Genomic DNA, 125,076 nt, shown 5'->3' on the forward strand with positions numbered 1-125,076 from the left:
CAAAATAAGAAATGCTGGCACTTAGCCAAAACCGAAAATATAAAAGATCACGATCTGAAATTTGGCAGTTATTTAGGCTTTAATTTGTGCGTTAATAATTTCCAAACCGGATATCGATATCCTAACCGCAACCGAGTTATGACCTGTTTTTAAAGCGTGAAGTTGTAGGAATTTTTTTTAAAAGTGAGGATCAATTACCAAAAACTATACCAAATTGTGGTGCGTTAATTGATCCTCCAGAATCTTTAAACCGCATATCAACGGAATAAACCGTTCGTGAGTTATAAGCAAAACAAAAAAAGTATTGGCACTTTGCTAAAACCGAAAATAAAAAAGATCATGTTTTGAAACTTGGCAATTATGTAGTATTCAATACGTACATTAACAATCACCAAACCGGATATCGATACCACTAACCAATACCGAGTTATAACCGTTTTAAAAACGTTAAGTTAGAAGAATTAATTTAGAAAGTAAGGATCAATTACCGATAATTGTGCCAAAGTGTAGTACGTTAATTGATCCTCTAGAATCTATAAACCCCATACCAGCGGAATGAACCGTTGGTGAGTTATATGCAAAATAGAAAAGTTTTGGCATTTTACCAAAATCTAAAATTCGAATTTTATTTAGAGCCGATATTTAGTGCCTCAATTGATCCTCCGCATTTAAAAGGAATGTCAAAAAAATTAAAGGAAAGTAAGTTATCAACAATAAATATTTCAAGGTCAAATTTCGACCCGACAAATTATGGATATTATTAAATTTTATCGATTTAAAAGGCCAATGATAAAGCTCGAAAGGCTATTATATTTATAAAAGTATATTCCTTTTTTATTGATAGATCTTAACTATTTTAAAAAATATTAGAAGAATGTAAGTAAACTTGAATTACAAGTAACTATCTAGAAAAATTATGTATTATTTAATTTAGCCAAGTATATCGGCCTTTATGGCTTTTGTACTTGTCGTTAAATTTTAATCTGTCGAAGATTTTTTATGTAATATAATAGTGAAGGAATGGTGAATAATATTATGTACGAATAGTAATATATAAATCAGATAAAGCAACAACAGTATAATTTGTCTTAATCTCGATATATATATTTATATTACAGTGAAGAGGGGGATATTTTTCACCAGATGTTAAAACAAAATAAAAGGATACTATTATATTTTTATTTTAATCATACTTAAACATTAATCTATGTTAAAAAAATTTTAAACAACTTTTTTTAAAAAAAAAACTTTTTAAAAAAAACATATTTTTTCACATATCATTTACGTAATTTAATATTTTTGTATATTTAATTTAATATTAATTAATTTTTCAATCTTATAATGTTTAATATAGACCACATTCTTTATAATACATCTCCTTTACTCTCAAGTACTTCTGTAAATTATTCTTTGCCAATCTCAGATGGGAATGATATGGAAAATTATCAATCACATTCTAATATTTCTGCAAATAATAATTCTTTAGCAACTATTAATGAAAATATAAATCATTCTCAAATATCATCCATTCCTAAACCCAAAAGAACATACAATTGTTGGAACAAAGATAAAATTGAAATGGTAATGAAAATATTAGCAATGCCAGAGGAAGAACAGATGAAGGTTAAGGACATTGCTAAATTTGTTAATATGTCGAAGGCATCAATACATAAAATAAAACGGGATACATTCCCAGAAATTATTGGTGCCCCTAAAGGAATTCTCGCTTAAACAAAGGGGGAGAAAAATTAAAGACACAGCTAATATTGAAAGGCAAATTATGGATTTGCTAATCGACAATAATACCTTCACGGTGAAGGATATAATTGAGAATTTTCCCTCTGGTTCTCCAAAAAATATAGGAACTATAAGGAAATATATTAAAAACATCCGATGGTCCAAAAAAAGAGCTGGGAAAGAACCAGATCGCAGGAATACACCAGGAGCTATCAATATTCGACAGGTGTATTGCCGCAAATTGCTAAACATCTCCAGAGAAAGACTCTATTTTCTCGACGAAACAGGCATCAATTTTCATGTTGTACCTGTCTATGCTTGGGCACCACTCAACGTTAGACCATCAATAAAGGTGCCACCCTCAAAAGGGAAAAATGTAAGTGTACTTTGCACTATAGGAATTTGTGGAGTTATACATTATAAAATCATCGAAGGATCATATAATGGTATGTTATTCCGAAATTCATAAATGGATATTATTAGTATATTACCACCAGATGCCATATTAGTTATGGACAATGCGTCAATACATAAAAGTCATCTAATTGATGACTATAAAGAGAGAATTGAATATCTTCCCCCATACTCACCACAATTAAACCCAATTGAAAATTTTTTCGGGGTTTTCAAAAACAAGTACAGGTCATTAATTCCCAGACCAAGTACAAGGGAACATATAATAAATAATATTAATCAAATAATGAATCAATTTATTCCATATGATTTTACAAATTTCTATAATCATATGCAACATTATTTGGAGCTGGGCTATCGTGGACTACCTCTTGACTAAAGTAATCTAATTATATTTTTTTAATATTTATAGGTACTACTTAAGCAAGCAATTTATGACTATGAACTATCATTAAATATTTCATATTTTATTAATTAATATTCATGTATTAGTGTAATTACGAATATATTTCTTATTATATATAATTATATGTATTACATATACGAATTGAATAAAATATTAAATTAAAGTTATGTCTCAAATATGATAAAATAAATGAGAGAAAAAAACTATTTTCAGAAATAAAAGATTCTGACTAAGATCTTACAACTTAAATGAATAATTTATCATTATATTTAAAATTATTCTACATAAAATATCGTTAACTAAGTAAAAGAAAATATGTGATGACAAAACTTTTTATATTTTTTTATAAAATTTTTTTTTATGTAAGTGTGACATTTAAAAAAGTTGTTTAATATTTTTTTAACATAGATTAATGTTTAAGTATGATTAAAATAAAAATATAATGGTATCATTTTATTTTGTTTTAACATCTGGTAAAAAATATCCCCCCTTATAAGCGTGGGGGCGTTGTGTTCTAATTAATTAATGTTGTTGTGATTAATATCATTTTTTTATAATATTAATAAATATGCTAGAAATTATTTTTTTATTAATTATAATGTTTAATTAATTTTAAATATTAACCAGATGTGTTAATAAATCAATCTTTTTCATTAACTAAAATTCTTTTAAAAATCATAAATAAATATTCCATCGTAATTAAATTTGGTAAGATTTTTAAATTTTATTTTTTAAATTATATAGGTACATTTAGTACAGGGGAACGTTAGGACACTCTGATTATAATTTGAGCTATTATTTATAAGACTGGAAATTTGAGCTTAACATAGATAATTACGTCATACATGATTAGCTAAAAAAAATTTGAAAAATATTTAGTATTTTAATTTTTACAGAAGAAGTTTTGGCATACCAAAATTAATATAAAATATTTTCCTTTATCGTTTCAAAAATCATAATTAATAGATTTTAAGAAAGTTTAAACCTATTTCCCAATCTGGCAAACTTTTGGAATCAATAAACATGAATTAATATGATTTTGGTTGATATTTATAAAGTTAGTGGGCTCGGTCATAGTTGGTCATAGTATAGTTGGGATACGCCATTTTAGCATTTTATAATTTTATTATTAATTTAGTATTTTGAATAATGAATAATTTAATACTTATCTTTCACTATGTTTATGATTAAATGAAATTTTTTTTTACAATTTTTTTTTTCTCAAAATAAATTTGCTAAATTTTGCTAAAATTTTTTTTATATAGTTATTGATTATGAATTACACTATCAATAAAATCATATGTGTCATATCTAGTCTTACTGGATTATTGATTTTAAATTTTTAAATTTATTTAGACCTCTATTTCACGAGTGTCCCAACTATCACATATGTGTGTCCCAACGTACACAGAGACTGTCATGGTTGGGACAAAAAAAAATTTTTTTTTAAATTAAATTTTCTAAAAAAATATAATCTTTATAAAATATATATTAATTATTTCAAATAGCCAATACTTCTGGGATTCAGAAGATGTTTTAATTATTCCGATTAGTCTATTAATATTAAAATTATTAAGGTTTGAACGAAAAGTGTCCCAACCATCCCCGCTCTATTATCATTCAATAAGCAGGCATATTAGCTAATCTTGTTAAACGGCTCGTTTTGAGAACATTATATTTATAATAACTATATATAATCATTATAACCATATCTATTGACGAATATAATAATTCATTTTAGGCCTGACTTGTTTTTTAAAAAATATTTATCAGGCCCGGCACGGGTATTTTAGAAAAAAATTTCAGGCCCGGCCCGGGTATACTTTAAATATTTAAAATACAGCCCGGCCCTAGCTTAGGGCCGGGCCTGCAGTCTCTGATTGATATATATTTCTAAATTAAATTATTTTTGTATAAGAATAGAAATATATATCCAATTATTTAAGATAAGTAATGATATTGGTAAGTCTAGAATTACTTTATTTTGTTCCGGATTCATAAATTCATACCATTTTGCACTAATTTAGTTATATCAAATATTAATTATGTTATGTCATTTTAGCGCGGAAAATTTGATGCTGCGTCAATTCGGCGCAGCGACTATTCACAGTTGCAATTTATTATAAATTTATTAGTATAAAAAAGTATGAATAAATAAAAGTCATTATGAATGTTATTTTTAATAATATCTTTTGGGAGTCCTAGGCCCAATTTTCGATACAAAGTGCCGTCATAATAACAATATATTCTATATATTTAACAATATATCATAAAGGTTATGGGAACGCCAGGGAGACAGCCATCGGTGCCCCTTCCAATTTAAAATCTCTTTTTTCTAAGAATAAATTAGAAATAGAAAAAAATATTAATAGATCATCCGCCCAAATATGGAAAGATTTAAGTAAAGAATTATCAGCTATGATGAGCCCAAAACTACTCTACAATTATGCGTCTCAAAACAGAAATAATTGTTTGGATATTTTGGAAATACATAAAGAAGTAAATATATCATTATTTATATTTAATATAATTTCTGGTGAAAGTTAAATAAAGTGAATTTTGTGTCACTTATTTTAAAATAAAGGTAATTATTTTAACTGCTCACACTGTATTTAATGAATACGCCCTAATTTTAAACATTAAATTAATGAAACCTTTCATTTTGGCTTATAAATCAAAATATATTAAATAATTTATTGTCTTATGTAAATTTAAAAAAATAGAGTAATTTCTTGTTACGTAAAGAATAACACCCCCTCCCCCCCCCCCCCACACAGATAATGTAAATCTTAGTAACAAATAGTAAATAAATAATTGCTAAAGTAGACCGGGTAACTAGCAAGAACCAAGGGCGGGCTCATTTTTTAAAAATAAATATTGTCGGGACTAATAAATTTTTGCCGCAACGATATTTTGACATAAAAGTAAGGGATATAGAGCGCAATTTTTTCAAAATCATCATTAATGTAATTCTATTGCATTATTATATAGAATTGATATACATATATGGTAATAAATACTTTTTTATTTAATAAATAGAATAAAATAAATCATGTTTGTAAGGTTAATCTAATTGATCCGACTATCCCTAATTCTACTAATCCCTAGTTATTAATATAATTAATACCTTTTAAAAATATAGTAAAATAGTCTTCACTAACAAAAAATATATTTATATTATATTTCGACAATAAGAGGTACGACGTTTCTTGCTTTTGTAACTGCAGAAATATTTGTATTTGGACCCAAGTCTGGTGCTTAAAAAATTTAAGGCTGGGGCTCGGCCCGTTATAAAGTGTAGTTACCATACATATTTTACAATATTTATTTTTTATGTAATATACTACGACTTTATTTTAATATAGGAAGTTATGATTGGTGCCCTTCAGCATCCCATCAAGCTAAAATCGCACTACGTAAACCCTGTCTACGTTGACGCTTCCAATGACTTCATCGTACTACTGGGGTTATGATAATATATCGTTACAGATGCAGCGCTGCACTTAATAATCCCTATGTACTCTATTGCGCATATAAATTAGTGATCAAGCCAACTAAGAGATATCCCTCTTCGGATTCAAAGCCAGTCGAAATAATAACAACCTGACGATTGGATGAAATCTCAATCAATTCAACATATCTCCTATGGCCAAAAAATTTTAACAACATTAATTAATTAGAACACAACGCCCGCACGCTTATAATAAATATATATCGTGATTAAAACAAATTATACTGTTGTTGCTTTTTCTGATTTATATATTACTATTCGTACATAATATTATTCACCATTCCTTCACTATTATATTACATAAAAAATCTTCGACAGATTAAAATATAACGACAAGTACAAAAGCCATAAAGGCCGATATATTTGGCTAAATTAAATAATACATAATTTTTCTAGATAGCTACTTGTAATTCAAGTTTACTTACATTCTTCTAATATCTTTTAAAATAGTTAAGACTATCAATAAAAAAGGAATATACTTTTATAAATATAATAGCCTTTCGAGCTTTATCATTGGCCTTTTAAATCGATAAAATTTAATAATATCCATAATTTGTCGGGTCGAAATTTGACCTTGAAATATTTATTGTTGATAACTTACTTTCCTTTAATTTTTTTGACATTCCTTTAAAATGCGGAGGATCAATTGAGGCACTAAATATTGGCTCTAAATAAAATTCGAATTTTAGATTTTGGTAAAATGCCAAAACTTTTCTATTTTGCATATAACTCACCAACGGTTCATTCCGCTGGTATGGGGTTTATAGATTCTGGAGGATCAATTAACGTACTACACTTTGGCACAATTATCGGTAATTGATCCTCACTTTCTAAATTAATTCTTCCAACTTAACGTTTTTAAAACGGTTATAACTCGGTATTGGTTAGTGGTATCGATATCCGGTTTGGTGATTGTTAATGTACGTATTGAATACTACATAATTGCCAATTCAAAACATGATCTTTTTTATTTTCGGTTTTGACAAAGTGAATACTTTTTTGTTTTGCTTATAACTCACGAACGGTTTCCGTTGATATGCGGTTTAAAGATTCTGGAGGATCAATTAACGCACCACAATTTGGTATAGTTTTTGGTAATTGATCCTCACTTTTAAAAAAATTCCTACAACTTCACGCTTTAAAAACAGGTCATAACTCGGTTGCGGTTAGTGATATCGATATCCGGTTTGGAAATTATTAACGCACAAATTAAAGCCTAAATAACTGCCAAATTTCAGATCGTGATATTTTATATTTTCGGTTTGGGCTAAGTGCCAGCATTTCTTATTTTGCTCATAACTCAGTAACGGTTCATTCCGCTGCTTTCCGGATAGAAGATCAATTAACGGGCTATACAATAATATAAATTTCGGTAATTGATCCTCAAATCATTCCTACAGCTACAAATCTTCGCACTTTCATTATTTTGCTTATAACTCAATAGCCTTTAATTTTTTTGACATTCCGTTTGAAGAATACGGAGGATCAATTAAGGTACTAAATATTGGTTATAACTAAAAAAATGATTGCTCTAATTTTTAATTTTGGCAAGATGCCAAAACCTTTCTATTTTGCTTATAACTCACGAACGGTTTATTCCGTTGATATGCGGTTTAAAGATTCTGGAGGATCAATTAACGCACCACAATTTGGTATAGTTTTTGGTAATTGATCCTCACTTTTTAAAAAAATTCCTACAACTTCACGCTTTAAAAACAGGTCATAACTCGGTTGCGGTTAGTGATATCGTTATCCGGTTTGGAAATTATTAACGCACAAATTAAAGCCTAAATAATTGCCAAGTTTCAGATCGTGATTTTTTATATTTTCGGTTTTGGCAAAATGCCAACACTTTCTTATTTTGCTCATAACTCAGTAACGGTTCATCCCGCTGCTTTTCGGATAGAAGATCAATTAGGATCAATTAACGGGCTATACAATGGTAAAAATTTCGGTAATTGATCCTCAAATCATTCCTATAGCTACAAATCTTCGCACTTTCATTATTTTGCTTATAACTCAATAACCTTTGATTCCGCTGATGTCTGGTTTGAAGATCAATTAGGATCAATTAAGACTCTAAATAATGGCATAGGTTTTGGTAATTGATCCTTACATCGTTCCTACAACTTCACGGACCTCTAAAAATTCTAAGGAAAAAATGCATATATTGTTCGACCATGTATAGTTAAAACACGTCTCAAAGTATATTACTCAATATTAATTTTTGGAGTAACTTTATTTTTTCATAAAACATTTTGTTAAATTTTCTTATTAAAAAATATTTTTTGTACTATTTTCGACATATATTTTTGTATTATCGTTAACATATATAGTTGTAATTTAGCCAGAAATTAAACTTTTTATTGTATTTTATCATAAAATCTTGTATGCAAATTCACAAAATAATGCCAAAATAATAAAAGAAACATTTTACAGAAATTAATAAATAAACAATTTTATACATAACAATATTTATATTTTTAAGTTAATTTGAAGAAACAGCTCAAGCCCATGCACTCGATAGTTACCAAGTTTTCACAAATAACAACCCAAAAAAGTTTTGAAGAGGGTTAACTATATATAAACTATAATTATATGTGAATTTAAGAGTTTGGAAGAGAAAAAATGGCTAGGTCAAACAGGCTGTGATTAAAGACACTTTTAAACCAATATTTATGGGATTAATATAAAATAAAATAATGAACAAAGCTTTAATTTATTAGTGTATAGTAAGATTTAAGATTAGCAGATGATTTATTTTTTCTTAGTTTTCGTTTAGTGGAGTTTCACAACACATTATTAATTTAATATTATTTTTTTTTTGAATCCTGGTAATAATTATAAAAATTTCTTTCATTTTTGTATACTTGGCGGCTTTTGCACTAACTGTGAATGGGGTCATAAAAAAATCACTCTACCCGACCTAGAGCTCGAAATAAATTTTTTGGCCTGACCCCATTTTAATTTATTTAAAACCCTATCTCAGTCATACTCATACCTATTGATTTTTAGGCACTAATACCTTCCTGTTAGCCTTGAGTCCGAAAATATTTAAATTTAAAAATATAAATAAAAAGCAATTTAGTATAAATTTAAAACTAATTGTCCTTATCCTAATCCCAGAAAAATTTTAATTTATTCTTTATTTAGAAAAAGTGATTTTTAGAAATCGTTGCAAAAGTCGTATGGCTGGAAATAATAGCTCAGAAAACCAACATAATAATTCATTTAATCCTAATTTTTTTGGTATTTTTTTAGCCCTAGCTAGACCCGGTTAAAATTTTTATAACCCTAAGCTGAGTTGCTTGCAGGGCGTTACTATCTCTAGAAAACACCATTGCATTTTGCTGCTTCTTTATTTTTGGTAAATAATTTGGAATAACAATTCATCTGAGGCCTGAGCACCAAATTGGGGGATAAATTTTATAACCAAGCAAATTAACAAGGTGCTAAACAGGTTAGGTTCTGAAAATATTATTAATTGAACTGGGTAAATTTCACTAACAAAAAAATGTCGTATGAGATATTCAACAGTGTACTAAAAGCGTTGTTTTAAAATTATTTCCTTATCTCAATCTTTTCCGTGTTCAGGTTGCGATAATATTTTTGACATTTGTTCATGCTCAGTGTAGTTTATTTTGAAAAATTTTAATGAAAACTTATTATTTTTTATATCAAGCTCATTGGTGTCAAAAGGAAGAACTCATTTTTAGATTCTTTATTTTAAATTTGACTATCGAAATCAATAGGAGAAATTTATAAAATTCCTATAGAATTCAACTGACTTTGCCAAGATTTATTTTATTTTGTGATTTTGAAAAATATTTTAGAGAATACAACAATAATCTCTTAAAAAATCTTGGAAAATCTGTAGTTAATTACTATTAAAAACCATAAAGGAGAGAAATCACAAGATGTACTACAAGCCAGATTAAATAATAACGGGCCATGCAAAATTTTATATGCCGGTTTCTGGTATCCAGTAAGAAAATGGCGCCACGGCTCTACTGGAATATTCTTAAAGGGTTGTGAAAAACTTTCTTAGTGGGACTTGCCCTATTTTTCCATCCTAGCACGTATCCAAAACTGTGTTTAAATATTGTTTTGCAATTTTTTGATTTGATTGTTAAAAATTTTATCAATTTTTTAAATATGACGCTTTTATTTTATGTATTTAATAAAAATTGATTAAACTTAGATTACAAATAATTAATTAACCTAATTTTAGAGTAAGATAAAAATTGGTATGTACATTTATAATAAAAATAATTAATTAGTAGTCAAATCATATCATTTTCATCGTATCTGAATGATGCCCACTTCTAGAAGCTTTTGAATTTTTTCTGCTATATTTGGATTTTTCAGATGCCTATAAAATAATTTTGAATATATTATAAAAATTTAACTTTGCTTTCATAAGTTATAATCCTTTAGTCTCATATAAATATTACGAACAGAACAAAGCCTCTCATAGCATATTTTAAGAATAAAATTTAATAATAAACTCTTTAAGAGCGCTAGGATCGTTCTGCATCTGTTCTAAAATCATTCTCATAGCAGGGTCGGTGAGAATGGATTGAACCTCTGGATCTTGCATTGCCTTTTGCTTTATATCTTCTACAGATTGACTTTGATTTTGACCAAGAGCACTGTAGCATTTCCTGGTTCCTTCTAGGGCTTCCTTTATAAATGAGAAAATGTATAGTTTCAAAATCATATATCAGTAATATTGCAGATTTAAAGCCATAATTGAGCGAAGAAATATTATAAAATTTAAAAAAATAAATTAATGGTTAATAAAATCTTAAACCTGTGAGGAGGGATCTAATTCAAGGGCCTTTTGAAAGGCAATCATTCCCTTGGTCGATTCTTTTAATGCCAACAAAATATGTCCTCTTCGTATATATCCTTTAACTGTAACAAAATAGGAGTTAATAATTTTAAAAAAGAGAATAAATTAAATTAGAGTATGCAAAAATGAAAACAGCAGAATTAAAAATCATGTATAGGACGTTACATACCAAAGTTAGGATCAAGTTGTAGGCATTTGTCACAATCTTGAAGGCCTAACCTAAATTCAGCTAATTTTGTATAACATGCAGCTCGGTTGCTGTAAACAATGGCGTTTTCTGGACTTCTTTTAATAGCCTCGGTGTAGTATTTAAGGGCAGCTGGATAATCGCCTTCATAAAAGAAATGGTGAAATTCATTTTAATGAAAAAAAAACAATATTAATTCTTAAAATACAAGGTCATGCTCAGAAGTGGTTACTTTATTTTAATAGAGCCCTGCATGGACCTGTCCGACCGAAGTTTCACCATTAGGATTTTGGTGGATCAAACCTTAATGTTTGATATATAGAAAAAGTGGAAAGCAAAGTATCTTTTTGTCGGGTCAGACCGAATGAAAAATATAATCTCATTAAAATTATCTTTGTAAAATAAACCTTTGTTTTTTTAAAAATCTTAATATAAAAAATTTTAAACCTTGTAAAAAAGCACTAGTATTAGGGTATTTCTATTTTTAAAATCTTGAAACATACGATTAGCTAATAAAATATTTTAATATTCCTTCATTAAATTCGGCGTAGATTATATTTTTCGACTAGGTCATATGAGACAAGGCCAGATCTGACAGTTAAAAGTCAAAATATTGTAGTTTCTTTTTTTGTTACTGTTTTTAATGGGGGTAATTAAAAACCGGGTTCTCATTTTATTTCCCTAATGCTTTTATATATTTTTAAATTTCCTTGAAAAAGTATAAGTGAAGTTAAAAAATATTTAACAAATATCATATATAATTTACATAATGATAAGGTAATATATACTGGGTATTCAAACTAAAATAACTTGTAGAAAAAATTTTTCAAATTTCACATTTTTTAAAAATATTTGAGTTTTTATTGGCTAGGATTCAGTATTTTTATTACCCAAAAATAAATACTCTGGCAATAAATAAATCAAAATGCGTAGAAAGATTTTTATTATCAAGAAATAAATGTTTTGGACAGTATTTATTAATTAAAAATTGCCCAGCCAATTTTTTTTTTAAATTAAAAATGCTCGTTTGCATTTTTCTTTCAGTCATATTCTTAAATATAACTACTCTTGAACCATTTTAAATATTAATTACACTTCTAATCCGGTAAAGCAATATTTGAAAAATTTCTAAATCTATTGTTCAACATTATCTAAAAGGAATATCATGGAATAAAAAATTTTAAACCTTGCTCAACTTATTTTGACACAATCAACTATGCTAAAATTTACAGTTAGTTGAGGGAGGGGATTACGGCCATTAAAATAACAGACACCCTCAGTCATTGTCTTCTAAGAACTAAATTTCCCGATAATATGATATTGTTTCGTTGTATAAGGGGGAAAAATTATACTTTAATGCAACTTAAATGGCATGAAATTTCAATCTATATTAGGTCAAGCCATATTGGTTCAAGTGATAATCAATCACTTTACAACCCGACCATCTCAGATTTTGTTAAAATTTGGTATTTAAGTTAATAAAGTATTGTAATTGACGAATCCAAAATATTAGACTCTTACTCTATTAGAACCGGAGATAGGGCTTCAAAGTGGCTCAGTTGGTCATTTTTCGAAAAAAATGATTTTTTAAAATTGGGATAACTTTTATATTAGATGTACTATGTATATCTATTATGGCTCATTTTATAGCCCTAAGTAAACTCTTTAACGTATGTTAAATAAAAATAATTTTTAGTTTATACATTTTTTTTAAATTGCGGTTAAAAATTTGTAATTAATTTTTTAAAATGTTAGACTAAATTTTTTTTACAAATTTCAGATATTTTGTAGAGTACCAAGAACTGTTCATATAAAAAATTTCAGAGTGGGGCCAAAATTATTAATTAGGAAAAATCTCATTTTTGAAAAATCCGCTAGATGGTGTAAGTATTATAAAATATCAATTTTATTAATAAAAGTCAATCTAATAATTTTTTTTTATTCCATAATAAAATATTTATCGAATAATTAATTGTAAGCATAATATTTAAAATAATTTTAATTTAATTTCCTTGAATTTAATTTATAGGTAATAAAATTTATTAAAGTAAGCATTAATAAATTATCGATTTTTCGAATAATTTTTTCCCAATAATTTATCAATTTTTTTTACCTGTTACTTTTTCCTAAAATTTTAATTTTTAAAATTAATTTATTAATATGTTTTTCTCTTCTCTTCTCATACCCATTGAATCTGTCAAATCACTATTCTATAAAAGGTTTAAGAAAAGTGATGCTCTGGATGACAATGTATCATAAAATTAACAAAGGAGATTATATTTGTCCATGTCGCAAATTTTTATATAAAAAGAAGAATAGTATTCCAATTTTAGAGGATAGCAACATTCCTACAACTTCAAATAATTTCTTAAACCTCCACCGATATAGAAAATGATTATCCAATTAACAACGACAATACGCAACTCCCCACTTTTTTCAGAATCCTTAAATTCTACTTTAATTAAATGGGGAATTCTCCAATAAAAAAAGAGACTAAGAGAAAAAGGATATCTCAAGAAAAAGCTCAGCAGACTAGGTACCGATTTTTTGGTACTACAGCCACACAGTTTATTAAGTGTCGATTTGAATACTTTCATGGGCCAAGGTACAAAAGCTTTTGGCAAAATTCTTCAACCAAAGGTGAATACAAATGGTAGCTAGATTTGATAATTTATATGAAAAATAATTATCCATTATTGTCTAAAACACAAAAATATCAATTATTAACGACATTACCTCCAATTTGAAACACTCACTAAATTAAAAAACAATTTCGTTTTATATGATCCGTAATTCAAAATTGGTCAAAAGGGGATTCTTTCAGTTTCTAATCCCAAGGCAGGTAAAACCATAGATCAGAGCACAGTTAGCATTGTAAAAAGTTTCTATTTAAACAATGAAAATAGTAGATTACTGCCCGGAAAAAAGATTGCCTTTCTATAATTGAAAATTATAAAAGGATTAATGTTCAAAAACGGTTAATTCTAAATAATTTAAAAGAAATCTATATAAATTTTAAAGCTATCTACTCTTCTCTTAAAATCGGATTTTTAAAATTCGCCTCATTGCACCCTAAAAATTGCATAATACCAGGTTCAAGTGGCACTCACTCGGTTTGTGTCTGCCTAATCGTTCAGAATGTTAAGTTGCTAATAATAGATAGCAATCTAGCAACTTTAACAAAAAATAGGGATTTTGAGATAAAAACTTACAAAGACATAATTCCAGCAATCCTCCCCTGCCAGCCTGTAATTTTGGCGAATGTCATGAATGTCCTGGGGACCAAGCATTAAGGGCTAAATTAGAAAATTTATTAATTGCACATGATATATACAGGATAACGTTCAATCAATGGATATCTGTAGATAGAACAGTCTAGAGACCCTAACACAAACAGCTGACGAATTTCTTACTTATTTGAAAAAATATTTATTTTGTTTCGCCATGCTTTTATTACTGAACAGCAAAATAGATTCCATCAGAATCTTAAAAACAAATTAGAACATAATCCTTATTTGGTTATCTGTGATTTTTCTGAAAATTACTCTTTTATACTTCAAGATGAAGTCCAAGGTTATCATTGAGCCACTTCCCAGGTTACCCTATATCCATTTGATATATATTATAAAGTAAATAATGTATTAAATCAAAGTTATGTGGCCATATCCGCAGGAAGAACTTATACTCTAACTAATGATGAATGTAAAAATGACAATATATAAATTAAATTTAAAGAAATTTTGGTAAAATTATTTTAATTATGCTTACTATTTTCGATAAATATTATATTGATAAAATTTATATTTTAAAATACTTACGCCATCTAGCGGATTTTTTAAAAATGAGATTTTTCCTAATTAATTTTTTGGCCCCACTCTGAAATTTTTTCTATGAACAGTTCTTAATACTTTTTACAAAATATATGAAATTTGTTAAAAAATACTTAGTCTAACATTTTAAAAAATTAATTACAAATTTTTAACCGCAATTTAAAAAAAATATATAAACTAAAAATTAATTTTATTTACATACGTTCAAAAGTTTATTTAGGCTATAAAATGAGCCATAATAGATATACATAGTACATCTAATATAAAAGGTTATCCCAATTTAAAAAAAACATTTTTTTCGAAAAATGACCAAGCTGAGCTACTTTGATGCCCTATATCTCCGGTTCTGATAGTTAAGAATCTAACATTTTGGATTTGTCAATTACAATACTTTATTAACTTAAATTCCAAATTTTAACAAAATCTGAGATGGTCGGGTTGTAAAGTGATTGATTTGACATGGAATGACCCAGCTTCTTCGCTAATAAAAACTTTGTATTCCAGCAGGATAGAGCCTCATTTCAAACATCCAAATAGATAAAAAAAATAGTTACTAACATTTTGACTTTATAATTGGAAGAGGAACGTCCTGACTATTATTGTTAAAAACCCCGATTTGGGTCGATTTTTCAACACGGCCCGATTAAGATTCATCGGGATTTGGCAAATAGATGCCTAAGAATTTCTGCCAGCTATGAGCAAAATCTTTAGGCTTACATAATGTTATTTTGGTTAAAATCTTAATCGGGCCGTTTTTTAAAATCGACCCATATCGGGATTTATAAAAGCGTTTAAATAACAATAATTATCCAAAAACCAAAGATTCTTTTAAGAAATAAAACTAAAAATAAATGGAATTCTATATCTATAAATTATGTCTAAACCTAATTAATTTCATGCCTCAAAGAATTTCGAATGTTATTAAATCTATAGATGACGCAACTCAATTTTAAAATAGTATCTGCTTATAATGAAATCTTAGCGCTAGAATAATCTATATCAATAATATTTATTTTATCTTTTATCTAATAAATTTTAATAAAATTGGAAATGAAATTTGATCCATAATGATTTTTTGAAATTTTAAAGTAATTAAAAAAATTTATTATAATTAAAAAAATTTATTATAATTAAAATTATTTAGAAATGCATTTTTTTTAAAAAAAGGTGCAAAATTTATGTCGGCAAAAACCTGCAATAAATGTGTCTAAACCTGCATTCAGTTATTTTTATATACTTCGTCGCGAATTCGCGCCAACTATGAATGTTGGGTAACCCCTCATTAGGGGCAATTCGCGGCTACACTGTATTTTGTATAATTCAAAGTGTTGTTGAACATTCGATTTAGTCAATTTCTGAAAACGGCTAACTCAAGATTTTACCGAAAATACCCAAGTTTAGAGACTTTGCTCACAGATTACAGAAAGGTTTGGATATCTATTGGCGAAATTTGCAGGCTCTGTTTTATTGGCTGACTAACTCGAGCCTTTTAACAACGCTAAATCCAGCTACAATAACGAAATGAAAACATATTCCCCTTATATTTGTCAACCCAGCATAAATGCAGGTTTCAAAGAATGAAATAATTTCCCTTAAAGGCGGTTGTTGCAAATTCAATATCTAGTTTACTTTGATTTTAAGATGTAATAAAATGTTTTGTTTGCATTTTATTGTTTTCTTGGAAATAATTAATTGGTTCAGTTTTAATTAGAAATCATCTTAAAATTTCTTATTATATATATTTCATCTGTAGTAATTATAAATATATTTTCTAGGTTAAGTAATTAATTTATAATACCCAAAATTGCAAATTAGATAGAATAATAATTAATTTAGACGAGTATTTATTTGTAAAATTTTATAATAAAAATTAAGAAATTTTGGTTCTTAAGCCGTTGTCTCATTAAAATTTATATTAGTCTCTCTATACGCCTGGCCTATCAAATCTGATTCTACCTAATCTATATCTCTTAAGCCTTCAATAACCAGCAACACAAATCCACATCATCTCAGTTATTAAATTTTTTAACTTTAAATAATTATGCTAATTAAAAAATTTCCTTCAGATGAATATTACTTGAGTTCTACTATTATATTATTGAAAATGAATATACATACAAAAACAATATACAATTATGATTTCTCAAGGAAAAAATATTTTAGTAAAATATGAAAAAACGTAATAGTTTAGTTAAAAAACCATAATAAAATTTGGGGAAGTTTCCTTGTCAGAAAAATAATTTTAAAAATCTATTTAAATTATTTTGAATAACAATTTATTAAAAGATTTATAATATTAATTTTTATTGCTAATAGTAGCGATTAAAAATACTCGCTTTTAAAATATACGACCCCAGATAGTTTTTTGAAAAAAATTTAAGGCCAGGCCTGGGTATAAATTTTTTTTAGTTCCGACCCGGGTATATTTTAAAAAATTAAATAAGGTCTGGGTTCATTTCATGTCAAATCTATCACTTTACAACTTGTGTAGTTAAATGACTCGTTTTGAGCCGATTTTTAAAAATAGCTAACTCAATTTTTCATCCAGAAAAATACTACGCAAGCCTGAATATTTTGTTAGTAGAAGGAACAAAGGTCTAGACATATATTATCCAGCATATCTATTTTAAATTTTACCCAAAATGATTTCTATCACAAATTTAAATTTTATTCTAAATATAAAATTAAATTTAAGATATTGTTATTAAATTACAATAGAAATAAATGGAATATAAAATTAAATTTAAGATATTGTTATTAAATTACAATAGAAATAAATGGAATATAAAATTAAATTTAAGACATTATTAAATTAGGCCTGGCTATGTCTGCAAAAAAATTTCAGGCCAATGTCTACCCCATATTTAAAATTAAAAAATTTCCAAGCAACTCTATTTTAAATTTTATTCAATTATCACAAATTTAAATTTTAAAAAATTCCAACTTCTGAAACTCCCTCAAAAATAGGATCTCAGAATTTAAAATCTATAATATTAGAGTAAGTAATTTTACCTTTCCATATCGAAAATGATATACACCTATTTCACCGTACCTCAAACTATTTCTTTTTCAATTCGCATATTTATAATTTAAAAAATTTCCAAATATAAATGTGTAAAATCAAAAAATCCAATTATAAAACATGTCTAAACCATAATTATTAAAAATTTAAATTTCAAAAAATCAACATATGATTTTATTAAAAATGTTAAAATTTGTGAAACTTTTTAAAATGGTTTTAGACATCGTCAAAAAAAATGACTTAAAAAAATATCTAAAAAGTAGTAAAATTTTAAAAAAAAATTCTAAAAAATAAAGTAGGTGTAAAAAAATAAACCAATCATAAAAACAATTAATCCCTTATTAATGTTTAAAAAATACCTATAAAATTAACATTAAATAATATAATATACCTACAAAAAGCAATAACCATAAAATTTAAAAAATTTTTAAAGCAAAATGAAATGAATTTTTTTTAAAATAATATTGCATATTTTATAAGTTGTAAAAATATATTTTAAAAAACTAAATAAAGAGCCACATCCCAATCAATTGTATAATTTTTAATAAAAATCTCCCAATTGCAGAGATCTAGTTCCAGATGAAGAAAGTTATTTCATTTGTTTAAAACATGACCTAGCATGTCCTAATCTTATTTTAATTTACAGATTGGATCTGGCTAAAAAATTTTACATGGATTCATATTATAAAAAAATCTATAATTTTTATTTAAACTGGACCAAAATTAAAGTCACATAAATTTATTTTTTACAAGTTTTTTTTGCTTTGTTATATCTAAAAAGAAATTTTAATTAACATTTTATTTTATTATTTTCTATTTTATTACAATTTTTTTTAATTTTAAGCCCGACTAAATTGCTGGATTTTATTCAGATTCTGACCTATAAAAAAAGGTCTGATGCAGGGTTCTAAATAATAGTATCGGTATAAATATTATGGAAAAAATCATAAAAGAATTCGTTATAAAAGATTATTTAACAAATGAGTTAAACTTTTAGGCATAATTTTAAGTTTCTGTTTGAGCATTCTCAAAAGATCTTTAGAGATATGAAATCTTTGAAGAAATTTTATTAAAAACATTTCAAGCTCTCAAAAACATTAATTCATTATTAAATCATTTAATTAATAAATGTATTAACCTTTTTGGAACATTTCGTTTCCCTTATTCTTCTGATCCAGCGCTAGTTCGGGGTTAATATAAGCCAGCCGTTCTTCTTCCTTCATTAATTTTTCGGTCTAAAACATAAGTGATAAATATTATTATTAGCAAACACAATGTTTTATATTACTTCATTAAGCTTCATGAGGATATCAGGACAACGATGCTCTGTCAGTGATTTTTTATAGTTTACAATAGCATTTGACCAATCCTTTAACTTGTAATACGAATTTCCAATTCTAGAGTAAGCTCTTTTAAAAAAATGAGTGAGGAATTATAATGAAATAAAAATTCATTACTTAGCTAGTAATTTGAAGTCGGAAAAATTCTCTTTCCCAATTTCAACAGCTTCTTGACATGTTTTAATACATTCATCATAATTGTTTTGTTCAAAATAAACAGCTATTCAGAATAACAAAAAATATATTACTAAAAACATATATTACAGTTATTTTTTGCAACAGAAAACCAGACAAAATTATACTTTTAACTCTCAAGTAATATACTTGGGCATAGCAACATCCCAGAAAATTTTAATTTACTACAAAAAAACTGTCCATATCTCTGCTAAACTATATTTCTGCAAAGCTCATTACTAATATTTAAATGGTAACAAGAAGAAATTTTTTAAATAATTAGGGGAATTATTTTCCAGGGAATTATCTTCCATGATTCTATTCTAATATGATAAACTAAATAAAGTTTTAACTATTCAATCTTTAGAATATATTTTTAGTAAAAACATGAAATATATAATATTCATTTCATTGCCAGACATTTTCAAGCTCATAAAAATCCCTAATTTTTTCAAATATTTTGTAGTCTAAACAAAAAATTCTCCAAAAAAATGTATCCTAAACAATAAATCTGAATCGTAGCATATCTGTAACACCAACCATTAAGAGCATAGTCTTATAGCCTTTTTAGTCATGTCATGTGACTAAAAATGTTATATATAAAGAAAAATTTAAAATATGATATAAAATTTAAAAATTTATATTAATATGGGTTGATAGTTCAGATATATATCTTGTCTGGCCATTACAAACTCTATATCATAACCTTTCCAATGACTAACCATTTTTAGATAATGTCAACTGTATTTTCAAAGTTTTTTTAATTAGTAAGAAAAGCTAATTAGAAAGTTCTGTGATTGTACACTGTTTTTCTCTTACTAGACAATTTTCATAAATTTATTATCTCTTGAAGAAATATTTCTTATCATTAAATTAGCTTTATTCAACAATTTTTTAGAATATATATAGCGACATCAATAAAATAGCTAAAAAAATAGGTCTCTACTACCTTTTTATCTATATATTTATTGTATGGCAACCTTGGATGCTACTCTGTCCCATTTAAAGTAAGTAAAAATTACTATGTCACTGAAGTGATGTGTAATTAACAAAATATATATTGTTAAATTATACAACTATGCTATCATTTAACAATGAATTATATATTACCTGAACAACATCATGGTATTTAACACTTACTATAAATGAGGCCTATGGGAATTGTATAAACTAATTTTGAAATAAAAAAATTGAGGAAACTTAGTAGTCAAAAAACCACACAAAGAGGGATGAAGGTTATGCATGCTGGTGTAACAGTAACTAATGAATTATCATTCCATCAAATTTGTATTATATTTTACTGGTTTTAATTTAAATAACTTTACTTGTTTCTAGGGTTTATCAAAAATGTAAGGATGTTTTAGATGATTAGAAACATTAGGATAAATCTATGATTATTAGATATCATTTGATCATTACACTAGGGCTTTTCCAGAGAAGCATGAATAGGAGGGCATTATCAACTATTAGCAATATTTTTATTTAGAAATATATGAATAGTATTAAAAATTGTTGAATACTATCACAAATTGTTCAATGATTTATTTAAAAAATTATATAATAAAATACTTAATAAATTCTAACTGATTTTTATATTTTTCAAATTATAGAAATAATTAATTTTCTAGAATAATTTTTTTTAACAAATATGATGTACAGTTTCTATCCAAGCTGCCAATATTACTCAAATAGAAGTGCCATTATATTTTGTTTACTCTGTAAAATAGTATCATTGGGGAATGACTAAAATACGCGTCTACGAAAACTACGCGTCCCTACGCGTCCCCGGTCAAAACGACTTATTTTTATTAATATTAATAGGAAATCTTATTAAGCTTTATAAGATGAGTTAGAAAATGTTTTTTTTAATTTAAAAAAAATAAGGTAACTATATAAAATTTACAAAAATTTATTTTTTTAAAAAATAAACTACGCGTCCCTACGCGTCCCCGGTCAAAATACAGTTTTTTTAAAAAAATCAAAACGGATTCATATTTAGCTCATTAAAAGAATACAGAATATGTAAATATTATATTTTAAACTATTTTTATAACTTAGTGATTTTTTCAAAAAACACTTTTTTTTTCAAAAACACTACGCGTCCCCGGTCAAAAAACCGTTTTTTTAAAAAAATAAAAGCAGATTCATGTTTAGCTTTTTAAGGAGATTCAGAAAATGGTTATAATATAATAAAATTAAAAAAAAAAAATTTTTTCGAAAAAATTTTTTTTGGCTAAACTACGCATCCCTACGCGTCCCCGGTCATAATACAGTTTTTTTAAAAAAATCAAAACAGATTCATATTTAGTTCATTAAAAGAATACAGAATATGTAAATATTATATTTTAAACTATTTTATAACTTAGTGATTTTTTCAAAAAACACTTTTTTTTTCAAAAACACTACGCGTCCCCGGTCAAAAAACCGTTTTTTTTAAAAAATAAAAGCAGATTCATGTTTAGCTTTTTAAGGAGATTCAGAAAATGGTATTAATAAAAAAAATTAAAAAAGAAAAATTTTTTTTTGGCTAAACTACGCATCCCTACGCGTCCCCGGTCATAATACAGTTTTTTTAAAAAAAATCAAAACAGATTCATATTTAGCTCATTAAAAGAATACAGAATATGTAAATATTATATTTTAAACTATTATATAACTTAGTGATTTTTTCAAAAAACACTTTTTTTTTCAAAAACACTACGACGCGTCCCCGGTCAAAAAACCGTTTTTTTTTAAAAATAAAAGCAGATTCATGTTTAGCTTTTTAAGGAGATTCAGAAAATGGTATTAATAAAAAAAATTAAAAAAAAAATTTTTTTCGAAAAAATTTTTTTTGGCTAAACTACGATCCCTACGCGTCCCCGGTCATAATACAGTTTTTTTAAAAAAATCAAAACAGATTCATATTTAGCTCATTAAAAGAATACAGAATATGTAAATATTATATTTTAAACTATTTTATAACTTAGTGATTTTTTCAAAAAACACTTTTTTTTTCAAAAACACTACGCGTCCCCGGTCAAAAAACCGTTTTTTTTTAAAATAAAAGCAGATTCATGTTTAGCTTTTCAAGGAGATTCAGAATAATTTTGGTAGTTGAGAATTCAAATAAAATATTTAAAAAAGCCAATGTCTAGCCCATATTTAAAATTAAAAAATTTTCAAGGATATCTATTTTAAATTTTACCCAAGTTGATTTCTATCATAAATGTAAATTATGATATTATGATATTTCTAATACCCTTACATTGCAACATTTTTACCTCTTTTTCTCCTAAATATTAATATTTTTATGAAATATATTAATAAAGCATATTTAGTATCGTATACACCTAACTAATTAGTAATTACCCATCAACCCCGTCATTCTGATTAAATTAAATTAATTTTATAAAAAAAATAAATATATATATATACAAATATATCAAATTATAAAATTGACGGGGGGGCTCATTGGTTAGAACGTATGCCTTCCGAACGATAAGTTGCGAGTTCGAATCCCGTATTGCCATAAAAAATTTAAACATTAGCGAGATAATAATAGCTCTCGATTTATTTAACATTAAGATGATAGGAAAGTTGATAGAAAAAAAAATTTTAACATTAGGAGATAGGAAAGTGAAATTAACGTTAAGAAGATATCAAAGTTGTTTTGTCATGTAAAAATTTTTTGAATTTCATCAAAATTTTATTTCTTAAATAAAATATTTCAAAAGATTTTTTGTCTATAGATGTAAACCATAGATGTAAACTAATAAAAACTATATTAGGATATGAAATGAGATTAAGTGGTTTGCCAAGCCCGGGGTCCTAACCCCAGTCTCCCATATACAAAACATATAAAATGATAAATTTTAACTATTAATGTAAGATTAGAAAGTTATTTTAAAAAACTTATTACTAACATAAATAAAAAATAAATTATAATTATAATATTTTCTAATTCATCAATCAGATTTAGAACACTCAACTTTGTTTGATTTTTTAGCTTTTTAACACATTGATTTAATATGATATATATCTATCTATCTATAAATGTAATCATGAACGTTTTCGTATCTTGGTAATGTTAATTTTTTTTCTATCAACTTTGATATCTTCTTAACGTTAATTTCACTTTCCTATCTCCTAATGTTAAAATTTTTTTTTTCTATCAACTTTCCTAGGTTAATGATGCTTACTACCAAGTGAATGTATGGAAATATTCTAAATACCAACCTAATTTGCTAAATACCGACCAAAATTTATTGAAATGTAAAAATGTAATAAGATCCTTATTATTTAATATATTAATACGGAATCACGTGGTCGAGTCCGGCCTCCTATATATTATCCTCCCAAGGATGGAACCACCAAGTTAGAATAAGAAAAAAACATGATCATTCCCGGGATTCGAACCCGGGAGCATGGGATAAGTAAACCAAGCTCTTGCCTACTAGGCCATAGAGCCTTTCCAAAAATTACGATTTTTCAAATATATATTATAAATATGTTTGGTAGTGCCTATCCAAATGAAAAATGAACAAAATTCAAATTTGATAGATGGTACCTTAAGGTACCAAGCATCATTAACCACTTTCCTATCATCTTAATGTTAAATAAATCGAGAGCTATTATTATCTCGCTAATGTTAAAAATTTTTTTTTTAAATTTTTTATGGCAATTCGGGATTCGAACTCGCAACTTATCGTTCGGAAGGCATACGTTCTAACCATTGATCCCCCCCGTCAATTTTATAATTTGATATATTTGTATATATATATATTTATTTTTTTTTTTTATAAAATTAATTTAATTTAATCAGAATGACGGGGTTGATGGGTAATTACTAATTAGTTAGGTGTATACGATACTAAATATGCTTTATTAATATATTTCATAAAAATATTAATATTTAGGAGAAAAAGAGGTAAAAATGTTGCAATGTAAGGGTATTAGAAATATCATAATTTACATTTATGATAGAAATCAACTTGGGTAAAATTTAAAATAGATATCCTTGAAAATTTTTTAATTTTAAATATGGGCTAGACATTGGCTTTTTTAAATATTTTATTTGAATTCTCAACTACCAAAATTATTCTGAATCTCCTTGAAAAGCTAAACATGAATCTGCTTTTATTTTAAAAAAAAACGGTTTTTTGACCGGGGACGCGTAGTGTTTTTGAAAAAAAAAGTGTTTTTTGAAAAAATCACTAAGTTATAAAATAGTTTAAAATATAATATTTACATATTCTGTATTCTTTTAATGAGCTAAATATGAATCTGTTTTGATTTTTAAAAAAAAAAAAACTGTATTTTGACCGGGGACGCGTAGGGACGCGTAGTTTAGCCAAAAAAAAAATTTTTTTTTTAAATTTTTTTTTATTAATACCATTTTCTGAATCTCCTTAAAAAGCTAAACATGAATCTGCTTTTATTTTTTAAAAAAAACGGTTTTTTGACCGGGGACGCGTAGTGTTTTTGAAAAAAAAAGTGTTTTTTGAAAAAATCACTAAGTTATAAAATATAGTTTAAAATATAATATTTGCATATTCTGTATTCTTTTAATGAGCTAAATATGAATCTGTTTTGATTTTTTAAAAAAAACTGTATTTTGACCGGGGACGCGTAGTTTAGCCAAAAAAAAAATTTTTAAAAAAAATTTTTTTTTTTAATTTTTTTTTATTAATACCATTTTCTGAATCTCCTTAAAAAGCTAAACATGAATCTGCTTTTATTTTTAAAAAAAAACGGTTTTTTGACCGGGGACGCATAGTGTTTTTGAAAAAAAAAGTGTTTTTTGAAAAAATCACTAAGTTATAATTATAAAATAGTTTAAAATATAATATTTACATATTCTGTATTCTTTTAATGAGCTAAATATGAATATGTTTTGATTTTTTAAAAAAACTGTATTTTGACCGGGGACGCGTAGTTTACCCAAAAAAAAATTTTTTTTTTAAATTTTTTTTTATTAATACCATTTTCTGAATCTCCTTAAAAAGCTAAACATGAATCTGCTTTTATTTTTTTAAAAAAACGGTTTTTTGACCGGGGACGCGTAGTGTTTTTGAAAAAAAAAAGTGTTTTTTGAAAAAAATCACTAAGTTATAAAATAGTTTAAAATATAATATTTACATATTCTGTATTCTTTTAATGAGCTAAATATGAATCCGTTTTGATTTTTTTAAAAAAACTGTATTTTGACCGGGGACGCGTAGTTTATTTTTTAAAAAAATAAATTTTTGTAAATTTTATATAGTTACCGTATTTTTTTTAAATTAAAAAAAACATTTTCTAACTCATCTTATAAAGCTAAATAAGATTTCCTATTAATAATTAATAAAAATAAGTCGTTTTGACCGGGGACGCGTAGTTTTCGGGGACGCGTATTTTAGTCATTCCCTATCATTGAGTAATTTTATTTTTCTAATGTACCAAAACCATTATTAAAATAAAAGATTTAATAAATTGATTTTTAACTCAGCTTATTACACAAATCCCAAAATTTAACAAATTTTTTTTATATATAAATAGGCAAAACAAAAATATGTTGAACAATATTTATTTTATTTTAAAAGTTTAGAATGTGAGTGTATTCCAGATGTTTCTCTCAAATATCTTTCCTTTCCTACTAGCGTACATTTAACTCTAATGTAGCTTATATTTTATTATGTAAGTTTAAATTGTTTTAGATATATCTGATATTGCCATGGCTTAATTACAAGCTAATAGTTATTGTAATTTTATTTTAGAAAGATATAACAATATCAATCAAAATAAATTTTTAGTCAACACCTAGCTGATGATTTACTAGATTAGATCAATAAATGCTAACTCATCATTATCAAATCAATTATATTTTCATAATCTTTTTAGATTTACGAATAATATAAATATATAATCTTCTATTACAAAAAAAATAGTAATATATACCTGCTTTATTTGTCAAAAATATTATGTTTTTTGGATCTAATTCAATTGCTTTATCATAATGATTGATGGCCATTTCAAAATTTTTATTTTTATATGCTTCATTTCCTAAGTCCTTTTCTTTTAAGGCCTAATAATATTATAAGGTTGATTATCAGGCTTTTATAAAACTTTTATTTGATCATCACTTAAATCAACAGACATTTTTTCAGGTTTTTTTGACTGATATTTAGCACTGGAATTATTCTTGCTAGTGTGATTTTTTGAATTAATATGATTGTTAAACTCAGTATCATCATCATCTGCTTCCATCGAAGTCATATCAAGACCTAACAAAACACTGAGAGTAGTCATTAATCGCGGGTCTTGCAACTTTCTTTTAATGAAAATATAATTATTTTAACATATAAAAAAATATATTACGATGAAAGAACTTTAGGATTATTTTGCAATTCTGAAAGCATGGCCAAAAAATCTGGTTGACACATATATGATTTAGTTCTTGGGTCATTTCTAAGTTTTTCATAAACATTTGGTCCAGAAAATGGATTAGGAAATGGACTGTTATCAAAATGGGTTGATTCTACATTCATATATGTAATAATTTAAAATATATAATTTACCTATCTTTGCTTTTCTTGTTTCTTCTAAACCTTGTAATAATTGAACATTGTCAGGGTTTCTCTCTAATCCTTGAGTGTAAATTTTTTCAGCTTCCTCATATTTTTTTAAAAACATAAGTGCAGCACCTTTTCTTGAATATCCCTATAAATAATTTGACTTATATTTACTATAAATTCTGATACTTTTGGCCAATCAGGTTTAATCTCAATAGTTTTTTCAGCATCCTGAAGTGATTCATTATACCTCCCGATTTTGGCCAAAGCAGCAGATCTATTGCTATAAAGAACATGATTATTTGGATCAAGTTTGATAGCTTCAGAATAAAAATTATATGCCTCTATATTTCTTTCTTCGGCCAAAGCTTTGTTACCCTTTTCTTTAAGCTCATTAACTGTCTAAGAAAATATATTAGTAAATAAAAATAAACATTGATAAATTTTACTCCAGATGACATCATTTTTTTAAATTTTAGTCGAGAATTTTCGCAAGGATGGATCAAAATATCAATAGTACTAAAATCTAACGATTGACAATTAATCTGTCATATGTTAAACACGTGATAAGATGCCAAATTGTGAAGTTATCTAATATTTTATCAAAAGTTAAATAGCAAAAGAATAATTAACTCTTAAAGTGTTCTGTAATAAATTGTATTAAATGTTATTTCTTATATATAATATAAAAAGAATGGAACATTCGAATTAATAAATTGATGTGATGATGGTGAAAATAATTACTTAGATGGAGAAAATAATCTTTTAAATGAAGAAAATAATTCTATAAACGAAGAAAATAATTCCTTAAATGGAGACTCAGAAAATTTGGCAGATAAAAGAAAATTGGCGGATTTATCTACGATTAAATTTAATAAATTCGATGGCGAATCTTCTATTTTTTGATATATTTCTCAATGGGAAGGGAAGCCAGTTTTTGGTTACAAAACGTAAGCTCATCTGAATGTCAATATAAAGATATATTTTTAACATTTTTTGGCAATAAAAATATTGAGTTGGTGGACCGTTCTTGTTATCCTGATTAGATTGAAACTTAATCTTTTAAGGAAATTAACTTAATATGTTTTAATTTATTTAAACCGAAATCAAAAACTTTTGCTTCTAGATTTGATTTCTTAGACTACGAATAACAACTGAAACCATAACTGAGCAGATAAAATTAGAAACAATTCGCAAGCGTTGTCATTATCTTAATGATATTGACGAGCGTTTGCGTGATCAGTTTTAGGTTGGCATGGAAATGCTGGGATTGGAAGGAGATCTTAGAGCTCTATATCCCGACGGTCTTGATAGAGATAATAATGTATTGACTTTTCAATTTATTCTTAATCTGGCATTAGCTTCTAAGCGAGCAGATAAAGAAATAGCAAATAAAAATATGCCTGTTGTTAATAAGATTAATGATAATATAATAATAATTATAAACATCCAATTAAAACGACTACTTTTAATAAAGCTATAATAAAGTCAAATACAATAATACATTTGATAAAGAGAATTATAAATACAATAAATATGATAAAGATTATAATAAACTTAAATGTTAATGTGGGATTATTCATAACCGAGAAGTGAATGTCCAGCTACAAATGCGGCAAGTAATAAATGTAAAAATATTGGTCATTTTGCAGTTTGTTGTAAATCAAAATTTAAATTATATAAAAATGTCATTGATTCTATTCATAATATATGGAAGATTCAACAAAATCGAGAGAATCGAGCAAAATTAACAGCAGAGATAAATGGGTTAAATGTTGAATTTGATTTTGACACTGGTGCAGAAGCGTCATTGATAGAAATTGATAAATTTGGTCAACACTATTGAAAAAAAAAATGTTGCTTAACACTAGATTCTAGAATTCGAGATTTGATTAATAAACATCAATAAATTTTTGATGATAAGATGGGACATATAGGTGATTTTTCGGTGAGAATATTAAAGGATTGGAAATCTAACTTTAAAATGTTTGAAGGAAATGTAATAAATTGTATTTGTTATATGTTAGTAACTTTATATTCTTTTTAACGATATATTCGTATTGTATTAATCTACTTTTTCATTTTAGATAATGAAGGTTTAAGGCGATTGTTTGATATATTATATTTTGTAAATTGGATAACGTGATTTTATATGATAGACTTTTTTCCATGATTGATTTACCTTATATATAAAAAGAAATCTTATATAATAAAATTTATCAGTTAATTCTATTTATAAATATTGAATAAAAGACGTTATTCTAAAATATTAATTCTCTCAAGACCGTTTATTGACAAGACTTTTCCCCACTTATCAACAGTATTAAATGTTATTTATTATATATTAAATAAAAAAAAGAACGGAACATTCGAATTAATAAATTTATAATGATGTGATAATATTGAAAATAATAAAACGATATGTATTAAAATAACTAATAAGTCGTCGTGTCGTTTTATTAAATGTTCCATATCTTATTATGTTTGTATAATTTAAATAATATATTATATTTTAATATATTATGATAAATTTTATGAATTTATACCACAAATTATATAACATATTTATTATAAGAAATTTGTTTAAACAAGCTTCTTGATTACCTTAATAAAATTGCAAAAATAATATTAATAAAAATGTTAATACACTTGATTTTTTCAAATGATTATATTTAATTCATATTAAATTTATTTTCTAATATAATATTTTTTTTTATGTGATATCGAAAGAAATCAAAATGCCTAGATTATTCCTTATTTTTAAACTCTTATAAAGTGATATAACATTTTTACTCCCAATAATTGTTGCACTATATCATTAATATTCATATTAAAATTTATAATGTTTTATTACACAAGTCTAATAAATTAAAAGTTATAGAATAAAATATATTGTAATTTCCATTAATTAATTTTATACATTTTACTTTCCCCCAAAAATAGCCTATACTGACATATGTTAGCCGGGTTTGGAACCGAATCGGACTAACGTATAATTTTCGGAACCTTAACCCAATCGTTATAAAGAAATATAAAAAGAGCAAACCGAACTGTTATAAATATTTAGAACACGTTAAAACCGGTTCATAGCTAATTTTAAAAATAATTATTAACCAAAATTGAAATTTTAATATTCCTTGGGGCAATTTAAGTTAGTGATTTCCTTTCAAATTAAAATTTATTTACAAAATTAAATTGCCTCTTTGTATTAATAAGTTTATTGTTTTTACTTTATGTACTCAATTTAATAGAAACATTGGCGTACGCAGCGGGGGGGGGGCAGGGGGACAATCCCCCCCCCCAAAGCCAAAAAATGCAGATGCCGGATTATATTTTTCAAAAATATTATTGTTAATATTAATTTATATTTGTTAATATTTATTACTATCTCATATATATATATATTTAATTACATTTATTTATCACATTCATCTACTAAGTTATTTTATCAATTAATTTCGATTTCAAGTTTTCCTTAGCGTAATTTACCTGCTATTTAAAAATTTTAGTGGCGTAATATTTATCTAAATTTCTAGTTAAATAATAATTATCTCTGAAACTCCTTGTCCAACAGGGAGAAAGAAATTGCAAGCTTCTCCAACGAGATCGAGTCTCGGCCATCAAGCAGTAACAGCTTTTATGGAGTTAGAAGAGCCGATTATTAATGCTATTACTGAAATATCACAATGGCTTGAAAGAAATATTTCCTCAGAAGCAAAATTATTGGATTCAATACTTATTCCAAATTTTTTTTCTCATTAGAATGTATTATTTAATTATACAACTTTATGTAATACTTTTCAAAAACATAACATTGACTTGATTAAGAAGATGAGAATAGCGGAGAGCATTTTATTAGAACTCAAGGAAATTTGATGAAGAATTTCATATTTTATATGTTATTGTTGAGTCAAAAGCAGAGGTATACGAGTTTAATATTTGTTCCCTCGACTTGCAGCAAGCAAGCTCATCGTCAAAACATTAATATAGGATCAGTAAAAGAGTATTATAAAACAAATGTTTCATCTCCCAACCTTTTTCATATGGTGATAGAAAAAAAATATAAATATTTGTTAGATTTTTATCATGAAGATGTTAAAATATCTTATGATGCCTTATTAGCTGAATAACTATGATTTAAAGATTAACTATGGTTGATACAGTCCCAAAAAATGCTATGGATGCTTTGCATTATTTCAAACACATTTTAGATTATACTCCCAATGTATTAAAATGGTTATATATATTAGCAGCTCTTTAGTAAACTAATGAGTGAACATTCTCTTTTTTAAGAAGAATAACAGAGCTTTGCAGAGGTACTATTTGCAGGACATGGCCCAGATTTTTTTTTTAAATTTTTTTCGGCCCGGATTTTTTGAAAATAAAATTTTCAGGCCCGGCCCGAATTTTTAAAAAAAAATTATATTTATTTTTGATTTTTATAGCTAATAATGGCGATTTCAAATATTTGGTTTTAAAATATACAGCTCGGCCCGGGTGTTTTTTTATAAAAAAATTACGGGCCTCGCCCGTGTATATTTAAAAAAATTAAAATACGGTCCGGCTCGGGGGCTGGGCCTGCAAGTCTGTGAAAAACATACCTATGAAATACAAAATCTGAAAGTAGATTGAATGATTTGAATCTTTTGAATATTCATAGGCATTTAACGTCAAGGAAGGATAGATAATTGAAAAATTAGCTCAAAACATACAAAATACAATTATTCCTAAGAAACTTTTTGTGTATTAATTTATATTTCCAACATTTAAATTTTTTATAATTTGTATATTTTAAAAGCTCAAAAAATTCAAATTTCAATTTTAGGTCATTTAAGTGATTCATATCGTGGGTTATATTCACTTTATATTTTATAATTCACATTTATTTTATAGTTTTTCAATGCCGGTTTTATATAATTTTTTTAATTCACATTAGTTTTAAATTGTTTATTAGAAAAGTTATTAGTCCTAATAAATTTATGCTTAGTATTTTTAATTAACAATTATATTTCTTAAAAAATTTTATTATCCCCCTCCAGACCAAGGCAAATTACTAATTAATTAGATAGGAAATAATCTTAAACACAAAATTATTGGCTAAATTAACTAGGTGTTTATTCCCAACCAGATTAGAAAAACGATGATTCCAACCTTCGCATTGATTAGCGTGCGTTCTTCATCGGATGGAGTGCTCTCATTCACGTTCCAGGTTGGAGGAAATCGAGGCCCAATTTGACGTGTCTGGAATTGAGAATTGCTTTTTGTGACCTCCCTTGGTACTCCATTGATGTAATTTTTATCGAAATATTCAAGAATATCCTTACCATTGCTCGGAGTAACCGATCTAAGGAATGCCATTGCATTGCCATCACATAAAGGAACAAATTCTAAGCTGTCCATCATGGCACAAAAGAAGCTTAGGGCTTCATCGGTTCAGTATTGGCTTTCCAGACCTAGCTTTTGATTTTTTCTATGGGTACTTTGACACAAATGGTAAAAGCATCCTCTGATTATGATGTGATTCCCTAATTGAAAAAATAAATATTAATAATCATACCAATGACAGTTTTAACCGCGCTCATAGCAGACTTTTCGAAATCCATGTATATATATATATATAATGGATCAGGAAATAAATCCCGTTCTTGACATTTAGACATTATTACTTCTAATATTTTTTCGTAAGTATTTTTTGTTTTTTTTTTGGAGTTTAATAGCTGTTAATGATTGTGGCATTCGCTTTAAAAAAATTAAGTGAAAATTGAGAAGAAAAAAATTGAAATAAGATCAGAAAAATAAAGATTAACAATGACTTAAAGCAAAAATGGGAAGAAAAATATAAATTGAGAAAAAAAATTAAAAAATAACGATTTTCTCTTTTTTTTTAAATTTTTTTTCCATGTGGGGTTTTTTTCTGGGGGTTTTTTTTAAATGGGGTTTTTTCCGGGGGTTTTCTTTCCATGGTGTTTTTTTCCGGGAGTTTTTTTTCCATGGGGTTTTTTTCCGGGGGTTTTATTTCCTAATTACCATGTTAAATGATATGATTAATTTTTTTAAAAAAATTAAATTTATAAAAACCGGAACAAACTGGAAAGGGCCGATATAGATTTTAAATAGGTACGAACCGATATAAATTTTTCAAAAAAAACCAGAATGGAACAAAACCTTTATAATATTTCAAACTAAAAACAAGAAAGAGTCGAACCGCTATACATAACGGTTCGAAGCCCTGTATGTTTGTTCTTTCTGACCATTAAAAATTATAAAAAGTTTCATTTAAAAAATTTTATAATAGAAAACTTTTGTTACTTATTTCATTAAATTTTTAAAATGAATACGCAAACAAAAAATTTATATTTATAAATTAGAATAATGCATTAAATTTGCATGTATTTATTGTTGTTATTGTTGTTATAAAGTCCGATTTTTAAAAACGGCTTTTAAAAATCTAACCAAAATAATATTATGAAAGCCTGGAGAGATTTAGCTTATAGACGGCAGAAGGGTTTGGACCTCTATTTGCTAAATCTAGAGGCTTATATAATATTATTTTGGATAAAATCCTAATTGGTCCATTTTAAAAATTGACTCAAATTGGGCTTTTTAACATAATATGTATCTACTAACAAGACTCGATAAATTATTAACAAAACACCAGTATAACTATTTATAAATATTTATATGCAACTTTACATAGACTAAATATCAAGACAAAAATATCACAAAAACGGCCTTCCATCTTTTGATTACACAATCCATTTATGCTTAGCAGAATATAAGGAAAATTCTCAAAACCCCTACTCCAATTTCGGCTTTATAACTATATAATTCTGAATTTTTGATTCAGGAACCAAAGTTTTTCTTTTCTATTTTATTTATTATATTTTTGTTGTTGAATTTTATACAGTCGTGTTAATCTAATTATTATTGAATCCATCATGGTATCATCGGTCTAGAATTAAAGTACTCCACTTGTAATCTTTAAGATTTTTGAGTTAGGAGTTTATTTTAATTGGTTAATTTTCACTAAATTTAAAAATATTCCATTTTTAGCGATGTCAAAGCACTATCAATTTTGGCTATATATGCACACTCTATGATGTTATAATATTCTACAACCACCGCACCTTTTGAGTTATATAAAAAAAATTACTATAAAATATGTATGTAAAAAATTATCAGTTAAATATTGGCATAATATTTTATTCAACGAAATTATCAATAAAAAAATTAAAATTATATAAAGATTGCATATTTTATATAACTTGATGATTTATAGTAGTTAGATCTGTTTATTTTGCTTTTATTTAATAAATTCTCATAAATAAAATTGAAATGGAGTATTTTTATCAAAAATATTTTTAACATCTTATAATAATGTATTAATCGAGATTCAAGGTAAATGTGTATTACCCGTTAATTATACGAATAAAATTATATATCATGAATTTATAATTGTAAACAATAGTATTAATTTGATAGGTAGAAATTTAATAAACCAATTAAAGTTAATAAAAATAAATAAATGTAATACAGTTAATTAGGTTTGGGAGGATAAAATTGAACATAAATTTTCATCATTATTTACTAAGAAGTTAGGTTTACTGAAAGAGTTTAAAGCAAAGCTATTGGTAAAACCCAACCCCATTCAATGTCTTAAAAGTAGACCGATTCCTTTGCGTGGAAGGAAACACGCAAAAACGGAATTTCAACGACTGGAATCCATGGGAGTTATAGAAAGGCTAAAATACTCGAATATCGCTTCTCCGATTGTGCCGATACTGAAAAAGGGATCCTTACGAATCTGTGGTGATTTCCGACAAATGGTTAATGCTAATATTTTGATTGATAAGTATCCTTTACCCAGAATTAATGAATTATTAGCCATACTAGGTAATGGATCCAAATATACGGTATTTGATTTATCCGAAGCATATTTTCAAATAGAGATAGATGACGAGGTAAAAAAGCTGTTAGTGATCAACACGCCGAGTGGATCGTATCGCTTTACACGACTTCCGTTCGGGGTAGCCTCAGCACCAGCCATTTCCCAACAAGCAATGGATTCTTTATTAAAAGGACTACCCGGGGTAGCGGTATATTTGGACAATATAATAATTACTGGGGAATCAATTGAGAATCATAAAAAAAATTTGATAAATGTGCTAAAGACGTTAGAAACAAACGGTATGAAATTAAATTTAAAAAAATTTAAAGAAAAGATTGAATTCTTAGGTCACAGTCACACCATTAGCGAAGAGGGAATCGCAACAACAAATAAAAACGTCAATGCAATTTTAGACGCACTGTTACCGAAAAACGTTTAAGAATTACAAGCTTTTATCGGTATAATTAACTATTATCAAAAATTTATAAAGGTTCAACGATGGCCGCGCCATTATATCGACTGTTACGAAAACACGTGCCATGGAAATGGACGAATAATGAAACAATAGTAATTAATAATTTTAAAAAAATAATATCAGAAGCACCAGTTTTAACTCATTATAATCCGGGAAAACCGATAATTCTAGCTGCGGATGCGTCGCAACAAGGAATAGGATCCGTTATATCTCATATAATTAACAACGAGGAAAAACCAATTGGATTCGCGTCTCGAACATTAAATGCAGCCGAACGAAATTATAGTCTGATAGAGCTTGAAGCTTTAGCAATTATATTTGGACTAATTAAATTTAAACAATATTTAATTGGCAAACATTTTATTATTATTACAGATCATAAACCACGGATATCGTTACTCAATCCACATAAAAGAATTACAGATATGTCCTCAAGATTAGTACGGTGGTCATTATTACTGCCAATTATGATTATGAATTGCAACTGAAAGGGATAAAAAAAATAGTAATGCGGATATGCTATCACGGTTCCCAATTGACGGTGAACCATCTACTTGAGAAGAGTTAGATATTAATTTAATAGTATCGGATGCTCCACAATTTATTTCAGCGTTAGATATAAAAGCACACACAAGAAATGACCCGGTATTATCAAAGGTGTCACGTTACATAGCAAATGAGTGGCCGAAGACAATAGAGGAAAATCTAAAACCGTTTTTCCAGCGCCGAAATGAACTCACGGTGGAAGCAGGATGTATATTATGGGGCTTAAGAACCATAATTCCAAAAAAATTAGTAAATATTTTGTCTTTTTTACATATGGGGCATCAGGGGTATACTAAAACAAAATTATTGGCACAAGAGAATGTTTGGTGGCCAAATATTAAAAGATATTGAATTACACGGTAGGAATTGTGAACTATGTCAGACAAATAATCCTGGAAATAAAACAATCATAGGGAAATGGCCCTCCGCAATTAAACCATTGGGGAGAATTCATTTAGATTTTGCCGGACCCATTAACGGAAATATATATCTAGTAATAATAGATAGTTTTAGTAAATGGCCTGAAGTAAAAAACTATCGACTAATAATTTTACCGAAGTAAGAAAATTATTGTTAAGACTTTTTGCTATTTTTGGTTACCCCAATACGATTGTTACGGATAATGCCCCCCCCTTTCAAAGTAGAGAATTCAGTTTATTTTGCAAACAATTATCAATTAGAAATGTATATAGTGCGCCGTACCACCCTAGAACTAACGGAGAAGCAAAGCGGCTTGTACAAACTTTTAAAAAATTTTTAAAAAACATAAGGATTATGATAAAATACAAGATTTTTTATTTAATTATCGAAATACGCCACAAATAACCACTAAACAATCACCAAGTTCAATGATGCTTAAATTTCAACCCATAGGACCTTTACAATTAATAAAACTAATTTATCCACATCCACATACCTCAGCTACCAGGTTTTTTTAATATAAATGAGAAAATATCTGCAAAAGATTTTAAGAAAGATATTTGGATACCAGGAATCATCATTAAAAGAACAGGTCCAATGACGTTTTTAGCTGAGACTAGATTAGGGTTATGGAGAAGACATATTAATCAGTTAAAACATAGGTTCAATGATTCCGATATTAAAAATGGAGAGGAAGGAAGAGTGATCCTATACAAAACTCTATAAAAAAAGACATTGAGCTGATACATGACGTGATGACAAAAGATATTGATCAGATACATGACTCAATAAACAAAGATGCCATCATAAATGATAAGAGTGACATCGACACGACTGATCAAACCGTGTTAGAGAACGAAAGTACAAGTAGCCGTTACCCAATACGAATAAGAAAACAATTTATACCGTTCCAAATCGAGAGCATAAAACAAAGGGGAGAAGGATAGATGTAATAGATTACCTTCAAGGCATAATAAAAAGATAAAATGATATATTATATTCAATTAAATTAATGTATTAAAAAATAAATAAATAAATGTATTTTATATAAAAGGACATAAAAAACAAATAAAGATATTATTGGAATAAAATATATTATTAAATAGAATTACTACAGTTTTCAACCGTAAAAGTTCAACCCTAACCGAAAATCATTATTTTTAAGGTGTTATTCTTATCTGTAAATCAAATCAATATTTGTTATGGTTTCAGAAATAATTTGAATATTTCAATAAACATCTTGTTTTTAATTCTAATCAATTTTATTTTCTTTATAAAGAAGTCGCCGTTATTTATACAATGATAATGATTATATGTATTCTAGCCATAAGACATACTTGTAGTTACATGTAGTATTATTAAAAGCCCGATTTAGGTCGATTTTTAAATATGAATCGATTAAAATTTTAGCCAAAACAATATTATGTAAGGTAGAGTTAGCTCATAGATGAAAGAATAGTTTGGACTTCTATTTGCCAAATATTGAGGCTTACAAAATATTATTTTAGTTAAAATCTTAATCGCGTTTTTTAAAATCGGCCCAAATCGGGCTTTCTAGCAAAACCATTATAGTGCCAATACCACAAAAACATTAATGAATTATCGCGAATATAATATCCGGAAATTAATACTGCAAATATATTCCGTGAATATATTGCAACGAAAATATTATGGTGAATGATTCATGATCGAGAATGTCTTACATTGAAAACATTATAACATTATAACGAATACATTTCATTGAATGCATTACTGCAAAAACATTAGAGAGAACTTTTCGCTAATCTATTAGAGCAAATAGCAAATTTCGAAATGAATTACCGCGAATGCATTATTTCGAATGAATTAGCGAATGCCTCATAGAGAATGCAATTTGGTAAAGATAAACATCTAGTACTCAGTAAAAACAATTTTAAAAATAATCAAGCCCGGGAGTTTCTTCTTTTTTTGAATCCACCAGACTTGGCTTTAATATTTTTTTTATAAATTTCTAAACAATATATAGAATGATTAGAAATAAGTTTTATTTTTATTTAAATTTTATGTCGCCGACGCTTCTGCTTTATTTAAATTATGGAAGGTTCATCATCAACAAGTATTGATGATAAATGGCCATTTTAGCAGGTTTTAAGCCAACTCTAAAAGGGCTAAACCAAATTTCTAAGCGATAACTATCATCCTGGCCTCGTTCGAGGTAACTTAAAGATTAACTTAATCGAAAAAAATATACTCTAGCTTTAAGGCTTAGCGAGTTTTTTCGACTGTTAGGATATAGCCGATTAAACAACACTAAAGGCAAAATAGTTCAAATTTAACTAAATCTTTTTAATTTTTAAATAGGAATGAAATTTATAAGTAAGTTATTAGTTGTTGAGATTATTCAATTTATTTTCAAATAAATAATAAATTAGGATACGTCTTTTTGCCAATGATACATTTTTAATTGATTAATTTTAAAAAAATAGGAACATGTTGACAATAATATAATATTATGTTGGCAACCCCCTTCTAAACCACCCGGTAGCAATATTTACCCACCCATTATGTTATAACAACCCCCTGATACTATTTAAGAAATCTTGTAATGAGCCATCATCGATTTCTTTCAAATAATTCTCATTGAACTCTTTCAGACCTCATGATTATAAACAATGAATAAAAAATAAAAGCTAGTTGGTGATAAAACTAGTTGTGCTAACCGTATTCCAAACATTAGCCACGAGCGTGTACAACTTCAGTCTGTACTAAAATGTTATCCGTGAATAAATGATAAAAAATATCTATTAATATATTAATTATATATCAGTTATTTTTATCTTTAAACACAATAATGTTTTACCCCCTAATCCCTTCAAAAAAATTAAAGCAAATCACTCCTACCCACTTTTTCATGGGCTTTATGTATAGGTAAATATTTACAAATGATGCTAATTTCAGAAATTACACTTTTATTTAAAAATGTACCATTAAAAAAATTATTAACTTATTAAGATAAAAAAAAATAGACTAATTTATAATTATACTGTAGAAAATGTTATATTATTATTTGTATTTGCGATTAATTAAATAGTGGTTTATATAAATTTGAATAGTTACGGAAAATAGTTTTTTTTTATATATTAAGTTAAATATTAAAATTTGAATATGAATACGACGAGATTATATGATGTAAATTTTAGTAGTATAAATATAGCGATAAAAAATGTAATATAAAGAAAAAAGTTTTATAAATTTTTATTTTTATTTTGCTTTTTAATTTTTGTTATGATTTATTTAATTACAATTAATATTATTTAATAAAGTAATTAGTAGTTAATTTATTTATTCTATGTTATTTGTCTCATTTCAAATATTGTTGCCGAAACCCGTATGTACTATGATGCGCCTATACCTTCAGTCTAATTAACTCTGAAAAGAATTCTAAATAAAGGGGAAAAGGGATGAATGAAATGACCATCGACACAATAAAGAATGAGAGCAAAGAAACAATGGTATCAATATCCATACTAATAATCGTAGTTCGAAAAAGTATAGAAATACGTTTTAGTATCAAGAATCGTGATAATTAAAAGGAATTCGTCACAAGATATCATTATACGTACAAGTGATCGTTTTAGCTAAAAGAAAATCGTAATTTTTATTAAAGATATACGTTTAACGGTGAATTAAGTTGATAATATTTAGCAAAATATTAGGTTGTTGATTAACCAAAATCTTTCTAAAAAGAAACGGCTTTTATCATTAGAAAATTAATGCCACAATCGAGCTCATTTAGAGATCGGATTTTTATTTGGGATCATTTAAGATACAAGAAATCGTTATCGTATAAGAGATCTAATACAAGAAATGGTTATTGTTACAAGAGATTGGTATCGGTAGGATCATGACAAAAGTCAATATCGTTACAAAAGAGCGTTATCGTTATAAGCAATCTTTATCGTAGACATGATGGGACAAAAGAGATGCTTTCGCGAAAGATGGGGATAGCTCAATGTTCAAGCTGTAATCGGACACGAACGGCTTTTAAAAATAAGAATATTAAAGAAAAGACAGTTGTAGTTATAAATTAGAATACATTAAATATTAAGAAGAATAGATTTGGTGGAGATACAAGGCTAAGTCGAAATCAAAAGAAAGTTGTTCATTCGCAGAAGGGGGGAACCAACGTAAGTGGAAGGGTGTTGTAAATATTAGAATATGCATTTAATTAAATAGTGGTTTATATAAATTAGTTACGGAAAATAGTTTTTTTTATATATAAAGTTAAATATTAAAATATGAATATGACAAGATTATATGATGTAAATTTTAGTAGTATAAATATAGCGATAAAAAATTTAATATAAAGAAAAAAGTTTTATAAATTTTTATTTTTATTTTTATTTTGCTTTTTAATTTTTGTTATGATTTATTTAATTACAATTAATATTATTTATTTAATAAAGTAATTAGTAGTTTATTTATTTATGCTATTTTATTTGTATTCTCAAAATTCTCATACTAAATAGAAAATACATGCAGTCCCAAATGGATAGCTTTGACAACGAGAGTAAAATGATTTGAATCAATTTATTTTTTTATTTTAGGAATTCTTTCCAATATAAAATTTATTCAAAAAGAAAATTGGCCTAAGAACCTTGATGCACGATTTGACGAGAGGGACATAAATATCTAGCAAAAATTCAAAATAAATGAATATGAAACGATTGCTGAGCTTTGACAATATATCATTGAAGATATTCCTAATGATAAATTAAGAAAATTTCTTAATTATTATCCTGCAATGTTGCCAAGTGTGAAAGGGGCTTTCATCTTATAATTTTGAACATGGTAGATAATCGAGCGAGTTAATTAAATAGTTTGTCAAATTTAATGTTCATAAATATTAATAGACTTTCGATATCAGAATAAATCTTAGATCAATGTATTAAAATATAGAAAATAAATTATTTGCGGGAGAATGATATCTCTTTAGATAAAAGTACAGCTCAAGGATAATGAAGAAATAAAAGATTTATGGAATTTTTTTAAATTCATATTTATATATTTTTTAATTTATAGATATTGGTGGTATTTTATGACCTTATTATTTAAAATATAACATGAATAAAGAATTTATTCATATTGTAATAAAAAAATTGCAGTTTACATTTATGAATAATATATAAAATAACTCCCCCCCCCCTCCCAGATTTTTCAACATTACACCACTGGTTAAACCCCTCTTTTAGTACTCAGGAACTCTCATAATCATAAAACTATTTAATCGTATATTTTTTAGAAGGTATTCGTGATAGAAGCAACATAGGAGTTAGTGGAATCGGGGTTAGCTGGATCAACTAAATTATGCACAATTATTTTCGGACCTGTGATCATTTTGACAAAAATTGCACCGACTAGTTATGGTTTCCCCTATCTATGAAAATATCTTTTATCGGTGCTAGCTTCTTTATTAAATTCCTTATTTCAAAAATTGCTCATTATATCATAATATATGATATTTGAAAATATAATATTTGTTAACATTTATTTTATTTTTCTTTTTGGTATTAATTTATAAATTAAAATAGCAGTCTCTGCAATGCTCAGATTGTGCAAAAACACCATTTATTGTACAGCAAATATTCTAAAGGGAGGTACATGCCCCATTGTGTCATTAATTTGCTAATCCATAAGGTTCTTGTCAGCAACTTACATTCTAGAAGCCGTGAGGTCTATTCTTTCTTAACTATTGAATTAAAAAGGGGAAAGAAATTAGCTACAATCGTGTGAGACTAAAAGATAATTTTTATGTAAAGCAAAAAATCTTATTCTAGATATGCAGATCCAATTGTTTCCATCCATACATAAATACTTGAATTATAGAGACTCTTATATATTCGTAAGTAGTGCAACCCTGTTAGAGGATGGAAAATAAGTCTCATATAAATTAATTGGGATTTAAAGTCTTTCGGTTTTGGATGCCAACTTTTTTTAAAATAAAACTTCAATATTTAGATGATCTCATAAATTTCAAAAATAAAAACGATTGTTAGAATTGCATTAATCAATTATTATTATATATTTTAAAAAATCAATGTTTATTTAATCAAATTTGTAGAAATGGAATCATCAAACGGTAAATAATTTTCATGGATAAGTTTTAGACTTTTTAATTATAAATTTCATAAACCAAGCTCAATAATGTTATAATTATTCATATAATAATCATTTTCCTTTTCTTTTTGAAAAATATTTATCAGATGTGAAAAAACATTTAATCAAGTTGCAAATTATTGGTCAATCACCAATCGAAGGTTCAGCCACTAAAAAGGATCCCAAAAAGGATGAAGATAGCAAAGCTTTCGTTGAGTATTTAGTCCGGGAAATTGAGCATTACAAATCGAAAAGCAACGAAGTTATAAGGGAAAAAGACGCAGTGATTTCCGAACTTAATAGCTATAAACTAGATAAAGATGTCTTCTCGAGTAAAAATTCTATGATTAACCAAGAAGCTAAGGACCTGAAGACAGAGGTAGAAATCTTGAGGAAAGAAAATAAAAATCTTTTGGTGAACCTAGCTTTAGCGGAAAAGGAAAATCAAGATGACTACACTGATAGTCTGCGAATCGACTTGAAAGAGAAGAAAAGTATGATCGAGAAGATCAGAGGAGAAAATGAAGTTAAATAATTTTTTGATATTATTTTATCGACGATCATTTCCTTGTGTTAGACTTTTTTCCTTTTATTTGGATTATTTGGATTTTTTTTTCCCTTCGCTAAATATGAACCATCTAGGTTTTAATTTTGAAATTACTTTTATTCGCTTAAGAATGGTAAATATATTTTTTTAGAGGTAATTTAAATTATTTTCTATGAGCAAAAACAAAGGGCTTAAGAAGAGTAAATCATAACTGGACCTGCAATTAAAACCAGGGCTATAAGACATAAATATGAGAGATATGGAAACATTTGTTTTTAAAGAGTAACATTGAAGAAAAATTAGAGGAATTAAAGTCTATCATTCATAATCAGAGCATCTGAACCAAAATATTTGACAAACTTGGTTGCAATTCTTTACAGGTATAAATAATATGTTTATTAATTAGAAATATAGAAGTTGAAATATTTTAAAACATAAAATTCTATACTATATACCTTTTTTTAAACCTAACTTTTAGTATACCATTTTTTTTGTCCCCCTAAAATTTCGCATTCTTTTTATAAAGTATTAAAGTATTAATATTTTATTTTAATTAATAAATTACAAATAGTTACTAAAAGAAAAGCTAAAAGATAAATTAGACGATTTTTCTCGGATGAAGGAAGAACTTCGTTTTGCCAACGAAAGTTTGTCAAGGGCTGCAAGCACGAGTCCTAATCTTGAATCTTCTCATAAACCAACTTTTAAATTGCGAATCAGGCATAGGTCAAATGAGGAAGAATCCGGTCACGTAGACGAATAATAATAAATTTTTTTAAAATTTTGCTCAATTTAATGTTTTAGATTATGAATTATCTTTAAAAAACATTTATTATCGAATTATGAATATCCTAATAAGTGTAAAATAAGTATTTGTATAAAGAGATTTTTTTTTAAAAAAAAATCAATAACTGTTATGAAATTTTTCATTTATTGTGATAAATCTTTATCTAAAAAATCATAAACAATATATATGACCTTATAATATTTTTTAGCTTCTTCATTAATTCTGGCTGTTTAGTAATAATTTAGATATAAAAGTTTTCCCCGGAGGTTGTAACTAAAGGGGGCATTTTGGGGCTAGACATGTTAGAAAAATATTTGGCCCTAAAAAATAATAAATGTAAATTGCTTTTTTTGCTTTTATGACCTTTACATATATTTACAGGGTAATTTTGGTTTAAAAAATTATAAATATAAAATGAATTATGCTTAATAATACGTAATTAGTCATTTATTAAAGAAATTATTTATATTTTACTTTAATATAATTTAAGCTTATTATTCACAAATCCCATTTTTAGCATTATGATTGAGATATACAATTTAAAAAAAATATGGCTCAGTAGTGATCTCTAGAGATATGTGGGCGAGTTTTTAACTCATGTCCGCCCGTGCATTGTTATAAAATAATTTAACCGGCTCTCTTGCTTGTCTAGGGTTTTTTAAAAAATATCCCCCTTCCCCACCGCTTATTTATCTAAAAATTTGTTTAAAACACCCGCCCAGTGTTTAAAATATTTTATTAGTTGGTTTGTCTTTTATTTATTTTATTTTGTATTTTTACTTAAACTTATGAAACGTTGTCATATTATAAAATAAAGTAATAATTTTATATAAATTTCACCCATCAGCTCAATGGTTTAAAAATATTTTAACCTGCCATCACCAGCCAAATGTTTACATTTTAAACCTGCGGGCGGGTTTGGGCAATTTAAAACCTGCCTGTTACAGACCTCCAATGACCTCTAAGCGGAAATTTCTGGATATGGCCCTGGTTTCGTCCATTAGTTAGATCAAATACAAAGATTAATTCCATTTTCGAATTATTTTGATAAAAATAATATCTGAATTAATATCGATATTAATATCACGCATTAATATCATCCTTTTTCCCCCTTAATATTTATAACTTTAATCAATATGTCCCCTCTTAAAAATAGAATAACCTTAGGGATCAGATCAGTTATAGCATTCATGCATATAAAAATGAATTGTCAATTTATTGATCCCATAATATAATAACTTTAAAATCTTGGCCATATAATTATATATCGAGCAATATGATTAATTGTTTAATAATTGATCAAAAAATATGATGAAAATTTTTGTAATTCTACTAACGTATAGTTAATTTAATAAAATAATATCCTTTCTCTAAAAAAATTGATTTCAAATAAACAAAATTTTTTTAATCTTATTTATAGTGTTAGTATATCTATAATTTATGCCTTCTTTTCTGATTATTTTCAGCGGAAACTTGTTTATATATAGAAATAGTAACTGACTTTATAAAATAAAGCAATTTATCTAGTGAATAGATAACCTTCCAACTTTATATTAAACAAATATTGAAAAATTATGATGCTGGTTATTTTTATAGAAATTTGGATTTTTGGAAATAAATGCCTTCATTTCTTTCTTTCTTTCATCGGAGTGTAAATAATAAATAATATCTCAAGTCCTTAAAAAAGAATTTCCGAGCCGAGCCGCGGTAATCTATAGTAAGATCTAACATTATTAATGGTATAATTGAATTTATTTGATTATAAAAGGTAATAAAATATGAATTACCAAAACATAGTATAAATAAGGAAAAATATATGAAAATTTTAGAATATACTATTTTTTAAATTAAATTTTTTCAAAAAACCTATTACATTACAATGTAGATTTTTTACAAATATTAGATTATATAAATAATTGAACATAATCATTGAAAAAGTATTCTTTTTTTGTAAATGTAAAGTATGGTTTATTGGTTATTATTCAATTAAGTCATGGTCATCATATTATAGTTTTAGTTATTCCAAAATTTTCACTTGGAACCAAATACAAGATTAAAAAAAGAATGAATTAGCATTAGAGGATTACTACAACAACTTACAAGTTGCAATCAGTATATTAGGGTTATAATAGAAAGTAATTCAGATAAATCAGGTGATCGATCATAATCACTTTTCCTAGTTTTGATTTTGAGCCTCATTCAATATAAATATTGTAAAAGATTTTTTTTATAAAATTTTTATTTCTAAGTTTTAAAAACTTTTATATTCCTGATAAAAAGTTTTAAAAGAATCAAAATTGATAATTATTAATTATGAAATATTTATCATATCGATTTCTTTAAATAAAAAGTTTGGATAAATTTATATTTTTATCGCCTTTATCCAATTTTAATAAATTTTTTAAAATAAATTTAAAAAAATATTTTGAAAAAAATTATAACATCTCTTTTCTTGTCCTTTTGATCAATTATAATTATTTTTACTAAAGATAAATTATTCTAAATAAATATTTTAAAAAATGTTAAAAATCAAATTGGACATTATTATTTGATATAAATAAATAAAGATAAATAAAGTTCTATGCGTTTTCCCCTAAATACCTTTATTTTTTCATGGATAATCATTAAGTTCATATCACGCATAAGTTTTGTAATTGCTATATCATCGTCCAACTATTCTCATACGAAGAATCAATATTATCCTAGAAAAATATTTTATTCAACAAAAAATAACGTAAGAAGTAATCATAATCAAATCGTGGACAAATCATTGGCCATCAACTTACCACCTATTCTTCCAACTTATAAAATTATGTCTCATAATATGGTTCATACCCCTAGCCAAGCACAAGAAATTAAACAAGTGAATAAACTAGATAGTGATAACCCTAAAATTCTGGTGATAATATTAGACCCCAAATCATCTAAGTTAGAAAAATTAGTCAAAATGCATTTGGCGAATCGCAATAACAAATTAGAAATTGTCTTTTACAAATATTCAGTCTTAAACAATACATCTTCTCATCCCACACATATTAGAAATTTATTATGTAACATATTTATGGAATATCAAAACATAGCTATCATCATAATAATTCGTGAAGGCCTTACGAAACTCAAATTCAGTCATTTTAAAGCCACAGAAAACATGGGATTAATTTATGGCGCTTCCAATCTTTTGATACCTATCATTGGAATTAATTTACGAGACAGCATTTTGTCCAATAAAGTAAATGTGATAATTTATTTATTTAATAGCCATTACTAAACTTATTGGAAAACCCCCCTTTTATGTTTACCGATATAAAAAAAAATATGGCTTTTACAAATTAATAGCACTCCTAAACTTTGACTGATTTATAAATAAACAAATTATAAAGTATAATTTTTTATAGAGCCTTTTCCAAAAGTATCATTTCAAACTTTCAAAGTATAATTTAAATCCGTGTATCAATCAAATCTGTAAAGAGACGAGAGGACATTGGACCAATGGAAACATATGATCAATAATATTTATTATAAAACTAATTAGATATAAAGTTTTAAATTTAATCCTATAATAGATAATTTAGATACCCATCTCGATAAAAAATATTAAAAATATGTTTATTTCGCGAAAATGATAAGATTTTATGTTCGATTAATTTCTTCTGAAGTTAGACTTATAGAATAAGTATGTATATAACATATCAAATTTAAGCTCGAACCCTCCTCTATCACCTTTTTGAATTTTATATCACCTTAAGAATATCTATGTGTGTTTTTTATAATATATTTAATTAAAGTCATGTTACTGAAATATGTAGATCTTTATTTCAATAAAATATAATCTTTTATATAATTTTTATTTGATTTTATCATTAAATATTATTTTTTAGGTTTCCTAATATTAATAAAAAAATATTTTATTACTAGGGTATATATTTTTTTTATGTAATCCTATGTGTGGTCTGATGTACCCGGTTGCTCGGTCCACTGTGTTCGTTTTTTTTAAATTAAAAAATCGAAATAATTAAAACAATTTAATTATATGCTATAGATATATTTATATATCATTTTGTCAGCTACTTTTAAAGTAGTTGACAATATTTTTTTATTAATATTTACACCCATGTGAGTGTTTTTTTTTCGAAATCCGGTCACCGGTTATCTTATCATTTTGAACTTTATGAGTATCATTTTAAATATGTAAAATAAGGTTTAATGATATACTTTACAATCATAAATTTTAAATAATATAAACTTAACGCCTACATTAGATAAGCGGTGTGGGTAGTAGCCATTTGCCTTTAATTTTTTTATAAATGGAGGGTGGATAGGCATTCAAGGAGGGTAGGCGAGGTAGTTAAAAGTAAATATGAGCAATATTTACATTGAGGGCAAAATGATTAGTAAAAGAACTATAGTTTATTATTAAATATTTATTTCGATTTTTGTGAAAATTATTCATTCACTAATAGCATCTTTTTAACACAGTTTGATTTTAAAACGCCTGAGGATAATTTTTAGATTAAGGGTTAGTAACAACCAATTGATTATGATCAACCAATGTTTATTTGATATTCTTAAATTATTATGTCTGAAATAATATTGAATATGAATGATGGATGGAGGTTATAAATAGTGACTCAATTTGGATAATATTTATAAATAATAAGAATAATTATATATATTGTCATAAGCGATAAATCACAATAAACATTGTGGGAGGGGGGGGGGGGGCTTCCTGCGATATATCTACCATTTAGATACTGTATACACTTTAAGTTTGAAATAATTCTTTCTGATGTAAAATGTTAAATAATAACAAAATAATCCTAATTTTTAATAAATTCCCTACTTCCAAACCAACAAACAATGCCGAATTCATACTTTCATATAATTTAATTCATACTTTATTTCTATTTATAAATTCCATTTAATTACTTTATTGTTTTAATATTACCAGGAAATATATCCCACTTTTTTGAGGATAAGCGCGCCATTTTACCGACAAGCTTACATTCTAATCAATATGATAAAATATTTTGGCTGGAAAAATTTTGTATTAATAATCCGCGATGATTCTGAGGGTCAAGAATTTTCGGCTCGCCTACAAGATCAGGCCACAATAATGAATGTTAAAGTAAAGCGAATATTTACCTAGATTAGAAGTAACATATTTTTGAGTGATCAATCTGATGTTTGTATTGTTTTACATATTGGTTCATTTATAAGGCCGATATAGGTTTTCTCCTAGCAATACTGGATAACTTAGAAATTGTTTTTTCTCTATTCATTCAAAATATTATAGTCATGCCATTATTATATTTTTCATTTATATATATATATAATTCTTTTGTATATCAGATCGAAGATATAATAACATTGAACAGCATCAAAAATTATTCCTTAACAGCTTCTTTACAATACACTGAATGGATCAAGGTCAGAAATCTATTGTCTTATCATTCAAGGATAATAATCATTTGCATTAAGTTAGTTATATAAGCATTATATTTTCATATCAAAGTTAAATTATATTTTCCAATATCTAATTAACCCTATATTTATTAAAAAATAATCTTAAGTAATTTGGGTGTGCTAAGAAGTCTCATTCTGCTGAAATAAAATATATTTTTGGCATAATACTACTGATACTAGCAGATTGTTAGCTTCCTAAAAGATGATAAAGAATTTTTTTTGAATATATCACCCAAGTATGTATTTAAAACTAAAGACTCATCCTTTCTTATTTTTAAGATTGTAAAAAAATACTGAAATTCCGATTATTTTACACTTAGTGTTGATTCATTTTAATAAATATCTTAATTAAATTTTGTAAGGTAAGGAGATTGATGCAGGGATGTAGACGAACGGCATGTAGTGTCCCGCTCGATTAAAAAAATTTTACCATGCTCTTGCCAGAAATTTTCGAAAAAGTTGAAAACACGGCGTGCCCCTTTTAATAATATGATTATTTTTTATAATGGTATTTTAGTAGTCATGTAAAGTAACGTAGTTACTAACGGCATTGCCTTATTCGAGGAATAGGAACGCCATTCATTATGTGTTTCAAGACGCGAACAGTAATGCCAAACGTTATTAGTTACTTAAAAAAAAATTTAAAAATATGGCTAAAATATATTTTATTTTATTATATATTATTTTTTTAAAATTTTATAAATAATTTAAGCCGAGTTTTTATTTCAAATCAACTACCAAAGTTCTTCATTTTTATTTTATTTATTACATTTTTGTTATTGAATTTTATCCAATCAAGATTGTTAATTTAATTAATATTGAATCAATCAAGGTACGTTAATTTATAATCTCTAATATATAATTTATTTTATAAGGAATATATGTGAATAATAGAGGGAGATCGGGGCACGTTGAGTACAGGGGAACGCAGTCCTCCAATTATAATATAAATTATTATTTTTATACAGCTTTTAAATTCTTAAAAATAAATTCTCAGAAAGTTTAAACCCTATTTTTCAATCTTATAATTTTTCAGATTACTGAATGAAATTTGTAAAGTTAGTGGACTGAGTTATAATTGGTCATAGGTAGTTTGATCCTATTAATTAATCAATCTAAAATAATTGTTAATATAATAAACTTTAAATAATATAATAAAAAATTCCAAAAATATTTTTTAAAATCCAAGCCTCTAGTATTATAATATTATTAAAGAAAAAATTGGGGCAAAAAATATTTTCAAATTAAATTTTGTAAAAAGTATAGTATCTATAAAATATATATTAATTATATCTGGACTATACTTTGAGGATTAATAAGATGTTTTATGTATTTAAATTAGTTTAACATTATTAAATTTATTCAGGTTAGAACGAAAAGTGTCCCAATCTATCCCGGCCTTCCCTACTTATTTCTTCTTATGAAGATTGTTTAACTCTGCCCTGGCCCCAGAATGAAAGGGTTTTTACACAAATAAAGAAAATGAAGGGCACTACGTCTATGCGTTGTAGATGTATATTGTGCCCTCAAATATTTTAATCTCGATGTCCAGCATTTCAAATCTAAGGTGAAAATATGAATTAATATTAAAATCTGTTAAAGATATAAAAAAATGATGAAGATCTGATTGAAGATTCTCGTGAAGATGATCTAATAAGATTTTTTGAAAATAAAGATAATTCTTGTAAATTTTTTTATAAATTTCTCAAATTATTTTTATTAAATATAATACAACTCTCCCATCCTCTGCGCCAGTTGAACAACTAAAGCCGTGTTGAGCACTAAGAGTTATAGTTGGGTTTTTTTTTGCTAAGGCTAAGCCTTAGCCAATTTTCTTTGGCTGAGACTAAGCCTTAGCAGATTTTTTTGGCGGGCTAAGCCTGAGCCGGTTTATTTTGGCTAAGGCTAAGCCTGAACCGATTAATTAGGCTAAGAAAGTTTTAAAATATCGAATATGGCAATTGTCACCTTTCTGAATTACATTATTATTGAATTTCCACTATATCAGATTTAAAATATTAATTATTACCAATCTCATTAAAAAACATTGCAGAAGTTTTAAAATGACGAATATGACAATGAAAAATATACAGTACAACAGAATGTTAGCCTATCAAAATCAGCTTAATCTCAGTCTTAGTCAAAAAATTGGCACAGGCTTAGCCAAAATAAATTGTCTCAGGTTAGCCAATAGGCTAAGCCGATTACCCAACTATACTAAGCGCTCTTGTTTATCTGATCAAAATTTTTAAAATCAATTGTTAAAAATAAATATTATTACAACATGAACTTATCTTATTTATAATATATTATTTTTGTATAATTTTATTTTTATTATCTATGGGGGAAAAGTAAATAAAAGGAAAATTTATAATAATATTTGGCATTTTTTAAGTAACGAGTAATGCTTTACTTTTTTGGAATAGCGAGTAGCGCATTCCTTTTTTTACAAGGTAAGGAGTAGTGGTAATGTGTTCCGTTTTTTAACGTAACGAGTAACGCGTTTTTTTTGGAAGTAACGTTTACAGCTTTATATTCTAGTATATTATTAATGTTTTTTATCATTGAATAAAAACATAAAATATTTTATAATTATTTTTAATTTAAAAACTAGCCCTTCTTTATTTTAGTTAGTTCTTAAAAAGTATTATCCTATCCAATAGAAATAGGATGTTATTGTATCCGTTTTGCCTAGCATTATACAACATGTAGCCCTGCTTCCCCAGTAGGACTGCATACATTAAGTGAATGGTGCAATTATACAAATGATTGTCATTTACAAGACAGAACACATAAATTACGATATTTGAGTTAAAAAAAATTGGAAACATGCCAATTTAGATGAACACAAAAAAAAATACTGCCGGAGATTGCATTAAAAAATGATTACTCAATAAGTAAACCAAGATCATATTTAATACTGCATTGCAAAGCAATATCTCATTTGCAGCTTTTGGATCGTTAATAAATTTACAAAAGAACAATGGTTTAGATTTGACACATATTTTGCATTCTAGGTATTTCGCTCAGTTAATAATTCAAAGCATTTCCAAGAAAATGCAGATGAAAATTGTAAATATTATCAATTAACAATCCAAAATCGCTATCCTGGTACTGGATCTTCGTAAATCCGCTGGGTTTTCTTAAAAAAATTTACAAAAAATTGGATTTCCTTTGTTAGCCATGGCGCCAGTATCAGGATTAAGAAGAAATCTAGTGTAGCAATTCGCTTTTGCACTATCTAATGATCATACCCTGACATTGTTTGAATCACAGTTTAGAATTATCGGTTCCAATTCAATAAAATGGTTATAGGCGTTAATCACTTTGACCCAATATACAGTTTATATAGCTAGTCTAACAAAAATCAAAAGGCGTTGGATCAAATAACATCTTAATTAGGCATTCAATTGCTGAAGATTGGAAAGATACTTGATATACGATGGGTGTCTAGCATTCTTCATACTGTTAAGGCAGTTTGGAATAACTATGTGGACCTGTATACGATTTCAAAAATTGAGCAAATTCTAGCAACCGTGCAAAATTTAAGGGGCTCTACACTAGATTAGAAAGTGGTGAATCCTTATTAGATCTCGCCATGATGTATGATGTTCTATTTGAATCATCCAATCTATTTTTAAGGCTTCAGACAGGCAGGAACAATCAGTTTACCTAAAGCTGAAAAATATCCATAAAACGAACGAAACATTTTTAAAATCGTTTAATGATATAGATGGATTCTAAATCTCATAATTTCTAAATGAATATCTATTTAATATTTCTAAAGGAGAATAAATGAAAATAGCTAAAAAAGCTAAGGAAATAAATAATATTATATTAGTAATATTGAAGGAAAATAGAAGGGAATCTGGTATCAACGAAAATCAATTCATTATTGTCTTGATAGACAATATGCAAAATAGGCTGATGAATGCTAATTTCAATAATTCTAGTAATACTATTTAAATGATACAATTTTATCTTTTTAGCTATGTTATCTGATATGGATTATTTATAAAAAAAATAACTAACCAGCAGACCCTCACATTCATTATGAGGGAGAGCAAATTAAACAACTGCTTTGTACTGAAGCTAGATGAGGATATCGCAATAAATGAAATAAGGGAAAATATTGTTGAGTAAATGCCCCCGTGATTTGAAAGAGTTTCAAAATTGTATTAACATAATTCGGTATAGTATAGCTGAATGTAAGCGCGGCTTTATCTTATGAATGTTATTATCTCAGAGACCTTCATAGGCTTTGATTTTTTGATTAAGCCCGACCCAGGCCCGCAGTAAAAGAATTAATTTTTAAGCCCAGTCCCGACCTTAGGATTGTGAAATTAATACCTATTGTAGCTTCAATACCGTAGTGATATTATCATTGTAGATTCAATACCATAGTGATATTTTGCTATTATAGAATCAATACGGCATTGATTTTCAAGAGATGTTTTCATCGCTTCAAATATATTGGCGGCTTTGAAATTGTAAAATATTTATTCCTTATATATATATCTCTTTAAATATATTGGCGGCCAATAAATTTGTAAAATATTTATTCATTTTATATTTTTCATCGCTTCAAAAATATTGGTAACCATTAAATTTGTAAAATATTTATTCATTTGTAGAAGAAGTTGAGGTTCGGTCATAAATTATCAATACTATATTGACAATATTGCAAATCAATACCGTATTTAGATGGTATTGATTTTACATACATCGGCTCATATTTAGTATTTAAAAACTAAGCTTGGCCCAAGCCCATATCCAAAAATTTAATTTATTATATTTAATGAAAATAAACCATATTTAACTGTATTGGCAATCATTTTTTAGAATAATGAAATTTTTTATAGAAAAAAAATTGCAATATTTTTTAAGTTAGCAACTAAGCCCGACTCATTCACATTAATTTTTTTCATAAACCCAGGCCCCCAGGTCCACTAGAAAATATAATATTAGGCCCATGATAAAACATATTTCCAGCTTAATGAGGAAAAATGTTAACAGCTCAGCCAGTAATGTTATTAAAATATTTAAGATTGGTATATTGTAGTTTTTTTAATCTTTTTTTTATCTATTCCTATTTATACATTATATTTTAATATATTTATTTTTATATAATTATAAAAATCATTTGTAAAGATTACCACATTTTTTATACAAAATATCAATTTTTATATAACTTTCTAGATAGCTATTTTATATAGTATAGATATAATGTATTTTATATGAAATGTTCTGATATAAACTTTATAAAAATAAATAAAAAAATTTTGTCTGAAATTCTTGGAAAAACAAAAATCCGCCCCATTTTTTGCCCAATTTAACGTGCCCCTTACTATTTTTTTAGAGTAATAGCGTGCTCCCGCTACAAATATTAGGACTAAAACATTAGATTGATGACCACTGTTTAAGGGATTTATGATACCAAATATCTAAAATTAAGGATGAATGTAATATAAAGCCTATATCGGGTTCACTTACATGAGAGAATTTTTTTAATCGACCTATCCAATCCTACTATATTTTTTCAAATACGAAAGAATATCTGACATCTGATCGACCCGAGTTTAGTTAGATCAAACTCGGATATTTTCGTGCAGGGACACTAAATTCAATCATTCATATAACCGATTGTATGTTTTAATTAATTAAAGTGAAAAATATGCGAATATCATTTTTGAATATGCTTCCAACAACTTTGGAGAAAACTTGAACGATTTTGTATGGCTAGCTTGTGAATCAGTGTTAAACGCTAATAATATTCTAAAAGGTAAAATATATACTATATGGATATTTTTTTAAAAAAATTCTTGATACATTTTTAGGTACGTTAGGAGTTAGGTTAAAAGGACAAGATATCTTAAAACAAATTGATCTTCTAATTGATCTAATTGAGCGAAGTTTAAATAGATATAATCTTCAACAATCCCGGTTAGACAATATTTGTAAAAACAGAAATAAATGGCGTTTAGGGCTAATTATATACGAGTAATAAAACTTAAAATTTCAAACGAATATTTTTTAAAATATTTTTATTGATTGATTATAATTGTCTATATATTTATAATCCAATTGACGATCGATTAATAATTGATTTATCATTTATCATTTACTAAAGAGATATAAAGAATGGTTATAAGACATATTTAAAAAACTTAATTTTTGAAAACAATGGAGAATTGCTGAAAAATGAGTACAAGATTGTCAATTATGGAACGAATCAGTCTGTTAGAGATATTGGACGATACTCCGAATTGATAGTAATTCCATGATTTTTAATTATCATTTCTAAGACTTATTAAGATAATCATAACCCTTATTTTTATATTAGCGAAAAATATGCTCATCATAAAATATGACGATCATTCTATTATATCTTAATTGTTTAATATAAACTATTCATGAATATTACTTAACCATAATATATTTTATAAAATGGGCTTAAAATTACTGGTCAATTGATATAAATAACAAAATTTTGTCGGGAAGATCGGAGCTAAAGGGCAGGAGGGCGAAAAGGTAAACGTCTAAAACTTTTTCATCGAGCTAATTATTTGCCTAAATATCTATACATACTATTATCATCTGTTTAATTAGGAGTGAAAGCTCGTATTCAACAGCTTTTGAGCATAACAATATTTTCTTTTGGTACTTTTTGTTTTGGGACAAAAGTATACCCTTTTGGAATTTTATGAAGTTTATAGGATATATTTCTCAATATATAAACTAACGTATAAATTTAATACGAGGTTTCAGCTTATCTAGAAAAATTAGTTAGGTTAAACTAACCCTAGGGTGTAAGGGCAAAGGGTAAAATGGGAAATTTGCGGCACAAGAATCTCCCAGGGTATCGACCTATGAATTTTGTAAGTAGATTTTTTAATGTGGAATCCACCCACTGACATTTGATATATTGATAGATAATATTGTAATGATGAATTTTGAGATTAAATTACTTTAAATCATATTATTCCTAATAACACCCAGACCGCTGATGCAAGTCTCGGATCAGTTGATGAGTCTATACTCGATTCACTATCTAATTATGGCAGCAAGCACTTCTACTACTGGTGGATGGAGGGGGGGGGAAAGGAGTATAACATAGATCATCATTGAAATATTATAGGAGTGGAAGGGAAGTAGCGGAAAATAGGGATGGAAGGAGTAGGAGGTATAGTTTCTCTAAACTAATTTTGATGATTTATATTTACCTTTATTGCTAAAAAATATTTAGGAGGGGGAGAAGAAAGGGAGGGGGGAGTAGAAGGAGGGTTGAAATTTTTAGGTGGGCTTTCCCGATTGGTTTAGAACTATATTAAGACTCTATATCCTAATAGACAAAAAAGGAGTAAAAAATTGTCAAAAATTATATCATCATCTCCATCATAGACCTGCAGGCCCGACACGAAGCCTGGCCCGTGTACCCGGGCCGGGCCAAATTTTAATTTTTTAAATATACCCGGATCGGGCCAATCCCCGTGCAAATGGTATCTCTGCAGGTCTCTGATCTCCATACAATTTTTTTTTATTTTATAAAAATGAAAGATTTTTTAAAAGGATTGGAATTGTGTAGTGTGCCGCTTAAAAGGCAATAAAAAGTAGGAAGATTTTATACACTGCATTTCCATGTTTATCAAGATTATTTTTTTAGTGTCTTTATTGTTAGGACCATTTTTTTAAAAAATTCATAATTTGCTTTAATTATTCATTAAATAAAAATAAAAAATTATCTACTAAATTTGATATTGGTCATTATACCCCGCCCGAAGAATTTTCCATTTTACATAGGGTCGTTGGTAGAGTAAAAGACACGACTACTTAATCCTAAATAATACCCACAGAATAAAAGGCCTGAAATAGCGGTTTTTTAATTTTGTAATCGAATGATCCGGTTATCTGGTGATACAATTAATAACATTAAAACTTTATCGCAAAAGAGAAAATCGTTCATATAACCTAAACCTCTAAAATAAATTATAGCCAAGGAATGTGATAAAATATTCTAACCACTTTATGAAAATATAAATCTGATTTTTTAAAAAAATTAGAATATCAATTTAATAAAATAATTTCGTTGAAAAAATGATACATTCACAGGACAAACCCGAAAATGATGGTAAATTAATGCTAAACGTTTCTAAAATCTCGTGGGCTGGAAAGTTTGATGGTATTCCACAAGGATACACGTTACCTCATTATTTAAAAGTTTTTATCTTTGATATACATAAATGTTATATAAATTATAGATAGTAACTTTTGAAGAAAAGCCATTTGTATTCGTGAAAAAAATTCCAGTAATAGAAGATTGCTTTTTAAAATATAACGGTCTCTATTGTCCTAATGAGGGAGATCAAAGTAAGTTGACTTTAAAAAAAATTATTCAACTTAGCCTTTCTTTTTTAACTATCGTACATAGTGAATTAATAAATATTTTTAGATAAAATTCATAAATCAGACAAAATATGGAAATTTAATAAGGGTTTTTAGAAAAATATTTTAATAATAAGTTTTAATCGAAGATATTAATCCCGAATGGGCCATTAATTTTATATGTTTAAATTCTGAAATATTTTTTTAAAAACAAATTTATCTTGTATAAAATATTAGACTCTATTGCCTTATTGTTTGTTAGATAATAAAGAAAGAGGATCAAATTTCCATCCATTCCTGCCTTTTTTCAGGAGCTGTAACTACCTTATCTGAAACGGCATGCACCTAGATAAAATATCTATTTGTTCCATTCTAACTATTTCTTAATAATTTTTCTCCATAAAATTTCAATTGCCATAAAAAATATTTATATTAAGCTGATCATACCATTTGTATTTCATTTTTAAGATCTAGCGATAGGATGCTTTTGTCCGTGAGTCTATAATCATAATAACTAGGGCTATCTTATTGTGAAGTGGATTGCATTTTTTAGTAATTAAATCCCAGAATTTAAAATAACTGCTCACAGATGACACAGAGGTAGCCTTCCGTGAAAAATAATCCCTGGAATTTATGGGTAGGAATTCGAGAATATAATTATTTATTTTAAAATTATTTTCATTTTTTATATATTTATTTCTTTGAATCTAGTGCCCCTTTTTAAAAAGTGCGGGAAGTGATTTAAAAAAATCTATACTACCATTTTTTTTACAAAATGTTAAGCACTTCAAAATTTTTAAGAAAATACCTAATTTTAGGTCTTAAAAACGGTGTGCATCCCAAAACGCTCTATCTGGGATAAAACGCTTACTTACAAAGGGACATATCTAATCCTGTATAGAAGCTCCTCTTTAGTCTTAGACTCTTTGACCTTTTCTATTATATAGCCAATAATTAAAATCCGCCTTAATTGTTTGTAATTAAACATAATAATTTATGAAGCCGGTATGAAGACTTTTTGATTAGACTAATACATATTTTGAGATAGGGCGTTGGTATTGTATTGACTATATTTCATGAGTAAAATATAAAATTAGAGTTTTAAGAGAACTTTTAAAGAAAAGACTGAATTGGTTTGAATAAATTTGTCGAAAAATATAGTAATAAGATATTGTTTTATGGTAGAAAATGCGACGCATAATTGTTGTTATGGTTATTGTATTGATTTATTCCAAAAACTAGCTGCCCAATTGCATTTCCAATTCGACGTATATTTAAAAGGAGATACGGATCTCAAAGTTAATCTAATCATTATCCATGATTAATTATATTATATATAGATAGTTGGAAATGAAAATAAATATATTGGGGTAATAAAGGATATTCTGTATGAGAAGGCGGATATGATATTAGCACCTTTAACAATAACGACAGAACGCTCTAAACTATTGTCATTCTCTAAACCATATAGGTACCAAGGAATATCAATCTTACAAAAAAGAGTATGATAGTTTATACTATAATTTATAAATAATATATTTACATTTATTTACTTTAGCAAGAAACTAAATCTAATTTACATTCATTTTTACAACCATTCCATTTGGATTTATGGATAACAATCTTCATATCTGTTAATTTCGTTGGTTTATTCGTTTATATCTTAGATCGATTTAGCCCGTTGGGAGGTCACCATTTAGCAAAAGTGACCAGACAATTAAATCGATTAAAACAGAATTTTTATTTAAAGAGATTGAATAATAGGTAAATCTATTTAGGGACATAGAACAATACATTTTTTTGTTCCTGTTAAATTTTCCGTTTTTCATCAATTTACTGAAAGTTGAATTTTTGGGTTCTTGGTCCCCTTGATATTTAACTAATATTTTTTGAACACTTATTTATAATCCAAATTTTCTTTAAAAAAAAGTGAACATTATCCATCATCTTCAAATATATTTCATGAAGTAGTCGATCAAGAGACTCATACTGAGGAAATCTTACATCTACCTAAAGCTCTTTGGTTTGCTTGGGGAATCTTACTTAACACTGGCATAGGAGAAGGTATAAGGCAAAAATTATTTGTATAATCTTTAAAATAAATTTTAAAAAAGGAACACCAAGGAGTTTTAGCGGAAGGGTAATGAGTATGTTTTGGTCAGGGTTTACTATGATTATAGCTACATCCTACACGGCAAATCTTGCGGCCTTTTTAGTTTTGGATCGTCCTGAACAAATTATAAGCGAAATTAATGATCCGAGAGTATATAATATTATATTTAAAAAATAATAATTCTTAATATTATAAATCTGAAAGTTAAATTCTTAAGGGATTAATAAAAATTTACCATCTATGGCAGTTTTGAAAACTTTTTAATGGGCTTTAAATTTTGTTTATTAAAAGATTTGAAATTAAATTAAAATACAATATATTATTTAAGAAAATTTAACTCAATAAAGGGCTAGGTTATTATACTTGAATTTGTTTATTGTTAAACTAACCAAAATTGTGATTTCACTTTCTTTGAAAGTTATTAAATTTAAACATAACTCAATCAGTTTACATCTTAAAATAATGCTAACTTATCAATATGGGCTTTTGACTATTTTTATTCATAAGAATTAAAGAATGTTATTGATAATAAATTGAAAATATTAAACCTAAAAACATTTTTTTAATACTATATTTAAATTATAATTTTTTAAAACATTTTTTTAAGACTATATTTAAATTATAATTTTTAAAATATTCGTCTCCATTTCATGGATATCTGACTTAAAAGAAAGATGTGCTTGATAATAATTTCAAGGTTAAAACATTTTTTATAGATTCCGATTTCAGACAGATTTTTTTAGAATATGGCTGATTTTGTAAAAAATATATTTTGTTTTTATTTGATTATTTCTAGTTAAGGAACCCAAACGAAAATTTTTCTTTCGCTACGATACAAGGTTCTGACGTAGATTTATATTTTAGGAGACAGGGTGATTTGTCTAATGTATATCGCAAAATGAGTACTAAGAGTTATTCGAAAATCGAGCAAGCTATAAAAGACATTAAAATAGGGTTATATAATTTCATTTTGCAAACTTTTAGTTACCAATAAAAATTAAAGATTTAGTATAATAGTCAAAAGATATTTTAATATAAATAATTATGTCCTAATTTTGTAAGATCAGTCGGTATAGCAAAGGCTCTTAACTTCAAGGTCGTTAAACGTCAACGTTGTTAATCACTATTAGGAAGGTGAGAGGACGTAGGGTTGGGAAGTCTCCGGCTAGTCATGCGATTAGTTACATTCAATAGGAGGGAAAAGATGGCTTAAGTAAGACAGGTAAACAAGATAAGAAATAGATTACTTCGATTGGAACTAATCAGATATAGATAGAGTAATAAATACTTCCAATGCCTCTGAACGGATAAGGGTATAACTGCGATAGTATTTACTCTTATATCTATGTGACAAAGCAAATGCATATATGTGCGCTACTCAATAATAGGTATCATCAAAATATTAAGTTACAAAAACGAATAAAATAAAGGGACGTAACCAAAATATAATGAAGCACATGAAGTCAGGTAAGCCAAAAATAATCAATTTGCAAAGGATTTCTTCATTTATATATTTTTTATAAACATCAATTTCCCAATTAAGAAACTATATAAAATTAAGCCAATAATATATTAATGTTAAATTAAAATTAAATGATTGATTTGCAAATATTCAATTTATCTTTAATAAATTAGGCCAATATGAAAATAAAAGCCAATTTAACAAAAAGATTCCAGGTAACTAAAAGTTTGAATGCCATTTTGTAAATAAATACTTGTGTATATATATAATATATCAGTTACCTGTTTGAAATTAAAGTTTTCCTATTATAATTAAGTAGTTTTATGCATTAGTCTGTAATAAGAAAGTTTGTGTAGTAATTAATTAATAATAAGAGTGAGAAACAAGAGATTAACATAATATGACTTATGCATTGATATAAGCAACACTCATGTCGTTTTGTCTTTAATATTTTTAAAAATTTATTTGATCTAATTTGTTTTTATGCTCATATAATAGCAAACCCACTTATAAGTTATTAAGTTATCCCACCTTTAAGGTTTGGATTTCTGGTCCTAGATATCTTATAATTTAGAATTTATGATGTCGGTTTAAGTTATAATTTATAGTTCCTCGAGAATTTTCATGACCTTTTTGCACTTTACAAATTTTTCCAATAATAGCCTCTTCCTGAAAATTCTGATCATTTAATTCGCATTTTTAGATATTATTAAAATTATGTCAAATTTTATTTTATATTTGATATTTGAAATGTTAGTTTTCAAATAATTTTATTTGATAGATTATAATAAAGAAATTTAAAAAAAAAATAAATTAGTTAAACTTTCATAGGTGAGAGCCATTTAATATTGATCTCCTTAGGTCGATAATTCACATCCAAAATTGCTTATCAATATGTTTTATATATTGACAACCTCTTTGTGTTGACAAAAAAAATCGACAGGATAAAATATCAATAATCAAAAAATTTAACGGGAACAATTTAGATAAAAAAAATATATAATTTATCAGCAAACTGCAAGCTTTTATATGGGAATCATCGAGACTACAATATGAAGTGTCAAAAGATTGCAACTTGGTGATATCACCTCAAATATTTGGCATGTCCGGATATGGTATAGCTATGAAAAGGGGGAATTTGTGGTTACCATTGATTTCAAAAGCTATACTCAATTTCCATGAAAGTAAAATTTTTATACCCTATTAAATCCATTAATAATTCATTTTATAAATTTAAAAACTTAAAAGCTGGAATTATGGAAAAAATAGATAAAGAATGGATTAACGTGAAAAACGTGTCAAGTAATTGCAAAGTGAAGGAAAATCAAAGGGCAACTTTGGGTGTTTCAAATATGTTAAGTAAATATCACAAGATTGCTTGATACAGTTATTTTATATGGTTCTAATATAACTCCAACTTTGGTAGAAATTGAGATAGGGTCAGGTCAATAAATAAAATAATATGTTTTTTTTAGATTAAGCATAAGCAGATGTCATGGTGTAATGTTAAATGCATCTCCTGTAAAATTGATCCAAATTGCAGTTCGAATTTTATTAATAGTCCACGAAAAATATATCATAAAAACCATTTAAAATTATATTTTATTAATAAGGTGTTTTCATACTGATTTTTGCCGGGATTTTAGTTGGTTACGGAATGTTATCCATAGAAATTATATGGAAAAAATATCAAAACAAAAAGAAGCGTCGTTATGCATTAGCTCAATCATATTTCGAGAGATGGCGGATCAATACTTTGGTTCGTATTATATCTTATACTCAAAATTATAATTCATTTTTTTTTGCATTCAGAGAAATAGAAAAGTGCGAGAGGCTACAAATGAGAATGAGTATTCGATGAGAATATAATTATAAAATAGAATATATTTTTATAAATTATATAATTCTTATTGTGCGTACTTTTCTTTTAAAAAATAAATCTGTATAATATTTAATAATATAATCAAATCAATTCATTAATTATGGTACAGAAGTTTGAGTGGGCAAATATTTTGATATCCAACATAACATGTCCTGAAGAGAGTCCATTTTAAAATGTTTAGATATTATAATAAAAGCTTTAACAACCGACACTAATCGTTTAGAAGAGAGCACAAATTTATATGAGCCGTTGCATGTGCATCTAATAACTATATTAGCCTCTTTTATCTTTTTTTTTAAAAAAAAGAGTTTAACAAGTGTTTATAAAGAATATATATCTAAGTTACCTCCTGGCATTTTTGGCAAACCAAATCCTGTAAAACATACTTCATTAATTTATTTTTGGTGACTTTGATTAGCATGCCCTCAATCATGTCTTTATTCAGAAAATTCGGACAATTTATACATTCCCAATTCAACCTATAATTTTTTTAATAATCATATTAATGTACATTTTGTTCAAAATAAAGATCTTACTGCAAATTGCTCGTTTTTTTTAGTTGCATAATTTTTAAACATTATATTTTTAACCCAATGTTCATATTAGAAATTTTAAAATTGATATATATTTGTGTTTTTATTTTTTTTTTCTCATTGATAGAATAGATTGATAATTAATGCCTAATTTAAACAAAGATGCGCATATTTAAGAAAAAATGCTCAATTTAGAAGCATTTGTTGAATATATTTTTTTTAAATATAATTGATATTTGTTTTATTGTAAGTTATATTCAAAATTATATATAAGTAATTATGGAAATATTGTTATTCAAAGACTATCAGGAGATTTTTTATGTAAATGAATGTTGATTATATGATATGCAAAATAATTTTAGAGATTTTTTTAAGAAAGAAAGAAAGAAAGAAAGAATTATTTTAAGTTTTTTTAATGCTTTAATTTTATGATTTTACTTATGTTTAAATTTGTTACCTGATTGATAAATGAAAGGATGATTTGTTAAAAGGTATTTAAATTTACATTAAATTATTTCTATTTTAGGTTATTAATCTTATTCGCTTACTTCTTCCCCAATTCCTAAATCTTATAGCATTATTATGCCTTCATTTCTATTTCATTTTCCGAAGAAATGTTTAATATTATGGTGAATCAAGGTTATATAATAAGCATTTTAGCCTATTAGAGTCAGTGGTGTAAGCAATGCAGCGACCCCAATAGATTTCCACTAGCCCTCTTTCCTCTCTTCTCGGTAAAAAAAATTCCTGTTTGTTATACCACTGATTGGAGTAAATCTCTCATATATAAAGGTAATAATACTAATATAAAGTGAGCTTTACTCTTTATTTTCCTCTTCTATATTAATATCCCTGCAAATATCCAAATCTCTGCAGAAATAACAATTGTCGCAAATAACCTAAAATATTATGTTAAAGGAATAGGAGTGTAAAAATAATATAAACCTCCCTTAGAATAAAAGTCAGGCGAACATCGCTATATTCAGCTTGATCCGAAAATTCACCCACTTGTAACAACTTAAGCAAATTTCTTTTCAACTTGTCAACATATGTTGAAATATTGGTGTCCAGGCTAAGCACCTTTAGCCATTTATAAGTATATTGGAGTTGATAAATTTTTAAAAGATAAATAAATCAATAAAAAGAGGGTATGAAATTAAAATTGATAAAACACATATAGTAAAAAAATGTATAAACATAACTATTAGCGAATTAAGACTAACTTAACATTAGCATTCAACTTTTTTCGTCATTAAAAAATCGGTATATGATAATGATTTTTAAAATATTAAAATAAAATGAAGTTTTAAAAAAATTATATAATCAGTAGGAAAGATAAATGAAGAGTACTGAAGAAGGCGTGAGAACATCTAATTAATTTATTAACATTTCATATTATATTTAACAAAATAATACAATATATTTTACATTCTCGTTCTTATATGTTTTTTCAACTCACATATTATGTAGGATCATTATTTTATTACTAATACAATGGCCTCAAAACATAAATATGCTTATAAATATTCATTAAAATATTTAAAAAATATACTTATTCCCAAATCCATATAAGAAAACCTGAAGTAAAATGTTATATATAATATATATAATATTACGTGACATATTGATTTGGTCAAACTCAAAGCAGGTTGTTCGTTATTGTTAGTAAATTCTTTCAGGAATGCATTTTTGATATTTTTATGGGTAGGAGACGAGGATTCATTGTTGATCGAAGCATAGTTTTCAGATAATCTTTGAACCTTTTGTAATATTCTGATTCGTCGCGTTTAAAAATGATTAATTTTTTCAATTTAATTATGTACAAATGTCTCAATTCAAATTTTCAAAGTCTAAAGCTATTATGTAATATAGAATCATCGAATAGGTAATGGATGCGGTGGCTAAAGAAATGCTTGAAGGACTTCCCTAGGAGCGATGATATGCAGATGACCTTCTATTAATGGAAAACAGTGAGGGAGAATTGAGGGTAAAATTAGTCAATACCTGAAAATGAATGCAGCAAAGAAAAAGGTGATGATTGGTGTAGAAAATTCAAAGATGGAGGAATCCGGTAAGTGGCCTTGTGGTGTATGTGGAAATAGAGTTGATAAAAATTTCAATCCAATGCACCAGGTACCAGAAATGGGTTCATAATAGATATAGCGGGAAAATGGGAAGTCTAATGTTAGCAAGAATGACCTTTATTTGTAGAACGTGCACAAAAGGGGTACATAATAATTAGGGATGTACCGATATTTTATATCGGATCGGGCCGATATTTCGCTCATTTTAAAATATCGGTTATCGGCAAATATTATAAAATTTTCCGATCCGATATAAAATGGCGCTTTTAACAAAATTTAAAAAAAGTTATATCTAAAAATCCATTTATTTTTATAAATAAAATCGGAATATATTTTTATGCTTAATTATTTTAATAGTAATAATTAGTTAATAAACATTCTGCAATATATTTATTTTTTTTCGCATTCTGTTTAAAAAAGTGTTCATTAATCTCTTCAGAATCTGTTTTTAGTGATACTAGTGATATTAACAGTCCCCATCACCGCAGACCGATCTCTGATAAATTGGAAATTTTGGTATTTCTAAAAAGAAATCTTCGATAAATTAATTTTATATATTAATTTCAAATTTCAATATATTTGTTTATTACTAATTATGTAATAGATTAATGTTATTACTTATTATATAAATAATTGCAATTGAATTGAATATAAACTATAACTGATCATTATAATACATTTAAATGACATATGTTATGGTATAGTAAAATTATAGATGTTGTACTAATAAAAAGAATATTAAAAATTAAAACCGGTATCTTTACAGAATACAAAATTAGATATGATATCGGATCGGTTATCGGCCGATATCAATTAAATATATGGAATATCGGATCGGATCGGCCTCCAAAAAGTGGTATCGGTACACCCCTAATAATAATGATAGCATAGAAAATGGTGGTCTTGATATTGGAATTGGGTTAACCCTAGGAAAAGTAGATAAGTTTTGCTATTTGGGTGATATGCTAAATGCAGATGGTGGTGTAGATTCTGTCATGTTGCAAGGGTCAGACAAGTACGGGAGAAGTTCAAAGAGATGTCGTCTATTCTAACAAATAAAAACATTTCTCCGAAGTTAAAATGAAAAGTTTACGTGAGCTGTGTGAGGAGTTGCTTAGTTAATGGCGACGAAACATGGGCAACAAAGCCAAATTGGAAAGAACAGAGATGAGGATAATTAAATGGATGTGAGGGTATCTCTGAGTGAGAGAAAATCTAGCAAGGAATTGCGAGCAAGATTGGGTATAGAAATGATTGGAGTGGTAGCGACGAAATAGACTTAGATGGTTTGGGCATGTGGAACGTATGACAAAAGATGACTGAGTAAAGAGATGCACCTTGATGGAAGTAGAAGAAGAGAAGGCGCAAGATGACGTGGGCAAATGTGATAGCGTAGGATATGAGAAGCATGAATCTTACAAATATTGATGCTCAGGACTGTCAAAAAGAAAAATCAGAGGGAAAACTGGACTACCTGGGAAACCTGGAAATCGCCATAAAACGGAGAAGTCAGTCCGTGTAGGCAAACTTTTTAAAAAATAGGCTCCATTAATTTTATTGGCCCTCTCAGCATCTATACAGTTCTTAAATAATGAAATATGGTCTCCCTCCGATAACTTTGTTATTATGGTGATAAAGTATTTTTTTAATATAATACCCCTTAGTAAAAAAAAATGTATAGTGGCCTTAAAAACACAAATGATGATGAGAAACAAAATACTAACAGTGGATATGTTAACAAAAACTAACCATTTTATCATAGGTTAGGAAGTTATATAATAAACTAAAGAAATTAATGCAATTATTTTATAAAATTTAATCACATTGACAGTTTATGGCAAAATAAAATATTTAAATGTTAATACTTAAATAATTTTTCCGTGATTTCGGTTTTAATCAAATTTTGGCAATGTGTCAAAAGGCCGGGGGAAGTGATATGGATTCCGTGTAGGTTATTAGATTCCGTATTATTGTTTTCTTGCGATTCTAAATCGTTCAAAGTATCTAAATTATCTAAACCATCGTTTAGTAGGTGAATGCTTTTTGGCGCGGTTTTAAAGGCCCCTAATTTATTCAGCGTAGATTCTTGTTGCATGTAATCGTAAACGGACATTATATACAAAGCAACTATGATCTTTAAAAGGGATAAATGCAAGTTTAGTTTTTTTACCAAGTATACCTTTAAAATTACAGTTCAATTTTTTAAAAATTTTTATATTTACTTTATTAATCTTTTTCGCAACAAAAATGCTTAGAACTATCTGATCATTTAATATCTTTTTAAAAAAATAATTAATTGCTAAAGAAATAAATTTATAAATCAAAAAAAATTGGGAATAAATTTTTTTTAGTGAAAATAAATTTTGTTATAATTATTTCTTTCTGTATATTTTTTAAAGTGACTAACGTTAAAATAATATTGGCAATTAGGATTAGTGACTAAATAGCGCGCCAAATTCCAATTCATGACCACTTTTTGATCGTCGTGCGAATTCTTCCCTGCGTCATTGTCAAATATTAAGGGTTTTATGAAAGATTCGCTAAATATTTCGCGTTTAAAATCGGTAAAAATCTCCGGTGACATTTTGGTCTGTTAGATAATTTAAACAAAAAATGTTTTTTTAACTTTTAATAATTGAAATTCAAAAAAATTAAAAAGAAAATAACAAATTATTCAAGCAGTTTTTTAAAAATAAAAATTTTACAAAATTATTAATTACTTTGTATAGAATTTAATTTAAATAGAGCTTAACAATCGTTTCGTTGCTTGATTTTGAGACGTATTTATGTTCAAAATAAGAAAGAAAATCTACTTTTAAATTTCAATCATTATTCATACTAAATTCATCTTATTTGAGAGAAAACTTGGCATAGAGCATTAAAAAATAATTCTTACATCCTCAAAATGGAAATGATGTGAAACCAAGATAATCAATCATTAAACATAAATAGATTATCATTTTTAAAGATTAATTATATATTTTTAACATTATAAGTAACGTAATTTTCAGAAAACTGCGGACAGGATTGGGCAAATTTTCAAAAAAAGGTACTCGAATATAAATATAAATATGTTTAAAAAAAGTATTTTAAATATAAATACAATTATCAGCGTGCAAAAATCCTAATTTCATGGCAAAACTTTTTAGAAAAAGTTTCGGGTTCTAAAAAATTTGGGGTAAGTCGGGCTTGAAAAATTAGGTCCGATGCAGATTACTAATTTATATTATATTATACATTATAACTGGGGATTAATTTTTGTTAAATATGAGAGAGAAAATCATAGCTCTGTTAGTATAAATATTTATTTTTAAAAATGCATTCTTTAAAATATTTACATTCAAATACTTTTTTTGAAAATTTTTTGTATTTCTTTTAAAAAAAAAATTTTTTTTCGAAATGTACTTATTCGAGTACATTTTTTTGAGAATTTGTCCAACCCTGGTTTTAATAATATTGTTTGATTTTTCTCTTTTTTTAAAAAGGAATATATTTTTGCTTAAAGAAATTAAGAGAAAAAAATCTAATTACCTTAATTCCGCCATAATCGCTGGGCCCCAACCACATTAAAACGTCCCAAGCACATTCGATTTTTAGATTCAGGCCATGGAATAATATATGGTCCCTTAAGACTTTCAAAAGATAGGCAATATAGGAGAAAGCTTTGCTTAATTTATGCCTTTTGCTGCATATTATCATTCTGTTGTAATTAGCGTAGACAATGCTGGCCCCCAACTTTTTTAGTTCCCTTGTGAGCTTTAATATTAAATTGATTATAATATATCTATCAAACATATAAAACAGTACATATACTAGAGATCTGCAAAAGTAAGCCCGACCCGTACCCGGCCCGAACGGGCTTCGGGCCTAATTTTTTAAAGAGAAACCGGGTTTATCTGGGCCAAGCCTAATAATTTTTAAAGAATTCGGGTCGGGTGGGGCTTTGGAAATTTTTTTACTAATATATACTGTTTATATAAAATAATAATAAAATTAAAACCGATAAAAATAGTTTTTTGATAAAGAGCTGCAGGGCTTTTTTGATGGAAGGGTCATAAAGCAATGATTTAGGAGATCTCAGCCATCTATAAAAATGAAGCAATTGATTACGGGCATAAAGATTGTCGTCTCGGGCTGCGTCTTTTACCCAAGATTGTATAACGCACCGTAATAATCTTAAATATATTTTTTTAAACATGATTTTGTCAAAAACAAGTAAGAATAAGGCACAAATATTTGTTTTGAATGTAAGAAACAAACACACTACAAAGAAAAGATCATACCAAAGATTAGAAGGTGACAAATTGGTCGCTTAAAATTATCATAGAAACCTAACTCGACTTTTTGGTAAAATAAAAACCTAAATGATTCAGAGTTGCTGGTCATGTCGTCATGGCACCAAGTATTACTACCCAGATTTCTTTCATTCGCAAATCCCGAATATCCGGCTGCCTCAACGAAAGTGGTATCATTAAATGTATCATTCTTGCACGGTGAGTTATTCAAGCGTCTGTCGAGGGTAGAATAATCCTTATTGAAATCGTCGATGATGGCGGATAGATTTTGACTCTTTAAGTTCTTGAGCTCAACGGAATCCTTGAAATTATTCTTTCTCAGCGTGATAGTCATGTTATTTTTATTATTATTGATATAGGAGGTCGAAAAACTAAGAGCAGGCGCCACGCCTTCATTTTCCAAAATCCTATGATAGGATAGGAGCGAGTTGGTTGGTAATCCGGATATTTGTATTTCGAGACAAATACTATTATAAAAACCGGGATTGTTGATGACGTAATCAGCTCCATTTGTGTCATCAATATCAGTTTCAAAGGAGTCGTCACATAGATTGCTAAATTTTTTTTAGTTAATATAGATAGGAGCTTCAGTAATTGATTTAGAATCATTTAAGTTATTTTTTGAAATAAATTAAATTAAAAAATTATTACAAATTAAAAAAAACAAATGTTTTTAATTTCCAAGCCCTAAAACAGGAAATCTCTAGTATTGAAAAATTAAAATTGTTTGTCCAACATTAGTGGGCTAGATTAATATAAAGAAATTATGACAAACTTAATATAAAATGGACACGTTTTGCCACATCAAATAGAATACAGTTATAACAATATCATATATAATTTATTTATTTATTTTTAAACTAATTATCGTCGTTTTCTTTGCCACCTAAATCGGGTTTATCATTAAGTGAGGCCCATAGTACACATCCATTATTGGTTAAGCGCCTGGAATAATTAACATCAGCTCCTAACAAAGGTAAATCTTGGCTTAGATTACCTAAGGGTATCTCTAAATATCTTGATTCCTCTAAAAGAGCCTTTTTTTTGTTGGTTTAGTTTATTAGGTGAGGATAGTTTATAAATTAAGCTATACAGGTATATTATTATTTAATTTTTTATTATTATTAGATTGATAAATTTAAAATTGGGAATACTTCCAAGCTTTGTTCAAAATAAACAAAAAAGTAATAAAAATTACATCTAATAATCTAGATGAGTCCAAGTAATGTCTAATCATCTTAACTAAAGCAGTTTTATGCCAATCTTGCGATGAGCTAGACTTTTTATAATCATCGTTGTTCCTGCAGTCTTCCCCTTCCATCATGTTATCATTGTCAAAGTCTCCTCCAGCTATCAAGGATGGCAGTATCCTGATGCAAGGCATATAACTTAAACTAATTTCTTTTAAGAAAGTTTGGACTTGATCCTTGTCAGAATGGTTTGAAGAAGTACTGTAAAGATCTATCGTTTCTTCCTGGAGAGATGGGATGGTGTGATAAGCTAAGATAGTATTTTCAGGTATTGTCTTATTGTTGTCAGACTTAAGTTCGTCAATAGCTTGACTATGTTGCTTGATGAGGTGTTTTAAAGACCGCTTTATGGCCTCTTTCGTGAGAATAAAAGAAGAAAAATTATGAGAAGAAATAAGGGATTTTGGGTCGTTGGGATTGATGATCGTATTTTGGACAGTATTTTTAGAAATAATTTTAGGAGTTTTCTCGGATCCGTATACTTTGTTGATCTCAAAAACGTGGTCTGGATAGGGTAACATGTACTCGATGTTAGTGGTCGGTTGTTTTTTATTTCCTGCGCCATCTATACTCTGATTACTGAGGTTAGTATCATCGCGAGAATCAAAATACTCTTTTATCGCGTTAAGCTTGATCTGGCATGCATAAAGGAAGATGAAGTATTGAAAAGGGTATTTGAAATTATTTGTTTTTTTTATCTCAATTTTTGGTGATTTTTTAAAATATAACAGAGTTTAAAAAATTAAGTTATCTCAGATAAATTCCAAAAATTGTGTAACAATATAAGAAAAAGAAATAAAGTGCTTTAACTTTCATAATTCAGATTTAATTAACCTCTCTTTCGTTTTGATAAATCGATTCGGCTTGGGCATTCGTAATCCAAATTTTGGAAACGTTTTTAGATTTGTTATCAATGCTAGTGTCGTAAAAATAAACGTACGTTTTCTTTAGGGTAGGCAAACATAATGCCCAAATACCTTTTTTTTTGTTGAACGCGTTAAATATATTAAAATACTATAAATATATCTTTACTTGTTAGTATTTTTTTAGGATAAAAAAATACAAGTATTTGGTTAAAAATATAAATAGATTAATTATTCCATATCAAATTTTTTTGGTTGAAATTTGGTAATAAAATAGTATGTAAACGTATTTATTACCGTGGTCAGTAAATACCTCTCTTATTTGTCACAACACTATGATGATACAAATAGATGTATGTGACACTTCCGGGGGGTAAATATGCTCTTTTGGAACCATTGCTTTTTGAGGATTCATTGTTATTACGATTATGATGCTTGTCCAGATCTTCGCAACGTTTAAGTTGGTCGAGTTCGAATGAACCGAGAAAGTTATGAGTGTATATATTAGCAGGTGTTTTTCTATTTCCGGTAATATCTGAAGAAAATAGTGTTATTTTAATAATATAATTATATCAGTGAAGGATTTCGCTTAAATTAATATAAACATACTATAAACAATATCCAAATATAATTTGATAAGTTCAAGCAAAAAATTATAGTTGATGAAAAACTTTTTAAGTTGTTTTGTAGTCTGTGCTTGAAACTAATTTGCCACAAACAGCCCAACTCCACATACACCCTAAATAACAATGGGACTTGCGTTTCGTACACGCCTTCAATGTGAGGAGATGAGAGGTCTTTTTCTAGATTTTGCGAAAATTCCTAAATAAAAATGTTAAAACTAATATAGGTTGCGGCCTAGATGTTTTATTTTTAAAGGATTCTGTTCATCATTCTATATAGTTTATCCTATTCAGAATTTTAAAAAAATTAAAATAACAGTTAAAAAGCAGCATAACAAATATAATTATTAACAATAATCATTCATTGGGTATTTTAATAATTCTCATTTATATATTTTCAATTTAGATATAAAAAAATGCGGCCAGGCAATATTTTTTTTTTGGCTACCTATAGGGTTTTCCTATTAAAGAAACTTGATCTAAATATAAAAGTAGCTGATAAATATTATTATAGCCTAATCTTAAATTATTTTGAACTAAATTAAAAAAAATATAAATATAATACTAAATTTTACGAAATTTTACGAAATTTATTAAAATAAAACAACTGTTGAATATTATATTAACCCTATCCAATATAAAATGCGGGTTCAAATATTATTTTAGCTTGTCTCAATTCAACTTAATTCCAAATAGATCGTTTGCTATTCTTTAAAAAAATGATATTTATATTAGAGGTCTGCAAAGTGAAGGGTTTTAGTCAAGAAGTTTGCCCACTCGTTAAAAATATTTTTAACCAGCCCGACCACTCATGGTTTTTTAATAAATTTACCTTATCGATTACCCGCCCATTTATTTAAAAACTTTATTTAAACCCCGTCCATTTTAAAAAAATATTTTAATAATTGGTTTGGCTCTTTATTTATTACAATGTATTTATAATATAACTTATAAAATATGCAATATTATGATAAAAAAATGATTTTAAATAAATAGAGTATGTTTTGCTCATTTCACCGATAAAATATTTAAAATTCACCTGCTTATAGTTTTAAAAATATTTATTCACCCGCCTGCCAACTACCCAATGTTTAAAATGTTATAGAAAGCTCGCTCATGCCCGAGATCTCTAATTTATATCTCAATTTTTAAAATCGAGTATTTTATTAAGATTTAGTTACAAAAATTAAGAAAAAAAAAACAGACGAACTATGACGCAATTAAAATTAACTAAAAAGGTGACCTGTTTGATTTTTTGAATAGAATGGTGAATACAGAAATAAGTTGCAAAAATAAGGAAAAGTAAGGCTGCAGCTTTAGTGTTTAAAAAATTAAAATATCCTATAAAAATATGTGAGTATAGCTCTGCACGAACCGATCCAAATGTTTGGTCGGGCGGAACTGGGAAAAATTATCTTGAACTCGGACCTCGGTCTTAAAGTTATTTCGGACGATTCAGGAAAATTTTAAATTATTTTGTTTTCCTAATATTTTTTATGAATATGATTTTTAATAACATATATATTTAATTTAAATCATTATCCTTAGAATATTTTGGCTTTAATAACGTGCTTCTTATCAACCAAAATTTTGAAAAGGATCATTGTAAAAAAATATTCGGATTGGATCAGGATCTGGTCGAAGCAGAAAAAATAGGTCAGACGTAGGACTATAATATAACAAAGTATTTTAAATAACTTGATATATATTTTCGGGTATTCGATATTTGTACACAAAATGGGAAGTTTGATTTTTGGGCAATATCCGAGAGACCTTTTCCCAAAAATTGGCGTTTTGATTATTATAATTATTTTTATTCGTGCATTCATTCGATTTTGGGATGTATTGATTAACGTAAAATATGCGAGGCACTACTAGTTTTAGGCATGTTAAATCTTTGTCTATTATAGCCCATACTTTAAATATTCCTGGTTCATTAGGCATTTCCATAACCTACAAAATTATTTTTATATAAATGATATATATTCATTATAAACGTCTATTATACTCTGATGATCAATTATATTATGTTTATAAATTATTTCATAGATAGATCGGCAGGTGAAAAATAAATAATGGTTTCCTTCAAGGCGCTATATCTAATTAGATAATATATATGTTCCATTTTTCAAATCCAACAAATGGGGAGTCAAAATTTTGCTTTATGTGAATCTTGATTTTAAAATTTATCTGAGGAGTTTAACCAACATATAACGAAGACTTCGTTTAACCTTAATGAAGATATTGTAATTAGATTTGTAAATCTTAACTCCATATCAAAATCATAAAACCTACATCTACAATTTTTATTTTTTTTCATCTTATCAATTAGCAAACACTTTAAAACATATTGATAAAATGTCATTTTGTGAGTGACAAAAAATTAAAAATGGAAAGAAGATAATGATTATAAATTATCTTCTTTATATATATATTATCACCTATATGAAATGATATATAGTGATCATTTATGGGAATAATGTGCAAAATAATGGTCAGTGGAAAAGCATTTGCCAAATTTGAAATGTGGTAATCGTAATCAATTATAAGGCAGTTATGAAAGGTAGGGAGGGGGAGGGGGAGGGTGAGAGGGGGTCGATTTATATAATAGTCGAACTCTATAGCGTGAGCATAAAGTGATTCGATATTATTATACGTACATCTATTTTTATTATAAGACTCGTGTGTAGTCAACTAATGGCACATAAAACAAATAATAATAAATATATGCTGGTACTTGATGTTAGACGGTAAATAAAATATTAGGAAGATGGGTAGACCGTGGTCAGAAATTTTTAAAAAAAAGGTAGGAAGACAGGTAATATTCCGCCTATTTCAGATATGTGTTAGAAGCACTGGCTACAGGCTGTTATGAGTATAATCAAAGATTACTAAAAGATCCCATGCACCATTGTTTCATTCTGTCTAAAATAATAACAGAAACTGTTATTTATCCTTTCATTTTTAAAAAATATCAGTTTTGATTATATTATTGCACCAGTAATTCCATATGGATGCATAATTTTGTATAACATACATTGAATTAGAAAGTATTAAAGAGTTATTTGTGTCAATCTTAAGTAACTGTTAGAAAAAAAATTTTTTATTCATAGAAAAATTGTCGGGGATGAAAAGGGTTTTAAAAAAAATATTTATTTGCACAGGACGTGTATATCTCAAGGATATTTCTGAAAATATAATATGTAATTCTAAATATTAAAATTATCGACCATATTACTATATAAAATAAATATTACCTGTATTACATGCCAAGGGTAATTGTAAATTCTATTATTGTTTTTCTGAGTTAGATTATGGAACGGATTTTGTTTAGAAAGTTTATTAGATAAATGGTGAGGAGAATTTGTAGGATTGTGCTCCCGCTTACGGAATTCTAATTGAATTCGCCATTTGGATTTATGGTAATTTAGCCAGGATGTGAAATTACCCTTTTTTTTAAAAAAAAGAAGGATTAAAAGATTTTATTAAAATATATCAAAATTTCAAAAGTAAATTTTTATAATCTATTATTTTATTTGCTTCCCATACAAAGAAGAAAGACCGTTTTCCTTAATGAAAGTCTTTCATTCGTTCGTTTCTACTTTCTTTCTCATTGAGCAATGAAGCATAGGTTAAAAAAATGAGGATCCTACAATTCTATAAATTGATTTTCCCCTTTTAAAAGATCTTATCAAGAAAAAGCTTATAATGGTGACCTACAACAGTGTCCAACTCTATAAAAACGAATGATCAATTTATGGGGCGGGGCGTGTATAACAACTTAATATACCATTTATTTAAAGTTTAAAATTTATCAAACATTAAATAATAATAAATTTAAATATTCTACTTGATTATAATTTAAAACAGGCGAAACGCCTATAATCCCCTTCCAAAATTTATCACGTTTATAGAGCGGTTTAGAAGGTTTAATCTTTTTCTTAGATTTATCTATTGCAATTTCTTTAGGATTAATATTATTAATATTAGTTGTATCTAAATGTGTGTCGAAATCTGGATTGTTATTATTACTATCGGTTATGTCTAAATGGGCGTCGTTATTTTTATTATAATCATTAATATTATTAATGACTTGACGTTTAGTTAGACTCCCAATGTCCTCAATATCTACTATTTCTATCTCACCCGACACATTTGCCCGTTTACGATTTAAAGGCAAAAATAATTCTGGGTTTTGACTATTAGAACTGTTTTGGGGAGAAAACATGTCGCTAATCTTCTTCTGTTTAAATACATCGTTGAAGCTAACCAATTTTTTGTGTAGCCACTCTGGATGGGGTACTCTTGGAACAGGATTTTTGATCTAATTTTTGATTTTAAAATAGAAATTATAATGTTTAAATTAATTATAGAAAAAAATAATAAAGAGTTGCTATTATTTCATATAAATTCAAAACTTAAGCGGAGGGGCGGGGGGATTTGAATTGGGTGAAATATCTTGATAATTTAACAATAAAAATTCATATCAATCACTAACCTTACCAGTTTTTATTTATAAGTAAAACTTCAATAAGAATTTAATAAATTAATTTCAAATAATATTTTTTTTGTCATTCTATCTTTCTTACCTACAATTATTTATTATTTTCAACCGTGTATCGCTAATTATGAAGTTATGAAGAATCAGGTTTTAAAAAAACAGAAATATTATTAAACATATTGCATAGCGGCGGGAATGGTAATGATTTTTTGTATGGCGCTTGATATCCTCTCTATGTAATAGTCCCAATCCACGATATCCTTTATATCGATTCCCCCATTTTCATTTTGAACGAGTTGAGAAACTTTGAGCCATTTCTTAAGGTAATGCCTCTTAATTTTTTCGTCGGCTTGGAATATAACGTAAGGAATGGCTCTTTCGCTCAAAGGGGAGCTATCCGGTTTTTTGGCTATGATGTAACAACAATTTAGACCTTTATCTTTTATCATTTGGTCACCTAAGAACTAATATATTTTGTTGATGGGGGGGAGAGGGCGTTTATAATTTAATAAAGTATATAAACATCCGTCCATAACAATCTATTAAAACTAGGATCAATCATTATCATTCAAACAACTAATAAATTTTCTCAAATTAAATTAAGGCACACGAACACTCTTTTGCCTCATTCCATTAGCGATGCGATTTTTATATAAAATAATGTATACAAACATTTTTGAAAATTAAGAGAAGCAAATAATTCATTTTATAAGAATTAATTGTCAAAACCTCTGCCAATCTCTTAGCAGTGCTAATGGAAGTTGATTTCTTAGCTCCATACTCGTCCAATTTTTTAGACATGTTTTTGTTTTCGGCTATCAGGTCAAATATTTCTTCATCCGACATATCAGCTCCCTAGTTTAAAAAAAAATCATAATATTTATATGACATTTATTAAAAATAAAAGTAATATATACTTTGCTATATAAAAAATCGAGCCAATAATCTGCTACGTTGGCCAGCGATCGATATATTTCCTCTAGGGTGTTGCCTTTAAGTGCTGCTTCGAAAACGGAATTTTGAAATATTTTTAAGAAGGGTAGTTCACCTCTTCTTTTGACCTCAAACCCTTTCATCTCAGCTAAACTTTTATCCATATTGAATACGGCATACCTTTATTTTTTAAAAATAAATTTTGACAATATATTAGGCTTATTTTATGTGTACTCAATCACAATTCCCCAGATCCATTGAGAAATCAAATTAGTATAAAATTTAGCATCCTAACTCTTATATTTTCAAGATATCAAGGACCAATATATGAAAAATGACCTGATTTTAGGCTTATCGATTGTAATTTAATTAAAGACTTACTATAAAACTACTGAATATTAAATAACGTCAATATCCAATTAAAGTGAATAATTAGCATTGAGATATGGAATTCATCGAGATATGGAATTCATTAGGAATTGAAATTTCTCCAACTTAAATCATTTTCTGAGAGCCATTTTTAAATCTGAAAAATCATGTATAGTGTACACACACTGAGAATTTCATACAATTTTGCTTAGAGCTGTTTAAATATTTTTAATTTATATCCTTTTTTATATAGATTTATTTTTCAAATAAATTTTTAAAAAAATAAAGGTTTATGGCAAAATTGTCTGAAAATTATAGAGTAGGTAGTCTAGATATATTGGAATAAATTTCCGCGAAATAAGATTTTTCAAATTTAAAAATTGCCTTTACTAATTGACATAAAATTGAGATTCCAAACCGATGGATTCCCTTTCTCAAAACGACATTTATTTATTTTTTTAATATGACGGCCAATTTAATCTAATTCTAAAGTACAGTTCTTGCATGCAATAAGTTTCCCCTATTTTTATAAAAAATTTTAGCAAATGTCACTATTACCAATTTATATCTGTATAAAAGAAAATCGATAAAAACCGTAAAGAACATCGGTTTATTTCAGATAAACATAACGGTTGATGGTTCAGGTTCGGTTAGTAAAAAATTCTATTATTGGTTGGGATGAATCTAAATCCGGCTCAGATCTTTTCGCATACAAGAGTATTAGAATTGTTAAAAAAAAGAAAATTTTTTAAATTTTATCACTATTGTCTAAAACAAATATTGAACAGTATTCAGTAAAATATTTTCAATAGTTTCTTCTGTCAAATTATATCAATAAGGAAGAATAAATTTTAGGGCTAAGAACACTTCTAAATGCTAGCTTGAATAGTTACACTACCAAATAGAGAGATCTAGATGATTTTAATAACATTTTGTTATTTCATTTTTGAGTAATTTATATTAAAATAGAAAAATCATAAACCAATCATTTAAAAAGCAAGTTTTGAATAATTATTAAAATTAGTGATTTACCTTTTTTTCAGTTTTTTCCCTTCTTCCTTAGATGATGGCAGAATCATGGCATGGTAAGGCCCATCGACCTCAAAAAATATCGAATTTTCATCTCTTTTTTGATATACAAAGTTTTTATCGTCAACTAACACTTGATACTGACGGTTAGTAAATTTTTCCTAATAAAAAAAAGTTAGATTAAAATCTGTAAGAATCAAATATATAATATATATGTTATATTATTTTCATAAGTTCTGGGCATTTTATAAAAAATTAAAGAGCAAGAAAATTTACTTGAATACTGGGAGAGATCTATTATATATTATTTATAATCATTTAGTGAGTTACTTGCTAAAAAGTATTTTTGTATTATTAAAATAGCAAGACTTTGCTTTAAAAATAGATTCTCAAGTTTGATCCATCTTTTCATGAATCCGTTTCTAAGCCTAGCTACTAAAAAAGTTTAGAGTAGAGCAAGCAATAGGTATGAATGAGTGTGAAGGATAAATAAAAGTTTATTTTGTGATTTTCCGAAATTATGTTTGCGCGAGGGTATGAACGTTATGATTGGAAGGGACAGATCAGTGCAGGTGGCCAAACTAGAAGTTGGCAAATTCCAAAAGGAATTGAAAACATTTCGTCTGGAAGTTCCCCATTGGTTATAAAGATGCCGGTTTGTTCGAGTCTAGAAGAGATGCCCGCCCTTTTAAGTACTCGCAAAATAAAGCAATTGCAATTGGTGATCCGTGGGAATCGACCTCGACAATTTTAAAATTGCCTTTGATGTCAATGCTGATTTCAAAATGTTTGCAAAGGTAAGGCATTAACAATTTCGAAACTAACCTGTAGACTAATTTAAAATCTTAGCTAATATAAGGAGAAGATTAAGTGGGAGTTTTCTGAGGGTATGATTTCCAGAAATTCGCAATTTGATCTTTGGTTCATAAAAACACCTAAAATCATCATTTTGGCTCAATTTTAGGTAAGCGAAAGAGCCCTCGAAGAAAAATCCGTCTTTTTGCAAACCTCGAGTTTCAACTGAACAGAGGGAGGACATTTGCCTCAATATATATTTGAAGGGGGTAGGGAAGTTTAAAATATTTGGGGGAGGGAGGTAAATCTCAGGCGTGTTGCTTCCAATAACACGATGAAGAATGTTTGAAAAACGGAATTTCCTGTATGGACTGATTTATGGTTAAAATGGAGATTAAGGTTCTTTTCGGCGTGAATCTTGATAGAGATTTTAAATGAATTAGTCGAAAAATTATTAGATTAAAGTGGTTCGAAAAGGGTAATTTTAGGAATATAGCAAACGTTTTTACGAAAGAAAAAACTTGATGAGATGTTTAGAAATGTTTTTAAATTGAAATAAGAAAGATAGTATTAAAGAAAGGGTTATTGGTGGAAAACTAAAGCGGAGAATAGAATAGGAAATGTTAGAGAAGTCAATTTTGACGATGATTTGGAGATGGGTCACCATGTGTGGTTGGCAACTTCCATTTATTCCTATCATGAGTTGATTAAAGGGTTGCTGCTGAGTTATTAATCTTTGAAAATATAATTTTTGCGAATAGGAAGGAAAATACGGTACCGAGTGTGATAGGTAGAACGTTTTTTTATGCACATTGGTTATGGATTGGATTGCTTCTTCAAGTAAGGCTAAGGTTTAATTAATTAGAGTGTTTGAGTTATCAAGTGTTTCAAATATTTATTTAAAATAATATGGTAACGCTTATAAGCATTCCAATTAGGCCCTAGAATAAGAATTATATCCTGTCCTCTATCCTTATCGTTGTTATAATCGTAACTCATATAAAATGATTGATTTTCGGTATTTTTATTCCGACTCATGGCCAGTTCCAAACATGGCAGACTAAAACGACTCTAGTTAACATCGGTGAACTACTAAACCTTACAATAATCTAACCATCATGTTTCGCAACACAAGCACAAATTCGAAAGAAAAAACTTAGTTGATAATCACCATGGATGAATCACCATGGATGAATCACCATGGATGAATCACCATGGATGAATCCAAGACCAAAAATGATGATAGGATGTTTAATTAAATAATAGAATCTAACGAAAAATACAAATTTTTTAAATATGGAATGAATATCTATATCAACTCAAGCCTGCTAAAAAACGCTGCTGCTAGGGGTTTTACCTCCAACCCCCCCCCCCCCCTTCATCCATTCCGCAGTGGTTAGCTAATATTACAAATGTATAGTTGACACAGAAAAGAAATAATTAGCACAATAATTAGATTACCATATAAATTTGATTATTATCTGATAATTCAAACATTTGGATTTTTCGATTAGATCACTCCAATATTGAAGCACTGATATATAATTTAATTTTAAAAAATAAGCATTTACATAACCACAAAAACAATGTAATTAATATTATAGAGCAAAATGTTACTTAACTTGAACCATTAAATTCAACAAAGCGCCAACAAAAGACACAATAATTTTGGGCTTCTTGGCGTTTAAAGTTGTGAATGTAAAATTTTCGGGAAATGAAGATGGCAAAGCACACCATATTCCATCTGTGTCTAACTCCAGTGGTCTTCCTTTATTTAAAAAATTAGATTCATCCGGTTAAACTTAGTATTTTTAAATTAGGCCTAGTTTTTATTGCACTTATTTAAAAGATAACAATACCTATTTTTTCGACAACGCTTCTGGCTTCTTTGATTATGAGAGAACCGATGAGACAAACTATCCCTGCCATCTCCATACTAAACCATCTAGCCCCTTTTCTCATTACGTATCCATAAAACGAATTCAAAATACATTTGTGAGCAAGCTGAAGAGAGTCGTATAGGATTTTTTTGTTTTCTAGATCTTTCAGATTTTCGTTAGCGTTGTTGACATTATCAGGGTCAACAGTAAGGTAAATTTGATTTTGGTTAGATTTAAGGGCCGCTATTTTTTTGTTGCAGAATTTTACCATATTTTTGAAATCATATCGCCTGTCCCTAAAAGCTCTGTTGACCAAAAAAATTGATTACACCTTCAATGCAATGTTATTAAATATACAATAACTTACTCAATATAATGTAAACTTATTGGCAGGTAATTTTATTTTTTGCAATATATGAATATTTTCAGTTATGGCCAAAAATAGACCAGGAGAGGGCAAAGGTATAGAGGTCGATATGGTAACGCCCGAATCGAGGACAAAAAAGACTGAATTTTATATTAAATAGGCAAATTATATTATAATTATAGAGTTATATACTTTATAATAAATGAATATGGTAAATTAGTAAATTAAATATGGCCCAAAGCTTTTTATAATCAGCTATTCATTAGTGAATTTTATTGTATTTCCTTTATATTTTAGAAGTTTTTTAACGGATATAAAAGAGAATAATCTTATTTCTATATTATATAATATTTATAATATAATAAATCATTTCCATTAGAGTCTAAGATATTTCTAGCAAAGATATTTTAATTAATTATATACTATATTTATTAATAATATAGCTGCTTATTATATTCATTTCAACTATTTGGTATAATAAAATGTTTAAAAATTTGCGTTAAGATGAGTCGAATCCTAAAATTTGAATTAAAAGGTGTCCGCCTAAAGTTTGCGCTTGGATATATTCGGTTTTGCTTCCCGTTCACCCCAAAAAATCAGTCTAAAAGAAGGTTCATCATTCAGGATAAGTCCCAAGAAAAAAAAGACCGGACATTCTCTATTCCTTTAATATATATTCTAATTTTAATAAAATATATCAAAATATTTAAAAACCTTTTTAAATTATCTGATTTAAACTAATTCACTTTTTAAATAATCTGGGCATTTTTGTTATGTAATATAATTCGGTTCGCATCTTATGATATTTTTTTTTTAATTTATTAGCAAGAAATAAAATATCAATAGCCAAATAAGTATAATAAATAATTGCAATTTATTTTATAAATTATATAAACCGAATTGTGTCTATGTAAAATGAATTCTCCCTTTGACATGTAACCGAAGTTTTTTCTTCTTCCCTCGTTATCTTCAGTTTTTTATATACCTTTCTGCTATATTCTTTTTTTAAAATATATATGAATAAGTTTTTATATTCATTTATATTGGTTTTAAAAAATGTATCGTATTAGTTTGAGCAAAACCAATATATTCTGATGATTTAATGGTTTCATAAACCAGGAATATATTGGCATTGGTCTCACCCTTGGTTAGAACCCTACATAATCTAAGCAAAGATTTATAAATTACTATTTTACAAAAATACCTTTCAATCGTTGCTTTTCGATTGTCATCCTCTGCTCCTTAGGTAACTCGTGGAAAGGTTTGCGAATGTTAGAGCTACCAGTAAATTTATTGTCATAAAGTTTACTTCCGTTAGGATTATCATTCACTTTACAGAAAAAAAGAGATGTATAAAAGTAAAAATCAATTGTAACATAAATAAATTACAAATTAATATGGACTAGTAATTATTTTTAAAATATATAGATAATCAAAGAGTCTAAAATAATTAGAAGTAGAATCTATTCTTATATATTCTTCCAATAGAACTAAACTAATTATATGCGCCTATTATAAACAAGGTCTAAGACAAACACATTATAAACCACTTTTAATGTTTAAATTTAAGGTTATTGATGAAAATGTTATAAATAGTTATCATCTGTAATTCGTGATAAAATTTAAAAAATAGACCAATGTTCCATATCCATCAAAATAAAGTTTAAAAGAATAAATCACCATCTCAAATATTTATAAATATTCAGATTCCTATATTTTAAAATTTCAACAAAATATCGGCATTTTTAAGGTTTATTGGATTTTCTTAATTTGATTTCTCTTTCTTTTTATTACTTCCTTTACTCTCGTGTAAAGCCCAATTTTTTTCAATATGTAAGTAAGAGACCTAGTAAAATTTAAAAAAATATTTTCTTTATATAACCTCTAACAACTTTATCACTATTATTCGGATGGGCATCCTGTTTGGATACAAAAGTTTCGTTTTCGAGTTGAAGAGATATCCGCTGAGCCTCGGTTTTGTTGATTGGCATGTGCTCTCCTCTCCATTTCCAATTCAGAGGCCGCTGACAATCGGATCCAGCCACATTAAAGGTACATTTTGCGCAAGTCGTTTCGTTTACCACTGCATATGGCTTTTATAGTGGATAAAAAAATGAATTTAAAAGAATTAATTTAAACGTGAAAATGCACGAATTAGATTGGCTAATGTGGCAAACGCACATTATCGCGCTTTTATATTAATGGCAATTTATTTTTCAATCAAGTTTATACTAGTACCATTTTTTGTTTTAAAATTGATTTTTTTTAAAAATTTCATGTCCATTTTCTACCCTTTTTGTTAAATATCAAATTTTCCGTCAAAAAATTGCGGGTAAATCATAAAATAACCTTCAATTTGATAAATATTTTAGTTTTAATGCTTATCAAATCTAGAAGATTTAATCATTCTAAAAAAATTATCATTATTTGCAAAAAAATCTTTGTGGTTAAAGTCTTGAAGTAACTGTCCCAGTATATTTGTCTAGGTGTGTTATTAAATCACCTTATTTAGTCCAATTCTAATAAGGCTTAGCTAAGCTTTTTGTTTAAAATAATTGACTCAAACATCTAAGTTGAGCTTTCGTGGGATTGAGAATTTAGGATAAAAGGTTGGCTAAGCATTTTGAATTGGCTAAAAAATGGTGATTTAACAACTCTAATGTCTAGTTTCACCGGGCAAGAGGATTGATCCACCATTGTTAAAGAGTCGTATTATTTAGTGGAGTTTAGGGTCCTAGGTGGTTTATGGAGGCTATCTCAATATATTCATGATCTTTGATTTGACAATTTTATTACTTTATAATTTAACGAAAGTAATCCACTACTGTATTTTAATAAAAGAAATAATATTTTACTTTTTTTTAAGTTTATTTTTACCAAATAAATATGTCAGTAATATTCAATTTAATAAAATGTTTAACATCTTAATTTGCATAATAAAATGTATTTTAATTTTATTGTACAAAAAGTAAAATATTATAAATATAACTTTTAGATGATATTGTGTAAAACAAAATTAATATCGAAAGAGATAATTGAAACGATCAATTATTACCATGACTAAATTTTCGTTTAAACAATGATGAGGCCTAATCATTAATTTACAAATATATCCAAAAACTTTGCAAGATTTTTAAAAAAAAATTAGGTCATAAATTACAAAATGTTTAAATAATTAAAACATTAAATTTGATAAGTATTACAATAAGGTCGAAGACATATGTGAATAGTTGAAAGCATAATTATCTGTCACTTTTACCCGAATATCAAATTTGAATAATTATTTGACAATTTAATCGGCAAATAGTGTTGTTGAAAAAATTAAGCCGATTTTTAATATAGAAGGAAATCAAGATTTTAGTTAAAAATATATAAACCTAAGCCTCGATATTCGCATATCTCCGATCAAATCTCAAGTAATAGGTAATACTTTTTTTTAGCGAAAACCTTGATCAAAGGCTTTTGACAACAACTAAGCATAAATGTTATATTTATAATAAAATAAATTAAAAAATTCAAAGTGTTTTAAAAATAGGAATGTATTTTTTATTTTATTTGTGATTTTATAAAAAATAAATTTATAATTATACTTGTAAGCGATTAGTCAAAATGATATTAGGGTACATAGCCCCCACATCCAAATGATATATTTTTGGAGCCTCATTCAATGAATCCGTTTTAGATATGGTGTATAGTGTCGATGATATCTCGTCACATACCTATTATATTTATTTATAAAGCAATGATATTCATATATATCATTTTAATTAACAAATAGCCTTACTCATATTCACATATCCTCGAAGAAATTTTAAATTTTTCAAAAAAAGCGGGATAATGTACAAAAACACGAAAATATTTAAAAATTCTAAAAATTCCTGGGATCGAAATTAAACGATAAAAGAGGGAAAAAAGTTATAAGCCTTTAGTGGCAATGTAGGATATCATTTTAAACATCCCAGCAGGGATTATACAATTGTTATTTTAGGAATTAAAATAACCGGTTACAGAAAAAAAACGATTTTGTTTATTCGATATTTTTTGTTTTTATTTTTAAAAAAATTTCTTACTAAAAAATAATATGATCTACCAATATATAATTTTTTTTTAATTTTCATTATCACATTCATCTAAATCTACTAATATTTTGTAGCAACATTTTCATTATCGCAATCATTTTATAACCAAGTTTTTTGTGTTAATTTTAAAAAAAAAATTTTTAGGAAAATAACTTTTATTATTTTAGTATTTCAAAATTTCGTTTGCCCCGTTTTTAGATTTAAAAAAATTTTTTGTTTTTGCATTCCTAGTTATTTTATAAATTAAAACGTGAATATTTTGACAGTTTTTTTTAGTAACCTCTTATTTTATATTATAAGGTTTTAAGATACAAATATTTTTTTGAAAACTTGAAAACGTAATTGAACTCGCATAATTTTTAAAAACATGAGTTTGATAATTCATTTTTCTTACTAATGTCCATTAAATGTTAATTAAATATATTTATGAATGTTGCATGTTTTTTGGTGATTTTTCATGGTAAAAATATACTTATATATGGCATTTTTGCTCTTTTTTTAGACAAATTTTACAAAAACTCTTAATATTTTTTTACTTATCATTCAAATCTTCAAAATTTTTATTGTACAATTAAAATAAACGCCACACATCATTTGAGTTATCCCCCCTCCCCCACTTTACTACTAAAGGGTTAAAAATCTAAAGAGAATCTTAAATAGTCATATAAGCAGAGGTTCGAACTGAACCCAAACCCGGAAAAGAAAACCCGGGTTTTTGGGAAAAAATTTGAACCCAAACCGAACCTGAACTTCATTTATAAAATTTTCAAAACCCCGACCGAACCCGGGAATATTATTTAAACCCAGTTTCAACCAGGTTCAGTGTATTGTTTAAATTAATATAATTGTATAATTGTAAATACAAATATTATAATTTACTTGACATTTTTTAATATTTTCAAATTTCCAATTAAGTGAGGTATTAATAAATTTTAAACAACATAATTCATTTACTCCATTTTTAAATTTTTTTAAATTTATTCTCATAGATTTCTATTGGATTGTTAATAAATTTAACAATTAAATTCATTTACGCCATTTATTTTTAATTTTTAACTTATTCTCAAAGATTTTTAATTGGAGGAAAATGAAAGTGAACAAGTCAAAGTAAAAATTATTATATTGGATATTGTTAATTTAAAGAAATACGTCAAAATAAAATTTTTTAAATCTATACATGACTATGCTTTGTACTTTTAACTATATTTTGGATATAAATAAAATAAAAAATTTATTTTTTATACCAAATTTATGTCTAGTTTTTTTAGTTATGATTTAAATATAGAATTATTTTTTTTATTAATTCAAAAATTCTTAAACCTGGGTTCAAAAATATTTCCCTGAACCGAACTCGAACTGAACCCACCTATTTTTTTTAACCATAAACTGAACCCGAACAGAATCCGACAAATGTATAAGTGTTAATCTAGTATACTTCTTTAAAATTGATTATTTGAGTGATCGGAATCTCTTCTTCGTATTCGATCGTGTTTTTAATAATGTTTTCGACGTTATTTATCATATCTTTTATGTATTTTATATCCTTATTTGAATAAAGAAAATATTAATATTCGTAAAATGCATTAATAATAAAGAATATACTTTATCAGAAAATTATGGAGTGGACTTTTTGCTTATCATTAAACTCACCCAGTTCATGAAAATTTTCTCCCCGTCGAACTATCACTTCTAAAACTTATAAGTTACAGATTTAATAAAATAATAAATGGTTTCATTCTCACTTTTGATTACTTTTGGCAGCATGTATGCGAAATAGTTATTCCTTTCTCATTTTATTTAACTTACCATTTCCACCCTATTAACAAAATCAAGATTGTCTTCTCTAAAACTTCGGGGTTCTTCTTTTCTGCTGGGAACCGGTCATTTTTTGTTTTCCCTCTATTGATATCCAAGATGAGGATATTTCAATGTTGTATCATTATTTAGTATAATCATATCAAAATTACTAATAGCTTTTCGGAAGCAACCTTCCCCCCTATCACTAACATCTAATGCATTAGTGATATGATAATATATTATTTTTGGCTGTGAACCCGAAGAAGAAACAATTCATCAAAAATTTAATTACAACCTTATGTCTTTCGTGCAATGTCAGATAATTTTCTGTAATTTAGTTTTCCTGCCTCTATTTGCTACCATTTTAAACTAATCAATCGTTTATAAATTTCCGTTCTCCCATTAGTTGGCTGGATGCCATCACTAACGTCTTAGACCATGTTTCTTCTCATTCTTGTTTTCAGGAAACGCGTGAATATATTCCAACGATAAATACCTTTAGGCAATTGGCCTATTGATTAACTGTCAATCATTGTCCTTTCACTCTGTGAGGTGAGTGTCAATTGCAGATGTAGATATTGATTTGAATTCAGACTGCAGTGACCAATTTTTTGCCACATCTTCGCACTAAGCTCAGATCTTTAAGCTGTTAATATTCCATAAAAATTCTAGATACAACTCACTAGATCCTTCTTATTAATTTATCTCTATGTAGCCTAGATTTTTCCCATAATAAGGCCTTCTCTTATTCAATGTGTTAAAAAACGAATTTCTAAAAGACCAATCAGCTTAGAGAAATTTCTAGAGAAAGCTTTTGTCATAATGATTAGTATACATTATTATTTTTTCGCTCTTTGTGGCTACCTCTCTTTTTCGACATTTGTGTTTTACACTTTTATTTATCTATGCCATAAAAAAATTCTAAACCACAACCAAATCCATTTTTTTTTCTTTTTAATTATATAAAGTATATTAGAAATCTTAAAAAGTTTTAAAAATTAGTATCTTGCTACCGATCTATAGTAGTTTTAACGTTCAAAATAACTAATGAAAAACGATCAAGTAAATTACATAATTTTAAATGTAATAGGAAAAAAGAAGATATTTTATGAATATTTTTTTAAAACTATTTTGAAAGGGAGCAAGATATCGGAACGGAAAACGCCAGACTCGATGGCCTCAACGTGACCTCCAATGTAGGTTTCTTGTTCAATCAAAAACCCATCTTTTGTGTATTTGTATCGATTGTGATGCCTTTGAGTGTAATTCGTATTGAAATCGTTATCATTATTATTTCGATCTGATCCTTTTTTAGAACTCGCCATAAAATTTTTGTTGTTACTGTTGTTTAATGGGAAATCATAATCTAAGGAACCATAGTCGGAATGTTTGTTAGGGTAGATTATGTTTGCGTGATAGGCTTGAACCATGAGCAAGGTTTCGCAGAGTGTACCGGACCCTTTTCTCAGAACCTTCAACATATTAAACAGTTCTTTTTAAAGGTAGCTGTTTAGAAAGACTAATTTATATTTGGATGACTAATATCAGTATGAGATTTGTAAAATATACCTATTTTTATTAATTGTAGTGTACAATTCTCACTTTACAGGGGACCAATTATTTTTAAAAATATATTCTATTGCATAAAAAATTGCCCCAAAATAAAGTAAATTATATATAATATAAACATCGTCAGGATCCATTGGAACGATGGTACAGAGCGAGAAGATGAATGAATGTATGTACTTGATGTATAAATAATAAGTAGCTAAGGCGTCGGACACGGAATAAGAAGCTAATACTTGCGGGTTATCAATTGCCATGGTACACATCTTTTCAGGGTCTAATTCAGAGGGGTGGTAATCCAATTTGATCTAAATAAAAAAGACACTAATAAGTAAAAAGAATAAGGTATAAAATTGAATTAATTGCTTTATTTATGTTTATTTGAGAAAAGGAGGGGAGAGACAAAAGTGAATTTTCAACCCAGGTCAAAATCCTACCAAAACCTCTAAATAAGAACATATTAAAATAAAAAATTATCATAAATCGAGATATTTAGTCATTATCTCATCTTTTCAATAGATTATGATGACGAAGGAAAAAAAAATTTTTTTTTATATTTATCAATCATAAATGTAATATTTTATAAAACAAAGAAATGCTGAAGCTTTCCTCGCCAACAAAATATGTCACTTTTATTAGTTGCAATTAATTATATTACATTTTAACTATCGCATTGCATTATTCTTAATTTTTCAAAATCTATTCTAGGCAGATGGCGTTAATTTTAATGCTTTCTGGGAAATTTATGAGCATAATTCTCTAAACTCAAGAGTTCTAGTGTCAAAGAAGGCTAATTTAATCTACTAAATCTTTTCTAAAAGTTATTGTTTCTGGATATGTTAAGTATTTCGTCAGCGTAAGGAAGTTGTATCACTTTAATAGCTCGCATATGTAGCCTTAATATACTGATATGATTTTTTTTAAAGCAAAGATATTTGTAATCTGATAGCTTTTGTTTCTTCGTTCATAAAATGTAGTCGAGAAATAAAGCCTTCATAATGAGTTTATTGAAATTGCACGGCTTTTCAATAATATAATCATTGATAATTTTTTTTACATTCTTTTAAAGCACACCAGTTATAAAATTAGAAAATGGAATTCGCATATTTTAAAGCAAGGCTGAGAATCCTAACCCTCGAAATTTTACTGAATCTGAACCCTTTTTTTAAATTTTGGGTTTCGGGTTAAAGAATTGTTTTTATTGCCCATGGGATTAGTATCAGGTCTCTTCGTGTTGGTTGTGTCGAGACCGAGGCTAGAGAGCATGATATTTGGTATGATGTTAATTGTGCAATGTAGAGGTCTGTATTGGGCGAGCGGGTGTGGGATAAAAAAAATTTAAGAACGGGCGTGGGTGGGGGGGGGGGGGGGGTTATAAAAATTTTAACTATGGGCAGGTTAAGAAATTTAAACAATGGGCGGGCAGGTTAAAAGAAGTTTAAAATCATTTAAGTAAATATTAATAAAAAATTGTTTTTATGAACCTTTTTAGATATTAAAAATTAAAATGTCCTTTTTTGGTATCATAAATGGTTTTTTCTTAAAAATAAACTTTTTTATATACTTAAAACTACTTTGGTGAAACAGACAAGAAAAGGATATTCCAAAGCTATCAAGATTAGCAAGAAAAATTGCACTCGAGGATTTATTGCTGGAAGGTTTTTAGAAAAACGTATTTGAATCCAGAAAATGTTGATTCATTATTATTTTTGCATTATAATTACATATAATATCATATATTTGTATTTTTTTCATAAATATTTTATTTGATCAAAAAAATCATCCATAATTTAAATTGAATATTTTTTTATGCTTAATATAGTAATTTTCTAAATTATAAAACTTTTTGTAGAGGTATAATGCTGAATTTTTTTTTATTAGATGCTTAAAAAATTGAAAGAATGGCTATAATTAAATTTTATAATAGCGGGCTTGGATTAAAAATTTTTTATAAATAATGGATGGGCAAATTAAATATTTAGACTAATGTGCTGGCGGGTAAGAAATTTTAGACTAATGGGCGGGCGGGTATATTTTTTTTGAAAACTAAAGGTGGGGTGAGCAGGCGGGTTAAAAATTTTTAAAACATTGGGTGGAGGGGCTTTTGGTCCAAAAACTTGCCCAATGCAGACCTCTAGTGCAATGTCTTCGGTGTTCTCCCTTCAAGAATTTGCAGTTTAAATGGTGGCGTCCTTTGCTCGACCTGTGTGTTATACAGGTAGCATGTTTAGAAAGAGATTATGTTATATGGAGCCCGATAGATATTTTTAATTGCTCAGCATAAAGATGAAGACCGAGATTATTCAACCATTCATATCCACTATTCATATTGCTAATTTAAAATTGGTGACATACTCAGATTGTTGGTTTGAAAGGAAGAATTCGAAGTTCAGCCAGTTTAAAATCCCAATCCTTTAGACGAATCAGGGATGGGCGTGATGATAGCAAAGAGTTATTTAATTCCCAGATTTCGAGGTCGTGTGAGGGGTGTTGGTCGGTTGAGGAGACAGCTCGGTAGCTAAAGAGTTGGTTGAAAGCCTTGAGGATATGAAGGCTGCGATTGAAAGATGAGAGTAAATTCCAATAGATCGTTTTGGGATGGAGAGAAGCATGTAGCTAATATACAGTGTTGTGCAGATTTAATTCAAAACATTTCCATATTTTTTAATTCGTTTGTAAATAAAATTATTTAACTTGTAAAAATTATAAGAATATATAAATATGTTATTTTAACAATTTTTTGCAAGTCAAATAATTTTATTTTCAAATAAATTAATAAATAAGGAAATGTTTTGAATTAAATCTGCACTGTAGATAGGTAAGGGCGAGATGTCGGCTAATTCGACTCAATCTACAGGTGCATGCCAGAGAAAATCAGTTAACATTGAGGCGCTTTAATTTATAACTTTCAAATTTGTTTTTAAGGAAAACCAGGTCAAAGTGATAGTCTTGGGCCAAAAACTCGGTATAGCCGATTTTTTAGACAGCTAGAAATTGGCTTAAACGGCTAAAAACAAAGTAATTACCCAAGTTTAGTGGCCAGAAGAGAGGCAAAGAAGGAAAACAATACAATAAAACGTATGTTTTATTAGTTATCGCATTCTTACAGTTATAATAATAGATTGGTGATCATTTCGTGGCATCTTTATTTCTATCTTAGAAAATTATCATTAAATATTTATTTTTATTAAATATTTTGTAGCATTCATAGTTTTTTTTAATTTATATAAATATTAAATTATATTATTATATAGTAATCATAAGCTGGCTACTTGGAATCTTCTCATCATAATATATTTTAATTTAGTGGGTGCTTTTAGTTTTAGAAACCCTTTTTAATTTAAAATATTTTTCTCTCACAGAGGATAACCCTGCCCAATTTCTTAAAATTAATTATTATTATTTAAAACAAAAATAATTATGTCAAAATCATGACATTAATCATTTTAAACTTTAGCCACGGCCTTGAGTCCTTGGCTTCCAACAGGTAGATAACTATCACGTTTGACCCATCTGTTTTATGAAATGAAAAATTAATAAAATGTTAACTTAAAAACAAATATTGCAATTATATAAGACGGGGTTGGCCAAACCATTCGATCTTATTTAGACAATTAATTTTATTTTAGAGACAATCCCGACCAGCCAATTTTATTTTCAGGCAATTTCCATTTCATTTGATATTGACTTCGTTCAGTCAAATGAGACTGATAATCTAGATCAGTGAAAAAGGTATCTGATTAATTTCACCGAGGGGGGGTGGGGGGATATAAGACTAGGGATGTACCGATACCATACTAACAGATAGTATCCAAGTATATTGAAGTCAATCGCCAATGTAAAATTTGTAAAAAAAACAGAAAAAATATTGGCATAATAATTTGCCAAAAAATTACAAATATCAACTTCAAAAGATCTTTTAAAGATACTAATTTCAATAGTAATCTCGATTTGCTATTATTTAGTTAAGGCCCACACAGATACCCATTTAAATATCTGATCCAGTAAAAATAAAAGCACATTCTAGACTGACTTAGGTTTGTTTATAAATATTTATTGGCCTGTATTGGGCTCAGATATTGGGCATGGTCTGCACTCTGCAGATATCTTTTATTTGTTAATAAGAAAGAAAAATCAATATTAAATTAATATTACTTGAAGCAATCCATGTGTATGCAGGTGTTAGATATATAATTTTTCTGGGAATCCTCAAAAAACCCAATTTCCTCATACATATCTATTCCATAGGTTTGAGCCCGAGCTTTTATAAAAGGCCAATCAAAACCATCGCCATTGTACGTCACAAACACGTGGGGTTTGATATCCAATATGTGTTTAAAGAATCTCTTCAGAGTGGCTAACTGTTATTTTTTTCAAATATGCCAAATTAAATCCCCTTATAAAGTATTTAGATACAAAAGAGAATGTTATAAAATAATTACTATATAAATCAGAAACCTGCAGACCATGCCCAAAACGAGCCGAAAAATGTGATGTTTTTAAAAAGAACCTAGATTAAAATTTTAAAATCCGGACCAGTCCAATTTTTTGAAAATCAATTTAATTCTGTCAATTAATATCAATAATGAAGCGTTTAATATTCTGTCGATTTATTTTTAAAATAATTTGGAAAATACAGCCAAAGTTAGTCAAAATAACGAAATTTTAAAAATTCCAGGTTGAGTAGAGCCATAAAATCATCAAAAATAAACATAAGTGCTGGGTAAAAAAAAAGGTATAAGCTGCCTTTTGACCTCTCTAGGTCTCTGATATATATTGTGAATGCCGAAAAATTGGCATCCTATAAATTTGTCCATCGGCCCAAATAATTTCTATTTTTAAGCAAGACTAGAGCCCCGCAAGTAGTAATGGTCACGATTCAGTCCGGTTTTAAACCGATTTTCAATCGAACCAAATTCTAAAGAGCAAATAAAAGGGGAACCACATATAAGCAAGACTGCAACATAGTCCGGATCAAATTTATAAGTTTTGAATACCTATATAAAACAAAATATCATTATAAAAAATTAAAGAATTTAATATATTTGCAAATATAAGAATAATAAAATATGAACATTAATAAACATTATATTTTATTATAGAATAATAATATTATCATCAATCAGATTTGATTAATAGAAATTCCATTTTTAAGCCATGACCCAATATACATGTGAAAAGTTCATATATAAAAGACAAAAATATACAATTTGTAGTAAACTTTCTTCCTTTCAACAATATTTACAAGTTAAAATAATCATTTTTAATAAAAGATAATAAGACAGGTTATGCTATATGTCTATATCTGTTCTTTTTGCCTAATGAGATTTTGAATAACAATTTGGATCTTTAAAATTTAGCATTTAAATATTTCGTCCTAATTAAAATTTATATTGTTGATAACGTCGTAAAGGTAAATAATATTTAGTTAGAATACACATAATATATCAAGGAACTAGTTTTGTGTATGAATAGAACTTGAAAATTCTGGAACTTCTTGATATTGTTTATATTTATATGATGATTAAATTATAGAAAGATATATATTTTTTTCTACCAAAGATCGATTGCAAAAACCGAACTTAAACTGCAGATCTGATTCCAAAGACTAAATTACCATGGTTCGGTTCAAACCAAGAAAACCAGACCTTTGAGTTTCATAAGTTGATACTGAAAAATATATACAAATCTTAGGGTAGACCGGGCTCAATGATTAATAAAAAAATTTGAATTTATAGAGCTATAAGCCAATCCTTAACCAAAAAAAAATAATTTTTGACTTGGTCCGAATTTTTAAAGTTTTTATTAATTAAAAAGATTTTAGCTAGTATTTTGTACAATTTTAAAAGGAAATTATAAATATAAGCAGTAAGTAAATTTTAACCGTATTATATGATTTTAGAAGCCCTCACGTTTGGAATACCTACTCTATGAATTTCCGACAATTTTTTCATGAACATTTAAACTTAATATAAATTATGTTAAATTTTCCATATATTTTCTATATAATTTATAAATGACCCAAAGGTTTACAATTCATAAGATAGATATTCCAAACATGATGGAGTATATTTCTGATAAAATCAGATTTATAGATTTTAAAAAACACACTCAAAAAATGATTTAAAGTCGTAAAAATAACACATTGCCGGAAAAAACACGACGCTAACTTATATTAATCACAGATTTTTTAAATATTAGTTAATCATCATATTGGATAATATCTATTGCTGAAAAATTGAACATCATATTAAAATATCAACCAAGGACCAATGAGATATCTCTAGGTGCAAAAAGAATTAAGACTACCCCTAACCCTAACCCCCTATTTCATTCACATCGCGTTTATTGGCCAAATACCACCTCAAGCCAAACTTTTTCAACTCACTTTTCCAGTCGAAGTCCATCTTCCTTAACCCCCCCCCTCCAACTACCGACCCAAAAGCCAAGCAAAAGAGATGAGCTATTTATTATGTCAATAATTTTTTCAAATATTAATTTATAAGGTAAGATTGAAAATTTGGTTTTAACTTCATCTATTTCGTTGAAGATAGTGAAAAATCCCTCAAATTCTGGTTTAGGATTATATTCGAAATCATCTATATCACGAGAAACTATTTGCCTGTTTGTTATAAGATAACCCTATAAATTAATATATATGTTTTGGTTATGATACATGAAATATAAAAAAATAATTATTGGCTCGTTGGGAAGGGTAAATGCGTGTTTAACACTACTAAATTTACTAATTTGAGCTAGCCATTTTTAGCGTTTTGATTTGAAATCCCAAAAATTTTTATAATTTATAATGAGTCCTACTTTTAATGTTATAAATGTGTTGGCGCTTAAAAAAATGTTCAAAAGATGGTTATAAGTGTGTACCTTTATCTCTAAAGCACAGTGCAAAATTTATTCTATATTTTTTTTTCTTTTTTTGTATAAAATAAATAATTATGAATTTAATTATTAATTAAATATATAAATAAACCTGACCATCAATAACGTACGATATCATCATGATTTGATCAAAACTTTGGTCTGGAAATTTCAAAGGTGCTTTCGTAGTCTCAATATCAAAGGCTATGATAATGGGTTCCTAATGTCAATTATAAATATATCGTTATATCAGTTTTAATTATAATACTAGAGAGCATAGGACAGGTTTAATTTAAGCTCGTTTAAAATCCTTTTTTTTTCTTCTAAATAAAACCCTTAGCCGGCCAGAAATAAAGAATAATTCTAAACCTGGTTATAATTGTTTATCTCTGCATATATCTGTTTTAAACATTACCCATACTCAGAGACTTCTCCAACAAGGATGTGGGTGAGTGGGGATATAAGGCAATATTGTCAATAATATTGGAAAGGGGTAGATAATTATGAAAAGGCTATCGTTATTTGAATAGAATTAGTAAGTTGATATTCTCTTTTGAACTAATTTTGATTTGGTAGGAGAGTGTTGTTCGAGGGGAGGGGATAATATCGTTATTGGCTTAGGAGTAGGTCCCTGCCCATAATCGCTTTTAAGATAGTTGATATATGAAAGTCTCTTCTAATAACTTAAATAATATTAGTTCTAAGAAGATGGTTTTCATCATCATAATCATAAGTTCTAACAGTGATGTCGCTGGGAAAGGTTAAAGAATGGTAGGCACTTGTAAATTAAATTGAAACAAACCTATAGAACTTTATAATTGACTTTCCCACAGCCCTACATGATAAGAGGTAGATGCCACTTCTTTGAATCATTTCACAAAAATAATGAGAAAAAATATTATTATTTTAAATTTGGATAACTAAAATATTATTGTGGTTCTTTGAAGTGAGCCGGTTTTGTTGATGATTTCGCAATTAAAAGATTATTTTATTTACTATATATTTCTTGTAAGTGGGGGGGGGGGGTATAATAGTTTTTATCAAGATTTTAAGTAATAATAAGTTCATAGTCATTTATCGAGTAATAATTGATGATAATAAACATAAATGGGAACTTAAAAATGAATGGACTCGAATAAACTAATTGATATCATTGAATCGCAAATTAGAAATAATTTTATATTTTTATAAAAGTGGAATCGATTAACAAATTAAATTTTTTTAGAAATGACAATCGGATCCGATAACCACCTGCTAATAGTATATATTGTAAAATAAACTAATTAAGTTGAGAGCATATAGCCCTACATTGTCCTATTCGAGTATGATCATCCAACTGAACTTGGATTGGTTAAACTTGGCCATTTTCACTGGTTCATTCGGAACAAAATTTACTTTTAAAATTTCTCATTCAAGTCAGGCCGAATTATTATTTTTCCCATTTTTCATAAATAAAAAAAAATTATTTTTCTCTAGCACTTATAGTTGTCTATTTTTTTAATTAACTCAAAATAGTTTTCTAGTTACAATAGGGCTGCTGCTGATGCTAATCCAATTTTTAAACAATATTTTCAAGAATATAATTATTCACAATTTATAATCAACCTTTATTTTAAATTTAAATTAAACATCAAAATATTTTTATAATAATCACTGACTGGTCTCTCTTCTATATCCGGCAATAAAGTGATCTCTGGGTATATATTATCGAACCCACCCTTTCCTTTAACGTTGTACCAATGTCCAACAAAAATTTTCAAGTCGATGGAAACCCTTATATAGTAAGGCACGTCGTACTCCCTCATATCTAGTATGTGAGAGAACATTTCATCTAGATTAGTAGCTATATTTCGAATGTTCATATCGTTGGATCTATTCGGGGCATCGTCATCGTGCGAACTTTTATTTTATATAAACTTTGGAATTAAATTATTTTTTATAATTCATAAATTTTAGTACTCTAAAATAGTACAGTTATAACAACTACTTAGAGCTCCACAGTCGGTCAGAAGCTTTAATTTAAGACAAAATGTTAAAACATATTTTTTTTAAATTGACAAAAGATTTAAGATAAAACTTTTTGTATGATGAGTAAACATCGAGGGAATCCTTTTTGTCCTTATTTTTTCTGATTATGGGCATGAGACTATTTCTGACCTTCATTAAATCTGAGATGGAAAGAAACGACAATTTGAGAAAGGTACCTTTACGTCCAATTAGGTGATCCGGTTTCTTATAATATTTTTAAAAAAATCATTACTTTTTTTTGACACATTACACTACTTTTTTTTAATCTTAAGTCAGCTGATTTACGTTTCGTAAGCAATAATGTAAAAATGCAACTGTTTGTTGGAAAAGTAAATTTAATTTGGGCCTAGTCTAAAATGGAGTTATATTAAGTACCATATGTTTCTTTTTTAAATTAAGTTGCCTTCAGAAATATATCTAGGTCTTTTTAACCACGTTTTCTGATAATCAAATTCGATTTAGAACCATATTATTTTTAAGATTGGTTATTTATACATAAAATAAATTTTCGATATTCGATTCATATTTTACGAATACGAATAATAAAATTATTCAATTGTAAAATTCTAATGGAATACGAATAAAGAAAATATATTATCTGTCAAATAATTTTTTGTCTATTATTCGAGTAAATATTTGAAAATATTCGACAGATCAGCTCAATCATTAATATTTTTTATAAATATCCAGCCGATATCATTCAATTCGATCCGCTGATAATTAATTATATATTTTTTTAAAATGTTAATTATTTTTTTTATAAATTGGAATAGCTAAGCCCACATATATTTATTTATTTAAACCGATCATTCTGTAAAAAAAAGTTTAGGTTTTATCCTAAAATTAACTTGATTATGAATTGATTTTTAATCATAGAATTAGTCAATTTATTTATCAATCATATCTATTTTTCTTAGTCTGTGTCCATAACATCAAAAAATTAAATCACAAACTTTCGACGTTTTGATGAAAATAAATATATAAGCTGTTGAGGTATTGATAACCTCAACATTCTTTTGAATATAAATTTTAATATTCGTGTAAAGCCTTTAGACATTAATTATTTCATGTTGAACATATGATTGATATTTAATCTACGACACCGTTAATAGATGTATTACATTTTTGGATGTGTAAACTAATATATAATGTTAATTTTAAATTTAATGCAAATCGTTTATTTTGAAAAATAATATATATTATATAGTAAATATTTGACAAATAAATTGACATTGGAAAATTTTGTTCAATCTTAAGAAATTCTTGTAAATATAATTTTAAATAAAAGTATTAAAATAAACGCTAACATAAGCTAAGCTATTTTAAATATAAAATAAAAACATGACCAAAACATAATTTTAGAAATTTCCAAAATTTAACATAAGGTCACATTCTATTGTCAAAACGATCAAAAAAACATGATTTCCGGCATCCCTTTTGATTATTATAAAAAATTCGACAGACTAGGATACGTGTAAGCTCTATTTAGGCAAAGTTTTAGCCTCCTAGCTTTTATACTTTTTTAGATATCTAAGAAGCATGAATATTTACTTTTTTTGCCAGTTTCTCTAATCATTAAATTAATGATTGAATAAATTACGCTATTAATATATGATAAATCTAATATCAAAATAAGGTCTAAACTTTTTATATTTAATAAATAAAAGTGAAAAGTTATTTTAAAATTTTCTAGACCTTTTATTCACAGTATATGGTTTAAAACCTCATAAAGAAAAATGAACATCTCAGATTTTTATAAAAAAAATTAAAGTGAGGCCTCTAAAAAATGGAAAATATTTTTGCATTTTATTTTAATTAAACTAATATTCGTAATAATGTTTATATATGATTATTTCTATTTAATAACTAATCTACTATGTTCCTAACCAACAGAAGAAATATTTTTATAATATGTTTGTATCTATATATTAAAATATGTTTTTATATAATATATTAAATATGTTTTGTTAATGATTAATCTTCATTCCTTGTTTCATATTATGCCTATTTTTTTTAAATCTTGTATGGATGGGGGAAAGGCATATGTTGCATTCACATATGGCTTCCTAAAATATGGATAGATTAATCAAAGAATGCTTACTTATATAATATCTTTCAGTTGCATACAAACTTCTTGTAGAGAAAGTGTGTTAGATACTTCTTGTCAGTGTTAATGGTGAAACTATGATTAAAATTTGTGACTTGGGTAGATGAAGAGTACATCTATACCTGGGAATGTAAAAGATTTAGATGGTAGTAAGGATGTTTCGTTTACTTATTATTTTTTCATGGTCATAGCCAACTACCAATTTGCATTCCAATCCAAGAGGAATCCCTGCATACATTTTTTGTATTCCTGGGATTGGCGTTGCCTTTAAAAATAGTAGTCTAAATAACTTCCTCTGAATCATACTCATAACTTTTATTGTGAATTTAAACTCGATACCGTGTATATTATGTTTTTTAGAACCTTTGAACTAGTTCCTGCAGGTAGCCTTTACTATTATTCTGTCTCCAACAAAGTCACATACTCTTTTTCCATATGCACTAGCTGAAAATGTCATTCTGCTGGAATGCCATCTTTCAAGTGATGATATATATTTGAAAAGATTTTCCAATTTTTCTACTGGACTGTCAAGTCAACCTGATATAAAAGTTAAAAAAAGTTTGGGGTGTCGCATCATAAAAATAGTTCTTCTGTTGGATAGAAAAGGAACTTCATAAATTAGTTATATAGAAATAATCATATAGAAATATAATTATCAGTATTATGTTAATTAAAATTGAACGCCGTCTATTCTAAAAAAATATTTTTCATTTTTTTATTAGTTTTTATTGCTTATGGAGTCATAGATATCAAAAATTTTATAAGAATCTGAGGTCCATTTTTTGAGAATTTTAAATTTTATTGTAGGAATGTGAGGCTAGAAAATTTTAAAAATACTTTTTGAAATTTTATTTTCTAAAAATAAATAAACTTTATTTGGTACTAGATTTATTATACATATTTGCATAATTTTAATCTATCGTCAATATAATGATTACTAATACTCACAAAAAAGGTAATTTTTATACTTTGATCTTAGATATTTTCAAAAGTTTAAAAGCTAGGAGGCTAAAATTTTAACTAAATTGAGATTATATGAACCTTAGTCTGTTATAAGAATTTTTACATAAATGGGATGGAAAAATCGTGATCGATTTGGTAAAATGGTTTTGGATGCCACCTTAGGTAAACATGTGTATCAAATGAAAATTACCTTTAAAATGCATTTTTGTTCCCACATTAAAAAGAACTGTGAATATAAATTCAAATCAAATAATAATAAATATTATGTTAATAGAATATTTTTTAATATATTAAATAGGTATATTAGTTAGAAGAAGCCCATGATTATATTCATCAATTACTAACTTCAAAAATATATTTTGAGAATTTTTGTAGGAGTAATACTTAGATATTTTACATGATAGTAATAAAGAAGGTTGACAGATTAATTTATTTTAAACAAGAAAAAATTTAATGAAATGGAAATATTTTTTTTAAATATAATTATTGATATTTATAGTTGTATATTGATTAGAGGTCTACAAGGAGCTAATAAAAATTAAAAATATTTTTAAAACAATGGGTGGGTGGGAAAATTTGAAATATTTTTGTGCAAATGAGCAAAATGGGCTTATAAATTAAAAATTATTTTATTTTCTTTATTCCACAATATTTCATATTTTATTGGTAGTAAAGATATATTAAAATTTAATAAATAAAAAGCTAAACAACCAATCAAATAATTTTGAAACATTGTGGGAATAAGTGGGCTAAACAAATTTAAATAAATGGTAGGTAACATCAGAAGTGGATAGGCATAGGTGAGTTAAATTTTTAAATTAATGAGCTTACAGGATAATATATTAAATTTTTATTTATAATAATAGAACAATTTCTTAATAATTCTATTATAGCATATATTTTAAGAATTATAAAGGGCATGTGAAAAATTTATGGAAAAGGCAAACTAATTTTTTCCCCATTTTCTAGGGCATAGTGTCCCTGAATGCCATATTCATTACATGACTATATATAATTATAGAATAATGGTAGTTGTTATATAGTTTGGTTTATTTTGGATCCAAAACAGTTTAACTCTCGATTTCCTAGATAGCTAGAAGCAAAGAGTTTTCTTATTGAAATCAAGAATATATTGTTGCATAAAAAATTTGATACAAATATTTACCATATCTAAATCTTCTTTGAAAATTATGTTGATATCATTTATTACACCTGTATATTTTTTATTTAAAAAAGATGCTGTGTCTCTAACATGGTTGGACTTAACCATCAAATAAAAATATGGTGGATAATGAAGTGATATCTATATATGTGATATAAATATTTTATTGATCATGATAATATACCTTAAATTGATTCCCATTATTTTGAATAAAATAATAATCAACTGCACTTAATAATCTTTTATTTTCATCCATTATACAAGTCTAATAATAATGTGTTCATATATAATAATAACATAAAATAAATACAGTATGCATGTTTATCAACCATCCAATTTTCTCAAATGAGTCTAAGGGTTTAAAAAAGTTAAATCTTTCATCAATTTTTTCTTGTAATCGTGTTCTATTTAAATTTAATTCAGTGTCATCCTGAAAACTAAAATTTTATGTTTAATAAAACAATATATTATTTTATAAAACCCTTTAACGTCTATTTCCATTTGAAAGAAGCGGTAAAATTAATAATTATTTATCATAGAAAAAATCAATCATATGATTATTTAAATGTCACTTTCAGCATACAGTCAAAACCGTTTAATTGCGAAAGCTTGGGACCAAAATATTTAAAAATTTCGCAATTATCCGATTTTTCGCAATTATACGATTAAAATTCAACAATTTATTTATTAAAAATCAGTTTGTGTTTTTTATAAAATCATATAAGCCATCAAACTTTGCAATAAATACAATTTTTAATTAATGTAACCAACTATATATTTTAATTTGAATAAGTTATGTAACGAATACAAAAACTAAATTTTAAAAATTTATCTTATTTGTTGAAACATATGATCATAGCTTTTTTTTCTTCCCACCAATAATCCTATATTTTTATCGTCAATTCATCAAGTTATTATTTTATAAAAAGTATTCAATTAATTTAGATCAATCAAATAATATTAAAATATCTGAAGCATTTGAAAGTAATGTGATATATTTTGATATATATATTTATATTTTCTCTAGATCTAGACATGATTATAGACAGAAAGGAACAAAGAAAACAAGACTTAATTATAAAAAGATTGTAATTATTTATGTATTAGCGTTGTTGATAAATTATTTTTTATTGAATAAAATTATAATTAAATTTGTTTACTTGATTTTATCTCATTTTTTATTTAAGATATGTAAGAATTAAAGCAAAAAAAGCTCTTGTGAAAGATAATAACATTTTTTCCTTTACAATACCCTTATATTTATTTCCATTAATTTTAACTACTTTTGTCATTTTACCTTCATTAAATTTACTGAAATATAATTTTACACAAATATTTTATCACTTTTTAAATTCTAATTTATTATTAAAGCCAAATTTTAAAATATTTTGCCTAAAAAACTGGAAACAATAATATTAATATAAAAGAATTTAAGTTTATTAAGTGTTTTGTTTTCATTCACATGATATTTGATTTAAAATCCTATGCCTATTCAAATCTTATAAATTCTAATATTATAAAATGTAAATGTATTAACAGACCATGCTGGAATAAAAGTTTATTAATGCTTTATAACATAAGATTTTATTTGAACTAATTTTATTATACATGTATCACAATTATTATAAAGTAATATAAGATTTAATAAAAATATTTTGTGATAAGAGTTTGGCTAGACTCTGGAGTAAATAATTCTTTTTCCACTATATTCTCTAGCTTTCTTAGTGAATCTTGATCCCTTAGATGTTCATGAGCATATTCAAGAAAAGTATAATAACCATTAAGAGCCTGATTTTTTGTAATTAAATGATCAGATATCTCTAGGTTCCCTTCATCATTCTCGGAGCTTTCATAACCTTCTATAAAAAATAAGATTAATTAAAATTTTAAGTAATTAAACCTTCCAACTCTAATCTTATCTGATTACAAATATCCTGATCATCTAAAATTCCATGGCAGCTAGCATCATCATCGTGTAACGCATATTCTTTAAATATGGGATCAAATTCATCTTCTTCGTTGTCAGTTAATGCTATATCATCCTCCGATTCCCAATCAAATGCCATAGACTTTTCAAAAAATTTAGCTTCAATAAAACACTTTATGATTGTGGTACTTGTCACCTCACCCCATGCAAATTTTATAAGATAGAGGCTATCATAAAGTGTAAATCTTTTATAAAAAGAGGTGGTGTCATTTCCTTCCATCAATGTTATCATTTTTCTCATGATACCCTTTCTATAATGACATTTAAAGGATCTAATTGCACCCATGTCCAAAGGTTGAATTAATGATGTTGTATTTGCTGGTAAAAAAATTAATTTTATATTGTTAAATGTTAATTTTGTTTTGTGACAAGAAGCATTGTCACAAAACAATAAAATTTTCTTCTTTAATGAGGAATCTCATTCTTTAAGAATATCTTCAAAAGTTGAGGTTGTCATCCAGCTGCTTTTATTGGAGTAGTATTTAACTGGTAATTTTTATTTTAAAGCACCTAGGGTTTAATTTCACAACATGTAACATTTTATCAGATCCATCCCCATTTATGATAAATAGAACTGTGACCTTTTTCTTGTCTGGTTTGAAGCCCAGTGGTTGAGTTCCACTAAATTCCATTGTGCCCTTTGGTAATGCTCGGTAGTATAGTCCTGTCTCATCACAATTGTAAATATTACTCCTTTGATAATCTTTAATCAGAGATGGGAGTGTATTTCTGCTCCATTCATTTGCATTAATAATATCTGCACTCCCCTTTTCATTGCAAACATTATGAAAATTTATATTCTGTCTTTTCCTAAATCTCTGCAACCAGCTGCTAGTAGGAATGCCTATAATTTATATATATATATTATAAAAACTTATAATTACCTTCATTGAATGTTTGGCTAAAAAACATAGCTTTTTCTAACATCACTGGCCCATTTAGACTGCAATTTTTACTTCGCATTTGGGTAAATTAAACCAATAAAGCTGCTTCTGTCTTTGGGTAACAACTCATTCTAACTCCTTTAGTTGTAGGAGGTTTATTCCTTAGAAATTGTGAGCATAGATTTTCTTTATTCGCTATTAAACGGTAGATTGTCGAGACGTGGCAATTGTAATTTAATGCTAATTGTGTTTTTGATGTAGTGTTTAATTTATCAATTATTTCTTTTTTATGCTTCAGGGTTAATGTTTGGAATGATTTTTTTACCATTTTTATATTAATTTCTGGCGTGGTATGGAATGAATGAATGAATGGATAAATGAATGGAAAAAGTTAAATAAAAAAAATGATGAATAATTTTTTTCGATAAATTTTTTTATTTTTTCACTTATCCGATTAAATTAACGTTATTGTTATATAAATGGGACCTGAAAAATTTTGCAATTATCCGATATTTCGCAATTAACCGATTCGCAATTATAAATGTAATTTAACATTATACCATAGTAATTATTATCAAAATCGCGGGGTTTTTTCGCATTTAAAAGTTTTTGCACCTAAGCGATATGCAATTAAACGGTTTTGACTGTACCTGGTTTTTTGAATCACACGATTGACATTCTGTAAATGTCACATAGCTTAATATGCAAATGCAACATGTATGTTTGTTAATTATTATATTTGCCATTTTTTTTTATTTAATAATTTAAAGCAGATTTAAAATGTGTTGATCTTCTTCTATAACGGAAGTTTTTATAAAATTTTAAAAAAAGCTGATTATTTTATTTTTCAATTACATCGATTCTGCGAATTTGAGAAACTAATTTACGAATCGCAATCAATTCGTTATGAATGAGATTCGCAAAATCTAGATTTAGCTGATGGTTCACAAATGAAGATCATTTTGTATATCAAGTTACAGGAACATTAAAAGCTAATTCTTAATTGCCAATGTTCTCAAATAAATGACTGGATATACCAATGCATAGGCGTGGACTGGGGGGGGTGGCAAGAGGAAATTCCTCCCTTCAGAAATTTATCACTTTTTGTGAATATCATTTTAAGCTAATAAAAAATACTCCCCTTAGTCCTCCCCCACTCCCTGACCCCAAAAAATGTATGCATATATCTTAAACAATAACTTGAAAGAAAGAATGTAAAAGTTGATATTTTTTTATAAATCTATTCATCATAGTTTATACATTTTTGGAAAAATGCATTTATATATAAAAAAGTTAACCAAAAATGCTTTCTAAGAAATGGAATATAAGCCAAAGATAAGTCATAATTATTAATAATAGATCCATAAAATTACTAAATAATATAATATATCAAATATAATTTTTCATAAGAGTGAGTAATTTTAATTTATTTATTTTAATAAAAGTAAAATATAATTATAAAACTATTGATAAAATTAAATCATAAAGTAAATAAAAAAATTAAAGCATTATACAAACAGTGGAATATTATATGTCGTAGATTTACAGTATGTCTAATTTTATCAATTATCATATGACAATCAATTAATTTTTACCAATATAACGAATTATATATTTTACAGAAAACTATAAAATATTTATAAGGGCATCAGAAAAAATCTTTTAAAGACATTATGGGATGAATAATATGAAGATTAATTTTTAATATCATTTTTAAATTATAATAAATAGATGGCGTTCAATAATTGAATGCAAATTGTTGCTATATTTATTATCAAAAGAATTTATTAGTAAAATTTGTTAAAATATTAAATGTAATTTATTCTTTAACTGTTAAATATGTCTGTAAAACTGGAATTTTACCTAGTATTTTGTAACTAATTCTATATAATAGAGGAATATCAACTATATGTCAACTTACTTTTATAAATAAATTTCTTGTACTTGTTTGGAATAAATTATTACCATGTTTTTATATAAATGTATATACAAGTGATTTATTATATTTTATATAAACTAATAAAAATATATTTCATATTTGTTCCAGGGGGCTTATTTTTTTATTAAAATTAACCTCCTATCTTGTAAAAATATTTTATGACTAAAATCCTGGCTACGCCTATGTATCAATGAATGCAGAAACAATTATTTAATGCTCAAGTATTTATATTTATAAAAAAAAAATATGTTGATTATTTCTTATATCTTTATATTTCTTAAACTTGTTTCTTACTTAGTATTTATTAATCATAGTATTTTTGGTATGGTATTTAGAAGCTAAATCTTGAATATTAAAAACTATATTATTTTTTTCCAACATAAAATTTATTAATCTTGTAATGATATCATATTAATTTTCTATTACATAATATACATTCTTATCAATATTATTATTTTCGTCCTATCAAATATATCTAATATTTGTTGATTGACGGGTTATGTTAAAATTAAATATAATTATAAAATAAAATGAAGCGATGCTGCTGCATGCCATCACTTTATGGGACGTCAGACTGCACAATATGTCCTTTTATCTCTTATGAATATTTTGTCTAACTAACTGAAAAATATACAAAGTACATTTTTAATATTTAACTAAATTAATATAACAATTTTTAAGGATCCTACTTTTTTAAAAGCTTACCATTTTGTCGGATCCACCATTGCTCTATTATCCCTGCCGATTATTCTGTATAACGCACAAAAAAATATACATAGTACATAATTTTTATTATAAATAATTTGATATATGATTTTATATCTATTACAAAAATTCGATTATTTTTTTATAATTTAAAAAAATTTATATTATTTTAAGCATCCTACATATTTTTAAGGCTATCCATTTTGTTGGGCCGCACAATATGCCCTTTTATCTCTGATTAATATTTTGTCTAACTAACTGAAAAATATACAAAGTACATTTTTAATATTTAACTAGATTAATACAATTTTTAAGGATCCTACTTTTTTAAAAGCTTATCATTTTGTCGGATCCACCATTGCTCTATTATCCCTGCTGAATATTTTGTGTAATGCTCAAAAAAATATACATAGTACATTATTTTTATTATAAATAATTTTATATAGGATTTTTATCTACAATATATATTACAATATTTATTTTTATTCAATTAAATTATTAATTTATTCTTAAGGATCCTACCTTTTTTAACAACACTCTTTTTTATTCTTTCAATAAAAAATACTAAATGGAGTTTTCTATTTTTAGGATTTTATATTTATTCCAAAAAAAATACATATTACGGTATTTATATATTATTTAAATTATTCTATACCTATTCACAAGGATCCTATTTTTTTTTAAGTTTGCCAATTGGTCTCTCCGAATGGTATTTTATTTTAATCCTACCTTATGAAATTAACTTGAGAATTTTTTTTTTACTTTAGGAAACTATCCCCATCTTATTTCCTCTTTAAAATTGTTTTGATAAATCAGCCATTAATAATGAACAAATGCAAAATAAACCTTTAGAATATCATAATAGACTTGATAAGTTCCCCAAAAAATTTTTTGATGATAGCCCTCCAACTACTAGAAATATGCATCCAATATTGACCCATCTACCGGTTTTACATTATTTTAATGTTTGTTTAATTTCAACAATAGTTTATTTATATTTTTGCCTGATTTCTTTATTTGTCTAGGCTAACCCTAATCCCTCACATTGCTACAAAACATGATGAATCTATTATAAAAGATAAGCAAAGAAAATAATGACGATTAACAAATGCCTTACCCGTTCTAGAGTTATTGGTAGACAAAATAATAAAGAACTACGCTTGAAATGAACTCATCTGGAAGTTTATTTTGTTTTTTTTTATCTTATGTTTTATATCTATGTTTATTTTATTTTCACCCAGTTCTCCAAATGATATTTCTATCACCACTACCACAATCCCTATGCCACCTCCGTCTATTTTTTAACAAATATAAGCATTTAATTCCGTACTATCATTCACTTCACTAGGAGTTAATATAAATATTATTTTATCCGATTCTCTGAGAAACTTTCATGAATATTTAGAGGAATGTTCAAACTTGAACATACAGTACAGCCAATTTCATCAACTTTATTAATGGAAAAATATGCAGTAGTTTTGTCGTGGCCTTTATAACAATACTTACAACCGTTTTATGGTTGAGTTAACATTGTCTTTCATGATTCTATTTTAGAGGGGGATACCAATGCTGACATTGACAGAAATATCGTTTTGTGTTCTTCTTATACCAGTATACCAAGGCATAAGCATATTATCTTTATCAGGACGTAATATGTTTTGTACCCTGCTTTGTTAATCCGTCATTACTTTCATCTACAACCCTAAATGATATAAAATTATACATTCATTATTTCCTCTCCAGACGACCGCCCAGATTTATTTTGTCGCTTTTTCCATCAAAAATTAAAATGTCAATAAGGATTTGTTCTTAATTTTATATAATACATAATAATTAATCCTCATTATTTTTTTTAAAAATTATCCTAAATTTATATGTCAATAAAAAAAAATTTCTTAAAAAATATATAAATAATTTGCATATAAGTTTCATTAGTGTTTAATGGGATTTTTGTAATTTAAATAGATAGCATTTTTTTTTTACTTAACATAAAAATATATATATCCCTTATCAAATTCTTTGACAAATAATTTCGGAAATGCAAGACATACATTAAATTTATCTGAAAAACAACAATAACCCTATATAATAAACAACAATTTATTTTTTAGATACAGATTTTAATTGATCATATTACAAAAAAGAATAAGAGTCGGTTATTTTAATTTTATTTGTCATGATTCTCTAATAAGTGGTTGCCCTAGGCCTTCCCAGTTTCCCTTAATACGGAATATATGTTTTTTTGCTATATTAGACTAGTTGGTTAATCAGATATTTCCCGTTCATGTGATGATAAATCAATAAAAATTTAATTATCTCCGAGGCGGGAAAAAATTTTCAAAATTATAATGGGTAGAACTGAGCTTGGAACCTCAAAATTAATATTAGCTTGCACCTGACTTGGAAATATCTTTTACAAATTATTAAGGGTTGAGCTGGGCTTGATAAACTTTTTTAAAATTATAAGATCTTGGATGCTTCCTAATATCGTGAGCTTGAACCTGGCATGACATCTATCGTAAAAAATGAATAAAAATCTCATTTCCCGTCAATTTTGACGGGCTTTCTACTAGTTTATAAAAAAATCTAACGCATTCGCGTTCAACGTTCATTGACAAAAATCGAACGCGTTCACGTTCGTTCGAAATTTTTTGATAAATTTTTTTTTAAATTAAATTTAATAAAAATAAATGTCTTATATTTTTTAACACAATATAATAGCCATGTTAAAAAATAATATAGTTTTATTTTGATAATGTAATTCAATATAATATAGCGAATTAAAAGATCATTTTATTTATAAAAAATTCTTATTAATTTTTAATTAAATTGTTTTTCAAAATTTTCAATACGTCATTAGCTATACTAAAAATGCGCTCTACATGCCACACTCTGACAGCGTTTCGCATAGAGCTTCATGATTAACATTATCAAAAGCTCTACTAAAATCCATGAATGTGATTTAGGAAAGTATTTTGTATTTGCAACATTTCTGCATAATTATTTTCAGGGTTAATATTGGCTCTAGTATGTTTTTGTTTGGTCTGTACGCGTATATGTATTTGGGGAAAAGATGAAGTGTGGATGATATGATTTTATTTTTTAAGAGGACCATAAAAATCTTTGACAGGATGTGAGGATTACGGCTCAATAATAAATAAATTTTTGTGGGCCTTTGATTTTAGGGAAATTACATAAGATTTGTTCCATTCCACTGGAGTATTTATGTTTTCCCATATTTTATTGAAGGCTAATAGAAGGAAGATATTGACATAGGTGCGATTTTAGGTATTCAGCTGTGATATTATCCAGCCCCGGTGCTTTGTTTTTTCATAGTTTTTCAGTACATTTGATAATTTATTTATGGAAAAATTAGACGGGGGTGGGACGAGGTTTGTATTTATGTTTGTTGGTGTGGTTTCTTTCCGTGAGTCGAAGACCATCAATCAACATAATGCCATTTGTTTGTCCTGGTCAATGATTGCTTTTCCGTTTGCTAAAACTATAGAGGGGGTTTTCTAAAATTGCAAGGTTTACAGAAATATTTTAATTTTTTATAGGCATCATAAATCCCCTTTTCTTTCATATCTTTATCGATATCAATGGCTTTTTTTGAAATGTAAATCCGTCTTTCACTCCGCAATAATCTCTGTATGTTTTTCCATAAGTCGTTATTCGAGTCACTCTTCATTCTTAGTTGATTTATTTTTTCTAATGTCTCACTAGCAGGGTTGCCATGTCTCCCCTCATCAGCTAGAGACTCCCGCAATTCTTTAGTTTACACGCAGACATCTCTCCGCAAAACCGCAATTGGAAATATCCCGCAAAAATCTACCGCAATTTTTTAATTTCTCCCGCAATTTTTTTTAAAAAGTATTTTAACGTTTTTAATATATAAATAATAATTTTGAGAGACATTAATTGACTATTTTTCTATTTTTAAAATAAATTTTAATTTATTCGAAAAACATGTCTATTACGTTGTGCCGTACAAGTCTGGGTAATAATTTTATTTCAATCCAAATTTATATAATTTTATAATAATTTAGTAATAATCATAATAAAAAAAAAATTAATTAAAAACAAAAATAAAATAATTAAATAAAAATTAATTCAAAAAAATGAATTCAAAAAAGAAATGAATTGACAATTTACAATTTTCGCTTCCCTTTTATAGGGAAGCAATAATCATCACAAATAAACAATTAAACCCCATTATCATAATGACTTTACAATAATTAACTTTTATAAATCTAAAAATAAAATGTTAACGCGATTAAACTAAAACATAAAATTATAAAAATAACAATGACTCATCAATTTAACTAAAACATAAAATTATAAAAATAAAAATGACTCACAAATGCAATACATACTGACTTTACCAAAAATTAAATTTTACAAATCAAAGTCTCCATTTATGACAATGTCTAGTTTGTAAATTTCTTTCTATCCTGTTTCATTTTTATCCAATAATAAATCAACATCATTTCATTCATATAAGTCAGTACAGGGGAGTATATCAACATCGATTGCAATACAAAAATATTCCCAAAAATAATAAATAATACAGACGCTACATTTGCGGAAATCGTATACATCTATCATGTAGTTCAACATTCACAGAGCTATATCATCACAATGTGGGCCGAATCTTTTCTCATGATATTTAACAACTCCAATATAAGTGCAAACCTTACTTGTGGAAGAACAAAAATGAGCAAGGCTACAGGTGTTTTAGTACTTGAATCCTAGATGTCAATTTTAGACGATTTGAAAGATGGGCATCCATATACAATTCTAACAGAAGCATCTAATGAGGGAAATATTAAATATTTCCCTCGATCCTTCTCTATTTTAAAAATAATAAGAACATTTCAATAAAACTGTTAAAATTTTTTCCTCGGATAGTGAAAAATCCAACGATGTAGCTAGCCACATAATGGTAAATATAGCTGATTCAGGGTTATCAATGATTTCCATGTCAGTTTTCTGCGCTTATAATGCCTCTGTAAATTTTGGTCAAAACCAAAGTTACCGAATTGAGGCAGCACAATAATGAATTAATACCAATTGGCTGTATAGCTATATATTACATAATTCTTGCAAGAAGGCAATGAATGTACTATCTGTGGATGTCGAAATAATTGTGATGAAATGTTAACTAAATGAGTTATTGAATTAAAAGAGTTGAAGTTGTCTGACTTAGAATGGTGTTAGTTGTTGCGATATGTACCTATCAGGTGGTTATCATTAATACCTGTCATAGATAGAATTTTAAAATTTTACGAACCCTTAAATATTTCTTAAATAAAAATTTTAAAAGCTGTCCTAAAATTTTGGAAAATTTTAATGGCAGAAGCTTATTTGGGATAAGTTTCACATGTAGGAAATCTACTTCATGCAATTAATATTCAGTTGCAATCAGAATATTCTTTATTAAAAAAGATTTACAAAATCATGCTACAGCTCTGTTCATCTCTACAGTTAAAAATTGATAAAAAATTTTATGGCGCTATTGCTAAAAATATCTATATTATAATTTTCCGGTGTCCTCACTACGTTATCGCTACGTCATGTCATCGGTACATACTTATTTTTATTTTTTTATTGATTTTATTTTATTTTTTTTATAGAAAATATTTTTAGACAATACAACTCAAAATAAAGTTAGCCTTATATATATATTTTTTTTATACTCTTTTATATTATAGAATACATCTATTTTAGCTTCTGATAATGTCCCAACTATTTCTAGGGAGTTGAACTTAATATTGACTCCTCTTCAGGTTCATTGCATTTATATTCTTTATATTATTCTTTATATTATTCTTTGTTTTTATTTTAGATAACAAGCCCTGACTTACCCATATGTAATGATTGTACATGTGGTATATTGACTCCTCATCAAGTTCAATGTATTTATTTTTTTTATTTATTCTTTTGTTTCTATTTTAGATAACAAGCCATGTCCTAACCTCAGTTAATGATTGTACAGGTGGTGATTCCGTCATTAATAAAAGAAAAAGATGGCAGATCAATCAAAAAAAGAAACACACTAGGGATAGCGAGGACCTACAAAATAGAACATTGTCTTATTTATCAAGTATAATTTTTCTCAAAATTATATTGGGATTTTTTAATGTTAAATGTTAGTCTTATGTTATTATTTTTATAAAGTAATATATTTTACCTGTAGAATAATTGGTAAATTAGAGATTTACTCTTCATTAATTATAAATTTTGGGCTTGGTTTCAAAATTATTAGGGAAGGTGGGTTAGAGAAATTCTTTTTAAATATTAAGATCTTGGATTCTTTTTTCTTGAACCTATATTGGGATTTTTTAATGTTAAATGTTAGTCTTGGATGCTTGGATATTTTTTCCATGTTAAATGTTAGTCTTATGTTATTCTTTTTATAAAGTAATATATTTTACCTGTTGACTAATTGGTAAATCAGATATTTCCTCTTCATTAATTATATATTTAATATCTCTGGGCTTGATTTTAAAATTATTAGGGAAGGTGGGCTTGAGAAAATCTTTTTAAATATTAAGATCTTGGATGCTTGGATATTTTATCCAGTTTAACCTATATTGTGATTTTTATTATTAAATGTTCGTCTTGGATGCTTGGATATTTTTTCCAGATATTGTAGGATAGAACCTATATTAGGATTTTTTTTAATGTTAAATGTTAGTCTTATGTTATAAATTTAATATCTCTGGGCTTGATTTCAAAATTATTAGGGAAGGTGGGCTTGAGATATTCTTTTTAAATATTAATAACTTGGATGCTTGGAAATTTTATCCAGGTATTGTAGGCTTGAACCTATATTGGGATTTTTTAATGTTAATAGTCTTGGATGCTTGGATATTTTTTCCAGATATTGTAGGCTTGAACCTATATTGGATTTTTTAATGTTAAATGTTAGTCTTATTTAATATCTCTGGGCTTGGTTTCAAAATTATTAGGGAAGGTGGGTTAGATAAATTCTTTTTAAATATTAAGATCTTGGATGCTTTTTTCTTGAACCTATATTGGGATTTTTTAATGTTAAATGTTAGTCTTGGATGCTTGGATATTTTTTCCTTGTTAAATGTTAGTCTTATGTTATTCTTTTTATAAAGTAATATATTTTACCTGTTGACTAATTGGTAAATCAGATATTTCCTCTTCATTAATTATATATTTAATATCTCTGGGCTTGATTTTAAAATTATTAGGGAAGGTGGGCTTGAGAAAATCTTTTTAAATATTAAGATCTTGGATGCTTGGGTATTTTATCCAGTTTAACCTATATTGAGATTTTTATTATTAAATGTTCGTCTTGGATGCTTGAATATTTTTTCCAGATATTGTAGGGTAGAACCTATATTATGAATTTTTAATGTTAAATGTTAGTCTTATGTTATAAATTTAATATCTCTGGGCTTGATTTCAAAATTATTAGGGAAGGTGGGCTTGAGATATTCTTTTTAAATATTAATATCTTGGATGCTTGGATATTTTATCCAGATATTGTAGGCTTGAACCTATATTGGGATTTTTTAATGTTAAGGTTAGCCTTGGATGCTTAAATATTTTTTCCAGATATTGTAGGCTTGAACCTATATTGGGAGTTTTTAATGTTAAATGTTAGTCTTATTTAATATCTCTGGGCTTGGTTTCAAAATTATTAGGGAAGGTGGGTTAGAGAAATTCTTTTTAAATATTAAGATCTTGGATGCTTTTTTCTTGAGCCTATATTGGGATTTTTTAATATTAAATGTTAGTCTTGGATGCTTGGATATTTTTTCCATGTTAAATGTTAGTCTTATGTTATTCTTTTTATAAAGTAATATATTTTACCTGTTGACTAATTGGTAAATCAGATATTTCCTCTTCATTAATTATAAATTTAATATCTCTGGGGTTGATTTCAAAATTATTAGGGAAGGTGGGCTGAGAAAATCTTTTTAAATATTAAGATCTTGGATGCTTGGATATTTTATCCAGTTTAGCCTATATTGGGATTTTTATTATTAAATGTTCGTCTTGGATGCTTGGATATTTTTTCCAGATATTGTAGGGTAGAACCTATATTAGGATTTTTTAATGTTAAATGTTAGTCTTATGTTATAAATTTAATATCTCTGGGCTTGATTTCAAAATTATTAGGGAAGGTGGGCTTGAGAAAATCTTTTTAAATATTAAGATCTTGGATGCTTGGATCATTACATTTATCATGTTATTTTTTAACTTTTAGAATATCATAATAGACTTGATTAGTCCCCCAAAAATTTTATTTGATGATAGCCCTCCAACTTATTAGAAATATGCATCTAATATTTACCCTTCTACCGGTTTTACATTATTTTAATGTTTGTTTAATTTCAACAATAGTATATTTATATTTTTGCCTGATTTCTTTATTTGTCTAGGCATCCCTCACATTGCTACCAAACATGATAAATCTTTTATTAAAGATAAGCAAAGAAAAAAATGGCGATTCAACAACTGCCTTACCCATTCTAGAGTTACTGGTGGCCAAGATAATAAGGCACTGTGAACTCCTCTGGAGGTTTATTTTGTTTTTTTATCTAATGTTTTATATCTATATGTTTATTTTATACACCCAGTTGCCTCCAAATGATATTTCTATCACCACTACCACAATCCCTATGCCACCTCTGCCTAATTTTTAACAAATAAAAGCATTTAATTCCACTATCATTTACCTCATTAGGAGTTATTATAAATAATACTTTATCCGATTCCCTGAGGAACTTTCATTAATATTTAGAGAGATGTTCAAACGTGAATGTGTAGTGCGGCTAATTTCATTAACATTATTAATGGGAAAATATGCGGTAGTTTTGTCATGGCCTTTATAACAATACTTACGATCGTTTTATGGTTGAGTTGACAATGTCGTTCATGATTCTATTTTAGAGGGGGATACCAAAACTGACACTTTGGCAGAAATATCATTTTGCGTTGTTCTTTTACCAGTAGCCCAGGGCCTCAGCTTTATCAGGACGCAATGGGTGTTGTACACTGCTTTGGTAATTCGTCATTATTCATTACTTTCACCTACAACCCTAAATGGGATGATATTATACATTAATTTTTCCTTCTGCAGACGACTGAAAGGATTTTCTCTTCATTTTTCCAGACACACAGAGTAATAATTATTCCTCATCATTTTTTAAAAAAATTACCTAAATTTATATGGCAAGAAAAATAAATTTCTTAAAAAATATATAAATAAATTGCATATAAGTTTCACTAGTATTGAATGGCATTTTTGTAATTTAAATAAATAGCATTTTTTTGTACTTAACAAAAGATATAGATAGCCCTTATCAAATTTTTTGATAAAAGGAGTTAACCCACTAATTGGTAAATCCGAGATTTCCCCTTCATGTGTTGATAAATTATTTAAAAATTTAACTATCTCCGGGTTTGGGAAATAGTTTTGAAAATTAATATGGGATGGACTGGGCTTGAAAAATATTCCTCAATATTAATATTTGCTTGCACCTGACTTGGGAATATCTTATACAAATTATTATGGGCCAGGCTAGGAAAAAATTTTCAAAATTATTATGGGTTGAGCTAGGCTTGAGAAATTTTTTTATAAATTATAAGGTCTTGAACGCGTGGAATTTTTTTCCAAATATTATGAGCTTGGACCTGGCTTGAAATTTTTTAATGTTAAATGTTAGTCTTATGTAACCAGTAATATATTTACAAATAATTTTGGATTGGGTACAAGCTCATTTAAATATATTTTGACTCAAATAATAGTTTCCACTCTTAGTCCTAATGGGTTGGACTCAATGACATTGCTTGGACTTGACATAAATGGGGAGGGGGGGGTTTAAAAATTATATAAATTGGATATGATTTTTAAATAAAAGGTAACATCTTTCTTAAAAAAACGAATAAAATTCTCATTCTCCGTCATTTTTGACGGGCTATCTACTAATTATATTAAAATGTTCAAATAATACTCTAATTAATACATTTTTAAATGAAGCAGATATTTTTATTAAGACAATTTTAGAATATTTACAATCAAAATTTGATTTTAATAACTCTATTTACAAATGTATAAATATTATGACCTTGGAACAGAAACCATCAATTGATGGTTTTTATAATTTAATAAATATATTAAAATACCGAAAGACATTGATGTCTTGTTTGAGAAGATTGTCTCTATTTTTTATGATCGCCAAAATACATAAAGTTAGATGGCTAAAAGCAGAGGAGAAATGGGTAGAATTTTTTCGTAATAACGATTAATCCCCATGCTTGGAAAACGAGTATGTCTTCTCCCTCATTCTAATGCCTCATCCGAGCGCATTTTTAGCCTGATGAGGTCTGCCTGGAAAAAGGAGAGAAATCGGATTGCTTTAACAACATTAGAGGCCGAGCTAATGGTTAAACAAATATCTAATATGTCATGCCAGGAATTTTAAATATCTCAATAACGACGGTAAACATTTAGTTCTATTATTTAAAGCTCAAATAAAATATGATTAAGTTTTAGCAATGACGCCATAAAATTTATTGTCAATTTTTAATTGTTAAGATGAAAACATCTGCAGCATAATTTTGTGAATCTTTGTTAAGATTCTTCTGATTGAACTACACATTAACAGCATGTAGTAAATTTCTTACATGTGGAATCAGTCCTAAATATACCTCTGTCATTCATTATTGAAAAAAATTTTCAAAATGTTAGGACAGCATTTATAATTTTTATTTAAGAAATATTTTTTTAAAGGTTTATAAAATTTTAAAGTTCTATCGATGGCGGGTATTAGGAACATATCGCAACCTCCTTAATATCCCCTTGTACTAAAAATAAATTTTTTTGATTCCCCATTGAATGATTTTTTTTTTATAATTCTACTGATTAATATATAGATTTAATTTTATAATTTAAAAATTAATAAGTCTATTATTCTTAAATGAATACTATTTTAATTATTAGATTAGATTAATATTTATAAATTATATTTTCACTATGTCAGCTTGCAATCAAATTCTGTGTTAAAAATAAAATATTAATATCACTCACTAAATATTAATTTAGCATTAACAGTTGAAGCTTTATTGACTTTTATTATTTAAATTAAAATATAACCCTAATTAAATAAATATTAATTGAAAATTAACAAATTTAATATTGTAATTAGCTGAGTTCAAAATCACCAATCAACTATATTATTGATATTTAAACTTAATTACCATGCCTCTTCTTAAAATTATTTTCAAGGTCCAAATCCAAATAAGTTAAGAGATTTATTTATAAAAAGTAAGTAAACATATAGTTTATAATTCTATATTAGATATAATTGGTTATAAAGGATTAGGTTAAATATCACTTTTACAGACGTATTTGACAGTTATATAATATATTACAGTTAATATTTTAATAAATTTTACTAATAAATGCTTTTGATAATAGATATTAGTAATAAATTGATTTCATAATATTTAACGCCATCTATTTATTGGATATATTTTTAAAAATTTAACATCTTATTATTTATCTCAGAATGAATGTAATAAATTAGATAACTTTTCTTCTCTTTTTTACGTGTTTTTAGGAAAGCTATTTTTTTCTTATTTAAAAAACAGTTTTGAGTTAAATTTTTAATACTAGTATATTTTTGATATTATTATAAATACTACTATTTTAAGATATAATATACCAACTAGTGGTGGTGCGACAATAAAATATAAAATTTTAATTAATTTCTTTTAATATCATATCACTCTGGTTCTTATTTTATAGTTACAAAATGTTTATTTCTAATATGGCATCCATGTCTTGTAATAAGGCTTCAATACATTTGCATAATTTCTTCTAATGATTTTTAGTGTTTTTGTTTTATCAATTTATCTAGCATAATAAATTCTGATATAAGTTAATATAGTGAGTGCCATGGCTATGACTGCTAATTAACCAGCATCTAATATATGTGTGGCTATGTAATTTAAAATTGTTATTACAGCTGCTGAGAGCATATGATTGCATATTTTATAAGCAATAATGGTCAACTGTGTAGTTGTTTATATATCATTAAAAATGGAAGATAATCTATTAGAAATTTAATATCTCACATTTTTTTCTCAATTACTTATCCAGCTTCCATTATATCATTTAAGAGGAAGCTCTAACCACCATATAGTTTTATGATTTGTATTGGTCGTTTATATTCTCTTCTCCAAGAATTGTTGATTATGTTGGGCCTATAAATTTTTCCTTATTAGTGTATTCTATAAAACATTGTCTAAAAATGGTAACAGAGTGTTATATTAGTTTCTTCACCTTTTGTCAATGTAAGTTGCTAATTTTATAATATATAGTTTTTAAAAACCATTATCAATTGAGGCATATGTATGAATTAATTAACCTTTTTTATCATGTAATTCTTTAGACGCAAAATTTATATTAGCAATCGAAAATTTTTTTTGAGCCCCATGAGATTGTAAAGGCTTGCGACGCCCCTGAGTTTATTTATTAGGTATGCTATCCGACCAGATTGTGCTACCCGAGCAAAATATTTTATAATCATTAAAGTTTGCAGTGTTATTTCCTGGACATGAGGTTTCTTGATTACCTATAATGTCTACTTTCACCACTTCTAACCTTAAGAGAACGCTAGTTTGTTTTTCATTCCATTTATATTAAGGAACGCAATTTGTAACTTGCATGTAAATTTGTTCTCCATTTGCTTTTACTAATTTGAATCCAATAAGATTTTATAAAGATCCAGGTAATGTTAGAAAGAATTTTATGGCAGATTAAATATTTGAAAAAAAGTTATAGTAAAGGAAATTTTAATTTAAAAGAATTTGAAATATGTAAAAGGAACAGCTGATTAAAAAATATAGGACTTTTTTCTTAAAAAATTCTGATGAATATTAAATTTTTCAAATAAATAAAAATACGAACGTTATATAACGCGTTTGTCGAAAAAAAGGAACACGTTCACGTTCAAAGTTCGTCAAAAATAAAAGGAATGCCGTTCATATTTTTTTCAAAAAAACGAACTTCGTTTGAACGCGCTCGTTTACAACACTACAAATTTCCAATTTTGCACTGGGAATTTCATCATGATAAATTGATCTTTCTGTAAAATTCTTATCAGATATGATTGTTAGAGTTTTTAGGAAATTATTATTATATTTTTTTTAAATTTTGCGCATTTTTTTAATTGTCATGGAACTTTCTGATAAAACTAACCAGATGGCAACTACTCTGATATTTTCTTCACTATCTATTATGCCAAAGTAAAGACTGGCAAGTTGTAAGAATTTAGATTATATATTGCAAAATTAGGACAACATCAGGATATCTAGAATAATTACTTTGCATTTTCTTAGTTTGATAATAAAATGCTTTAACTATGTAATTTTCTTCAAATAGTTTGACAATATTTGTGATGTCCAACTTTATTGTTTTGATTAGGTCTTCCATATCATTGATGCTTGATGGTTTTTCATATATTTATGTTTCAGATTATATAAATTCCTTTTAGTTATATTTAAAAAATTTTTTCATCTCTTGATGTATCAAGGTAAGATTTCCATCATATTTAAGAGCTTGGTGAATTATCGTTTTTTAATCACCATTAAATTGTCTGTTATCTATATTTAAAAATAATAAAACTCTATAATGATTATGTATATCATATATATGGATACATTTTAGGTATGATCCAGCTAACCTTTTGATTTGGAGGGTGTGACTTTGCCCTCATAGCATTGGTAATAAACTCGTTCATATATTATTGTAGACTTAAATATTGGGTCTTTTGGAACGGTATATTGGATAATTTGTAGTTTTACTAATTTCGTATTTATGTAGCCATTCTTTTAAATGATGAATATCTAACATTTACTACAAAAAGTATGTAATAAATAATATATATTAACTTTTACCTGCAAGAGTAGTATCTATTTCATTTCCAGTAGGGCATAATTCAATTCCAGTAGAATCTAATTCAATAGCTGGGCTTAATTCGATTATAGCAGGGTCGAATACCTTATTATTTACGATAATATGGTTAAAAAAAGAGTATTAATTAATAATTTATGAGAAAAAAACATTATCAAAAATTTATTTACATAAATAAAAAAATAATTTTTTAAAAATAAATAAATATTGTAATGGTGAAAAAAAAAATCACATGCGTTCTTTAAAAAAGGAAAATTTTACGATTTTAAATCAGTCATAGTGGCAAGTAACAATAGCCTTTATTTTACATTAAAATCGTTATGATCCATTAGAAAAATACTCAAAAATAAATAATATTATTAAATTATTTTTGTTGATCGTCCAGATTTTTTTCTATAAAAATTTTAAGGACTTTTAAATATAATTATATATTATCTAATATATTAAATAAAATATGTTAAAAATATTTTGGACATTTTAAATTTTAAAGCATAATGCGCACTTCAATACACATTTCCGAATGACCTTTAAAAAGATGAAAAAAACCATGGGATATCATTAGTGGTACTTGTTATAAGAGGTAAATTTGTAAGAGTTCAACATTAATTATCTTCTAAGAAAGTTATATTATATGTACAACATTATACAAATTGTACGATAAAATCTTTTATTATATTCAGATAAAATTAAAAAAACATAAATAATAAGTTTACCAAAATACAGATAATAAAATATTTTCTTATTCTATGGGTACTTCACATTTATTTTTTCAACTAAATCAGTGTTACTGCAAGATGGCCCGGTAAGAGCTAATGGTAAGAGCTGGCCGTCTTTATAATGATTTTTTATAATGACGACCCTCACTGTACCAACACTGTGATACCGGAGATTGGGGTCTTTTGAATCGATTTTGATTTATATTTGTATAAATGTGTGTATAAAAAAAATATAAAACAATAAATATATTTAAAATTAGCACTATTAAAGAAATAATGCAATTTAATATTATTTATAATTAGACATGTGCGCCGACAGCATTTTCAGCGGCGGCGTTTCTTTTTTTAAAAATGATCGGCTGGCGGCGGCGAATCGATTTAGACGCCGACACAAAAATCGGCGGCGGCGCGGCGGCATAAAATATTTTTCTAACATAAATTTTTTAAATTAAATTTATAAATTAATTGGAAACACTTTTAAAATAAAATTTATACTTTATTATGTTTATAACTATAATTTAATGATTTTATTAAGTTATAATTATCATGAATAAATATTATTTTATTAAGATTTAAAGGACATAATAATGAACTTTTAGAGTTCAGAGTGAGCCCAGCTATAGAAAATGCACGCTCGCTGGGTGTGATCGTAGCTGGAACGCCCAGGACTTTTCTAGCTAATATTGAAAGTTTAGGAAGATCCAATGCTCTTATCTTCCAAAAATCTAAGACATCTTTTATCTCCAAATTATAAGGCGAAAATAATGAATAACACTCTTTTTCTAAACTAGTTAAATAGTGTTGTTGTTCCAGGTTATTGTTTTGAATAGATGAATGTTTCGTAGCCAATGACTTATGATAATCGAGTTTTGAAGCAACTTCCGTCGTTTCACATTCGTTTAATTCGTCCGTGTAAGGCCGTAGAGAGGTGGTAGCGTGTTGACATAAAAATTCAACCGAGTAATATTTTTTTCCTTTAAATATTCATTTACTATGTTTAATGATTGAAAACGAGGATCCAAATGTGCTCCTAACATCTAAGTAAAAAAAATAAAAGAAAAATACCTGAAGATCGGTTATTGGAAATCTATGATCAAATTTAGTAAGCATATTTTGTTTAAGGGATGCTATTGGTGGACTATCATATTCTTTTACAATTAAATGATTTTTAATTTCACTACGAAATAATAAGGCTAAATTTATAGTAACTCCTTTTTGGACAGATAAAAATTCAACAGTTTTTTTGAAGGTTTTAAGAAAATTTAAAAGTTCATGCACCAAGTCCCAATCTGAGTTAAATAATTTGAGATCCGGTTTCTCCATTCTATTTAATAGAATATTTATAGGATTTTTGTTATTGCCAGTCACACTTTCCAGCATTATTGAAATACTATGCCAACGTGTAGGCACATTTAATTTTAAGGTTTTATGTTTTTTCTCATATGATTTTTGATTTTCACTATCATTATCAAACCCCAAACGATCTTCATAAAAAGGATCATTATCATCCAAATCTAAAATATCCTATGTATATGATATCGATTCAAAACATTTTCTATTTTCAATATTGTTTATATTTTCAAAATCCGCTGTTTTGAATCTTAAGGCAACTATAACTTCTCTCACTTTTTTAATAAAATTTCTATTTTATTAACGTTTTTATTCCATCGACTG

At 27.0% G+C, this 125,076-nt stretch overlaps 4 protein-coding genes across 5 annotated transcripts; 1 reads left to right on the forward strand and 3 right to left on the reverse strand.

Annotated features, from left to right (window-relative positions):
* Positions 1-10,209: 10,209 nt before the first annotated feature.
* Positions 10,210-27,545, reverse strand: LOC135927935 (stress-induced-phosphoprotein 1-like). The gene is made up of 13 exons (XM_065464214.1): positions 27,458-27,545; positions 27,198-27,410; positions 27,015-27,156; positions 26,815-26,974; positions 26,563-26,767; positions 26,395-26,521; positions 19,420-19,522; positions 19,251-19,371; positions 19,101-19,197; positions 11,093-11,254; positions 10,882-10,985; positions 10,577-10,752; positions 10,210-10,440 (listed from the first exon to the last, which is right to left on the reverse strand). Exons 1-13 carry the CDS (start codon positions 27,470-27,472, stop codon positions 10,368-10,370), a joined length of 1,698 nt encoding a protein of 565 aa, XP_065320286.1. The 5' UTR covers positions 27,473-27,545; the 3' UTR covers positions 10,210-10,367.
* Positions 27,546-59,592: 32,047 nt separating this feature from the next.
* LOC135928641 (glutamate [NMDA] receptor subunit 1-like) lies at positions 59,593-63,224 on the forward strand. Its single transcript, XM_065465096.1, has 7 exons — positions 59,593-59,715; positions 59,766-59,914; positions 60,561-60,718; positions 62,238-62,410; positions 62,475-62,585; positions 62,840-62,985; positions 63,039-63,224. The coding sequence occupies exons 2-7, from the start codon at positions 59,795-59,797 to the stop codon at positions 63,093-63,095; spliced, it is 765 nt and encodes a 254-aa protein (XP_065321168.1). The 5' UTR covers positions 59,593-59,715; positions 59,766-59,794; the 3' UTR covers positions 63,096-63,224.
* LOC135929102 (DNA polymerase epsilon catalytic subunit A-like) lies at positions 63,067-103,486 on the reverse strand. Its single transcript, XM_065465610.1, has 40 exons — positions 103,393-103,486; positions 103,212-103,349; positions 99,026-99,180; positions 98,607-98,847; positions 97,061-97,168; positions 96,604-96,714; positions 94,228-94,433; positions 93,525-93,585; positions 90,195-90,380; positions 89,893-89,978; positions 89,634-89,760; positions 88,145-88,252; positions 86,221-86,349; positions 84,513-84,723; positions 83,835-83,960; positions 83,527-83,629; positions 82,243-82,568; positions 82,006-82,151; positions 79,592-79,749; positions 78,175-78,370; positions 77,987-78,112; positions 77,434-77,721; positions 76,607-77,080; positions 76,014-76,205; positions 74,455-74,709; positions 72,805-72,955; positions 72,447-72,668; positions 72,105-72,247; positions 71,219-71,905; positions 70,882-71,057; positions 70,086-70,574; positions 69,726-69,900; positions 69,257-69,481; positions 68,133-68,315; positions 67,591-67,859; positions 65,258-65,414; positions 64,587-64,721; positions 64,464-64,540; positions 63,455-63,587; positions 63,067-63,395 (listed from the first exon to the last, which is right to left on the reverse strand). The coding sequence occupies exons 1-40, from the start codon at positions 103,462-103,464 to the stop codon at positions 63,207-63,209; spliced, it is 7,740 nt and encodes a 2,579-aa protein (XP_065321682.1). The 5' UTR covers positions 103,465-103,486; the 3' UTR covers positions 63,067-63,206.
* Positions 103,487-104,780: 1,294 nt separating this feature from the next.
* Positions 104,781-105,614, reverse strand: LOC135928442 (jerky protein homolog-like). Of its 2 annotated transcripts, XM_065464904.1 has the most exons (3): positions 105,325-105,614; positions 105,109-105,277; positions 104,781-105,067 (listed from the first exon to the last, which is right to left on the reverse strand). In XM_065464904.1, the coding sequence occupies exons 2-3, from the start codon at positions 105,272-105,274 to the stop codon at positions 104,850-104,852; spliced, it is 384 nt and encodes a 127-aa protein (XP_065320976.1). In that variant the 5' UTR covers positions 105,275-105,277; positions 105,325-105,614; the 3' UTR covers positions 104,781-104,849. The 2 variants fall into 2 exon arrangements, with proteins under 2 accessions (XP_065320976.1, XP_065320975.1); XM_065464903.1 differs by having other exon boundaries at positions 105,109-105,614.
* Positions 105,615-125,076: the final 19,462 nt, after the last annotated feature.

Source organism: Gordionus sp. m RMFG-2023, chromosome 4 (genome assembly GCF_954871325.1).
Source record: "Gordionus sp. m RMFG-2023 chromosome 4, tfGorSpeb1-WG-v2, whole genome shotgun sequence".
NCBI lineage: Eukaryota > Metazoa > Nematomorpha > Gordioida > Chordodea > Parachordodidae > Gordionus > Gordionus sp. m RMFG-2023.

Bases quoted from the DNA above. Each gene is read 5' to 3' on its own strand.
- LOC135929102 (XM_065465610.1), bottom strand. From the start codon at position 103,464: ATGGATGAAAATAAAAGATTATTAAGTGCAGTTGATTATTATTTTATT. The intron at 99,181-103,211 runs GTAAATATTTGT...AAATATTATAAG, and splicing joins TCAAAGAAGATTTAGATATG to AAACCGGATCACCTAATTGG. The intron at 71,058-71,218 runs GTAATTTTTATT...AACAAAAAAAAG, and splicing joins ACTCATCTAGATTATTAGAT to GCTCTTTTAGAGGAATCAAG.
- LOC135928442 (XM_065464903.1), bottom strand. From the start codon at position 105,481: ATGGGTGCAATTAGATCCTTTAAATGTCATTATAGAAAGGGTATCATG. The intron at 105,068-105,108 runs GTTTAATTACTT...TATTTTTTATAG, and splicing joins GATAAGATTAGAGTTGGAAG to AAGGTTATGAAAGCTCCGAG.
- LOC135928641 (XM_065465096.1), top strand. From the start codon at position 59,795: ATGAGTATGTTTTGGTCAGGGTTTACTATGATTATAGCTACATCCTAC. The intron at 62,586-62,839 runs GTAAATATCACA...TTTATTAATAAG, and splicing joins GGGTGTTTCAAATATGTTAA to GTGTTTTCATACTGATTTTT. The intron at 62,986-63,038 runs GTTCGTATTATA...TTTTGCATTCAG, and splicing joins GATGGCGGATCAATACTTTG to AGAAATAGAAAAGTGCGAGA.
- LOC135927935 (XM_065464214.1), bottom strand. The intron at 26,522-26,562 runs GTTTTATAAAAG...TAATATTATTAG, and splicing joins TAAGTGATGATCAAATAAAA to GCCTTAAAAGAAAAGGACTT. The intron at 19,198-19,250 runs GTAATATAAAAC...CTTATGTTTTAG, and splicing joins TCCTCATGAAGCTTAATGAA to ACCGAAAAATTAATGAAGGA.